At 41.2% G+C, this 144179-nt stretch overlaps 1 protein-coding gene and 2 long non-coding RNA genes across 4 annotated transcripts; 2 read left to right on the top strand and 1 right to left on the bottom strand.

Annotated features, from left to right (window-relative positions):
- The first annotated feature begins 83628 nt into the window (after positions 1 to 83628).
- LOC117528077 lies at positions 83629 to 88586 on the top strand. Its single transcript, XR_004565667.1, has 3 exons — positions 83629 to 83640; positions 86359 to 86363; positions 88384 to 88586. It is a non-coding gene; the product is annotated as an uncharacterized LOC117528077 (long non-coding RNA).
- A 9613-nt stretch (positions 88587 to 98199) lies between these two features.
- On the top strand, positions 98200 to 127572 carry pecam1 (platelet/endothelial cell adhesion molecule 1). 2 transcript variants are annotated; one of them, XM_034190609.1, is made up of 15 exons: positions 98200 to 98493; positions 98580 to 98603; positions 100313 to 100606; positions 102580 to 102876; positions 105356 to 105616; positions 105712 to 105993; positions 109370 to 109669; positions 109756 to 110037; positions 112970 to 113102; positions 113205 to 113263; positions 114873 to 114926; positions 115018 to 115107; positions 122597 to 122650; positions 126210 to 126232; positions 127366 to 127572. In XM_034190609.1, the coding sequence occupies exons 1-15, from the start codon at positions 98439 to 98441 to the stop codon at positions 127510 to 127512; spliced, it is 2355 nt and encodes a 784-aa protein (XP_034046500.1). In that variant the 5' UTR covers positions 98200 to 98438; the 3' UTR covers positions 127513 to 127572. The 2 variants fall into 2 exon arrangements, with proteins under 2 accessions (XP_034046500.1, XP_034046501.1); XM_034190610.1 differs by having other exon boundaries at positions 98201 to 98493; positions 127369 to 127572.
- Positions 104339 to 123650, bottom strand: LOC117528078. The gene is made up of 3 exons (XR_004565668.1): positions 123572 to 123650; positions 107215 to 107220; positions 104339 to 104349 (listed from the first exon to the last, which is right to left on the bottom strand). It is a non-coding gene; the product is annotated as an uncharacterized LOC117528078 (long non-coding RNA).
- Positions 127573 to 144179: the final 16607 nt, after the last annotated feature.

Genomic DNA, 144179 nt, shown 5'->3' with positions numbered 1-144179 from the left:
ATTGTACAACAACTCACGATTCAATCGATTCCGATTCTTGGGGTGACGATTTGATTCAGAATCGATTTTTCGATTCAAAGAGCTCTGAGAAATAGTTATATTACTTAAAAATGTTTATGTTTAAGAAAATGCAACTTTACAAGGTTAATCAAGTAATTCTAAAGATGTAAATTTACTTATCTGCTTTGCTCGTTGTGAGTTGACTGGCAGTTTAGCGAAGCGCTGCTCCCCTCTTTTAGTTCCGGGTGATGGCGTAGCATGTGGGCTTGCGGATTTGAAGTGTTTCCGAAGTACTTGACTTTCATTTTGCAGATTTTGCACACTGCATAAGTCATGTGAAGCTCCTTCTTACGTAGCAAATAATAAATCCAAAATGCGCCCAAACATTTGCCTTCAGCAGAGACGGTGCTGGCTGAATTAGCTCTTAGTCCACCATGCTAAGCTACAGCTCATGAATGTTTGAAGCACGCCGGACCCTCCCCCCATGGGGACGCTGTAGTACGGAAGCCGTTGCCTGACAAACAGTACACGCAGCGAGTAAGCAAGGAAATGTTTAATAAAATGCTTTTTAAAAATCGATTCTTGGACATTTTCGATCGATTTCAGAATCGTAATAAATAAGAATCGCGATTCAGACATGAATCGATTTTTTTTTTTTTTCCTCCCAACACCCCTAGTGACCATGAGGGGCTGATGTGATTTTTAAATTTGGGCATAGATTGCACATGATCAGAATGTGTGCAAATAAAAAGTCGTGCTTCCTTTTTGTTTTTTTCTACTGTAAAATCAGAGTAATGGAAGCCACCCTCCGTCATGTGACTCAGAAATGCCTCCACAATCTTACACCCTCCACTGTTTCTGCCCAGAAGAGCTGGTGAATGCAAGAATAGACAACAACTACACTCTGAAAGTATGTGGTGAGATATGATGACACCTTGGAAATGTTTATCGCTACTGGGGATGTTGTAGCATGCTGTCTCAACACACACGGATGGATGGATGGATGGAGTGGATGGATGGATGGAAATATTTCCATTGCATGAACGGAAAACATGCATTATTGTTTTAGATGACGCCTAAACAGATCTGTGCCATTTAATATTAGGTGTTTCTTCTCAGAGCTCAGGTGTGTGTGTGTGTGTGTGTGTGTGTGTGTGTGTGGTGTGTGTGTGTGTGTGTTGTGTGTGTGTGTGTGTGTGTGTGTGTGTGTGGTGTTGTGTGTGTGTGTGTGTGTGTGTGTGTGTGTGTGTGTAAAAACACATCTGCTTTCTTCAGTCTAGCAAAAACTCATAGGATCTTGTCCAACTCTTCAACTGACAGCTCTTGTATGGTCACTAAAGAAGTTTCCACGAAATCCTGGATTTAGCTTCCTCTCATCATGGAAGCATTCAATCAATCAATCAATTTTATTTATATAGCGCCAAATCACAACAAACAGTTGCCCCAAGGTGCTTTATATGTAAGGCAAGGCCATACAATAATTACGTAAAAAACCCCAACGGTCAAACGACCCCCCTGTGAGCAGGCAATTGGCGACAGTGGGAAGGAAAAACTCCCTTTTAACAGGAAGAAACCTCCAGCAGGACCAGGCTCAGGGAGGGGCAGTCTTCTGCTGGACTGGTTGGGGCTGAGGGAGAGAACTAGGAAAAAGACATGCTGTGGAGGGGAGCAGAGATCAATCACTAATGATAAATGCAGAGTGGTGCATACAGAGCAAAAAGAGAAAGAAACACTCAGTGCATCATGGGAACCCCTCAGCAGTCTAAGTCTACTAGCAGCATAACTAAGGGATGGTTCAGGGTCACCTGATCCAGCCCTAACTATAAGCTTTAGCAAAAAGGAAAGTTTTAAGCCTAATCTTAAAAGTAGAGAGGGTGTCTGTCCTCCCTGATCTGAATTGGGAGCTGGTTCCACACAGGAGAGGAGCCTGAAAGCTGAAGCTCTGCCTCCCATTCTACTCTTACAAACCCTAGGAACTACAAGTAACCCTGCAATCTGAGAGCGAAGCGCTCTATTGGGGTGATATGGTACTATGAGGTCCTTAAGATAAGATGGGACCTGATTATTCAAAACCTTATAAGTAAGAAGAAGAATTTTTAAATTCTATTCTAGAATTAACAGGAAGCCAATGAAGATGAGGCCAATATGGGTGAGATATGCTCTCTCTTCTAGTCCCGTTAATACTCTAGCTGCAGCATTTTGAATTAACTGAAGGCTTTTCAGGGAACTTTTAGGACAACCCTGATAATAATGAATTACAATAGTCCAGCCTAGAGGAAATAAATGCATGAATTAGTTTTTCAGCATCACTCTGAGACAAGACCTTTCTAATTTTAGAGATATTGTGCAAATGCAAAAAAGCAGTCCTACATATTTGTTTACTATGCGCTTTGAATGACATATCCTGATCAAAAATGACTCCAAGATTTCTCACAGTATTACTAGTGGTCAGGGTAATGCCATCCAGAGTAAGGATCTGGTTAGACACCATGTTTCTAAGATTTGTGGGGCCAAGTACAATAACTTCAGTTTATCTGAGTTTAAAGCAGGAAATTAGAGGTCATCCATGTCTTTATGTCTGTAAGACAATCCTGCTGTAAGACAAATTCACAAAAGCTAATGGTGGCGTTCAATAAAGCAAAACATTTAAGACAGAAATACACAAGAAATAAATGAAATGGTAAATAGAACTCAAATGCACAGTGAATGATGTCACTCCTACAATGGGACAAATAATGAAGAGAATGTGACATACAATCCACCAATGAAATGACGTATTTAGGTGCCGGTACTAACTAATGAAATAAAGTTGGGAAAAAACATGAAATATCTTGGGTTTCCATATTGTCCAAACTTGATTTGTTGTTAAATATTATGGGGCAGTATGGTGGCTTAGTGGTTTGCCTGGTTACCTCACAGTGAGAAGGTCTCCGGTTCACTTCTGTGTGGAGTCTGCATGTTCTCCCCAAATTTGAATGACTTCCATCCAGGTGCTCTGGCTTACTCCCACTTCAAAACATGCAGATTAGGTGGACTGGAGACTCTAAACTGACTGTAGGAGAGTGTGGATGTGTTTGTTTGTCTATATGTGGCCCTGTAATAAATTGTGTACTTCACCTCTTGCCCATGACTGCCCGGATGGACTACAGTCACCCCGTAACTGTAATAAGCAGGTTTAGAAAATGGATGGATATGTGTGTATGTTTTAAAAAAAAAAATCTTTTTTGGGGGGGGGGGGGGGGGGGTAATATGGCTTTTTATCAGTTTGACTGAGTGCAGCATTGTAGTAGTAAAACAAGAACACTTCGTGTAATACTGAGAATGACATCAATCAAAGACTGATAGCATCTTTAGTTGTTAGAAAATACATCCATCATTATTATTAATTATTATTACTACATGCAATAAACATTTGTCAAATATCAAAAGTGGACCTGATGTTTTTAATGTAAAGGATGAATGTAATTTCCTTCACTGTAAAACACAAACCATGTATGTATTTTTCCTTTACATCACCAGAAAAATCAACAGTGCCTTCCATTCAAATTTTATTAGTACTGATTACACAAGAAATTAATTCCAAATAATCACATGAATGAGAAACATGATCTGTGCCAATATCAACACCTTCTCGGTCCATTATCTTTGCACTACATGTTGATGTTCCTCATACTTTCACAAACTGCTCATGAATAAATGTATGAAAAATGGATTCTCCATAACAGATGCCGGGCAGTTTTAAAAAGGAAAAGTAGTCCTGGTAAGCAGTTTTTTTAAATTTCAAATCGCAGCATCTATCATAGTAGTGGACGGCTTAGATCACCACAGGAATCGCTTCATCCTACCTCCTGATGTAAAGGCCGGTGGAGTCGGTTCGATGCCTGGGTGTCGCCTCCTGCAGTGAATAAATTGTGCAGCACATTACAGCATTATGCTTCCCCAGCAGGCTTTGGTAAAGAGCAAAACCCCTACAACACGGGCGATCCTTCACTGTATTCAAATACCTTCACCCAGTACTCCAGTGTGAATGTTTTAACACCATGCAGCTCGGCGCATTCGTGCAGGGGGCGGGTGCATAGCAATTGCAGACAGATCTGAAGTCCCCTGCCAGCTGACTCTCAAATGCACATCCATCATCTCCTCTGAGACTGTCACATTAGCAGGAGGTTAACCGCTGATGCCACAGGGGAGGTGAAAGACTGATGTCATATTTGTTGAATCCCCTCAGAGGTCAAGGACCTCATGCATATTTGTTGTGATGTTTAATTTTTCTGATGCGGGCCAAAGACCTTTTAACTGTCAACTGGGTTGAAGTGCTAACAAGCAAAGACTTTTGTATGCAATTAAATCTGGTTGAAATTTCAATTCATTATTAAATTTGGACTCTTGTGCATCACCACTTGTGCTGGATCTATATCACAAAAGGGGATGTGATGAACAGCGTTGCTGGTGCTCTGTGCTGGAGTGTTTATATGTGTAATTTTAACTCAGACTAACAGGGTCTGTGTGTATTTTTCAAAATATTGAATTTTGCATCTGCATAGAATTAGGGAATAACCCTGTGTTTGATGGTTTGCGGACATTCATGCTGGTATACGCGTCCGCAAATAGAGCTTACCGGAGACGTGTTAATGGAGCCGGTAAAAAGGAGTCTTACGGCGACCATAAATGGCACGTACCTCTGCAAATCATCAGACACAAGGGGGTTATTCCCATTCTAATTCAATTCCATCGTTTGCACGTTTTTGTTTTTTTGTTTTTTCTGTAGGTAATTCGGTCGGCGAGGCTTATGTCGAGCCGACGGCAGCGTCGCTCCAACAGCGGTCAGGGTTGCGGAGTAATCCATCAAATGTGAAACGGTAATTCTGTATCAGAATCCACATCCGTACTTTGGTATGGTAGCTTAAAATCACCCATTTCGGCATCAGTGTCAGTATGCGACTTTCTCTCATTCTCAGCTAACAGCTAGTAGCACGCATAGCCGGCGTTCTGTCGAATCGTGTGTCTCATCACATAAATTGACAGTTCCGCATCCTGACAATCAGAATCCACATCAGTACTTTCGTATGGAAGCTTAATTTCTCCCATTTAGGCAGCGGCATCAGTACGCGACTTTCTCTCGTTCTCAGCTAACAGCTAGTAGCGCGCACAGCCGGTGTTCTGTCGAATCGTGCATCTCATCGCATAAATCGACACTTCTGCATCCCAACAACATTGCGCATGTGTGCACGTGCGCAGTTGCGCGGAAGACAGGAGTGACATTCAACAGGAATGACATCTCTTCACGGCTCGGAGTAATACATCCAAATGTGAAACGGTCGAATATTTTGCCACCTTTACCCCGATATCATACGGTCTGAAAACTCACACGCTTAACCAATCAGATTCACGGAAAAAATGGAATTGGATTAGAATATTAAACCTGACAACCATGTGGCCTTTGAGAACAAAGAAAGGCCTCCATCTCACCTATTCTTTCCTTAAATGGGTCATAAACTTTACCCCTGCTCACTATCTGTAGGTGGAGGGTGGAGTTATGGTGGGAAGGAAGCTACTGGGTTGAAGACCAGCCTTGCACCCTGATTGGACAATCACTAGCACAATTCCCATCAGCCTCTGGGGACAGTACTGTGACATAAAAGACCCCTGCTCAATAAATGGCTGTTCTTCTTCTGTTCAGGGACACCTGTATCATCATTAAAGTCATAGAAGAAAGCTTCACTTCACACCAATCATACCAGCTAAGACGTCGGCTCTCTGCCCGTTCTCCGGGAAAGGGCTGGTTACCGACACTAAAGACAGAAGTGGGAGCAGCATCAAGCAGAAATAAATGGTAAATGGACTGCATTTATATAGCGCATTTCCATCTGCATCAGACGCTCAAAGCACTTTACAATTATGCCTCACGTTCACCGCGATGTCAGGGTGCTGCCATACAAGGCGCTCACTATACACCGGGAGCAATAGGGGATTAAAGGCCTGCCGTACCTGTGTCGCCCAATGACACAGACCATTAACTCTTCACTTATGTCTAGTTGATATTTTCCACTGCTAGATCAATGTCTAGTTAAAATACTTGTCGTTAGTGATTAAAATTGTTCGACAAGACTGGGGATTTTTTTTTTTAATTTGCACCTTAAAATAATGAGATTATAATGACCCGCGCTGTGCCACTCACAGTCACACCCACACATAGAGATGTGTACACACACCACTGACTTCATGAATGAAACTCGGTCAATAAAGGATAACTGTGTAAAAATATAATATGTATATAAAGGTATTGTAATGGTTTTAGGAGCTGCATTGAACAGCAGCTGCAGGACGCCTCAGCTCAGCAGCTTGAACAGCACAGATCTGTGTAACTTTCAACTCTAATATTTGGGAATGTGTGTGTGTCAGAGTAAGTTTAATACTTTCCTGACATAATTTAATGTAATTTAATTTTACTGACTCAGTATCCAGGTCAAAATGGCATTTTTTAACACGTATTTTGCGAGCATTTTTCTGAGTGTGTCCAGTCGCGGATCTCCATTGAAAATGCATTAACATCTGGGTACTTTATCAATATTTTGCCCGGTTAGGAGACGTCGTGTCGCTGTCCATGAAGGGACGTTTTCGTTTCAAAGGAAAAAAAATTATATACAGATAACAGGGTTCTAACTAGGATAAAATTTTAGTGTAGTGGTAATGTCGAGGGAGCGAAGCGACCGAGGGGGGGGCGGAAGGGGGGAAGCTTTTGAAAATTCAAGCTAAAAATTGGCCATTCTAGGGGTACCCAAAGGGGAAAAGCCAGGTATGACAGCCCAAGTCCCTTCATCATGTCCAGAAGGCTGGGGAAGTTTGTTGAGTGGGCAATCTCATTCTGGGTTTGCCAGTACATGGCCCTCAGTGAGGCAGTTGGAGTCCGTGGACATTTTTAAGTCAAGACTTAAAACTTATTTTTATTCTCTTTCTTATGAGTAGTTTTTATTTTGTTATGTTTTATTTTTTACTTCTGTTTTTAATTAGGTATTTGAATTTTTTATTTTTTTTATTTATTTTATTTAAAGCGGCGATTCGTTTTGAAGTTATTAATTCCGAGCATTATTAATTCAGAGAGCCGCGCAGCATTTGAAGCTGTGACAAAACGGAGGCCGATTCTCGTTTCTCGACTGCAACAAGACCACAGTCCCAGTTAGTGACTTTAATCCACACAAAAGTGACTCATGATATTTTAATGGCTTTCAGAGGGGTGAAGAAGCGGACTTACCGCTTCTGAAGAGCAGCAAATCAAAGAGCCACGAGCCATTGAATCAAAGCATTGCTTCGATTCACGCTTCAAACTGGAGTCGCGCTGCAGAAACGGTTGATTACAGACGCTGTATTGAAAATAAGCATAACGGTCCAAAATTATAGCGTAACGGACCGTAACGCAAGTTTGCGCTAGCTAGAACCATGGATAATGTCATAAAATGCATTAAAATTGTAATCCTGCGAACTAATCCCCATTTTTACTAAATATACCTGTAATCTGAATACGTCTTTTTTTCTGTAACTGTAGCGGAATACAGTTACCTTTTTTTTGTATCCTAATTATGTAACACCGTTACATGTATTCCGTTACTCCCCAAGCCTGTTTGTGAATTTGCACAATATTAACAGTTATCATGAGCAACTACTAATATTATGCTAATAACCAGATCTACCTCTACCAGTGCACAACAGTACAAAAAGTTTTTAAGGAGAAAAAAGACTTACCATGTTTTTACACCTATCAGGTTTGGTCCATTCCAGTCAAACTATGGTGGATTTATTCCAGTGGTATCAGGATTGTGAATAACCTAGTTAGACAAAAGCTCATAGGTTGGTTGGTTGGTTGGTTGGTTGGACATCCCCGAAACAAGGGAGCAGCCAACGAGAATTACTTACTAATTTTCATATATGTGATAGCCATTGGAAGTGGGGGTGTTACGGGCACTGCAGCACCCTCTGCTGGAAAGAAACATATCAAAACAGCCCCTGCCAGATGACCAAAATATAATAATAAAATAAATTAATAGCAATAGTTTTTTGTTTTGTTTTATTTTGTTTTTCTTTTGACCTTTACCAATATTAACTCTTTATGGTGCTCACATGGTTTGGTGGAAATTTGGCTAAAGTCCCTGAGAGGAGTAAACCAAAACTAAACAGGCATGATGTTGAACTCTGGAATCCAACTCCATATGCGAGACTACGCCAAACACAAGACAGCACAGTATGTTCCACTGTGTCCTTGGTATGATTCTGTGTTGATTTCATACTTTGTTTGATTGATGCAGTATAATAACTGTCTGTCTGGTTGCTGAAAGTCTCATCCTTCCTGCTTTTACAAGCTGTACAAATTGGTTCCAGTAATCGCCTCAGGCAGAAAATGAGATGACAGTACTTTGTGGAAGACAACTTTTTTAGGTCAGTGGAGTCCAGCCAATTCATTCCCATAAAGTTTTGTTTCTCTCAGCTTTTTAGTAATATTTTTGTTGAAGATGCAATAATTTCTCATTGCTTCACACCATCTGACTTTACTCATGGGCACTTTATCATACTGTGCTGTGTAACCAAATACAGCTGCAGTCATTGCACATGAATGTTTGTGTAACCTATTTTAAGAGTCCCCACAGTCCCAAAAGCCCCAGGTGGTTGTGGGTTTGAAGAGAGCCACAAGGGAGTCTACCTATATTTCTGACTACTGAGTGTGTTTTACCAACCCAAGAGATGACTGCATTTGTTTTTTCTTATTGGTCAGATGGTTCAGCACAACCATAAAGGATATCTCTATAAAAGCAAATTATATGTTGGGTACTGAGCACAAAAACACTGAAATATTTGTTGTTTAAAATGTGATACATCTTTATCGTTTGGCCATAAGTTGACAATGAATTACATATAGTCCATTTGACTATAGTCTAGTCAAGTTTGGTTGGCAGTGGCCCAGGGAGACAACTGACTGAACCCCACTTCTAGAAAGTAGTACCAATCTGCCACAACCGGGTTATACATAGATCCCCTTGGCCTTTTCAAATGACGTTCCCAGAGTCATAACAGTCACTGCCAAGATAAGTACATCTTTAAATAAGTTTGACAACTTCATCACATATGTTTACACTTCTGATAACTCAAGACTAAGTAGGCTTTACAAGTCTGGATCATATTCGTGATCTTGGTCAACTGCAAACCCATACATTCAACTCCTCACTCAAGTACTGTAATCACGACGTCCACTGATTCTACAAAGATCACTTCATATTCAGCAAAGTCAAATGGAGTTATATAGCCCCGAATCTCTACAACCCCCTGGACTATGACTTCTCTTGGTGGTATTCAGAGTGCCTTCAGAGATCAAACACCAGGCACTCAGCTCTAGGACAAGTACTGGTGGACCTGAACTGCTTATTGGGACCTTCAAAGCAGCAGAAATGTTTCTGTACCCTTCCCCAGATTTGGGCCTTGAGACAATCCTGTCTCAGAGGTCTACAGAAAATTCCTTTGACTTCATGTTTGGTTTGTTCTCTGACATGCACTGTCAACTGTGGGACCTTATACGTAGACAAGTGCGTGTGCCTTTCCAAATCATGTCCAATCAACTGAATTTACCCCAGGTGGACTCCAATTAAGCTGTAGAAACATCAGATCAATGGAAACAGGATGCACCTGAGCTCAATTTTGAGTTTCATGGCAAAGAGTGTGAATACTTATGTACATGTGATTTCTTAGCTTTTTTTATTTTTAATACATTTGCAAAAATCTACAAAAAAAATTCCACATTGTCATTATGGGATATTGTGTGTAGGAGTATGAGGGGGGAAAATGAATTTCGTCCATTTTGGAATAAGGCTGTAACATAAAATGTGTAAAAAGTGAAGGGCTGTGAATACTTTATGGATGCACTGTTTGTCTGGAACACTGAGCAGATGGAAGTCTGCAGGAGTCCAACTGAATCCTTACGGAATAGGCATTTGAATCTCATCACTGACAACAATTCGATACGCATCTCGAAATAGTACCAGCAATACATGATGGTACGATACAATTCACCCCTGTTCCAGATTCTATGCGATTTGATGGCAATTCAGTTCCTCACAATGCGATTTGGTGCGATAGGATTAATGATGGTTAGGCTTTCAGGTTTTCTATGTCAACAACATTTTATTGAGTCTTTAAAGTAAATAAATATAGTATGAAATTGGTCACTGGATCCTTGATCCCTGGACATAAATAAAAATCAATAAAATCTACATGGTCACTGGATCCTTGATGTACATGATAGATCCTAGATCTCTGGACAAAAATAGAAATAAACAAAATTTGTATTTATTGTCAAAAGCATTTCCTTTCAGATATTAATGACACAAATGGAACCCCATATAATCTGAGCTGAGCGAAGCACTGCTTTGTTGTTTCAAGCTTCAAACAGACCCGGCGCAGTCTGCAATCAACGTAGAGAAATGATCATTTCCAGATAAACACCCTCAAACAACGGCCACTCCGGTGTCACAAACTGAAGGACCAATAAGGAAATCATTGCGCTTTCTGGCTTCTGTCCGTGGTTCATTCAATGTGCATCATAAAAAAATCTATACAAGCAGGCAGGAAGCGAGGCAACACGATTTAACCCGCCAAATGAATCAATGCATTCGAGTTGGGCATGTTTGTATCTAGATACCGATTTGTATCGATTGATCTTCACATGTCTATTATAGAAGCTACAGCAAGTCTGTGGTCAGAGTTCAGAATGAAGGCATGTCTGTAGTCCCTCAAGTTCTTCCTAAGTCTCCAGTGTCTTCCTATGAATATATGATTTGTCTCTCTAGCAACACTTGTAATATTTTGGGGTGTGAGATCTCCTTGGAAACACGGAAAACCACGTTTTTAATTGTTATGTTTCGTGTAAAAAAAAAAATATATATATATATATTTGTGTAAAATATTTTCTATAATAAAATATGTTGCTTTGTTTTCTTCGTGAAAATATCGCAAAGCACAGAGGCAATTTTTCACTTTTGATAGGCAACTGCCATCATGTGGAGCTGGTAAAAAATACCTGAACAATAATCGTGTAGTTGAAATGAAATAAATCATGTGATTTCAAACAATACACCAAACTGACAACAAGCCAAAGTCAGATGCCCACGCATCCACAAGCCACTCAGTGCCAAGTATGGACAGACAGCCTATGTTGATGATGTAAAGACGTCATGAAAATAGTCAGATCTCAACTTTGCAATGTGAAAACCAAACAAATAGCAACAAATGTAAGAAATACAATACATGAACCTTGGTGTATGATACACTGGTGTCCTGTCCAGGGTGTAGCCTGACTAATGTCATGTGACTGGGATAGGCTCCAGCCCCCTGTGTCCCTTACTGGGCTAAGTGGGTATAGAAAATGAATGAATGAATGAACCTTGGTTCGGACCTCGTTTCAGACTTTGATGTATGAAAACGCCCAAACATTATGCTCAAGACTAAAGGATTATCAACCGAGTGCAAGGTCTGTCTGGGAAAATATCAGACTGAGGTGTAAGTATGGACAAAGTGTTAGCGAGGACTGTGCAAAAAACACCGAGGTCTGATATTCCCGTACAGACCAAGCAAGTGAAGTTAATAATGTATTTATATATAAAAACACACAAACTTGCAAACTCATGGTATCGCCAGAATATGAAAGATGCTGACGGTGTTGGGCTCGTAGTCAGACTTGTTTGCTTCACCTCCATGAAGAACTTGCTAACAGATGGTCCGGTCACTAGTAATCTTTCAATGTGTGTGTGTGTGTGTGTGTGTGTGTGTGTGTGTGTGTGTGTGTGTGTGTGTGTGTGTGTGTGTGTGTGTGTGTGTGTGTGTGTGTGTGTGTGTGTGTGTTTTGTTTTGTTTTGTTTTTTTTCTCCAATGCTGTTTGGATATTTACAGAGTATGTTCATGCATGACTTGGTTTTTGTAATCGTGTTTTTAGCTTTCTGGCTTGTAATGAATGGGATACGCGTTTCGGACCGACTTGTCATGGTAACCGGTTGGATATGGGAAAATATCGGACCCGAAATCAGCCAATCAGAGTGCACGTATCTTCGCAGCCATATAATAAATAGGAATACTGCCTAAATAAAAATCACAAACACTTACAGTTATATCCTAATATTTCCTTTCTTTGCAGTCAAGCCTAAATAAAAAAAAAAAAGTCCAAAAATAAAATTAAGCAAATCTCTATTTGCTTACAATTTTGAGCTACAGCCTTCAACAGAAGCTAAGGTAATGATGTGTCTTGGTTTTTCTTTGGTTGACATAAGTTTTTTTGTTGTTATTGTTAAGCAGTCAGGATGTGTGGATTAGAGGAAGGAGACACGGGGCTCAGAATCAGCTACAGCGCTGAAAACTCATAATTCCAGCACGCGGCCCTGCACTTCACCTTCCTTTGTTTTCATAAAAGTGACTTGTTACTGTTATGAAGCAGAATCTTTACATGTCATTCTGTTTCTGTTATTAAATGTAGTTGTTAAATTATGTATGTGAGGTAATATTACTGCAGTGTGTACTACAACCCCTGGCAAAAATTATGGAATCACCGGCCTCAGAGGATGTTCATTCAGTTGTTTAATTTTGTAGAAAAAAAGCAGATCACAGACATGACACAAAACTAGTCATTTCAAATGGCAACTTTCTGGCTTTAAGAAACACTATAAGAAATCAAGAAAAAAAGATTGTGGCAGTCAGTAACGGTTACTTTTTTAGACCAAGCAGAGGAAAAAAATATGGAATCACTCAATTCTGAGGAAAGAATTATGGAATCACCCTGTAAATTTTCATCCCCCAAATTAACACCTGCATCAAATCAGATCTGCTGATTTACATTGACCCTATGCCATGACATTGACCCTATGTGTCTTTTTGCAAGGAATGTTTTTGCAGTTTTTGCTCTATGGCAAGATGCATTATCATCTTGAAAAATGATTTCATCATCCCCAAACATCCTTTCAATTGTCCAAAATATCAACATAAACTTGTGCATTTATTGATGATGTAATGACAGCCATCTCCCCAGTGCCTTTACCTGACATGCAGCCTCATATCATCAATGACTGTGGAAATTTACATGTTCTCTTCAGGCAGTCATCTTTATAAATCTCATTGGAAAGGCACCAAACAAAAGTTCCAGCATCATCACCTTGCCCAATGCAGATTTGAGATTCATCACTGAATATGACTTTCATCCAGTCATCAACAGTCCACAATTGCTTTTCCTTAGCCCACTGTAACCTTGTTTTTTTCTGTTTAGGTGTTAATGATGCCTTTCGTTTAGATTTTCTGTATGTAAATCCCATTTCCTTTAGGCGGTTTCTTACAGTTCGGTCACAGACGTTGACTCCAGTTTCCTCCCATTCGTTCCTCATTTGTTTTGTTGTACATTTTTCAATTTTTGAGACATATTGCTTTAAGTTTTCTGTCTTGACGCTTTGATGTCTTCCTTGGTCTACCAGTATGTTTGCCTTTAATAACCTTCCCATGTTGTTTGTATTTGGTCCAGAGTTTAGACACAGCTGACTGTGAACAACCAACATCTTTTGCAACATTGCGTGATGATTTACTCTCTTTTAAGAGTTTGATAATCCTCTCCTTTGTTTCAATTGGCATCTCTTGTGTTGGAGCCATGATTCATGTCAGTCCACTTGGTGCAACAGCTCTCCAAGGTGTGTTCACTCCTTTTTAGATGCAGACTAACGAGCAGATCTGATATGATGCAGGTGTTAGTTTTGGGGATGAAAATTTACAGGGTGATTCCATAATTTTTTCCTCAGAATTGAGTGATTCCATATTTTTTTCCTCTGCTTGGTCTAAAAAAGTAACCGTTACTCTTTTTTTCTTGATTTCTTATAGTGTTTCTTAAAGCCAGAAAGTTGCCATTTGAAATGACTTTAGTTTTGTGTCATGTCTGTGATCTGCTTTTTTTCTACAAAATTAAACAACTGAATGAACATCCTCCGAGGCCGGTGATTCCATAATTTTTGCCAGGGGTTGTAGATTGTTGAAGAGGTCACCCTTGCTTGGGATCGCCTGGAGGGTTTTTCCCTTCAGCCACTGAGCCAGTGAACCTCTGTCACACAACTCACACTTGTTATGTGAATGTATTTGCATGTTTCCCTGCAGCCATCAGTTCTTAATTATCATTAATGACCCTTCTACATATCAGGCTATTTTTAATGAACACACATCTGCAGCTGTAATTTCCCATGGTGCATAAACAGCCAGTTTTTACAAAACTCCACAATTTCTTAACATACTGAATTTGATATTGTCATTTTTGTTAAAATAAGCAACAATATCTGATATTTGTAATTACTTAGTTTTTGTTTATGGTTCCTTGCCTGAACATTTCATTAAAAAACACTTTTGAATTAGAAAAATAAAAGGAATAGGCAGAGAGATGCTGCATACGTTTTGTCTTTTTCTGCTTTCTTGCTGCAGAGATTAAGCAAAATATGTAAAGCTACATCTGCTGGTACAGTAAAAGCATTATAATGTCAAACCTGCACAGCATGAGCACATGAAATCGCTTTACTTGGCTTGGATGGCAGCATTTACGTGTCACTCATGTTAGCATTAGAAAGCTTATGACAGCAAGGTTTTTGACATTTTGACGCATCTTGTCAGAGATTTTAGCATATTTTTATCCCCGGCTGATCGAAGGCTCAAAGAGGGATTATGTCATCGCAATTTCCGTCTGTCCATCTGCCCCGAAAAAGGTTTAACCCCTTCTAAGCCTGTATATCCTATCAATGGGAAATTTCACTTTTTATTTCTGAGATACTGACAAGCCAAAATGAGGCGGGTGGTAGGGGGTTAAAGGAGACCTGCATTGAAAAAAATGCAGTCAGATTTTTTGAACAAAAAATGACTTACATTTACACATGAGATCCTTCTGAATGTAGTAAAGTAAATCTGCAAGCCCAGATATGTCATTCAACGGAGAAATCTTCATTTGAAAATGACAAATTTACAACTAACATTTAGCCCTCCGCAAATTGTCCCTCTCATCATGGATGCCGCCGAGACGTCACGGACAAGACCCTCTCCCAGCATGCATTGCGCCAATTGTAATTTGTGGATTTACGTCAGTTTGCATCTGCACCTTTTTCTTGTCTTATACGGAAGGATCTACTTTTTTTAAAACTTCATATTGTCTTGCGGCACGTTTGGTGAGTACACATTTCTTTTATTTGTGCTTGAAAATTATTTTGGGGGACTTTTTCATACGCCCATTTGATTGAGTGGTGTCGCAATGAAAATCTACTGTCTTTCGCCTCCGGTACCATCGCGGGATATAGAGGCGAGACCCGCAAAGAATCCCAGTCATTAAAAATATATAAACTTCTCTCAGCATCCATGGAGCTCTGGGGCTCCGATTGCCGAGACGTGCGGTGCTGTGGATTTTGCAGCAAGAAGTCTGTCCTTGCAGCAACAGGTGTACCGGCCGCTTCGCATTAAAACAGCGAGCGTAATCTCAGGACTTGTGCCAAGTGTGCTGCAGCTCCATTCAGTAGACAGAGAGGTGATGCCGGCGGCTGCAAAGCAGACACGGGCGGTGTGAGTGGCCAGCGTGGCGGTTAACAAGCTCGTTAACGAGCCGCAGACTTAATAAGTGCAGCGGAGGCAGAGAGCGGGAGAGGAAGAACGGCACCCGCTGTCGATGTCGTTGCTGATCTGAGCACACAGATCTGTATCTCACATTCATTGCAGCTTACTTTTGGATGTTGAAACCAGGACATGTATAAGTAACATTACTAACAGATAAAATCAATTTCAATGCGGGATCGGACTGAACGCGGGAGCGCGTAGTCTTGTTCCTGACGTCATGGAAATGATACGGCTGTACAAACTGTTTTAACAGAGGGCTAAATTTTAGCTGCAAATTTGTCATTTTTAAACGAAGATTTCTCCGGTGAATTACAATTTTGGGCTTACAGATTTACTTTACTGCATTCACAAGGGTCTTATAAATACATATCAGCTATTTCTTTCTGAAATCTGACCACATTTATTTCAATGCAGGTCTACTTTAAGTGTTCTGAAATCAACGCCACATTTTTAGGAGTAATTTTGTGAAACTTGGTACAAGTCCTTGTTATGGGTTGGTAATACACATATTATCATATCATTTGAGTTGGGTCCATTTTACCAGAGTTATGGACCTTGATTAACAAATCTAGACTCCATCAGTTTCATGAGTGGATGCCTGCATTCTAACATCAACTTGTCTCACAGTTTAAGGAAGAATTTCTTGAAACTTGGTACAACTCCTTGTTATAGGTTGATAATATGCATATTATCATTTTGTTCATGTTGGGCCCATTTTACCAGAGTTATGGCCTTTGATTATCAAGCCTAGACACCACCAGTTTCATGAGGTGGTGCCAGCAATCTGAAATCGACTCCTCACATATTTAGGAGGAATTTCGTGACAACTGGCATAACCCCTTGATATACGAGGTCTGTTAGAAAAGTATCCGACCTTATTATTTTTTTCAAAAACCATATGGATTTGAATCACGTGTGATTGCGTCAGCCAAGCTTGAACCCTCATGCGCATGCGTGAGTTTTTTCATGCCTGTCGGTTGCTTCATTTGCCTCTGAGCAGGCTTTGAGTGAGGTGTGGTCCACCCCTCTCATCTATTTTTTATTGTGAATAAATGTCTGAACGATTTGGAGCTTTGCTGCATCAATTTTTTTCCAGAAACTGTAAGAGACCTCCAGGTGGACACCGTTCGAAAAATTAATATGGCTTTCAGGGATGATTTTATGGGGATTAAACAGATTACGGGGTGTTACTGCCCCTTCAACTGCTGCTCCCAGCGCCGATGGACAGGGTGACACCCCGCACAAACAACCAGATCATTTCCAAAATGAAAGCTTTGTTGATCCGGGACCTCATCTGACTTTCACAAAAAGGCAGAAGTCGTGGATATCAGCACTTTTTCCGGCACATTCCACCGTTACAGGAGGTTTTTTTTTTTCATGGAAAAAGAAGCCGAGGGACGCGCCACGGAACCGTTCATTACGTGGGACAAAACCACATCGGTGTTGGTCTCACAGGACGGCTTAAAGGTGGATTTCAGATGGATTCCGGTTGCTTTCCAGTCGTGTGAATATCCGATTGTGATTGTGCATGAGCTGGACATGCCAGAACATGTCCTGTGAGGCTTCATCACGGCGTTTCTTTTCGCCATGCAGCTCCGCCGCGACACGCAGAATTCCTCCGCCTTTGTTCCTCTTTCCATGACAAAAACTCCTGTAACAGTGAAATGTGCCGTTCATTTCTAAACTGGACGTTGTCTTGATCCGGTATGTCCTCTGACTAGCACAGGAATTGTGAAAAGACGTGGATATCAGCACTTTTTCTGGCACATTAAGACAGACGTGCGGAGGAGTTCGGCGCGTTGTGGTGCAGCCGCTCGGCGCAAAGAAACGCCGTGATGAAGCCTCACAGGACATGTTGGGGCTTGTCCAGCTCAAACTCAATTTCTTGGATATTCACACGACAGAAAAGCAACTGGAATCTGTCTGAAAGCCGTCCTGAGAGACCAACACCGAGGTGGTTTTGTGCCGCGTCAAGAGCGGCACGGTGGCGCGTCCCTCGGCTTCTTTTTCCATGAAAAAAAAACTCCTGTAACGGTGGAATGTGCCGGAAAAAGTGCTGATGTCCATGTCTTTTCATAATTCCTGTGCTAGTCAGAGGACATACTGGATCAAGACAGCGTCCAGTTTAGAAATGAACGGCACATTTCACTGCGCTCTCAGCAGTTGTGGGCCGTCCTTAAAGGGGCAGTAACACTCCGTAATCTGTTTAATCCCCATAAAATCGTCCCTGAAAGCCATATTAATTTTTCAAATGGTGTCCACCTGGAGGTCTCTTACAGTTTCTGGGAAAAAATTGATGCAGCAAAGCTCCAAATCGTTCAGACATTTATTCGCAATAAAAAATAGACGAAAGGGGTGGACCACACCTCACTCAAAGCCTGCTCACAGGCGAATGAAGCAACCGACAGGCATGAAAAAACTCACGCATGCGCACGAGGGTTCAAGCTTGGCTGATGCAATCAGACGTGATTCAAATCCATATGGTTTTTGAAAAAAATAATAATGTCGGATACTTTTCTAACAGACCTCGTATGTTGATTATATACATAATATGCTATCCTTTTGATATGTTTATTATTCTATCCTGTGATTCATTTTCAAGAAATTCTCTCGATTTAATTCTCTTGATTTATGAAAGAAATTCTTCACTAAATTTAATACAGTTTTTGCCAGCAAATAGCTGATGCGTGTTGTCAAAACAAATGTTATCAGATTCCTTGAAATGTTATTAAGGATTTGCCAGCGGAGGATATTGTGCTCTCGGGTCACTCTTGTTGACAAATCTCACCGTCTCACTTTCGACGCTTACCTTTTGCTCACCACACCGATGAATGGCCTGTTAAAGTCTGGGCATATCCAATGATCACACAAGAAAAAGATGTACATAAGGAAAGCACATTTATAGCGTGTTTTCCTACCTCAGGCAATCAAGTGTGTGTGATGAAGATGATGATGAAAACTGTTTATTTCGAACATTTGATACAACAACAATTACAAGATAGATCAGTAAAGACAACAACAAAAAAGTTCCTACTGTGTACCCAACATGTCCGAAAAGGGGTAGGGTGAAGCATCAGCTTATTTATCCCTACCCCTTCTTCCCCACAACCAGTAATACCCTTTGCCACATATACACATAGATTCCTACACACCTAAACTGATATATATATATATATATATATATATATATATATATATATATATATATATATATATATATATATATATATATATATATATATATATATATATATATATATATATATATATATATATATACGAGGTCTATTAGAAAAGTATCCGACCTTATTATTTTTTCAAAAACCATATGGATTTGAATCACGTGTGATTACATCAGACATGCTTGAACCCTCGTGGGCATGCGAGAGTTTTTTCACGCCTGTCGGTTACGTCATTCGCCTGTGGGCAGTCTTTGAGTGAGGAGTCGTCCACCCGCTCGTCGATTTTTTTCATTGTTTAGGAATGGCTCAGAGACTGCTGCTTTGTTTGATAAATTTTTTTTCAAAACTGTAAGGCACAACTGAGTGGACACCATTCAATAAATTCAGCTGGTTTTCGGTAAAAATTTTAACGGCTGATGAGAGATTTTGGTCTGGTAGTGTCGCTTTAAGGACGGTCCACGGCGCCTGACGGCGATCTGCGCTTCGAGGCGGCAGCGTCTCGCCGTTTCAAGTTGAAAACTTCCACATTTCAGGCTCTGTTGACGCAGTAAGTCGTCAGAGAACAGAGAACTTTCAGAAGAAGTCGGCATGAGGAGTTTATTCGGACATTCCATTGTTAACGGTCATTTTGTAATGAAAGAACGTGCGGGCAGAGTCGCATGTCGGGCCGGACCCGACCGCGGGGGGTCGTGGCAGGAAAAACACCTCCGTTGGAAATCTTAACGGGCACGTTGGAACATGCCCAAGCTGTTAAACAATTTCTCAGTTACTCACTTGTTGAAAGCCATTAAAAGCCGCCTGAATTCTACAAATGGTTTTCAACACGGAGGTGTTTTTCCTGTCGCGGCGCACACAGATTTGCCGAGTCGTCACGGAAACGACTCGGCGAATTTGCGCGTACGTCTTTCATTAAAAAAATGTCCTTAAACAGTGGAATGTCCGCATAAATTCCTCATGCCGGCCTCTTCTGAATCTTCTCTGTTCTCTCACGATGTCCTGGGTGAATTAAGCCTTAAATTAGGATGTTTTCAGCTCGAAACAGGCCGACGACAGCGGCTGGAAGTGCTGCAGGACGTCCCGCTCCGTGGGAAGTCCTTACACCGACAGAAACACCCCATAATCTCTCATCAGCCGTTAAACTTTTCACAGAAAACCATCTTAATTTCTCGAATAGTGTCCACTCGGATATTCCTCACAGGTCCAGAAAAAATTTTGATAAAGCAACGCCCGCCATCTCGAGCAGCGTGTGAAACAAAGGAATTCAGCCGAGAGGGCGGGACCACATCTCACTCAAGGCCTGCCCACAGGGAAATGACGTCACCGACACGCGTGAAAAAACTCACGCATGCGCACAAGGGTTCAAGCATGATTGGTGTAATCGCATGTCATTCAAATCCATATAGTTAAAAAAAAAATAAAAGGGTCGGTTTATTATCTAAGAGACCTCGTATATATATATACACATACATATATATCAACATACACACACATATATATACATATATACACACATATACATACACATACATATATATATATATATATATATATATATATATATATATATATATATATATATATATATATATATACACAAACATAAATATACACCTACACATACCTACTTACATACAAACTACTATATATTTACAAGCCGAAGCAAAAAACAAAAACACCCTAACCCTCATTACCCTTCCTCCTCCCTATTCCTAGAAAAAAAAACATATTTTTGTACCGCTGTTTGAACTGGTTCATGCTTGGACATTGCTTGAGCCCCACTCCCAATCTGTTCCACATCCTCACCCCACAGACAGAAATACAGAAACCTTTTAATGTTGTTCGTGCCCACTGATGCTTTAAATTAAATTTCCCCCTCAGACTGCAATCCCCTGATCTGTTAAAAAACATATTTTTAATATTTGCTGGAAGTAAATTGTTTATTGCTTTATACATGATTTGTACTGTTTGAAAATGAACCAAGTCTGTGAATTTTAAGATTTTGGATTGTAAGAATAGTGGATTTGTATGATCTCTATAGCCAGTATTATGAATAATTCTTATAGCTCTTTTCTGCATTACTGATAGTGATTGTGTTGTACCTTTATAAGTATTACCCCATACCTCTGCACATTACTGTAAATATGGTAAAACAAGTGAGCAGTAAAGAATGCGGAGTGAGTTGTGGTCCAGAATATGTTTTGCTTTGTTTAGAACTGAAATGCTTCTTGACAGTTTACTTTGTATATGTTTTATATGAGTCTTCCAGTTTATCTTATCATCTATTATCACCCCCAGAAACTTATTTTCATGTACCCTTTCAATATCTACCCCCTCGACTTGTAACTGAACCTGTATGTCTGTATTACAATAGCCAAATAACATGTATTTTGTTTTACTTAAGTTTAATGATAATTTGTTTCTGTGTGTGTGTAGTGGTGCAATTGCTGATGTCTAAAATTTTTGACATCAAGTACCACCGCTAAACTCATTTGTTTCTCATCTGCTGTTGTTAAGCAACAACAAGAAAGTATTTAAAACAATATCATATATAAAACTTAATTTTTTTTTTTTTTTTTTTTTTTTTTAGTAACTAATTTTGTTGTTTTCTTACTTGTGCCAATTCAACATGCAGATCCGATTTCGGACGCAGTCGGAGCACCAACCCAGCGTTTGAAAGGACCCAGCATAAAATAAGCAGAGCACGGTTCAAAGGATAACAGAATTTAATAAACATAACAGTGTGTGACGTGCTAAACAACTAAAAAGTCTGCGGTCTGGTGAGGTGGAAACACGGCGCGCTCTCAACAGCGCAAACGGTCCGGAGCCACAGCAGTTCGGACCCAGGGACCCCGCCGACACCCCCCAGGTGGCCGCGACAAACCGAGTCTGTGAAGAAAGAAAACATGGAGGTGAGTCCACTCCACACAGAGAGACACAACTCAAAGGTGCATGCAATCAGCAAACACTTCCTGGCTTAAATCTATACATCAGCTTCTCACCCTGCAGGCACGGAACAACTCAGTTCAAATCTCCACTGCAGCAGAAGCTGATTAGACAATTAGCATAACGTGACAGCTCAATACAACAAGGTGTGAGGGACACCAAATCCACTGTCATTACTTCATAAAAGTCACCAAAACCAAATTACCTCAGGAAGTGTGCTGAAGTGCGTGAGACCTCACCCAATCCTCCTTCACAGACTGTGGCATCAAACCTGGAGCGGTCTCTGCGACCGTGATGGTGAGATTGTTCTCCTGACGTCGATCTCACACGTCTGCTCACAAGGTCGAGTCTCTGGCAATCACACACTGTGCATTCAAGGTTTAAATGCAGCAATCTCTGATTAAGACAAAATACACCACAGCTGTGAGTCCTGATGACCTGCACGTGATAACAAGCCTCAGGTGTTCAGGGTGAGGTCCTGATGCTCAGCCACTCAGTCCTGAATGCATACCACCTGGTGGGAGAAACAGAAAACAAAAACCAAGCCAGCCAAACACCCCAGCCCACAACACAATCTATACTAAAGTTCCTGAAGAAACTTCATTTTTCTTTTTTTTCTTTTTCTCCTCCTAGAGGTGATTATGTGCCTTGCTCATAGGTCAAGGGCACGTTAGTGTCAGCCATGAAGGTGGACCAAAATTATGAACAGAATTTTTTGTTTTGTTTTTCTGTAATCCTAACAATGTTACTGTCAGACTATTTCATGTATTGTACACATTGTGGTTCATCTCGATTGAAGATATTATTCCCATAATTACAAAATATCTGCAACGTTTATGTTAAAAAAGTAATGCATGGTATAATTTTTCTTTATTTTTATTTTTTCTCAAAACTGAAATCAGCATTGCCCTAGCAAGGGCAACAAAGTGTGTGCCACATCTGTTTCAAATCATGTTGAAAATCAAATGCCTGGACTTTGACTATTTCCAAAATTAAATTTTTAATGGTCATTTTGAGGCCGATCTCCATTTCAACAAACAGAAATATAAACCAAAATTTTGACCTTTGACCCCAATGACCTTAACCTTTTGCCAAAACAAACCCCTTAGGGACAGTTTAGGGGTCAAACTAAATCAAAACAGCACGTTTGGTCAAAATTGGCCCAAATATCTCAAATGAGTTGTAGAACAATAAAGCCCACAAACGAACATTTCTCAAATTATAGGAACTTCATCTTTTGGTTCCTCCCACTAGCGGACACCACAACAGATCAATCGTTTCCATCTCACCTTGTCCTCTGTATCTTGTTCTGTCACACCAACCACCTGCATGTCCTCCCTCGGCACATCCATAAAACTCCTCTTTGGCCTCCCTCTTCTCCTGCCTAGTGGCTCCATCCTCAGCATCCTTCTACCTATATACCCTGGGTCACTCCTCTGCACATGTCCAAACCATCCCAATCTCACCTCTCTGGCTTTGTCTCCATATCCTTTGCTGTCCCTCTGATCTGTTTATTTGAGCGTCTGATGCAGATGGAAAAGCGCTATATAAATGCAGTCCATTTACCATTTATTTACTGTCCATCCTCATCACTCCCAAAGAGAATCGCAACATCTTCAGCTCTGCCACCTCCAGCCCTGTCTCCTGTCTTTTTGTCAGTGCCACTGTCTCTAAGCTGTACAACATAGCTGGTCTCACTACTGTCTTGTAAGATTTCCCCTTCAATCTTGCAGATATTCTTCTGCTACAAATCATATCTGCCACCTTTTTCCACCCACTCCACCCTGCCTGCACTCTCTTCTTCACCTCTTTACCACGCTCTCCATTACTTTGAACAGTTGACCCCAAATATTTAAACTCATCTACTTTCAGCACTTCTACTCCTTGTAACTGCACTATTCTATTGGGCTCCCTCCCATTCACACAAATGTACTCAGTCTTGCTTCTACTGATTTTCATTCCCCTTCTCTCCAAAGCATATCTCTACCTCTCCAGACTAGACTCAACTTGCTCTCTACTCTCACTGCAGATCACAATGTTATCTGCAAACATCATAGTCCATGGGGACTCCTGTCTGATCTCATCCGTTAACCTGTCCATCACCACTGCGAACAAGAAAGGACTCAGAGCTGATCCTTGGTGTAATCCCACCTCCAACTTGAATAAGTCTGTCATTCCGACTGCGCATCTCACCGCTGTCACACTATTCTTGTACATGTTGTTACGGATTGGATGCGGGTTTAAAGCCCGACCCAGAGTTTGACCGGACCCAAAAGCAAGAAGCAGAGAAGGAGAGAGTGAATAACTGATATTTAATTACACACAGTGAACAAAACAAATTATAACGTCAAGCGGTCTGTGGAGTGGAGGACACGGCCCGCTCCAGGCAGTTCAACAGCTGGAAGCCACAACGGGAATTGGACCACGAGAAGAGCCGGCACTAGGTGACCGCGACGGAGCTGAGTCTCTCAGGAAGTGTGCTGACTGACGGCAGACCTCAAGGATTCCTCAGCAATTTCTCCTCTTTACCAGAGACATAATCGTCAACCACGAGTCGGCTTCAGCATCCATGTAACATCATCAGATCTCAAAATGTCAAGATATCAAGATGTCAAGTCTCTGGCAATGAACAACTGCATAATCAGGCTTTAAATGTAGCAGCTCCTGATCAGGTGGAAACAAGCTGCAGGTGAGGTCTCCAGATCAGGAGAAATTGAGCTGCAGGTGAGGTCTCCAGATGCTCAGCTCCGCTCACGCGCCACCTGGTGAGAAACACAGAAAAAACAGCCAGCCAAACAGCCCAGTCCATGACAATACCCCCCCTCACGGGGAGCCTCCTGGCAACCATACGGACCTGAAACAGGAAAGGGCACATCCCTCCAGGTTCCACGGCGAAGAACACGCGGTGCGACCATCCAGGGTCCACGGCGGAGAACATGCAGAGCAACCCCCCTGGGTCCACGGTGGAGAACATGCGGTGCAACCCTCCTGGGTCCATGGGAAAGGCACATCCCAGGAACACAGGTCAGGCCAGCGAGGAGACAATATGACACGGCTGGAGTGTTCGCCAGGAGAAAAAAAAAATGCAGTCCAAACACCCAAAAGAGTCCCATAAACACAGTCCAAAAATAAACCAACAAAAGGAATCCAACACCCCCCGGACGACATGCATGGTCCAACACCCCCCAGAGGACATCTCAATCAACCCTAGGAGTAATAACCACAGCCGAGGAACATTTGAGGTCTAAAGTCATTTGTGGGAGCATCCAACGCCTCCCAGGGGACATCACAATCAAACCCCAGGAGACACCCCCATGACTAAATCAGACCCAGCCCCGGCCTCCCATGGCTAGAAGGACCAAACAGTCATTTCCCCCCCAGAGGACATTCACAATCAAACCCTGGGGGCGGAAACTGAGAGAAAAAAAAAAAAAAAAAAAAAACAATGACCCCAAACCCCCCAGAGGACATTTACAATCAAACCCTGGGGGAAAAACAAAAAACAAAAAAATGGCCCATTGCCCCCCAGAGGACATTTTCAATAAAACCCTGGGGGGCCCCCCAGAATGCAGAGGAAAACTGGAGAACGTCCAGTGTCAATTATTATACTCAGTAAGTCAAAAGTGAGGAGTGGAGACGCCAACTCTTCCAACTTTCAAACCCAGCTACAAGCTGCAAGTATAAGTCACAACTGCAAAAAACTTCAGTAACAATAATGTGCGTACGGCACAAAACGGCTGAGTCTGGGGGTGAAAAACTGGGAGAAAACAAAAAATGAAAAAGTGACCCATTACACACACCCCCAGAGGACATTTATAATCCAACCCAGGAAGGAGAGACCAAAGAAAAAAAAAACTTACAGAAAATAACCATAAATACACCTGAGTCCAAAAGCTGCGCTTCCGCCTGCCTGTGTGTCCACTCCAACACACCACCAAACATGCTACAAAACCACAAAAAAAAAAAAAACAATGGTCTCCAGATGCTCAGCTCTGCTCACGCGCCACCTGGTGGGAAACACAGAAAACACAGCCAGCCAAACAGCCCAGTCCATGACACATGTCCTGCACTACCCTAACATACTTCTGCCTGCACTCTCTTCTTCACCTCTCTACCACACTCTCCATTACTTTGGACAGTTGACCCCAACTTTTTAAGCTCATCTACTTTCACCCCTGTAACTGCACTATTCCAATGGGCTCCCTCTCACATGTACTTAGTCTTGCTCCTACTGACTTTCATTCCCCTGCTCTCCAGAGCATATCTTAACATTTCCAGGCAAGACTCAACCTGCTCTCTGCCCTCACTACAGATCACAGTGTCATCATGCAAACATCATAGTACATGAAGACTCCTGTCTGAGCTTATCCATCAAACTGACCACAAGAACGGAGAGCTGATGCACTCATGTAGCTCATGCACTACCCTCGCATACTTCTCTGCCACTCCAGACTTCCACAATACCACAACTCTTCTCTTCTCTTGACACCCTGTCATAAGCTTTCTCTAAATCTGCAAACACACAATGCAACTCCTTCTGGCCTTCTCTGTACTTCTCCATTGGTACTCTCAGCGCAAACCATTACATCTAGTGCTCTTTTTCAGCATGAAACCATATTGCTACTCAGAGATCTTCACTTGTTTTCTAAACATAGAAATTTCATGCTGTGACTGATTAACTTTATGCGTCTGTAGTTACTGCAGCTCTGCACATCACCCTTGGCCTAAAATATAGGAACCAAGCACACTTCATCTCCACTCTTCAGGTATCCTCTCACTTTCCATGATTGTATTAAACAATCTGTTTAGAAATTCCCCTGCCATCTCTCGTAGACATACCCATGTCTCCACTGGAATCTCATCTGGACCAACTACCTTTCCACTCTTCATCCTCTTCATAGCTGCCCTCACTTCATTCTCCTTACTAATCTCTTGCACTTCTTGATTTACTCTGACACATCATCCAGCCTTTTCTCTCTCATTTTCTTCATTCATCAGCTCCTCAAAATATTCCCTCCACCTTCTCAATACACTCTCGTTGCTTGTCAGCACATTGCCATCTGGATCTTTTACCACCCTAACCTGATGCACATCCTTTCCAGCTTGGTCCCTTTGTGTGGCTAATCGGTACAAGTCCTTTTCTCCTTCCTTGCTATTCGACTTCTTGTACAGCTTGCTATATGCCTTTTCCTTAGCTGTCGCCACTTCTCTTTTCGTCTTACACTGCATTTCCTTGTACTCCTGTCTACTTCCTTCATCTCTCCTACTCTCCAAATTCTTTTTCACCAACTTCTTTCTCCATATGCTTTCCTGGACATCATTCCACCATCAAGTCTCCTTGTCTTTCTTCTGCTGTCCAGATGTCACACCCACCATCTTCCGAGTTGTCTCCCTCACCACATCTGTAGTATTTTTTTCAGTTTTCCAAAATTGCCAGTGCCTCTCACCTGCTCATTGAATTTCACACAACAGTCTTACTCCTTCATCTTCCACCATCTGATCCTTTGTTGAGCTCTGACTCTCTTCTTCTTTTTCTTCGCCTCTAAAGTCATACTACAAACTGTCTGGCTACACTGTCTCCTGGCACCACCTTACAGTCTCCAATTTCTTTTAGCTTGCATCTCCTACAAAGAATGTAGTCCACCTGTGTGAACCTTTCTCCACGCTTATGTCACCCTGTGCCCCTCCCTTTCTCAAATTATAGGGTAATGTATATGTCTATTTGCGGGGGGTAAAAGAGAAGATAGTTTCTGCTGTCTGTAAGCTCAGTTAGCTGTAATATATTAGTGTGAATAATAGAGGAATATCACTTGTATGCAGTTTTTATTTGCTCTTAATGGAATTCAGCCCTTAAGTTATAAATAGAGTAGTTCTGGGTTTGTTGAGCCATCAAAGGAAGAACTCTTTCAGTTTTTCAGTTTTTCTTTTTCTTCGGGTGTGTGTGGGGTGGGTGGGAGGGGGGTCTGACAGGAGAAAGGTAGCAAAAACAGAACAAGATGAGGTCTTCTGCTGTAGTCATGATGAAGTCAGAGCCGCTTTCTGTCCCAAGGATGTGTTCACATTCAAAACCTTAACACCCACAGACTCATGCCCTGATGTCTAATTCTGTTTTTCTACATACAGGCTGCTTTTTTTTTGGGTGCTGCGCAGATTGGCTGGAGGAGGACAAGAATGAGAGCATATTTATCCGTTTGCATCTTCAGGCCTCCAGCACAGGAAGCTGACAGGGGGTTCTGTCATATTGATCCTTTGCTGCTCTCACATTTCCCTCTGCAGGCAACAAGACCTTTGTTGTTATGTAACGACAAAACTCTAAAAAGGAATCCCAAAGTTCTACCGCATTCACTTCAGGCTCACTGTGGAGCTGGTCTTAACCCATGCACTATGTCAGGGAGCTGCGGCCCAGCAGGGGACGGAGACCTCCTCTTGGGAGGGAAGCAGGTTAGATATTCCCCAGCACGAACAGACCCAGCATGGGGTAAATAACAAGACGTCCCCTTCAGACAGGACGGAGGTGTAGGACACAGTCTTTAAGGGTGTTCACAGATAATTCACACATTAACAACAGGATGTATTTCAAAGAAATGCAGTTACTCCAAAATCTTGTTTCGTTCCCAGTTTTAGTAACATTCTTTCAGCAATTTAAGTATTTCATCAATACTCCATTTACATTAATGATTGATACTGCATGTTTCTAGGCTTTAGAAAAGGCTCAGGTGATATTTTTTTATACACCAATTCAATCAAAAAAGAAAACTTTGTTTTACCTATGTAATAGCCCGTAGACAAGTCTGCCACCTGCTGGATGATCACTGGGTGCTACATTAATATTGGATTAGAAACCGTTGTGGTTGTCAGTCATAGAGACACAGAAATGTGCAAAATCAAAAACCATTTCAATCTGATTGTTACACTGTGAAACTCAAATAACATGGTCATACCTCCACCTGAGTTAGCAGAAAGGATTTTCTATGAAAAAGATTTTAGAGAGATGGTCAGGTATACATTTATCTGTGGAAAGTGGGGGGAAAAACCACTCTACACCTCAGGCAGACACAGAGAATTAACTTAAGGTGTACATTAGTGACGTATTATTATTCCTGTGATATAGTCTGGGTCTATCTCCGGGTTGCCTTCCACCTCAATGTGCCCAGTATTCCTCCAAAAAAAGTTATCTGGCTGCTGTTCTAATGTGAGCTTAGTCAGCTCCTTGCAATGCAAAGAGCGGCATTGTCCTCACCCTGTCCTACATGATCTGGTAGAGGGACACGTAAAACATTGAATATATGATTTTCATCTGGATTTTTTTAGAGGGGAAATAGAAAATATACTCACATGACCACCACCCCCACTCCCACCAACTCATTCAGTCAGTCATAAATCATTTCACTTGTGAGCTATTGGACCGGTTGTCACCAAATTTGATATATATCCATAGTACATAGTGCCCCAAGAAGCTTATTGGGTTTGGGATCAAAAGATCAAAGTCACTGGATTGTACTTTGTAAAAATTTTGAGTGTGGTAACTTCTTTTTTAATAGTTGGGCAGTTTCACAGAGATCCTTTTCATCCCGAATAGCAAATTGTCTCGTTTTGAAGCATCATAGTAACTTCTTGATCCATCTTTGTCAATCTTCAACAAACTTGGCCACCATTGGCACCAGATTTTCAAATCAGGGTAAAATCATCCTGACTCGCGAGATTGTCAGGAGTCTGTGGTAACTTCCAGGTGTTCATAGTCTCAACAGCTTCAGTTATGTTTACATCTTTATACAGGGTATTCCTAGTAAGTACAGCTTGAAACTTGTTTGATCGTGCTCTATCAAGGTAAAAATTTGAATTGGTTCTGGGCTTCAATGAAAAACCAGGTTGCCAGGTCTGCACTTTATAATCCATCAGTTGCTGTTAGGAGGCAAGCCAGATTAAGCCGTTTCATCCTGTGTTTGCACTTTTTTTGAATTGCAGGTGATCATAGTAGAATGGTACCCCGTGGAAAGGGGGTTTGACCCCAAGAAACCTATTGTCTTTGGTGTCAAAGGTCAAAGATCAAAGTCACTGGCATGTACTGTGTAAAAATTGTGAGCTCAATAACTTCTTTCCTAAATGCCTCATTGTCAGCAAACGTGGTATGTGTGTTACGCATGGTGACCCCAAGAAACCTATTGTCTTTGAGGTCACACATCAAGGTCCCTGGCACGTATTATGTAAAAATCATGTGAGCACAAGAAGCATATTGGTGTTGGGGTCAAAAAGTCAAAATCAATGAATAGTATTTTGTAAAAGCCTTCTGGAGAAAAGCATCACTTACTAACAATTCTAATCCAATTACATTTTTTTCTGCAAATTTGATTGGTTAATCAATCAATCAATTCAATCAATTTTATTTATATAGCGCCAAATCACAACAAACAGTTGCCCCAAGGCACTTTATATTGTAAGGCAAAGCCATACAATAATTACGTAAAAACCCCAATGGTCAAAACGACCCCCTGTGAGCAAGCACTTGGCAACAGTGGGAAGGAAAAACTCCCTTTTAACAGGAAGAAACCTCCAGCAGAACCAGGCTCAGGGAGGGGCAGTCTTCTGCTGGGACTGGTTGGGGCTGAGGGAGAGAACCAGGAAAAAGACATGCTGTGGAGGGGAGCAGAGATCAATCACTAATGATTAAATGCAGAGTGGTGCATACAAAGCAAAAGGAGAAAGAAACACTCAGTGCATCATGGGAACCCCCCAGCAGTCTAAGTCTATAGCAGCATAACTAAGGGATGGTTCAGGGTCACCTGATCCAGCCCTAACTATAAGCTTTAGCAAAAAGGAAAGTTTTAAGCCTAATCTTAAAAGTAGAGAGGGTGTCTGTCTCCCTAATCTGAATTGGGAGCTGGTTCCACAGGAGAGGAGCCTGAAAGCTGAAGGCTCTGCCTCCCATTCTACTCTTACAAACCCTAGGAACTACAAGTAAGCCTGCAGTCTGAGAGCGAAGTGCTCTATTGGGGTGATATGGTACTATGAGGTCCCTAAGATAAGATGGGACCTGATTATTCAAAACCTTATAAGTAAGAAGAAGAATTTTAAATTCTATTCTAGAATTAACAGGAAGCCAATGAAGAGAGGCCAATATGGGTGAGATATGCTCTCTCCTTCTAGTCCCTGTCAGTACTCTAGCTGCAGCATTTTGAATTAACTGAAGGCATTTCAGGGAACTTTTAGGACAACCTGATAATAATGAATTACAATAGTCCAGCCTAGAGGAAATAAATGCATGAATTAGTTTTTCAGCATCACTCTGAGACAAGACCTTTCTAATTTTAGAGATATTGCATAAATGCAAAAAAGCAGTCCTACATATTTGTTTAATATGCACATTGAATGACATATCCTGATCATAAATGACTCCAAGATTTCTCACAGTATTACTAGAGGTCAGGGTAATGCCATCCAGAGTAAGGATCTGGTTAGACACCATGTATCTAAGATTTGTGGGGCCAAGTACAATAACTTCAGTGTTATCTGAGTATAAAAGCTGGAAATTAGAGGTCATCCATGTCTTTATGTCTGTAAGACAATCCTGCAGTTTAGCTAATTGGTGTGTGTCTTCTGGCTTCATGGATAGATAAAGCTGGGTATCATCTGCGTAACAATGAAAATTTAAGCAATGCCATCTAATAATACTGCCTAAGGGAAGCATGTATAACGTGAATAAAATTGGTCCTAGCACAGAACCTTGTGGAACTCCATAATTAACCTTAGTCTGTGAAGAAGATTCCCCATTTACATGAACAAATTGTAATGTATTAGATAAATATGATTCAAACCACCGCAGCGCAGTGCCTTTAATACCTATGGCATGCTCTAATCTCTGTAATAAAATTTTATGGTCAACAGTATCAAAAGCAGCACTGAGGTCTAACAGGACAAGCACAGAGATGAGTCCACTGTCTGAGGCCATAAGAAGATCATTTGTAACCTTCACTAATGCTGTTTCTGTACTATGATGAATTCTAAAACCTGACTGGAACTCTTCAAATAGACCATTCCTCTGCAGATGATCAGTTAGCTGTTTTACAACTACCCTTTCAAGACTTTTTGAGAGAAAAGGAAGGTTGGAGATTGGCCTATAATTAGGTAAGATAGCTGGGTCAAGTGATGGCTTTTTAAGTAATGGTTTAATTACTGCCACCTTAAAAGCCTGTGGTACATAGCCAACTAATAAAGATAGATTGATCATATTTAAGATCGAAGCATTAAATAATGGTAGGGCTTCCTTGAGCAGCCTGGTAGGAATGGGGTCTAATAGACATGTTGATGGTTTGGATGAAGTAACTAATGAAAATAACTCAGACGGAACAATCGGAGAGAAAGAGTCTAACCAAATACCAGCATCACTGAAAGCAGCCAAAGATAACGATACGTCTTTGGGATGGTTATAAGTAATTTTTTCTCTAATAGTTAAAATTTTATTAGCAAAGAAAGACATGAAGTCATTACTAGTTAAAGTTAAAGGAATACTCGGCTCAATAGAGCTCTGACTCTTTGTCAGCCTGGCTACAGTGCTGAAAAGAAACCTGGGGTTGTTCTTATTTTCTTCAATTAGTGATGAGTAGTAAGATGTCCTAGCTTTACAGAGGGCTTTTTTATAGAGCAACAGACTCTTTTTCCAGGCTAAGTGAAGATCTTCTAAATTAGTGAGACGCCATTTCCTCTCCAACTTACGGGTTATCTGCTTTAAGCTGCGAGTTTGTGAGTTATACCACGGAGTCAGGCACTTCTGATTTAAAGCTCTCTTTTTCAGAGCGTTAAGCGTGTGAGATTTCAGACCACATAATATCGGTGTAACAGTGGCAAAATATGTTTCACATTTGGATGTATTACTTCGTGCCCTGACCAGTGTTCTGATGAGATGTCATTCCTGTCCTCCGCACAACTGCGCATTTGCAATGTTGTTGGGACACAGAACTGTCGATTTATGTGACGAGACGCTAGCTGTTAGCACTGATAGCTGTTAGCGCTGATAGCTGTTAGCAATGATAGCGAGAGAAAGTCACATACCGACGCCATTGCCGAAATGGGTGAATTTAAACTACCATATGAAAGTATTAATGTGGATTCTGATACAGAATTACCATTCCACATTTGATGGATTACTCCATGCCCTGACCGCTGTTGGAGTGACTCGGCTCGATGGTAAACCTCACCGACCAAGTTACCTACAGAAAAATAAACTGTGCAAATGATGGAATTGAATTAGAATGGGAATAACCCTGTTGTGGCTGATGATTTGCGGACGCTCATGCTGTTATACAGTTGTAAACAGCCTTTTTTTTTAAAGCTCAGTTTGTGACTGTATAACCAGCATGAATGTCCACAATTCATCAGACACAACAGGGTTATTCCTTAATTAGCGTGTCAACATAAGCCCATAGGTTGGTGCAGATTATGTGCTTGTTTCTGAAAACGTGCCAAAAATGAGCCACGCACAAATATTACACAAGAAACCCCCAGGAAAAGAGAACAAATCTAGGCTCGAGTCATCCATGTGCCTTCTAACAAACTTTTGTTGAAATTTATTGCTGTTTTGAAGAAAATTCTTCCCTGTCAGCATCATTTCTTAGAGCTGTAATGACTGAATTGCCAGTTGCCCCAAAGCCCCTTGGGGCAACTGTTTGTTGTGATTTGGCGCTATATAAATAAAACTGATTTGATTTGAATAATGAACTGTAGTTTTTTTTGTTTTGTTTTGTTTTGTTTTGTTTTTTGCAATCCAGCTAGCTTGACAGTACATGAAATTGTAAACTCCCCTCCTGCCCCTATAATCTTGGGCAAACACCATTCTTTATTCATATATCATTATCCTGAGTCACTGCAGGCACAAACTCCCAAATTCATATTCATGTTGCGCACCACAGATAACTGCAGCGTTTTCAAGAAGAGAAGTGTTAGTTTGTTCCTCTGCTGTGTCTTGACCAAATGGTTATAAAGTGTGAGTACCAACAGGTTCCTCCGGGAGCACTTTTCTCTGTAATAATATCCCTCATCAGTTCCCATTTCATAGTTTATAAGACATTTTACCAATTTTCATTGCCCCATTTCTTCACTCCTGTATGAGATCTGTGTGAAGCACAACACAGTGTGGGATGGAGTGCAGAAGAGAGCATCTTTCCTCTGGGCACGCAGAGAATCTGCACCTAAAAAAAGAAAAAAAAAGAATCTCAAAGGTATCTCCACTGTTTCTCAAGTTGAAATGGCATAAAACAAGCAAAGAAGACATGAAAACATCATCCTTCGCATTTTTTGATGCTAATGTCGACCGATGTGGCCGTGATGGGAGGTGAATGGCTTTATTCTGCATAAAGCACAAGTCTTCCTCTCCCAACATGCATTAACCACTTTATATCATGCATTACTTGATCCATATATGAGATTGTGTCCAGGTTTGGGGAAATACATATAGAACTAATACTAAACCAGTTTTTCTGTTGCAAAAGAAAGCTATAAGAATTCAGTAACTAGAAGCACTCAGAGTGCAAACCTCCGCCAAGGCCGTGGGGTCACTGACGCCATAACATCTACACGCCATGGAATCACTGAACCTAAAAAAGTCTAACAATGATGTTTGGTCAGTAGTAAAAAAAGTTTCATCTGCTGTGACTGGATAGCATGTATCCTTAACAGTTGGCATCACAGTTTATTGCAACTTGCACCTTTCCCAGAAGCTACTGTCATCTGAGCACTGATATTGATATTGCATGTGCTTATAGACAAAAACAAATAAGAGACAAAATTCAATTTATTATTCAACTAAACTGCAAATATATGAATTTTTTAACATTCATGAAACACTTCTCTAAACAAGGCCATAGGGTCACTGACCCTAAAGAGATTCCCTCCTTGGCACAGTGATCTATTTCTTTTTGTCTCTTTCTCTAAAATTGTATATAATAATCATTAGATTATTAATATATAAATAAAAATAAATTTAAGAAATATTACAATTTGAAAACAAATGCACCCGAACGTGATGACAGCTGCAACTGCTTAATGCTAACTTTTAACATTGAAAATGCCATAGACATGCTAACGCGTTAGCATCGGGATCCAGATCGTGATCCGGATCAGCACTAAAATTTAATCACTTGTTCCTCTTGTTATTTCCAACCACTCCACAAAATTTCATCAAAATCCGTTCAAAACGTTTTGAGTTATCCTGCTGACAGACAGACAACCCTTACCAAAAAACAGTACTTATAAGTATATAAAAAGTAAACTAGAAGTATACTTAAAACATACTTGCATATACTACTTTTTGGTAAGGGAAACAAACAAACACGACCGAAAACATAACCTCCTTGGCGGAGGTAATAAACCATATCACGAGCAAACAAATCCGTTATTTGCTTGTCTACAAATTTTAAAGATTTTAAAAGGCTTTACAAAGAATATATTTACCTGTTATAGTTTGAAGGATTGGGTTTACCATTTTTGTCATTGTTCACTATTACTTGTTTGGTTGTGATTTGAAATTTCAGTGATTAAGTTAAATTGTTCATGCACTTTCTTGTTCTCCTTTTTTATAGTTGTCATGAGCGTATATATATTTATATATGTATACTTTTTTTTTTAATGGTATAAGAGGAGGGTGTTTATAAGCCTTCACACTTTCAGCCATACAGGTTCTCTGTACATTGTTCCTTTATGTTTTGTTGTTGCCTTTATTGTTGTTCATCTGTGTGCCGGATAAATAAATTCATTCATTATGACATCTACGTAGTCACTTTTAGAGAGATTTATTTATCTTGGTAGTGATGCTCATGTCTCTGGGTGTTTGGTCTTTAGATCCAGACACTCCTAGGAAGCATGTACAGGGTCATGAGATCGCTGGTCAGGGGTGTTTGGTGATGCCATTACCATCTTTCGGGTTTTTTGCATCCTGGTGCTACCTCTCTTATTGTACAGCTGTGAGAGTTGAACACTAACAAGTAACTTAAGGTGATTACTAGTCTTGGGTCTTTATGTTCCTAGTTCCAGTTCCTAGTTCCATCCATTTGACTTCCTGTTCCGGAGCACAGCGGTGTTCTGCTGTATCTGTTAGCTGTTTGAACTGAGCTGTTTGAGTTCTTTGAATTAACAGTCTTTTTCAAGACTTTTTTACTTTTTACTTTTTTTTTTTTTACTTTTTCACCGTGCTCCAACGCCTAAAGAAGACCTCTAACGGTCGAAACATCGCGACGGAGCACTTTTATCAGCTAACTTTCATCAGCGTTGGCAAGCTAACTAGCTTGCTAACGCTTTCGTTTTTATTTTATTTTTTAGCACTGTTGTCGTGCTGCTCCACAGCCTGCCTAGTGGATTTTTATTTTATTTTAGCGCTGTTGTCGTGCGTTACCTGTGCTGCTCCACAGCCTGCCTAGTGGATTTTTATTTTATTTTAGCACTGTTGTCGTGCGTTACCTGTGCTGCTCCACAGCCTGCCTAGTGGATTTTTATTTTATTTTAGCGCTGTTGTCGTGCGTTACCTGTGCTGCTCCACAGCCTGCCTAGTGGATTTTTATTTTATTTTAGCACTGTTGTCGTGCGTTACCTGTGCTGCTCCACAGCCTGTCCAGTGGATTTTTATTTTATTTTTTAGCACTGTTGTCGTGTGTTACCTGTGCTGCTCCACAGCCTGTTCAGTGGATTTTTATTTTGTTTTAGCACTGTTGTCGTGTGTTACCTGTGCTGCTCCACAGCCTGCCTAGTGGATTTTTATTTTATTTTAGCACTGTTGTCGTGTGTTACCTGTGCTGCTCCACAGCCTGCCTAGTGGATTTTTATTTTATTTTAGCACTGTTGTCGTGTGTTACCTGTGCTGCTCCACAGCCTGTTCAGTGGATTTTTATTTTATTTTTTAGCACTGTTGTCGTGTGTTACCTGTGCTGCTCCACAGCCTGTTCAGTGGATTTTTATTTTGTTTTAGCACTGTTGTCGTGTGTTACCTGTGCTGCTCCACAGCCTGCCCAGTGGATTTTTATTTTATTTTTTAGCACTGTTGTCGTGCGTTACCTGTGCTGCTCCACAGCCTGTTCAGTGGATTTTTATTTTATTTTTTAGCACTGTTGTCGTGTGTTACCTGTGCTGCTCCACAGCCTGTTCAGTGGATTTTTATTTTATTTTTTAGCACTGTTGTCGTGCGTTACCTGTGCTGCTCCACAGCCTGTCCAGTGGATTTTTATTTTATTTTTTAGCACTGTTGTCGTGTGTTACCTGTGCTGCTCCACAGCCTGTCCAGTGGATTTTTATTTTATTTTTTAGCACTGTTGTCGTGCGTTACCTGTGCTGCTCCACAGCCTGTTCAGTGGATTTTTATTTTATTTTTTAGCACTGTTGTCGTGCGTTACCTGTGCTGCTCCACAGCCTGTCCAGTGGATTTTTATTTTATTTTTTAGCACTGTTGTCGTGTGTTACCTGTGCTGCTCCACAGCCTGTCCAGTGGATTTTTATTTTATTTTTTAGCACTGTTGTCGTGTGTTACCTGTGCTGCTCCACAGCCTGTTCAGTGGATTTTTATTTTATTTTTTAGCACTGTTGTCGTGTGTTACCTGTGCTGCTCCACAGCCTGTCCAGTGGATTTTTATTTTATTTTTTAGCACTGTTGTCGTGTGTTACCTGTGCTGTCTCTGGGTGTTTGGTCTTTAGATCCAGACACTCCTAGGAAGCATGTACAGGGTCATGAGATCGCTGGTCAGGGGTGTTTGGTGATGCCATTACCATCTTTCGGGTTTTTTGCATCCTGGTGCTACCTCTCTTATTGTACAGCTGTGAGAGTTGAACACTAACAAGTAACTTAAGGTCATTACTAGTCTTGGGTCTTTATGTTCCTAGTTCCAGTTCCTAGTTCCATCCATTTGACTTCCTGTTCCGGAGCACAGCTGTGTTCTGCTGTATCTGTTAGCTGTTTGAACTGAGCTGTTTGAGTTCTTTGAATTAACAGTCTTTTTCAAGACTTTTTTACTTTTTACTTTTTTTTTTTTTTTTACTTTTTCACCGTGCTCCAACGCCTAAAGAAGACCTCTAACGGTCGAAACATCGCGACGGAGCACTTTTATCAGCTAACTTTCATCAGCGTTGGCAAGCTAACTAGCTTGCTAACGCTTTCGTTTTTATTTTATTTTTTAGCACTGTTGTCGTGCTGCTCCACAGCCTGTCTAGTGGATTTTTATTTTATTTTAGCGCTGTTGTCGTGCGTTACCTGTGCTGCTCCACAGCCTGCCTAGTGGATTTTTATTTTATTTTAGCACTGTTGTCGTGTGTTACCTGTGCTGCTCCACAGCCTGCCTAGTGGATTTTTATTTTATTTTAGCGCTGTTGTCGTGCGTTACCTGTGCTGCTCCACAGCCTGCCTAGTGGATTTTTATTTTATTTTAGCACTGTTGTCGTGTGTTACCTGTGCTGCTCCACAGCCTGCCTAGTGGATTTTTATTTTATTTTAGCACTGTTGTCGTGTGTTACCTGTGCTGCTCCACAGCCTGTCCAGTGGATTTTTATTTTATTTTAGCACTGTTGTCGTGTGTTACCTGTGCTGCTCCCCAGCCTGTCCAGTGGATTTTTATTTTATTTTTTAGCACTGTTGTCGTGTGTTACCTGTGCTGCTCCACAGCCTGTTCAGTGGATTTTTATTTTGTTTTAGCACTGTTGTCGTGTGTTACCTGTGCTGCTCCACAGCCTGCCCAGTGGATTTTTATTTTATTTTTTAGCACTGTTGTCGTGCGTTACCTGTGCTGCTCCACAGCCTGTTCAGTGGATTTTTATTTTATTTTTTAGCACTGTTGTCGTGCGTTACCTGTGCTGCTCCACAGCCTGTTCAGTGGATTTTTATTTTATTTTTTAGCACTGTTGTCGTGTGTTACCTGTGCTGCTCCACAGCCTGTCCAGTGGATTTTTATTTTATTTTTTAGCACTGTTGTCGTGTGTTACCTGTGCTGCTCCACAGCCTGCCCAGTGGATTTTTATTTTATTTTTTAGCACTGTTGTCGTGCGTTACCTGTGCTGCTCCACAGCCTGTTCAGTGGATTTTTATTTTATTTTTGCACTGTTGTCGTGCGTTCGCTGTTGCCGTGCGTTACTTGTGCTGCTTCATGGCCTGTCTGGTGCCTTCACTAAAGCACTCCTTCTGCTGAATCACCTCTAAATTATTTACACATTATTCACTTTGCGTGTTTTTAGGAATCCACTAGGTTGCGTAGCTACTAGCTTTTAGCCGATTTAGCATGGCGGCTTCTCCTGTCTCTCCCGCACTTTTCTGCTCTGGTTGTGAAATGTTTAGTTATTCCTCGGCCTCCTTTAGCAGTAACGGTACTTGTAATAAGTGCAGCTTATTCGTAGCTTTGGAGGCCAGGCTGGGCGAATTGGAGACTCGGCTCCGCACCATGGAAAATTCTACAGCTAACCAGGCCCCTGTAGTCGGTGCGGACCAAGGTGGCTTAGCCACCGTTAGTTCCCCCCTGGCGGATCCCGGGCAGTCGGGAAAGCAGGCCGACTGGGTGACTGTGAGGAGGAAGCGTAGCCCTAAACAGAAGCCCCGTGTACACCGCCAACCCGTTCACATTTCTAACCATTTTTCCCCACTCGACGACACACTCGCCGAGGATCAAACTCTGGTTATTGGCGACTCTGTTTTGAGAAATGTGAAGTTAGCGACACCAGCAACCATTGTCAATTGTCTTCCGGGGGCCAGAGCAGGCGACATTGAAGGAAATTTGAAATTGCTGGCTAAGGCTAAGCGTAAATTTGGTAAGATTGTAATTCACGTCGGCAGTAATGACACTCGGTTACGCCAATCGGAGGTCACTAAAATTAACATTAAATCGGTGTGTAACTTTGCAAAAACAATGTCGGACTCTGTTGTTTTCTCTGGGCCCCTCCCCAATCAGACCGGGAGTGACATGTTTAGCCGCATGTTCACCTTGAATTGCTGGCTGTCTGAGTGGTGTCCAAAAAATGAGGTGGGCTTCATTGATAATTGGCAAAGCTTCTGGGGAAAACCTGGTCTTGTTAGGAGAGACGGCATCCATCCCACTTTAGATGGAGCAGCTCTCATTTCTAGAAATCTGGCCAATTTTCTTGGATCCTCCAAACTGTGACTGTCTAGCGTTGGGACCAGGAGGCAGAGCTGTGGTCTTATACACCTCTCTGCAGCTTCTCTCCCCCTGCCATCCCCTCATTACCCCATCCCCGTAGAGACGGTGCCTGCTTCCAGACCACCAATAACCAGCAAAAATCTATTTAAGCCAAAAAATTCAAAAAGAAAAAATAATATAGCACCTTCAACTGCACCACAGACTAAAACAGTTAAATGTGGTCTATTAAACATTAGGTCTCTCTCTTCTAAGTCCCTGTTGGTAAATGATATAATAATTGATCAACGTATTGATTTATTCTGCCTAACAGAAACCTGGTTACAGCAGGATGAATATGTTAGTTTAAATGAGTCAACACCCCCGAGTCACACTAACTGTCAGAATGCTCGTAGTACGGGCCGGGGCGGAGGATTAGCAGCAATCTTCCATTCCAGCTTATTAATTAATCAAAAACCTAGACAGAGCTTTAATTCATTTGAAAGCTTGTCTCTTAGTCTTTTCCATCCAAATTGGAAGTCCCAAAAACCAGTTTTATTTGTTATTATCTATCGTCCACCTGGTCGTTACTGTGAGTTTCTCTGTGAATTTTCAGACCTTCTGTCTGACTTAGTGCTTAGCTCAGATAAGATACTTATAGTGGGCGATTTTAACATCCACACAGATGCTGAGAATGACAGCCTCAACACTGCATTTAATCTATTATTAGACTCTATTGGCTTTGCTCAAAAAGTAAATGAGTCCACCCACCACTTTAATCATATCTTAGATCTTGTTTTGACTTATGGTATGGAAATAGAAGACTTAACAGTATTCCCTGAAAACTCCCTTCTGTCTGATCATTTTTTAATAACATTTACATTTACCCTGATGGACTACCCTGCAGTGGGGAATAAGTTTCATTACACTAGAAGTCTTTCAGAAAGCGCTGTAACTAGGTTTAAGGATATGATTCCTTCTTTATGTTCTCTATTGTCATATACCAACACAGAGCAGAGTAGCTACCTAAACTCTGTAAGGGAGTTAGAGTATCTCGTCAATAGTTTTACATCCTCATTGAAGACAACTTTGGATGCTGTAGCTCCTCTGAAAAAGAGAGCTTTAAATCAGAAGTGTCTGACTCCGTGGTATAACTCACAAACTCGTAGCTTTAAGCAGATAACCCGTAAGTTGGAGAGGAAATGGCGTCTCACTAATTTAGAAGATCTTCACTTAGCCTGGAAAAAGAGTTTGTTGCTCTATAAAAAAAGCCCTCCGTAAAGCTAGGACATCTTTCTACTCATCACTAATTGAAGAAAATAAGAACAACCTCAGGTTTATTTTCAGCACTGTAGCCAGGCTGACAAAGAGTCAGAGCTCTATTGAGCTGAGTATTCCATTAACTTTAACTAGTAATGACTTCATGACTTTCTTTGCTAACAAAATTTTGACTATTAGAGAAAAAATTACTCATAACCATCCCAAAGATGTATCGTTATCTTTGGCTGCTTTCAGTGATGCCGGTATTTGGTTAGACTCTTTCTCTCCGATTGTTCTGTCTGAGTTATTTTCATTAGTTACTTCATCCAAACCATCAACATGTTTATTAGACCCCATTCCTGCCAGGCTGCTCAAGGAAGTCCTACCATTATTTAATGCTTCAATCTTAAATATGATCAACTTATCTTTGTTAGTTGGCTATGTACCACAGGCTTTTAAGGTGGCAGTAATTAAACCATTACTTAAAAAGCCATCACTTGACCCAGCTATTTTAGCTAATTATAGGCCAATCTCCAACCTTCCTTTTCTCTCAAAGATTCTTGAGAGGGTAGTTGTAAAACAGCTAACTGATCACCTGCAGAGGAATGGTCTATTTGAAGAGGTTCAGTCAGGTTTTAGAATTCATCATAGTACAGAAACAGCATTAGTGAAGGTTACAAATGATCTTCTTATGGCTTCGGACAGTGGACTTATCTCTGTGCTTGTTCTGTTGGACCTCAGTGCTGCTTTTGATACTGTTGACCATAAAATTTTATTACAGAGATTAGAGCATGTCATAGGTATTAAAGGCACTGCGCTGCGGTGGTTTGAATCATATTTGTCTAATAGATTACAGTTTGTTCATGTAAATGGGGAATCTTCTTCACAGACTAAAGTTAATTATGGAGTTCCACAAGGTTCTGTGCTAGGACCAATTTTATTCACTTTATACATGCTTCCCTTAGGCAGTATTATTAGACGGTATTGCTTAAATTTTCATTGTTACGCAGATGATACCCAGCTTTATCTATCCATGAAGCCAGAGGACACACACCAATTAGCTAAACTGCAGGATTGTCTTACAGACATAAAGACATGGATGACCTCTAATTTCCTGCTTTTAAACTCAGATAAAACTGAAGTTATTGTACTTGGCCCCACAAATCTTAGAAGCATGGTGTCTAACCAGATCTTTACTCTGGATGGCATTTCCCTGACCTCTAGTAATACTGTGAGAAATCTTGGAGTCATTTTTGATCAGGATATGTCATTCAAAGCGCATATTAAACAAATATGTAGGACTGCCTTTTTGCATTTACGCAGTATCTCTAAAATCAGAAAGGTCTTGTCTCAGAGTGATGCTGAAAAACTAATTCATGCATTTATTTCCTCTAGGCTGGACTATTGTAATTCTTTATTATCAGGTTGTCCTAAAAGTTCCCTAAAAAGCCTTCAGTTAATTCAAAATGCTGCAGCTAGAGTACTGACGGGGACTAGCAGGAGAGAGCATATCTCACCCGTGTTGGCCTCTCTTCATTGGCTTCCTGTTAATTCTAGAATAGAATTTAAAATTCTTCTTCTTACTTATAAGGTTTTGAATAATCAGGTCCCATCTTATCTTAGGGACCTCGTAGTACCATATCACCCTAATAGAGCGCTTCGCTCTCAGACTGCAGGCTTACTTGTAGTTCCTAGGGTTTGTAAGAGTTGAATGGGAGGCAGAGCCTTCAGCTTTCAGGCTCCTCTCCTGTGGAACCAGCTCCCAATTCAGATCAGGGAGACAGATACCCTCTCTACTTTTAAGATTAGGCTTAAAACTTTCCTTTTCGCTAAGGCTTATAGTTAGGGCTGGATCGGGTGACCCTGGACTATCCCTTGGTTATGCTGCTTTAGACGTAGACTGTGGGGGGGTTCCCATGATGCACTGTTTCTTTCTCTTTTTGCTCTGTATGCATCACTCTGCATTTAATCATTAGTGATCGATCTCTGCCCCCCTCCACAGCATGTCTTTTTCCTGGTTCTTTCCCTCAGCCCCAACCAGTCTCAGCAGAAGACTGCCCCTCCCTGAGCCTGCTTCTGCTGGAGGTTTCTTCCTGTTAAGAGGGAGTTTTTCCTTCCCACTGTTGCCAAGTGCTTGCTCACAGGGGGTCGTTTTGACCGTTGGGGTTTTTCATAATTATTGTATGGCCTTGCCTTACAATATAAAGCGCCTTGGGGCAACTGTTTGTTGTGATTTGGCGCTATATAAAAAAAAAGTTGATTGATTGATTGATTTATGTCAAATAAGTGGTTACTGATGGAGACTAAAATGCGGAGTACCACTTGCATTGTGAGAGAGTGTCAGCTATATTTTGGCAGCGTGGTGTTTTTTTCCGTGCATGATGCAGCACGAAGGTACCTGTCTTGAGGACCCCAGCAGCTGGAGTAGACCTGGTTGCAGAAGATAGATGGTTACTTTTGGAATGTGGAGTTAGACCGATTGTCTGCCTGGGTGATTGCTATCCAGGACCCATGGCGGTTCTGTGGTGGCTGTCATGATGCAACAATGCATAGCGCCATTCCGTGATCCCAGATCTGACCTGAGATGGTTGTTTTTTGTTGAAATATAACAAGAGGATAGTTTATCAGGGTAAAAAGTCCTTTTGGCTGCTCCTTTGTTTTGGTGGATCTGCATGTTGATTTGGCACAAGCTTTATGCCAGACGCTCTTCCTGACGCAACTCCATGTTACATGGAGAAGGGGCAGGGGTGGGTTGGCAGGGGTGGAAACAAGTGCACTTTACTGCTTGGCCACCACCCCCTGGATCACTTATGAAGGTGAACAGTCAAAATAACAAATTACTTTTTTTTTTCTTTTTAAGTCTGCATGGATGAAATACAAACTTGGGGTTGGTCAGCAATTTCAGAGAAAGATCTGCTTTCTAGTTTCTGCAGCTTCTAAGATCTGAGCAGTGGGTGAATGTGGCAGTTTTGGTCATTACCATGGTAACACTTTGGAAACAATTTCACACCAAAATCAAGATTTCACAACTTGCATTTCCTGAGATACGATGTCCATAGCAGGGTGGGTGTGTTGTTGGACAGAGGACTTGACAGGAATGTAGAATACAGCAGTAACTGAGACAGGTTATTGTGTCCATTCTTCTGTTTGTGCGTGAGTGAAATCCGGTTTTGGTCCAACATGTTGGAATGATCGTGGGTCAACTGAGGACAAGGTGATTCGATTTTGAGAAGTAAGTCCCTTCGTCTGCTTCTTTGTTTTTCACTCAGGGTCACCACGGCAGATCCAGGGTGGATTTATATGCTGATTTGGAACAAGTTATCCTTCCTGATGCAACTAGTTTACATGGAGAAACATGGCAGGGGTGGGTTTTTAACTGGGAACCTTCTGCACTGAAACCAAGTGCACTAACCACTTAGCTGCAAAGGTCAAACTTGTGCTTATAAGAGATATTTATCATGGCTATTTCAAATACTTGGTTAGAGAGAGAGAGAGAGAGACTGCGATGGTTACTGAGAAAAGTAAATATGAACTCTTGCATCAACTTTCTCTTGGTCTCATAACCTTTGAGCTTGGCTGACCTTGAAATGTCAGTCTGTTTAACCCTCTGGGGTCCGAGGGCATTTTTTGGACAGTTCACTCGCCTGGCATAAATGTTTTATTATTGCTGTTAACAGCTCTCCCTGCATCCCACAATAAAGTTTTATGTCTTTTTTTTTCAGGACAACCTGTGCTTTCAGAATATATATGTTTTTGTTGTTTTATAAGTGTAATAAAGGTTTACAATCAAAAATAGGCAAGGAAAAAATAATTTTCCACACATTTATTCAAAACACACAGCAAACTATAATAAACAACTGTTTTGACACGTTATAAAGGTAATTTGAGGTCTTGTGTGAAAACTGTACAACAAAAAGGTTCAAATAATAAACACAAATGCACATTTTGAACAATATATACAAAATGGTCTATGCATTTTGTTGTCCATTGATATGGTAAACAGTGCTTTACGCAGAGAAAGCAACAGAGTTATCCAGTAACATTCACATGCAAACTAGTGGAGCAATCCTGATAGTTACACACTCTTTGTTTGAGCACGTGAGATTGTCATCAGAGGCTCTCCGTGTGCTCCTGCTTTCACTGATCGCTGTGCGTAATGGCGCAGGGCGCACTGAGTATGTACTAATAGTATGTACTCATTGGAGCACCAAGGGGGCTATTTAAATGGGCCAACTAGTAACATATCACTACTGAAAACGATCTTTGGCTTTTCACGTGAGGTAAATCTGCCCTACGATTGGATTTTGGGAAACCATGTGATGGTGAACCAATTCTGATTGGACACTCACATTGCACACGTCATCACACAGCTTCTGTGAGGAGTACAAAGATGGCGGATGGCTGGCTCGAAAGTCTGCAGAGTTAATTTTTCAGCAAAAAAAGTAAGTTTCCATTTCATATCATTAAAAAGTTATTTATAACTCAGTAAAGCCTGGTCTTAGCCGTCAGCCCCAGAGGGTTAACCCAGAGTTTGAAGCCCATATGTGTTGAACTTGTTGGTAGGCTTGTGTATTAGTTGAGCATAAATTGTTAAATTTTTGGACAAAAGAAGTCAAATGCAAAAGCCATGCCCACTCACAACCACATATAATGGTATCGCTGAATTTCACAATATAAATCAAATCAAATCAATTTTATTTATATAGCGCCAAATCACAACAACAGTTGCCCTAGACGCTTCATTGCAAGGCAAAAGCCATACAATAATTACAGAAAAACCCCAACGGTCAAAACGACCCCCTATGAGCAAGCATTTGGCAACAGTGGGAAGGAAAAACTCCCTTTTAACAGGAAGAAACCTCCAGCAGAACCAGGCTCAGGGAGGGGCAGTCTTCTGCTGGGACTGGTTGGGACAGAGGGAGAGAATCAGGAAAAAGACATGCTGTGGAAGAGAGCAGAGATCAATCACTAATGATTAAATGCAGAGTGGTGCATACAGAGCAAAAAGAGAAAGAAACACTCAGTGCATCATGGGAAACAATATAACACAATGCTAAAATTCCCTCAGCTGTATTTTTTATAATTTGCAGTTGTTTAATTAAGATCCTATTGTCTTACGTACAGTTTGTACATGTTCAATAAAGCCCTTCTATCTATCAATCAATCAAAAACAATATTTACATTTTAAGAGTGGAAGTTGGGCAAATCAATCAATATTTCTATATCAGCCTCTGTCCATTTGCATGTATTGAGACAAATTTATCTCCATAGAAACTTAGCTTTGATTTAGCGGAAGTTACCATGCATGCTAATGTCTGTTTAATGTCTTGTAAATTACTACAGAGCTGTTATCAGGTTACAAAACCAGTGTTTTCAGCTTTAGAAGTGTTTAATTCTTGCTAGCTTTTACATAATATGACAAAGAGGAGATGTTTACACACAAACGAAACAGTTTTGCAGCTGGCTACCAGCCTGTGATGTCACTACGCGAACGTTTGCAAAATGTCTTGTAAATAAGACATCAGAAGTGTTATTAAGTTCCAAAAACAGCATTTTCAGTTTTAGAAGTCTTCACTAGCCTTTACAGAATATATAAGAATATAAACACACAAAATGAAGCATTTTGGAGACACCAGCCACTGATGTCACACTGCCGCTCTACTCTGATTGGCTGTCACATCCGCCACTCAAAAACAAAACTGAACAGATGGAAACAAAATGTGACCTTTTGACCTCTTAAAATAGGTCAAGGTTAGCCATCTTTGAACTTGTCCAAGGTCTGTGTCCTAAGAATGTTCCCTGTGAATTTCAAGACTGGCAGTAATAGAACTGGAGTTATGCTGAGCACAGACAGATGGACGGCCTTCGCGATACCTGATGCCATATTTGATGGCCTCAGGTAAAAATGGGATTAATTGATGGGTATTACTCTCTGGGACTGCATTCCAGGCATCATCTCATTATTATTATTGTGAGTTTATCTTATAAAAACTGGCAGGAGAGGAAACCAAAAAGGTTTTAGACTTTGGTGAACCTCTACTGGGGGTATCCAGTGAAGATGTGGTGCCTGGCTGCATTTTCTCAGCATGAAAGTACAGAGATCTGACAAAGAAAAAGCGTCCTTCATCCCTAAAATCCGTTTTGTTCCTCACAGAATGGTCAGCTATAGACTGACACACAACAGACTTGAAAGGCTTGAAAGAAGCACATGAAAGGCAAAAGAAAGTTTGGACTTTGAAAGCTCACGATGTCTTGTTTGGCCAGATTCCTGTCCGTGCCTCCAGAGGACGGAGCTTGTCAGCATGAGGAGGAATGCCGCCACTTCTTATGTTGCGGGACGCATCCCTGCACTGGACTGAACGGGAGATGCCGGCAAAATTCTCAGAAAGTTTGCTGAGAATGTACCAGAAGGCTGTGCTACCTTTTTCAAATCGCAGCTGAGCCGGAGTCTGCAGAGGCTTGCCTGATGTCTTACAGGTGACAGCCTTCTCATTTCCACCTCCTGACTGGAGATGTGGCACTCCGAGCGACGGTGGGAATAGAAATAGGTGTTTGACATCCACTTGGACTTCATGCATTTTAACATCTGGATCACAGTCAGAGAGACTGGGGGGGGATGTTCATGACTGTTTGCAGATTTTACTCACATACTGAAGTAAATCCTTCTTTTCAAAGTAAAGGGGTATTACCGCTCTGACAGCTCAGAGCAGCTTGTATATTTTGAGCCTGTTAGGAGTACAAAGTGAAGCGAGAGCTAATGTCAGAGCATCTTGCGTTGAAGGATCATGATGACATGAGAGCCAGGAGAGTGTGTTGTGAAGGTGGAGGGAATATTTTGAGGAGCTGAGGTTATTAGATTTTCATGACTTCACAACTCTCACATGTCCTCAAAGGTTCATAAAGAAACAAATGCACCGTATCAGTGTCGAAACTCAATAACTGTAAACTTGTTTATTAAGAAAGAACTGAGTTTGTGAATACCTGCAGGAAAAAGACTTTTAGAAAGTATGTTTTATAGTTGTACTTTATGAAGTACAAAATGCTTGATACTTTCATATGTAATAAATCATCAAAACACTGGGGGCCGTGTCCTGTCATGATGATGTACTGTGTAGTGCGTGGTGCAAGGTACGGTGCATCCAGAAAGTATTCACAGCGCTTCACTTTTTCCACATTCTCTTATGTTACAGCCTTATTCCAAAATGGAGTAAATAGATTTTACTCACAACACCCCATAATGACAACATAAAAGTTTTTTTGTTTGTTTTTTGTTTTTTTGAAAGCACTAAGAATTCACATGTAAATAAGTATTCACACCCTTTGCTCAATATTTTGTTGATGCACCTTTGGCAGCAATTACAGCCTCAAGTCTTCTTGAATATGACACCACATGCTTGGTGCACTTATCTTTGCAGTTTTGCAGATTTGTCCATTTGTCCAGCAGTTTTGTCCATTCCTCTTTGCAACACCTCTCAAGCTCCATCAGGTTGGATGGGGAGCATCGGTGCACAGCCATTTTCAGATCTCTCCAGAGATGTTCAATCAGATTCAGGTCTGGGCTGTGGTTGGGCCAAACAAGGACACAGTCTTCAGTTTTTCTCAATTTCAATTTATTTTCATTTATACGAGGTCTGTGAGAAAAGTATCCGACCTTATTATTTTTTTTTAAAAAACCATATGGATTTGAATCACATGTGATTACATCAGCCAAGCTTGAACCCTCGTGGGCATGCGAGAGTTTTTTCACGCCTGTCGGTGACATCATTCGCCTGTGAGCACGCCTTGTGGAAGGAGTGGTCCAGCCCCCTTGTCGGAATTCTTTTGTCTGAGAAGTTGCTGAGAGACTGGCACTATGCTTGATCAAAATTTTTTCAAAAACTGTGAGGCACATCTGAGTGGACACCATTCGAGAAATTCAGCTGGTTTTCGGTGAAAAGTTTAACGGCTGATGAGAGATTTTGGATTGTTTCTATCACTGTAAGGACTTCCCACGGAGCAGGACGTTGCGCAGCGCTCCGAGGTGACGTCATCATCCTGTTTCAAGCTGAAAACCTCCAAATTTAAGCCTCTGTTGACCCAGGACGTCGTGAGAGAACAGAGAAGTTTCAGAAGAGGTTGGAATCAGCAGTTTATCCGGACATTCCACTGTTAAAGGAGATTTTTTAATGAAAGACGTGTGGACGGATTGGCGCGTCGGCTCGCAGCCGGCGCGGCGCGCCCGCCATAGGAAAAACACCTCCGTTGGAAGCCTTAAGGACAAGTTGGAACATGCCCTGCTGTTAAACAATTTCTCAGATACTCACTCAACTGAAAGCCACCAAAAGCCGCCTGGATTTTACAAATGGTTATCAACACGGAGGTGTTTTTCCTCCGCGAGCCAACGCGCCAATCCATCCACACTTCTTTCATTAAAAAAATCTCCTTTAACAGTGGAATGTCCGGATAAACTGCTGATTCCGACCTCTTCTGAAACTTCTCTGTTCTCTGACGTCGCCTCGGAGCACTGTGCGACGTCCCACTCCGTGGGAAGTCCTTACAGCGATAGAAACAATCCAAAATCTCTCATCAGCTGTTAAAATTTACACCGAAAACCAGCTGAATTTCTCGAATGGTGTCCACTCGGATGTGCCTCACAGTTCTTGAAAAAATTTTGATCAAGCACAGCGCCAGTCTCTCAGCAACTTCTCAGACAATGAAAATCCGACGAGGGGGCTGGACCACTCCTTCCACAAGGCGTGCTCACAGGCGAATGACGTCACCGACAGGCGTGAAAAAACTCACGCATGCGCACGAGGGTTCAAGCTTGGCTGATGCAATCACACGTGATTCAAATCCATATAGTTTTTTAAAAAAATAAAACTGTCGGTTTCTTTTCTAATAGACCTCGTATAGTGCCAAATTGCAACAAAGTTACCTCAAGGCGCTTCACACAAGTAAGGTCTAACCTTACCAACCCCCAGAGCAAGCACACAGGTGACAGTGCTAAGGAAAAACTCCCTCTGATTTGAAGAAGAAACCTCAAGCAGACCAGACTCAAAGGGGTGACCCTCTGTTTTGGCCATGCTACCGACACAATTTACAAAACGATTCACAAAACGAATATACAGGAAATATTGCCGGTGCACAGGACAGGAGGGTTACTGAAAGAGTTGTCCTGAAGCCACTCTTTTGATATCTTGGCTGTGTGTTTAGGGTCATTGTATTGCTGAAAGATGAACTGTCACCCCAGTCTGAGGTCAAGAGCACTCTGGAGCAGGTTTTCATCCAGGATGTCTCTGTACATTGCTGCATTCATCTTTCCCTCAATCCTGACTAGTCTCCCAGTTCCTGCTGCTGAAAAACATCCCCACAGCATGATGCTGCCACCACCATGCTTCACTGTAGGGATGGTGCCTGGTTTCCTCCAAACATGACTCCTGGCAGTCACGCCAAAGAGCTCAATCCATGTCTCATCAGTCTAGAGAATTTTGTTTCTCATGGTCTGAGAGTCCTTCAGGTGCCTTTTTGGCAAACTCCAGGTGGCCTGCCATGTGCCTTTTACTAAGGAGTGGCTTCTGTCTGGCCACTCTACCATACAGGCCTGATTGGTAGATTGCTGCTGAGATGGTTGTCCTTCTGGAAGGTTCTCCTCTCTCCACAGAGGAATGCTGGATCTCTGACAGAGTGACCATTGGGTTCTTGGTCACCTCCCTGACTAAGGTCCTTCTCCCCCGATTGCTCAGTGTAGACAGGCGGCCAGCTCTAGGAAGAGTCCTGGTGGATCTGAACTTCTTCCATTTACAGATGATAGAGGTCACTGTGCTCATTGGGACCTTTAAAGCAGCAGAAATGTTTCTGCACCCTTCCCCAGATTTGGGCCTTGAGATAATCCTGTCTCAGAGGTCTACAGACAATTCCTTTGACTTCATGCTTGGTTTGTGCTCTGACATACACGGTCAACTGTGGGACATTATATGTAGACAGGTGTGTGCCTTTCCAAATCATGTCCAATCAACTGAATTTAATAACTGCAAAAATCTAAAAAAAAAAAAAAAAAAATTTCACTTTGAAAATGTCTAACAAATCTGCATGAAATTTTTAATTGTCTTCCTCAAAATTTGACATGCAATACCCGATGATGGCAAACATTTGTCATGACACCAGTCCTTCCATCATTAGTCCTGCCTCACTATTTATGCAGCCTCCAACTCAGGGGTAGAATTCAGGCTGTACACCTGAGTGACAAGGTGGTCATCACTAATTTATTACAATAATTGCTTAAAGACAGAAATACCAAATTGTACTTACTTTATATCCATATTAATATTGTGAAAAATTAAGTGTACTTATGTGTTTTAGTCCAGGAAAAATTATTCTCACAATAACTCATAGACAGACTGATTTATTCATATTTTGTTCGTCTAAGCTCTGCTTAATGACAAAATAAATTTGTTTCAAATGTAAGGATCATTTGTCCTGTCTATCATGTTTGTGAGGCAATCTACATTTTTTTTTTTTAATCAAGCCCTCACCTCCACTGTTGACCTGTGGAGGGTAGAGACAGTGTGGTGCTCATGGAGTCATCAGTCGCTGCTTTTCAGCAACACGCTGGAAGCTTCTGTCTGGTTTGATGTTGTACAGTAGGTCCCAATTTCCTTTCTTTTCCATGCAAACACCTCAAACACATGTAAAGAGTTGCAATCCTGCAGCAACAAGGACAGACATTCCTGTTCCAGATTACAGTACCCGCTCACTTTGCAGCACTGTAATATCAAGGGAGAGATTTAAAGTCATTACAGTGGGTTCCGTTTCAACTGAGTTTAAAGGTGCTTCACAAAGCCTCATGGGATATGAGGACTGCAGCTGCACAAAGTAGTGCAGTCAGGCTTTTGCAGAACTCTGGCAAGAAACGAGGCCTCCTGTGGGGTGCTGATCCCTGGTCTTTGGAGGAAGAGCGCTTTATATTAATAATTCATCACACAGGAGCTACTTTATTATCCCACCCACTGTTCAGACAGGAACCTAGATTTAAGACTGTACTTTTGCCCTCAGCCACAAAAGCTGTGCAGCCACCTGAAGAGGTCAGTGTCCAAAAATGACCACCTTCTTGAAAGTAATGTCTTTACACTCAGACTGACAATAATTTAATGTTATTTTGCTTCCATCATTTTGTCTGATTTGCTTTGCTGCTTAGTTTTTTGCTGTTTTCACAGTGAAGGAGCCTCACTGTTTAAGTCATGATTCTCTGATTCTTTGAGCTGTATTTTTTCAAAAGTATTCTCAATAGATGAACACTGTTAAGAGGAGAAGGAAAATAAAGTAAGTTTGTAGCTGCTTCGCTCTTCACTCATTAATGCTTTCCCTTGTGCACTGCTCTCTTCTCATTATTTTATTTGAAAAAAATCTGATAAATGATGTAGACGTGACCTAAAGACACTGAAATCCCAGCTGTCAAATGATGCATTAGTCTGTCAGCCGGCACACTGGTCTGAAAGCAAAATGCACATTATACATTTATATTTGCACTGCACAACCTTTGACACAAAAGGACATGATTTTCAAATAATGAAGTTTTTTGCAATGTGTTGTAATAAGGCTTTTCCAACCAGCTACTTTGGACTGGAGAAGTCAAAGTTCCCCAATAACAGCAACAACTAGAGCACCGCATTCGTGGAGCGTAAACCTCCGCTAATACTATCTTAGATTAGATTAGATAGAACTCTATTGATCCCTTGGGAAGACTCACTCAGAGAAAGTGAGGTTCCAGCAGCATTGTACAGCAGCACACAGTGTAAGAAGCACACAGAGTATCAAATAAAAGTAAAAAAAAGAATAAGTTTGCAAATATAAATACCAGACATAGTGATCAATACTGGCTACCACTGTTCCTCTCATTCCCGTCCTCTGTCTTCCTGTTACTCCTCCTCCTCCTGAGTGAAGAGTTGTACAGTCTGATGGCCTGAAAGACAAAGGAGTTTTTCAGTCTGTTGGTCGTGCACTTGGGAAGAAGTTTCCAATTCCACAAAATTTTAGCTTGAAAAAAGTTTTAAAGGTAAAAGTCCTGTTAGAAGTGCTCATAAGCTAAAAAAAAAAAACAAACAAACAGGGGCAAAAACACTCCGTTGGTGGAGCTAATCAGATGTGATCAAATGTCAAGAGTATGTATTTAGTTTGTGCACTGGAATTGAGGGGTTTTTTGTGGTGTTGTCAGGGGTTTTTTAAAGAAGTTTTTTTGGTTTCTGAATTCTTTTTCAGATAATTTTCACAGAACATTCATTATCTCTGCTATTCACAACTTGTCATTGCTTTTTGGTACTTGGTTTCTGACTGATAACTGGAAGACAGACAAACGGCATAAATTTGGTGGTGTAGGTAAATCCATAACAGACAAATGAGTGACTGAGGGCACTTTTGATTGAGATATAATGCAAAATGTACACCAAATGAACTTTTCAATATTAAATTCAAAATCGGATCAGATCCAGATCAGACTTTGTCAGGTGATAGTGCCAGTCTGCACCTCACTTTCACATATAAGAGTGATTGAGGCATGTTTGTTTAAGATATAATGTAAAATATACATTAAATGGGGTTTTGAATGTGAAATTTAAATGGCCACCAAATCTGTAATTTAGGTCAGATCCAGATCAAACTTTGTCAGTCAATAAAGGATACTATCCTACATAACACTGTCAAACATTAAAGAAATTCGATCTTTTTTGACAGAGTTATGTATTTTTTGAGAACGTGTTCAATGTTAAAGATAGGTAAGTTATACAAGAAAAGGTAAGTTATATAAGTTGCCACTTTATAACTTGCCTTAATGAGATACAAGTCAATCAGACCCCGAACCTCCAGGATGACAAACCGTTTCTTTCCCTGGGCTGTGAGAATATTAAACACTCGTGTAATAACTCTGACATTACATGTGCAATACCTCTGATCACCATGTGCAATAACTGAAATCCTATGGCCTATGCTCATACAAATATGTGCAATCTAATTTCCTCTGTGCCTTATCTAGAATGTACATTTGTTTGTATAAATAGCATCTACACATCTTCACTTATTTAATACTCACATTTTTCACTCAGTCTGCTAAGTTAGTTATTTTCGAGTCATAGGTGATGGCTTCTTTTTATCTTTTCTTATTCTCTAACTCAGTTCTAGAGTGGCACCTCTAATCTCGTTGTATGTCTATAATGACAAAGCTTCTGTTCTATTCCGATCTGTTGTTCCTGCCTCTGTGTGGCTTTTCACATCATCTACTCATTTGTATAATGAAATCTCATAACTGCCATGTGGGAGGGTTTGTGCGTTTTTTGTTCATGGCTCTAATCACGTCCCCTGTATGAGTCACCCGTGCAGATGTGATTGTCATGCTCTTTTCATTCCGCTTGGCGCGTGGCTAATGTCACACTGCCGCTGCCTCGCCTCGCCACGGCCTCTCCGCAGCAGGCCCGTGTGGGAGACGTTTGAACTTTTCTCATCTCATATCTCACTCAGCAGTTGTCAGCTGCTCAGTCAGAGGTCCAACCCGCCCCCCCATCCCGCCGCCGCAACATCGTAGACTTGTCTCAAATATACCTGTGTCAGCTCGTCCTAGTGACTCTGCAGGTGCTTTCACATTGTTCGCTCTATCTGGGTTTCACTTAGCTATATTCTTCATCTAAGCGGTGCGGTATCGTAAATAACGATTCAGCGTGACAGCGGCCTTAGCGCCCCACTCTTAAGTCCACCTAAAATATTGAATATTGTGGGTGAGTGCACAACGGTTATTGTCTTGAAGCATCAATCAGAAGCCTGCAGCTATTACTCCCTGATGCCCAAAGAGCCTCTTCAGCATCATCACAGCTCTTGTCAACACTGCCGTTCTGCAGGTGCATTCTGGTATATAGCCCCCCCCCCCCACACACACACACACATTCAGTGTTTACACTTGCATACTTACTTTCACACCCATGTGCATGCTTCTGTGTATGATTTATTGCTCCTCTCAGGTCATATGGAGGGCAGATCAGTAAGTCAATATGCCTATCTCCTTCAGACGTGCGCTCTCCATATCTGCACGGACAAACACAGTGCAACAGAACACAGCACCCACTTGCACGCCTTCTCTCCTTGCCTTTGATGCTGACCCTCTTTAATGCCCTACAGTGTTTACTTTTTATTTCTTTGCATATCCTAAAGCTGTGTGTGCGCGCGTGTGTGTGTGTTGCACCGCACACAATGGAGTTATTAGTGCTGGGATGACTGCTGGAAGATTTTCAGTGAATGTGTTTCACTCCGTTGCCTCCAGGGATTGTGTTTAAGAAAGAAAGCATTAAAACAATAATAGAGCTTGTCACATCATATAACAAGAGCAACCTGAGATTGCTGACGTCTGCTAATCCAGATCCAGATCCCCTCCAAAATTCAGTGGAGTCTTCCATGCCCTAATATCTATCTGTGGTGCAAATTTGGTGAGAATCCATGAAGTAGTTTTAACGTAATCCCTCAAAACCTATATGAACTGACATTTTAGATTAGATAGAACTTTATTGATCCCTTGGGAAGACTCCCTCAGGGAAATTGAGGTTCCAGCAGCATTTGTATAGCAGCACACAGAGTGTCAAATGTGAAAGTACAAAAAGAAAAACAGTTTGCAATATAAAGACCAGGCATACTGGTTTACTGGCTACTACTGTTCCTCTCATTCCTGACATCTGTCTTCCTGTTACTCCTGGTACTTCTTGATCCAGATCACCTCCAAAATTTAATGGAGTCTTCCATGGCCTAATATCTATCTATAGTGAAAATTTCATCAAACTGTGCAGTAGTTTTGATGTAAGCCTGCTAAAAGACGGAATAAATAACTAAACACCAATGATTTTAGTACATCCTTAGTGGATGTAATAATAAGAGAAAATAAATCACATCCTCTTGACTGCTTCTGGCTGTTGGGGACATCAACAAAATGTCACTGCTCATGTTCCTTCACAATGCAGGTGATCCTCCTTATCAGAGTCTCCAGATGAAACCATTTGTCTGTTGGCATGAACCACTGGAATGGCTTTGTGCCAAACAAACATGGGGTAACAGCAGATTAAATAGACATGAACTTAAAGAGAGAGAGAGAAAGAATCCATGTTTTCTGCACCACAGCGCCAGTGAGAGCTCCATAAGAACTTTGGGGTTGCCATCTTATATGGCATTGGACAGAGGAGTAAAGGTTTCACACAGGTGTCACACCCTAGGTGACACTTCTGGCACTCACACTCAAATACTCCCACCTTCAGCTGTTCTAACAACCGCACAAGCATCTCTCGTTAACTGTTGCAGAGCTGGAAAGGCCCAGAGTGCAGCAGGGAGCGAAGAGAATGCATTTCCATGTTCCTGTGCTCAACTGGAAATACTTTTTAGTGCTGGCGATAATTTGCATAAAAATCAAGACTGCAGCATTGGAAGACTGGAGCGTAGTTGGTTGCATACTAAAAAGCTGGTGGAGAAAGGCTTTACATCCATCTCAGAAGACTAAATTTAGAGCTATCCTGTATTTTAGTAGCACATAACGAATTACGCGTGCCTTTATTAATCCTGTTCCTCGCCGTTTCAGGTGTTAGTTACTAACCTTAATTGAACAAATTATATAGTTCCCATTTTAAAAGTTAAACATTTCATTAGCAAAGAGTTTTTGATAAGCAAGCATCTGTATACAACCTCAGATGGAAACTTCCTGTCTGTTCTCTTATCCCTTCAGGGCTGAAGACTTAAAGGTGACTGTATTGTCTTATCTAAGCAATTGCTAATTCCTCTGTCTTTGAGATTGAAAGAGGCCTGGGACGAGATTATAGAGTCATGACGTCGCTAGACTAGAGCTGTTTGGTGATGCCAATACATTGCATGAAAATGAAGAATGGAGAGAGCATATCTCACCCATATTGGCCTCTCTTCATTGGCTTCCTGTTAATTCTAGAATAGAATTTAAAATTCTTCTTCTTACTTATAAGGTTTTGAATAATCAGGTCCCATCTTATCTTAGGGACCTCATAGTACCATATCACCCCAATAGAGCGCTTCGCTCTCAGACTGCAGGCTTACTTGTAGTTCCTAGGGTTTGTAAGAGTAGAATGGGAGGCAGAGCCTTCAGCTTTCAGGCTCCTCTCCTGTGGAACCAGCTCCCAATTCAGATCAGGGAGTCAGACACACTCTCTACTTTTAAGATTAGGCTTAAAACTTTCCTTTTTGCTAAAGCTTATAGTTAGGGCTGGATCAGGTGACCCTGAACCATCCCTTAGTTATGCTGCTATAGACGTAGACTGCTGGGGGGTTCCCATGATGCACTGTTTCTTTCTCTTTTTGCTCTGTATGCACCACTCTGCATTTAATCATTAGTGATCGATCTCTGCTCCCCTCCACAGCATGTCTTTTTCCTGGTTCTCTCCCTCAGCCCCAACCAGTCCCAGCAGAAGACTGCCCCTCCCTGAGCCTGGTTCTGCTGGAGGTTTCTTCCTGTTAAAAGGGAGTTTTTCCTTCCCACTGTTGCCAAGTGCTTGCTCACAGGGGGTCGTTTTGACCATTGGGGTTTTACATAATTATTGTATGGCCTTGCCTTACAATATAAAGCGCCTTGGGGCAACTGTTTGTTGTGATTTGGCGCTATATAAAAAAATTGATTGATTGATTGATTGATTGAAGTTCCAAGAATTTAGGGTTGTGGTGCTTCCTACATGGTTGTGACACTTGTGACCTAATGGCAAACAGTAGATGTCTGTGTTGCTACATTTACCGTATTTCCTTGATTAAATGCCTGACCTTGAATAGGGGACTGCCTCATTTAATTGCAAATAAAACTTTGACTGAAAAATATATGTTTGTGACCCAGCCTTTGTTTAAAGGCTGGGTCACGTATGTTAGCCACCAGATGTCTCTGCCTGGCTGATTGTCCGTGTGCACAGTATCAGGTCAAGTGTCCAAAATTTGTTCATAATCGCCAGCCTTGAATAAAAGCCTGCCTTGTTTAGACAGGTCTACGCACAGTTTGAAAAAATAAACACCCGGGCTTTTAATCAAGGAAATACGGTACTCAGAGAATCCTTAGTACCACTGGAATGACTGCATTAAAAGAGTGGTAACTTCAGGATAGTAAGATGATCAGTGTGCTGGAACATGACCTACAGTACGACATTTTGGCCTTGATCCAACATGTAGATACCTCGATATTGAGGACCCCAGGGTGATTCTTAGACTACGGGTACTTATTATGTTCTTTGATCATATTGTATGAAAAACAGAAAAAAGGGGAAATTTCACACTTTTATAGTTATCGTTACAATGAAAGTGTGTTACGAAATTTGTTCTAGTAGTCTATGATGACTTTTTCACCTTTTTTCAGCATCATTATATGCAAATATTGCCGTTTTGTGCTTGTCCCACACCCAGACTTTTGATCTTCAATGATAAAAATGAATGATAAAGAAACGTTTTTTTCTAATGTTTTAAAATATCTCTGAATAAAATATCAGTAAAATAATCAAAACATAATTGGGGTATTCAATGTCATACAACTGTTGTGATTTTTTTTAAACAAAATGTAGTTGTCCCACACTATTGCCGTAATTTCCACCACAACACTGTAATGTCCCTTTAAACAGTTTGTATGAAAGATTGTTTGGGTAGTTTCTATGGAGATAAACAGTGACATCAGAGCACATGTATATAGCGCCAAATCACAACAAACAGTTTCCCCAAGGCACTTTATATTGTAAGGCAATGGTGTGGTGGAAATTACATTTACAAGGCCAATAGTGCCTTTAGTTAAAGAATCACCCCCCAGCTTTTTTTTTTTTGTTGTTTGTTTTTTTTTTGTTTGTTTGTTTTTGTTATTTGTGTTTTTTTTTGTTTTTTGTTTTGTTTTGGTTTTTTTTGTTTTTTGCTTTTTTTTCAGAATTGGGGATGGATGGATGGGTTGTCTGCCTGGGTAGTTGCCAACCAGGGCCTCAAGTAGCTCTAGAGCTGTGGTGGATGCTCCCGGACTTGGCCTGACTATATATCAATGCACTTTTCCCTTAAACCCCTGTCATGTTGTGGCTCTTGTGGTGTTGAAAGCAGATATTGATATTCAACATCAGAAGCACTTAGATGCAATGATCAATCATCTCGCCCAAAAAGCTGACAGTGTTATCGTCATTATTTAAGAGTTTTAGCAAATGTGACCGCTTTGATGCATGATTACTATGCTCCTCATTTAGTACCATGAACCCTCGCAGTTAATGTGAAAGATAATATGAAGTGATTTAGAACTTTGAAAGTTAAATGAGCTTTTGATATAAGAACTTTTTTTTAGACAAAGCAAGCTCCTGAATTTTAATAGTATTTGCAACTGTGAACCATCACTGGGGAAGGATTGTTTTAGTACATCAATAATAGAAATCCATGACATTTTGAGTCCAGTGCAGCCTATCCCTGAATTGTTCTGTTTCTCCGTCTCCCCCATGCATGGTCTGTTGTGCCACCACACCTCATTGCTGAAAACCCCAGCTGCCAGATAGGGATTTTTGGCTGAACCTGGAAGTTGGTTATAACAAAGTTTTTTTGTTTTTTTGTTTTTGTTTTTGTTTTTTTTTGTTTTTTTATGGATTTGAGTAGCCACAATAGTCCCATTTGAGAATCTGAATGACGCCAAGCTGACAAACTTGGGCAATTTTTTTATTTGCATATATATATATGAAGACCGCAGATTCAACAAAATCAGTGGTGGGCACAGCTAACCGAAAAGTTAGCTTCGATAACTTTTCAGTTATCGGATTAATGGTTATCTTTTATGACGCTAAACCAATAAACTGCTAAAAAATGCATCTTTATTACCGATAACCGATAACTTTTAGTATTGATTCGGACACGGCCACATCAGATTACTGTCAGCTTCTGATAAACCAGTTTTACTTTCACTTTTTGTTGCTGGTTAAATTCAAGGATCGCAAACACATAAGAATGTACGAAAAATGAATGAATAAAAAACAATTCAATCCCAAACACTGTCATCATCTTCCAAAAGCAGTCAAACACAGTATTAGAAGTCACAGTTTATCTTGGTATTAGATACATGAACTAAAAAGCTGCTAGTACATTTTGATACAGTCACATCTACAGTCACCAGAAATACAGTCAGTAATTTGCTTACATAATATTACACATCACAAATTACTTTTATCATATATGCAGTCCTCCATTATTGCAATGAATGTATGTCTGCAAAGTTTAGAGTAAGTGTTGATGTTTTTAGCTTCATAAAAAACAGAAACAAAAAGCAAAAAAAAAACTTTGAATAACCTAGCTGGCCTTGACGTGGCTTTGAAGTAGAGGTGGGTGATACAGGGAATTTTTGTGTTGATCTAATACAAAGTAAATACAGGCCCAGTATCACCAATATCGATACCGATACTTTTTCATATTTAAGCTTCATAGATCCAAAGGATCCAAAAGACCTAGGATAGAATTTCGCCAAACATTGTACGTGACAACAAAGTACTTCATTATCACAATCAACATTTTTGTTTAAAAAATATCACTCAAGACAACTTAAAGCAAAATCTCCTGAGGTAGAGGGCTGACTCGAGGAGAGCGCTGAGTGGGTGGGCCAGGCTGAGCCTACCTGCATGGCTGTTGGCTGGCGCCGCTGAGCCACGTGATGGCGCAACAACAAAAGAACAAAGGAGGGAGGGTGCGCTGCTCCGTGTTGTGTGACACAGCGCAGCGCTGCTCTTACAGACAGAGAGTAGACTTTGATGAATCTGCGTGTGCAGCAGTCAGTGTGTGCGGGAGAGAAAAAAAGCTTGAGTATCGTACTTTTTACACGAGGATCGTTCAATATCAGTACCAGTGTTGGTATCGATATTAGGATCGATCTGCCCACCTCTACTTTGAAGCTTAATGAGAAATATTATTCAATTTTTTTCTTTTTTTTTTTTTTTTTTTTTTTTTGACCAACAAGCTAGAATAGTATTTAGGTTTATCATGGAAAGAGTTATGATGTTAACGGTTTCTGTGTTTCAGTTTAAAGTTAGGTGAAAGTGAAGTGATGACGTATTAAAAAGGAATTCTGCATAAAAAAACATTAAATATGCAATAATTATAATTCATCATCAACTAGTGGTCCTTAATTATCTAGATTATTATTTATCATAAATTTATTCTAATTGCAAGTTATAACTATACAGCAGTAATATGAGAAGTTTACATCCATGTAGTTCATATTATTGCCTAAATGCATAACTATGTATAACTCGGTTGTCTGTATTGTTATGCAAATTAGCTCATTTAGTATGCATATCTATTAAAACTATATGAATTAGTTAAATAGTCTTTTCACATATATGCCACTTATATAAACACATAAAGAACCATAATACACTCTTGTATGCTGCAAAACGTGCATGCAGTGTAAACTATATGGAGAAATTTGTACATTTGACGGCCATGTTGGAAATATGCAATTTAAAAAAATTCCCAGTGATTCCCAGATTCTTCATAAGGACCCTAAAGACTATCCAAATCCATTGAAAAACCAATGTTATACCCGACTTCCACATACCACCCTCTGGCAACTGGACTATAAGTGAAGGTTTTCCCTGAAGTGAAAACATGAGCTTTTACACAGAATATCTGACAAATAATTACTTCCTAGTGCATGCAAGGGTATTCTTTTTTTTGCCCAGTGTGTGTGAACAACATAAGCAGTAGCAGCTTCTGAAAAATTCCTCAGGAGGTGCAGTTTTTCTGATAATGATTAAGGCGACCCATTCAGGAAAAACATTAAGCAAGACAATCAAACCATATTTTTGTTAGCTGATTAACTCATACAGAAATAGCTCCACTAGATGGCAGCACACAACAGTACAGTTCCTCTCTCGTTACATAAATTACAAGTGGAAATCGATAGAAGAAAGCTGCATCCAGGAACATTCACAAGCAAAATGTTAATCAAAATGAAGTGGCCCCACAACAAATTAACTCACTTAAGGTGCCTTGAGACTTGCATGGATTTAATCCACACCCTGGCATATAATTTAGCATGCCAATGAGTAAACTCATAGTAAACTATCCGTGAACTGTGTGTGACTGCGTGCCAGTGCGCAAAGAAGATTTTGAAATGTTCAAAATTTCTGACACAGATAAATTTTGTGCCACTTGCGTGAACTAGCCATGAACATTGACACTCAGTGTTTGTGAATAGGTTGCACAATGTGTGTCATTGCGTGTACAGTTTACGATGATTTTACTCATTGGCATGCAAGATTCCGTGCAATTACAACGCACCTTTATTCACTCAGGATGCAGCTGGAGATTAACGATCTTGTCCAAAGGCCCTTAGTGACTTTTACATGGAAAAGCCCTGTATAGGGGTGTGTGTGTGTGTGTGTGTGTGTGTGTGTGTGTGTGTGTGTGTGTGTGTGTGTGTGTGTGTGTGTGTGTGTGTGTGTGTGTGTGTGTGTGTGTGTGTGTGTGTGTGTGTGTGTGTGTGTGTGTGAGAGAGAGAGAGAGAGATTCTCAGGTAAAATGAGATGATCAGAGTCATTTCTGTTACATATGTCACAGAGGTGTTCAACAAACATAAATTCATCTTAAATCAGGAGAACATCTGTGAAAACACAGAATTGTGAGACTTTGGAGATGTTATGTAAAAGGTGATTTTGCACAATATGGCCCCTTTAATATTTATCTTATTGGCTCCAAGACCATTTAATTTTTAAATCTGTCCATTGAAGATTAAAATCTGGATGAAAAGCATCATGAATCAAACATTTTAAAGCTTGTCAGAGCTCCCTAAAGCTATTCATTAACAATCGTTAAAGCCAAATGAGTTGGTAAAAGAAAAAACTCCCACAATGACAGTTATTAAAGCAAGCTAACTTGGTCATGAAAAGTATTTAACGTGCTTTACCCATGGAAATATAGACTGGAATGGACGTGCGCGCCTCAATCTATTAGCGTCGCTCAGGACAGGAAGGCGCCATTACTAAGGGTGGAGATGTGCAGATCATCAATAATAAACTGACCACTTTTTTTGCACTAGCATCACTATTTCTTAACGGATTTTAATAAATCTAGGCTTGTTTTAAAGCCCTTTGAAAGCTCTTTCCAATGGACCTATGCATGTGTGGGTGAAAAAAAAACTATGTAAAATGCAAAAATTTGGGGAAATTATGACAAACTGTGCTGCTTTTCTCACTCTATTGTCATTATTTGTTAACAGAGTTTAATAAAAGTAGGCTTGTTTTAAAGCCCTTTAATTGCTCCTTCTAATGAACCCATACATGTCTGGGTAGAAAAAAATGTGTTATGTAAAGTGTGGAAATTTGGGGAAAATATGCCATTCTGTTCATTTACTGTGATTTTTTTTTTCCTGTCATCATAATTCTCGATGGATTTTTATAAATGAAGCCTTGTAAGTTGTATTCAAGCTGAGTTAAAGCTCTAATGAACCCATACATGCCTGGATAAAAAATCCTTATGTATTAAAATATAAATCTGAAGTATGCCTTGCCATTGTGCTCATTTACCTTGCTGCTTTTTCCACTGTAATATTATTGCTAGTCTTTTAATGACAACATATATATGATTTTTACTAACATTTTATTACAAGTAGATATAAAGCCATTCAGAATTTATGACTTTTGACCCTCAGTCAGGGTAAAAAGTACCTCCTCCATCCCCTCCAACCACACTGTTAAAATTTAAATGCCGCCTGTGACCACCATGTACATATCATATTAAACAACAACGGCAAGTATATATACATAAGTAAGTCCCTTCGGCTGCTCCCTTGTTTGCACTTGGGGTCGCCACAGCAAATCCAAGGTGGATCTGCATGTTGTATTGGCACAAGTTTTACGCCGGATGCCCTTCCTGACGCAACTCCACATTACATGGAAAAATGTGGCAGGGGTGGGATTTGAACCCGGAACCTTCTGAACTGAAACCATGCGCATTAACCACTTGGCCACCACCCCCTATATATACATAAATATATTTAAACATTTTTGTTTCCGTATTTGTATGCATGTGAACGCAGCTTAATGAAAAGAACTTAGGCATTGAGTTATAGACTCAGTATATTGATATTAAATTGTGACATAACGACTTTAAAATAGACATTTATTTTATATAATTACATTAAGGCTCTTGTATAGTTCATTTTAGTATTCGAGAATTTGTTTTTGTAGTTGGTGCAGTTGATGGTGAAGCACTGGCTGCCTTTTTTTCCCCTCATTTTGCTTCTGTTTAACAGGTACCTTAACTGGCTCAAGGCGCTCTGTCCACCCTTAGTAATGGCCGCCATGCGGCACACCGCTAGTCATGTGACGTCCATTCCAGGTCTCTATTTCCATGGCTTTACCTCCATGTCTCCATGGAGGAAACACAAACGAGGCGGTTTTAACCACATAAACTAACCTGTGCTCTTTGGCTGCTCTGATCACGTGATTTTCTTTACTCGATTTTAAAAAGTGAAATACTTCTGATCAGGAGTTGTTGTTGTTGTTGTTGTTGTTGTTGATTAAACCATGCAAAATAAGTGTCCTAACCTGTACTTTCAAAATATATATGCTATAGTTGTGTTTTATAAGTGTAATAAAGGTTTACAATCAGATAGAAAACCCCCGACGAGAGAGAAGCTGCGTCCCACACGGCTTCCACCACCAACGGTCTGAAGAACACCGGAGCCGCCAAGTCCCGAGTCCCCAGGTGGCCTCTGTCTTCGGCTGTCGACCCTGGTACTGCTGGCAGAAAGCAGAAATATGATGAGTGAGTGTGAGTCCGCACACTCAGTAAATCCACAGTTAACGAGGGAGGAAGCGCCTCCACCTCCAAGCACACACTCGTGCAGCTCCTGTTTGAGCACTTATCTGGGTGGGAGGTGTTGCAAAGCCGTAGCTGAACACCTCAAACGCCACCTCCACAGACGAGTCTTACCGACAGGAAAACGGCTGCAAAGAAGAGTTTAGACAGATACACAGTCTTAAGTTCACAGAGAAATTACCTTGGTAATGTTAGTCGATTTCTCGGCGGGGAGGTGGACTTGCAGTCCGGCTTTTATGGTGGTGATGATGAACGAGTGATAGCTGGTGCAGAGGATGAGTGACAGCTGTCACTTCTTCTGGGTCTGGTGCCCTCTTGTGCTTGGAGCCCGCACTCCAAGCAGGGCACCCTCTGGTGGTGGTGGGCCAGCAGTACCTCCTCTTCAGCGGCCCCCAGCTCCTTGCAGAAACTCTTCCACACCTGTGAAGAGAACTGGGGACCACGATCTGATACAACGTCCGATGGTATCCCATGCAGCCGCATGACGTGGTGGACCAGGAGGTCTGCCGTCTCCTGGGCCGTCGGGAGCTTCGGGAGGGCCACGAAGTGGGCCGCCTTGGAGAACCGGTCCACTATCGTGAGAATCATGGTGTTGCCCTGGGACGGCGGGAGGCCCGTGATGAAATCCAGGCCGATGTGAGACCAGGGGCGATGAGGCACTGGCAGGGGTTGGAGGAGGCCCGTCGTCCTCCGATGGTCTGCCTTGCCCCTGGCGTAGATGGTACAGGCCTGGACGTAGTCCCGGACGTCGGTTTCCAGGGACGCCCACCAGAAGCGCTGCTGGACTACTGCCACGGTCCTACGCACTCCGGGATGACAGGACAGCTTGGACCCGTGACAGAAGTCCAATACGGCAGCTCTTGCCTCTGGTGGGACGTACAGTCGGTTCTTGGGGCCAGTCCCCGGGTCCGGGCTCCTTGTCAGGGCCTCCCGGACGGTCTTCTCCACATCCCAGGTGAGGGTGGCCACGACAGTGGACTCGGGGATGATGGTCTCGGTGGGGTTCGACAGCCCTGCTTTGGCTTCTTCTTCGTGCACCCGGGACAATGCATCTGGTTTTTGGTTCTTGGTCCTGGGGCGATACGTGATCTGGAAGTCAAAGCGCCCGAAGAACAGAGACCAGCGGGCTTGCCTGGGGTTCAGCCGCTTGGCGGTCCGGATGTACTCCAGGTTCCGATGGTCCGTGAAAACCGTGAAGGGCAACAATGCCCCCTCCAGCAGGTGTCTCCACTCTTCAAGAGCCTCCTTCACCGCAAGAAGTTCCCGATTGCCAACGTCATAGTTCCGTTCAGCGGGGGTCAACCTCCGGGAATAGAAGGCACAAGGATGGAGAACCTTATCAGCCTCCACGCTCTGGGACAGCACGGCTCCTATCCCTGAGTCAGAGGCGTCCACTTCTACTATGTACTGGCGATCAGGATCAGGCTGCACCAGAACTGGTGCAGTCGAGAACCGGCGTTTCAACTCCTGGAACGCGGCTTCGCACCGATCCGACCAGGCGAAGGGGACCTTGGTGGAGGTCAGGGCAGTCAGGGGGCTAACTACCTGACTGTAACCTTTAATGAACCTCCTGTAGAAATTTGCAAAGCCTAGGAACTGCTGTAGTTTCCTGCGGCTTGTTGGTTGGGGCCAATCTCTCACCGCCGCAACCTTAGCCGGATCAGGGGCGACGGAGTTGGAGGAGAAGATGAACCCCAGGAAGGACAAAGAAGTGCGGTGGAACTCGCACTTCTCGCCCTTCACAAACAGCCGGTTCTCCAACAACCGCTGTAGGACCTGACGTACATGCTGGACATGGGTCTCAGGGTCCGGGGAAAAGATGAGTATATCGTCCAGATATACGAAGACGAACCGATGCAGGAAGTCCCGCAAGACGTCATTTACCAAAGCTTGGAACGTCGCAGGGGCGTTAGTGAGGCCGAACGGCATGACCAGGTACTCAAAATGACCTAACGGGGTGTTGAATGCCGTCTTCCATTCGTCTCCCTTCCGGATCCGAACCAGGTGGTACGCGTTTCTAAGATCCAATTTAGTGAAAATTTGGGCTCCATGCAGGGGCGTGAACACTGAATCCAACAGAGGTAACGGGTATCGGTTGCGAACCGTGATCTCGTTCAGCCCTCTGTAATCAATGCATGGACGGAGTCCGCCGTCTTTTTTACCCACAAAAAAGAAACCAGCACCCATCGGGGAGGTGGAGTTCCGGATCAGCCCGGCAGCTAAGGAGTCCCGGATGTAGGTCTCCATTGATTCGCGTTCCGGACGTGAGAGGTTGTACAACCTACTGGACGGGTACTCAGCACCCGGGACCAAATCAATGGCACAATCATACGGTCGGTGCGGTGGAAGAGTGAGCGCCAGATCTTTGCTGAAAACGTCAGCAAGATCATGGTACTCCTTTGGCACCGCCGATAGATTGGGGGGGACTTTGACCTCCTCATTAGCCGTAGTGCCGGGAGGGACCGAGGATCCTAAACACTCCCGGTGGCAGGTTTCGCTCCACTGCGTGACAACCCCGGACGGCCAATCTATCCGGGGATTGTGCTTCACCATCCATGGAAAGCCCAAAATCACTCGGGAGGTAGAAGGTGTTACATGGAACACTATCTCCTCCCTGTGATTCCCAGACACAACCAAAGTCACTGGTTGTGTCTGATGTGTGATTAATGGAAGCAGGGTGCCATCTAGTGCTCGCACCCGCAATGGTGTCAGCAGAGCCACCAGAGGGAGCCCTACTTCCTTTACCCATCTGCTGTCCAGCAGATTCCCTTCAGACCCCGTGTCTACCAGTGCTGGGGCGTGAAGGGTTAAATCCCCATAAAGGATTGTTACTGGGATTCGTGCAGATTTGCGGGGTTTTCCCGCGTGCGTGTTATGACCCACCCTTAGCCCAGTTTCTAAGGACGGGCGTTGTAGTTTGACCGTTTGGGGGCAGTCCTTCTGCATGTGCTCGCAAGAGCCGCAGACAAAACACTCCCCGCGGGCCAGCCTCCTTTGTCTGATATTTGATCTTAATTTGGCCCTGCTCGTGTCCATAGCCTCCTCAGCAGGGGGAGCTGTAGCCACACGGAGCTCTCTGGCAGTGAAGCGTGGGGACGACGTCACCTTGTCGGAACCGGAAGGGGGAGGGACGGCTCGTGCCCGGTCACACCCCCCGGCCTGCTCCCGATGATGCTCGTTTAAACGGTTGCCTAAGCGTATAACTAAATCGACAAGCCCGTCAAAATCCCGCGGTTCCTCCTTAGCCAGTAGGTGCTCCTTAAGGACCGGGGACAGTCCGTTTACAAAGGCGGCGCGGAGCGCAACGTTATTCCAGCCGGACCTCGCTGCCGCGATGCGGAAGTTGACTGCATACTCGGCTGCGCTACAGCGCCCCTGTCTCATCGACAGCAGCACGTTCGAAGCGGTCTCGCCTCTGTTGGGATGATCAAACACTTGTTTGAACTCCCGTACAAACCCAGTATAAGACGTTAGGAGCCGTGAATTCTGCTCCCAAAGCGCCGTAGCCCATGCGCGTGCCTCTCCTCGAAGCAAATTAATAACATAAGCCACCCGGCTAGCGTCTGATGCGTACATGACAGGGCGCTGTGAAAAGACGAGCGAACACTGCATGAGGAAGTCCGCGCACGTCTCGACACAGCCCCCGTACGGTTCTGGAGGGCTTATGTATGCTTCAGGGGACGGTGGGGGGGTTCGTTGAACGACCAGTGGAACATCTGATACAGGCCCAGGACCAGCCAGAGGAGTGGCTGCAGCAGCGCCCTGATCGCGCGCTTCCACCCTGGCGGTGAGAGCCTCCACCCTCCGATTAAGGAGGACATTCTGCTCGGTCACTAAATCTAACCGAGCCGTGAAGGCGGTTAAGATCTGCTGCAGCTCACTCAACACGCCTCCCGCTGACGCCTGCGCTCCTGGCTCTTCCATTGGCCGTTCAAGCTCGGGTTGACGGCCCTCGGAATCCATGACGATGGCCGAGAAATCCTGTTGGGAAGGTGTCGTAGCACGGACCCACAACAGGGGGCGCAAATGAACAGACAATGAATAAGCCAAAAAGGTAACAATTTAATGTTGCGATAATACACAACGAAACGTACTGTAATCTGCACAGTCAATTTAACACCAGGTGACGTGTGGGCAGGCTCGAAGATAGAAAACCCCCGACGAGAGAGAAGCTGCGTCCCACACGGCTTCCACCACCAACGGTCTGAAGAACACCGGAGCCGCCAAGTCCCGAGTCCCCAGGTGGCCTCTGTCTTCGGCTGTCGACCCTGGTACTGCTGGCAGAAAGCAGAAATATGATGAGTGAGTGTGAGTCCGCACACTCAGTAAATCCACAGTTAACGAGGGAGGAAGCGCCTCCACCTCGTGCAGCTCCTGTTTGAGCACTTATCTGGGTGGGAGGTGTTGCGAAGCCGTCGCTGAACACCTCAAACGCCACCTCCACAGACGAGTCTTACCGACAGGAAAACGGCTGCAAAGAAGAGTTTAGACAGATACACAGTCTTAAGTTCACAGAGAAATTACCTTGGTAATGGTAGTCGATTTCTCGGCGGGGAGGTGGAGTTGCAGTCCGGCTTTTATGGTGGTGATGATGAACGAGTGACAGCTGGTGCAGAGGATGAGTGACAGCTGTCACTTCTTCTGGGTCTGGCGCCCTCTCGTGCTTGGAGCCCGCACTCCAAGCAGGGCGCCCTCTGGTGGTGGTGGGCCAGCAGTACCTCCTCTTCAGCGGCCCACACAGCAATCATGATCCACTGTATCAAATGCAGCACTGAGATCTAACAGCAACAGAACCGTAGTGGTGTCCGAATCCATTGTAAGCAGAAGATCATTCACCACTTTAGTGAGAGCCGTCTCTGTGGAATGATATTTTCTAAAAGCAGACTGCAGTGGCTCAAAGAGATTATTCTCAGTAAGATAGTCTACGAGCTGCCGTGACACCACTTTTTCCAGAATTTTAGAGAAAAATGATAGATTTGATATCGGCCGATAGTTTTTCAATACACCAGGGTCAAGATTAGGTTTCTTAAGTAATGGTTTAATCACTGCAGATTTGAAACATTTAGGAACAGATCCAGAAGTTAAAGAAAGATTAATCATTTAAAGAATTAATTAATTAATTTACAGAAATAATCATTTCTAGCACAGTCGGCCCAAGAGTGGGCCACAGGTCCTTAAACAGTTTTGTTGGTACAGGATCAAATAAACAGGTTGTGCTTTTTGTTCACATTACGAGTTTTGTCAGCATGCATAGTGAGATACTATCAAATTCTTTAAATCTAGGTAATACCTCAGTAATGGTGCCCACCTCAATAGCAGGGTGTAGTGGCTGGGTTAAGGCATGTCGGGATATGTTTAATCTGATGTCTTCTATTTTCTTCCCAAAGTAATCCAGGAAATGTTGTGCTGTAAAGAGAGCGAACTACAGGTGGTTGTCCATGCAAAAGTGTTGCCACCGTGTTGAACAAGAACTTTGAGTTATGCTTGTTTTTGTTGATCAAATCAGAGTAGTAGGTCCGCTTTGTAGCCAATAATGCATGCTTATAGTCTAAGATAGCATCACGCCATGCAAGGCAAAATGCTTCTAATTTTGAATGACGCCATTTCCGTTCTAGACCTCTTGCTTTATGCTTGAGGTCACGCAGATAATCATTGAACCAAGGTGACTGTGATTTGGGGGAGCGTGGTTTTAGCACAGGTGGTGCAATCATGTTGAGTGTAGTTTTGAGCACTGAGTTTAAACTATCCACAAGTCTGTCTACTGACTGGGTATTTGTCAAATGTGAAGCTAAGACATCAGGCAGTCTAGCTTCGAGGTCAGTCTTAGTTGAGGAGTTGTTGTTCCACTAAACATGGCAGCGAAACTGTAAACTTAATAAGTGAGTGATCAGACACCACTGATGTAAGAGGCATGATGTCAATATTCGTGACAGCCATACCACGTGCGAGAACCAGATTCAGGGTATTTCCACTAATGTGCGTCAAATCCTGAATGCAGTGGCGAAATCCTAATGCATCCACAATTTCCATAAATGATTTGCAAAGGGGATCAGAAGGCTTATTTATATGAATGTTGAATTCACCAATGACCAGAATGTTATGTACACTAGTTGACAAGTTAGAGATGAACGCACCAAATTCATCTAAGAATTCAGAATATGGGCCAGGAGGCCTATATACAGTGACAAAGTAATATGACTGATTTTTTTCTTCTGACCTCAGCAATGTGTAATATCCTGAGCAGAGCAGAGAATCAGATGCTCAAACGAGTTATATTTGTGACCCCCAACAGCTAATAAGCTAAACCTAGATTTATAAATAAGAGCAACACCCCCGCCTTGCTTCGCATCACGAGGGATGTGACTAAAATGTATATGCTGGTGGGCAGGCCTCATTTCAGGGGACGACAGCTGTAGGTTTAAGCCAGGTTTCACATAGCCCAATCATATCTAAGTGATGATCAATAATTAGATCATTGATCAACAATGATTTTGAGGACAGTGATCATATGTTAATGAGACCCAGTCTAAGGACCTCAGTGGGGTTGACAGTTGAACTGTTTGGGTTTAGGGGTGGTACCAGAGTAGCATATATAAGATGCCTAGAAGTAGGTTTAGGTTTAAGACATTCCATGCGCGTTGTAGGTAGCAGACACAAAATCTTTGCTATTGCTGGAACAACCACTGGGCCATCCTCAATTTCAGCATCATTTAATATAGTAATGGGTATTAAGTTTGGAAAGCATATCCCTCTATGATTTTTATGGATACAACTACGGAAGCAGGCCACAGTCTCAACTTGTTGAAATTCCCTCCCTGGCAAATAGACTGTAGTATCACCATAGTGGATTTTCTGCACTAAATTCCCCGCTAAGCTAATGGATTCCACACCCACATTTGTCATAAGCCTTGCAGGATCTCTAATCACCTGCTCCGTGGCCTGCTGTAAATTCCTAATGTTACCCGCCCTGTAGAGCTCTATCTATGTTTGCAGACAAGATAGCGGCGCCTTCCCCAGTAGGGTGGAGGCCGTCCGGCATCACCAAGCCATGGCGGCCCCAAAACAAAGGCCAGTTATCAATAAAGCTAAAGCCTTGCTGTCTACAAAACTGCGCCAGTCACCTATTTAACGATGTCAGCCTGCTAAACACCTCATCAGTACCAGAGACTATTAATCGATGCTGACACATCTTTCTGGCAAGGTCACAAGTCCTCTCTATGTCCATTTTTGTGACCTCTGAGTGCTTCATCCTGATATCATTGGTGCCAACGTGAATAATTATGTGACTATATCTCATGTCATGTTCCTTCATCTGTCTTCGCTTCTGCAGCGTCAGCACCCTAAGATGAGATGCAATGTCGGGAGCTCTGGCCCCAGGAATACATTTAACGTAAGCCGGCATCTGTAACCTGACTTTGCAGGTGATAGAATCCCCTATCACTAAAGTCCGGTGTTTCGGCCTGGAGACACGAGTGGAAGTCACTTGTGGGCTCAGAGAATTCACATCAGGCAAATCCGAGGGGGAGAACTGATTCACAGTTCGCAGTGGCGAGTGTGATCGGGGTGCCACAACCGGGCACCAAGCCCTACGGGGCTTCCTCCGCCTAGCCACAGTCCGAAAGCTGTCCTCCACAGCCGGCATTTCTAAGTTGATGCTAATGGGCTCGCTAGCCGGCCCAACACTGACCTCATCTGGAGTGCCCGTAACATGTAACTCCACTGAGCTAAGAAGCTGTTCTAACTTACGGACACGGCTCTCTAAGAGAGCCACCCTATCTTCCAACGTCATGCAGGATTTACGGAGGGTGTAAAGTAGGATTTGAGGTGTACTTTTTGCACTAAGAAATTCAAGAATGTAGCCAAGCAAACACGAGCTAACCAATAATGGATAAGCTAACCACTCCTAAGGCTCACACAGACGCAAATAAATGAATTAAAATTCACAGCAGTTACACTGAAAAACTAACAGAAGTATTAAACAGGTAAAAAAGCAGCAGCTATAAAATACACTAAACAGTTAATTAACTAACAGAAGTATTAAAAAAATGAAATGAAAAAATGATGACGTGGGTCCAAAATAGCCAACGCAAGCTAACCGCTAACAAAAATGCTAGCCGCTCCTAAGATTTTACACAGGAGTAAAACAATTACTTAAAATTCACAGCAGTTCGACTGAAAAACGAACAGAAGTATTAAATGGGCAAAAAAGAAAACAGCTATAAAAAGGAACAACAGGGGGAGGGGAGGAGTCAACCTAGCTAGCGAAAGCTAACCGCTAGCAAATGCTAACTGCTAGCGATTCACAGTCAATCAATCAATCAATTTTATTTATATAGCGCCAAATCACAACAAACAGTTGCCCCAAGGCGCTTTATATTGTAAGGCAAGGCCATACAATAATTACGTAAAAACCCCAACGGTCAAAACGACCCCCTGTGAGCAAGCACTTGGCGACAGTGGGAAGGAAAAACTCCCTTTTAAGAGGAAGAAACCTCCAGCAGAACCAGGCTCAGGGAGGGGCAGTCTTCTGCTGGGACTGGTTGGGGCTGAGGGAGAGAACCAGGAAAAAGACATGCTGTGGAAGAGAGCAGAGATCAATCACTAATGATTAAATGCAGAGTGGTGCATACAGAGCAAAAAGAGAAAGAAACAGTGCATCATGGGAACCCCCCAGCAGTCTAAGTCTATAGCAGCATAACTAAGGGATGGTTCAGGGTCACCTGATCCAGCCCTAACTATAAGCTTTAGCAAAAAGGAAAAAGTTTTAAGCCTAATCTTAAAAGTAGAGAGGGTGTCTGTCTCCCTGATCTGAATTGGGAGCTGGTTCCACAGGAGAGGAGCCTGAAAGCTGAGACCAAACCTACGCCCTTGCCAGGATGTACCCCGCCTCAGGCCCTCTGATTTCTAGGATAGGCTCGAGCCCTCCTGTGACCCTTGATTGGTGTAAGCAGGTGTAGAAAATGAACGAATGAAGGACTGACATCATTTTTTGAGCAATTGGGTTTCATTCACCAATTAATTTTTGTTCCACACATTTCGCAACACTGAAATATTCTAGTACCTTTTCATAAAAATGCGTCTGTGATAAAAGGAAGCTAATTCCAGTCACCTGATGGTCTGATGGTCACATTATTCCCTTTGATTGCTTTGGGTGTAGAGAGTCAGACTCAGAGAGTCAGACTCAGACATGCTGCTGTGGCGCTCTGATAGCTTCCCCCATCTTTTATTATGACATAATGCTGAATTTATGTGGAAACGATTGTTGTACAAAAGCTTCAGATATCTTGTCGCTGAGATAGATTTTGACTGGCGTGCAGTTTTAAGCAGAAATGATGCGATAATCGGTGAATCGCTGCTGATGCTCCGAAATGACGCATGCACAGTGAAGGCAGGGCGGACCAATTTGTAGAGGAACCCTTCGGTCACCGACACCGGCATGTGCGGCTCTGCCTCCAGAAAAAAAACTGCTTTCTCAGGACAAAAGCAAACAATTTAACAATATGAAGTGCTTTCAATATAATACTGAAAAAAAATGCAATGTAAAACAAAACTACGGCATCGAAAAGAAATGAAACTCCATGGCAGTCTCTGGCCATTGATCTAAAACAAGTCACACAAGTGCTATTCTCAGAGTAGAGGTCCAGCAGAGGGCACTGTTGTAATTCCCTTTGCCTCTATTCAAATATCAGTCACTGTTATCTGCAGTGGTGGGCAGAGCTAACCAAAAAGCTAGCTTTGATAACCGTTAATCCGCTAAACTTTTATAAAGCTAAACTGATAAACCCCTAAAAAATTTAGCGGAAGTTGCAGCTAAACCGATAACTTTTAGTATTGACTCCAGTACACTGGTAGGTATTGATACTTCTGAGTAAACTAAAAGGTAATCATAAACAACAATGAGCCAGCGCTTCTGTCTAAGCTCAGCCTTCTCACAGCAAAAGAGACCTGGTGACCAGAGAAAAAGGAAGGGAAATGGGGAGGGGGAGCATTCATTTATTTTCACAGCCATACAGTCTTGCAGACATGTCGCAGAAGACCATGGCATGGCATGCAGAAGACAAGGGAGGTTTGACTTATGGTTGAAATTTTAAACAAAGTAATTCGGGACAGGTTAGCGAAATTAATGTCACCTCTGTTGTTTTTACAAAGTGAAAATATCAGCTATATGTATATAGTTTTAAAGTAATGCACTAATTTTGAAGGTTTGATTGTTTACAGACACACATGCCAAAAGGCATTATGGGAAAATGAGCTTCCTTTTATCAGTAGTTGGTCTGTTTATTTATATGTAAAAACCAACACATAAGTTACTGTAACGTGTTTTTATTTTACAAATAAATATGTATTTGTAAATGTTCATTTGTAAAAAAAAAAAAAAAAAAAAGCAATTTGAAAACTGAAAATTCTGTTTAAGTGTGATTCCGCACGTATAGTGAATGTATGGCAATTGGTATTCACACTCCCATCCAGTAGATGGCAGTGTTCTATACAATTTCACTTAAAATGCGTTTCTTTCTTCCTTTCTCTCTGGTAGCCAGGTCTCCTCTGCTGGCAGTGGATTGAGTTCTACCTCTCATAGCTGTCTGTCTGCTACAAAACACATAACAGACAGGAACTAAAATGTATGATTTTAGGCTTTACAAATGTTTTTAACTGTTAAGCGTTATTCACTATGCCCGCAAAAAGATATTCGTGGTCTAAAAGTTATCTGAACTAAATTTAGCGTAAGTTAATTGGTCTGCTGATGGTTTTCAAAGTTAGCTGAAAAGCTAATCAGCTAACAAAAAAGTTAGCTTCACTAATTAGTGGTTAGCAGATTAGCAGAACTGTGCCCACCACTGGTTATTTGCCACAAAAACCCAACTTTAGCTCCACAACATTCATCTACCCATCCAAAAAGTTCTTCCTAACACAGTAACATCCATCCATCCATCCAACCAGTGGTTGTATCTCAAAACCAGAAGCTTCCAAACATCTGGTCAGAGCCTGTTCCTCAAGCTTCCCCAGGAGGGAGTGGCTGCCCTATATGAGTGAAATTTTCTTTATCAGTGCAAATTCATTAAGAGAATTCATCTCTTGCGCTCTAGATTTCAAATCATCTGCAACTTGATTTTCAGCGGTAGCAGAGATCTCATCCTCAAAGGAAAAACTCCTCTTCTTTGGCTGTGATGCCAATTGTGCTGGTGTGTAGTTCCTGCTTGCTGGTCCTGCTCTATCTGCCAGCAGACATCCTTGTCCTTCATGTCCCGTGTCCATAGCCAACGTAGTTTGAACTTTGGCAGAGTCACAGCAGCCAAAACATCATCTTCACTTTCCAGCGCCTTTGCAAATTTTGGTTTGATTGCCTGAAGTAATATATAAGAATACAAAGAACATATTATACGGTCTGTCTGCATGTACGCACACACACACACACACACAGATTATTATTATATTATTAATTATGAGCATATATTTAAAAATGTGATTTTACAATCTATTTTTCATAATGTATGTTAATGTTAAAAAACGTGTATGTGTAACTTATACATTCTATTTCTTACATCAAAAGGCTTTGCAGGTCCATCATTTCTAGTCATAAATCATACAACTGTAAAGATTTGAATATGGATGGTACGTGGACTGCATTTATTACAGCACTTTTTCATCTGAATCAGGAGCTCAAGCACTTTACAATGATGCCTCTCATTCACACAGACACACTGACACACCGATGTCAGGATGCTGCCATACAAAGTGTTCACTACACACCAGGAGCAACTTGGGGATTAAGGACTTTGGTGATTTTCTGGTAAGGCTGGGATTTGAACCAAGGAGCCTCTGGTCTCAAGCCCAAGGCTTAACCACTAGACCATCACCTCCCTATAAAATACAGTGGATAAGCTAACTATATACATTTTCTACACATCCAAATTAAAAATAAATTAATTAATTAAAGCTCTTACCATGGCAACTGCCTCTGGAAGGTCAACTAGGATTTGCATGCCACTCTTCAGTTCCAGGGTCTTAAACATTGTCTCCAATCAAATCAATTTTATTTATATAGCACCAAATCACAACAAACAGTTGCCCCAAGGCGCTTTATATTGTAAGGCAAGGCCATACAATAATTATGGAAAAACCCCAACGGTCAAAATGACCCCCTGTGAGCAAGCACTTGGCAACAGTGGGAAGGAAAAACTCCCTTTTAACAGGACGAAACCTCCAGCAGAACCAGGCTCAGGGAGGGGCAGTCTTCTGCTGGGACTGGTTGGGGCTGAGGGAGAGAACCAGGAAAAAGACATGCTGTGGAAGAGAGCAGAGATCAATCACTAATGATTAAATGCAGAGTGGTGCATACAGAGCAAAAAGAGAAAGAAACAGTGCATCATGGGAACCCCCCAGCAGTCTAAGTCTATAGCAGCATAACTAAGGGATGGTTCAGGGTCACCTGATCCAGCCCTAACTATAAGCTTTAGCAAAAAGGAAAGTTTTAAGCCTAATCTTAAAAGTAGAGAGGGTGTCTGTCTCCCTGATCTGAATTGGGAGCTGGATCCACAGGAGAGGAGCCTGAAAGCTGAAGGCTCTGCCTCCCATTCTACTCTTACAAACCCTAGGAACTACAAGTAAGCCTGCAGTCTGAGAGCGAAGCGCTCTATTGGGGTGATATGGTACTATGAGGTCCCTAAGATAAGATGGGACCTGATTATTCAAAACCTTATAAGTAAGAAGAAGAATTTTAAATTCTATTCTAGAATTAACAGGAAGCCAATGAAGAGAGGCCAATATGGGTGAGATATGCTCTCTCCTTCTAGTCCCTGTTAGCACTCTAGCTGCAGCATTTTGAATTAACTGAAGGCTTTTCAGGGAACTTTTAGGACAACCTGATAATAATGAATTACAGTAGTCCAGCCTAGAGGAAATAAATGCATGAATTAGTTTTTCAGCATCACTCTGAGACAAGACCTTTCTAATTTTAGAGATATTGTGCAAATGCAAAAAAGCAGTCCTACATATTTGTTTAATATGCGCATTGAATGACATATCCTGATCAAAAATGACTCCAAGATTTCTCACAGTATTACTAGAGGTCAGGGTAATGCCATCCAGAGTAAGGATCTGGTTAGACACCATGTTTCTAAGATTTGTGGGGCCAAGTACAATAACTTCAGTTTTATCTGAGTTTAAAAGCAGGAAATTAGAGGTCATCCATGTCTTTATGTCTGTAAGACAATCCTGCAGTTTAGCTAATTGGTGTGTGTCCTCTGGCTTCATGGATAGATAAAGCTGGGTATCATCTGCGTAACAATGAAAATTTAAGCAATGCCGTCTAATAATACTGCCTAAGGGAAACATGTATAAAGTGAATAAAATTGGTCCTAGCACAGAACCTTGTGGAACTCCATAATTAACCTTAGTCTGTGAAGAAGATTCCCCATTTACATGAACAAATTGTAATATATTAGATAAATATGATTCAAACCACCGCAGCGCAGTGCCTTTAATACCTATGGCATATGGCAATGTGGGTAGGAGTGTGCCATGGAAACAGGTGTCTTCTCCCTGAAGAATGTTTAAGTGGCCTTATGACAGTGCAGTACTCCCTGATGAACTGACGTTCCGTTCTGTGATGGCTGACAACCCAAACTTGGAGGAGGTGGTGTTCAGCTCGACCACAGGTATCTCACAGATTCAAGCCACGGCATCAGAAAACAAATTCTATCTCGTAGTGCATGGGACCAGCAGCTTCTTTGCAATGACGTCAACCACAGTCTCTGCGGCCACTGTTGAACGAATACCCTTGTTCCGTACACTTGTGCATTTTGTGGTAGGGCTTACAGTGGGGCAAAAAAGTATTTAGTCAGCCCCTGATTGTGCAAGTTCTCCTACTTAGAAAGATGAGAGAGGTCTGTAATTTTCATCATAGGTACACTTCAACTATGAGAGACAAAATGAGAAAAAAAATCCATAAAATCACATTGTAGGATTTTTAAAGAATTTATTTGCACACACTGTAGCTGGTATTTTGGCCCATTCCTCCATGCAGTGATGTTTTGGGGCTGTCGCTGGGCAACACAGACTTTCAACTCCCTCAACAAATTTTCTATGAGGTTGAGGCCTGCAGACTGGCTCGGCCACTCCAGGACCTTGAAATGCTTTTTACAGAGCCACTCCTTCGTTGCCCGAGCGTTGTGTGTTTGGGATCATTGACATGCTGGAAGACCAAGCCACGTTGCATCTTCATTGTTCTCAAGGATGGAAGGAGGTTTTGGCTTAAAATCTCATGATACATGGCCCCGTACATTCTTCCCTTAATACAGATCAGTCGTCCTGTCCCCTTGCAGAAAAACAGCCCCAAAGCATAATGTTTCCACCCCCATGCTTCACAGTAGATATGGTGTTCTTGGAATGCAACTCGGCATTCGTCTTCCTCCAAACATGACTAGTTGAGTTTTTACCAAAATGTACTATTTTGGTTTCATCTGACCACATGATATTCTCCCAGTCCTCTTCTGGATCATCCATATACTCTGTGGCAAACTTCAGACGGGCCTGGACATGTACTGGCTTAAGCAGGAGGACACACCTGGCACTGCAGGATTTGAGTCCCTCTCTGTGTAGTGTGTAGCCTTTGTTACTTTGGTCCCAGCTCTCTGCAGGTTATTCATCAGGTCCCTCCGTGTAGTTCTGGGATTTTGGCTCACCGTTCTCATGATCATTTTGACCCCATGGGATGACATCTTGCATGGAGCCCCAGATTGGGGGAGATTATCAATGGTCTTGTATGTCTTCCATTTTCTTACAATTGCTCCCACAGTTGATTTATTCACACCAACCTGCTTGACTATTGTAGATTCACCCTTCCCAGCCTGGTGCAGTTCTACAATTTTCTTCCTGGTGTCCTTCGACAGCTCTTTGGTCTTGGCCATGGTTGAGTTTGGAGACTGACTGTTTGAGGCTGTGGACAGGTGTCTCTTATACAGATAACGAGTTCCAACAGATGCCATTAATACAGGTAACAGGTGGAGGACAGAAGAGCTTCTTAAAGAAGAAGTTACAGGTTTGTGAGAGCCAGAAATCCCTCCTAGTTGAAGTGTACCTATGTTGAAAATTACAGCAGACCTCTCTCATCTTTCTAAGTAGGAGAACTTGCACAATCAGGGACTGACTAAATACTTGTTGGCCCCACTGTGTGTATATCAGTTTTGTTTGTGGTCTTGACAGTAACCACTAGACAACATCAGCACATGAAAGAAGATTTAACATGTGTGATGCACATCTCTGATGTGGCTGTAAAGTAATCACAACCATTAATGAAAAAGTAAAAGTCACCTCATCCTCAGAGTCATCCTCCTTGAATGGCTGGTTCCTTTTGAAAGCCTTGACGAAATTAGAGCATTTTCTGTGACTGTTGTGATTTTTGTGGGATATGCCATAGAATGAGTGAATGTTGTCAAGCTCAGTTGCAATATTGTCATATGGCAACTGTCGTAGTGTGATGACCCTTGAATCTTCTGCATGCAGGTGGTGCTTTCCCTCGCTCCATGCTGTGTGGATTTATCAAATGTGTAGTTACACCAAGACACCTTTTATTATGTGCAGTCCAAATGTCTGCTGTAGTAGAATCATATTAGCCAATCGCCATCACTTAAGCAGTTGTCTTGCTGGATGTTGATAATTACATTCTAGACTCACCATTCCAGCAGTGGGCAGTAAGTCATCTATATATTAAACGCGAAGTGGCCTCTGTGTATGTGTGCATGTGTGTACCTTCAATCACGGACAAACCGGGGAGGGCTGACAGTTGCTGTTTGGTATCCTTATGTATTTTGGGTCAAGGATGAACACTGCCAAAACAGAATGTTGATAGGACTAAAATTTTGGGAGAAAGTATGGATATTAGCTAAAAAAAAAAACGGTGAACAATGGATGTTGTTTTGTTTTTTTTTTGTTTTTTTTTGCTTTTTTTTGTATGCTGGTGTATTTTGAGTCAGTGTTTCAAAGTCAGTGCCACAAAATGGCAGGACGCAAATGCAAGGGTCAGACACAGACGAGTCATTGTTAAAAGGTTTTACTGCAGGTACTTGCAGGGTTCAGTACACAAGAAGACAGTCCAAAAACAGAAACAGTATCAAAAGCATCAGGCAAGGGTGTGGTCCAAAAACACGCAGAAGGTCAAAAATATAGCAAGGCAATCACAACAAAACTCAGGAGAAAGGGCTGGACGTGAAGGTGGTTAGGCACGGCGATCTAGCGGGGAGGGAGTGAACAAGGTGAGGCTAAAGTACAAAGTGTAATGACACACAGGTGTGAGGGAAAGATCCAGGACATGGGTGTGGAAAGACAAAGGGAACCACTCACCACCAAACACCAAGTGCCTGACAAGAGACAGCGGTGAAGCAAAAACCCAAGAAGAGTAATAACAGAAAAATCATCACATAAGACACTAAAACCCCAATTCTGACACAAGGATGGACACCGCCAAAATGGAACATTAATAGGACTAATATTTTTGGTGAAATTACAGACATTATGTAACAACAGCGAACAATGAACGTTGATAATTACATTCTGGACTCACACTATTCCATATAATTATAGAAACTTTGCATAATTATTGCCACCTTTGAAAAATGTCAGCGACCTATTTTATAAACAGTACCCGATCTAGTGAGTCAGATTACCCATTACTGAAAAACATGAAGCCATTAATAACACTGTTTATTTTAATACCGTTATTCCCATCAGTGGTGAAAGTTTCTAACGGATCATCTAAGACATCACTGCGGCAATAGCACTTTTAGCAGCTGCCTGTTAGGTCCACTTAGGGCACGATTACTGAGGAAAATAAGCAGCTCAATACTTTTAATGTCCATACAAAAGTAAATCGATAGGAGAGTCACCAACAGTCTGCGAAAATATGATTTAATAAACATCCAAACCAGCACTCACCTGTTAGCTGGTTGTTCGGGCTTCAAGAGACGGGCATGTTCAGGCTTATTTGTCACATGCTGAGCCATCAATGTACCACCCCTTTATGCATTAATGAGTTCAACGTGGTGATGCCCAGACATGGAACTCATATCGACTGTTCCAGGTCTCTATAGAAAAACAATGGGTGACATTACGAAGGCCAGCATATATGCTGGAGCTCTGACAGAGTGACCATCCGGTTCTTGGTCACCGCCCTTGATTGCTCAGTTTAGACAGGCAGCCAGCTCTAGGAAGAGTCGTGGTGGATCTGAACTTCTTCCATTTATGGATGATGGAGGTCACTGTGCTCATTGGGACCTTCAAAGCAAATGTTTCTGTACCCTTCCCCAGATTTTTGCCTCAAGACAACCCTGTCTGAGGTCTACAGACAATTCCTTTGACTTCATGCTTGGTTTGTGCTCTGACATGTACTGTTGAAACACCTCAAGGATGATCAGTGGAAACAGGATGCACCTGAGCTCAGTTTTTATCTTCATGGCAAAGGCTGTGAATACTTATGTACATGTGATTTCTTAGTTTTTTTTATTTTTAATAAATATGCAAAAAATCTAAAAAAAAACAAAAAAAAAACAACTTTTTCACATTGTCATTATGGAGTACTGGGTGTAGAACGTTGAGGGGAAAAAAATGAATTTCATCCATTTTGGAATAAGGCTGTAAAATTTAAAAAAAAGTGGAAAAAGTGAAGCACTGTGAATACTTTCTGGATGCACTGTACCCATTCCTTCCATACCATAGGTAGGTATATATGCAGAAATTTGTATGATATATCACACAAAACATTTCATGACAATACGCTGGACAAACACATGTGGCACAAATTGTGGCATTAAAAAAATGCACCAAAAGGCCTTTTTCGGGTGTTTCTAAAGAGAAAAAATCACAATTCTGCTCAGAACTGACTGATTTTTTCAAGGAAATTAATTTTGTATGTTCTTTGATGCCTTTGATATATTTTAATGAAGTTTCTTCTGATTGAGTCCCTACTTTGCTCTCTCTCATCAGCATATGCACACTTGACGTGCCTTGCTCAAGGGTTTTTCAGCAGTGTGGCGCTAAGAGGAGATAAAAATCGCTCTTGTGTTTACACACATGTGAACGGATGAGGACTGGGATCCCTGTTTTGGGGGGGGAGGGGGTGTGTGCAGTGAGCGGGCACACAGCAGGCACCGCGGGGAAAAGGACTCCAGCAGAGTTTCAAATGTAGCTGTCTGGATTCTTCCCGTCAGTGTGTCAAGGAGCAACACTACTGTTCTGCACACAACCGTGAACTTAACAGCTAGTGCTGTGCCTCTGTGGAACAAAGAGCGTGACTTTTCTTTGTGTCCCCTCACTCCGCCATCCTACTTGGAAGCTACTTCTATGGCAGAACCTGGAGCATTGTTGTGATACTTCCAGCTAACACCAGAGACCTGAGCCCGAGTCCGCCTGTCACAGCAAAGCCTCCCGTGTCATATATTATTGATTCTCCAGACACGGGTTGGACGGCATGACGAGGACAGAGAGAGACAGTGAGAGGGACAGTCAGTCATCTGACACATTTAAGGGGAGTTATGGTCGCCATAAAAGAAAGAGAGCGAGAGGGTGTAAAGACAAAGACAGACAGCAGAAACAGCAGGAGAAGATTTAACGTCTTAAATAAATGAGAGAAACAGAATATGCATTGGAATAGAAAGCTGGTGAGGTAAAGATGGGGTCAGTGGCTGACTTCAAAGCATTGCCTTTTTGACAGTGTGTTACTTCCCTCGTGCAGGTTCTGCTGCAGGCAGAAATCTCCAGGTCCTGCCTTATCAACTGTGCTCCCTCTCTTAGGTGACCCTGCCAGGGATGAGTTGCAGAACTTCTCCGGGGATGCAGCTGGCTTTACATTGTGAAAACACACCACGCCACCAAGGAGCAGAATGGAGCGACTTTGTGGAGTTAACATTTGGCTGTGGGCGGGAGAGTCAGGACACAGCTGCTGTGTTGGATACATTTGCAAAACAGCACACAATCTGCAGAATTATTATTTTTTGTAAAGTTATAATTCCTTTTTCCATCTGTTACATTAAGCTATTTGTTTTACTATGTATCCCCTTAAACTGAGATTGCATGTGTTTTGCATCACTTTTGTTCATCGCCTGTCATCAGCCTCTGTAAGATTTTTCCCGTTTTGCAGAAATATGTCTCCCCCTGTCAGGTCTGTCATTAGACAGTGTTGTTATCCAACAACAGCCACCCAGTGTCCTTAAAAATAAGCAGGGTCAGCTGTAAGATTTTGGATGTGGTGGACATGCCCTGCGCTGCTTTCACCAGCATGGTGGCTTAGTGGTTATCATTGTTGCCTCACAGCAAGAAGGTCATGGGTTCAATTCCCACCTGTGGCCTTTCTGTGTGGAGTTTGCATGTTCTCCCCGTGTTTGCATGGGTTTCCTTCTGCATTTAAGGACATGTAGATTAGGTGAATTGCAAACTGTGCAATTGCCCAGGTCTCACTTGCAAAAAGAGGTCTCAATCTCAATAGGGTTAACCTGGTTAAATAAATGTGACACATTTTCTTGACATGTGAGACCATTTTTGTTGTTTTCTGTGTTGGCCATGGTGGTGTAGTGATTAGCACTGTTGTGTCACACAATTCTTATGTCAAACGTGCACGCCAGAGTAAAAAATGTGAGTGTTTCAAGAAATTTCTATGTACAAATTGAATAAATGTCTATTTTATTTGCAAGTTTTCATGACATACTGGCACAAAGAGCAAGATTTGAACACAATATTGTCACAACTCATGGATTAGACTGATTATTTTGGAGAGCACACAAATACCAAGATGGGACTTCAACCCATGAGGACATTCATCCACTGCATCTTAAGTGCAGCACCTTAACCACTCAGCCATCCTGGTGTGTTCACAATGGATTTTGGCTTCTATAAACTACTGTAGGGACAAACATTGAAAAAAGTATGTTTCCTTGCAAAACTTTGTCACATTTATTATTTTTCATAAAATACTGTCACAAAGAGGATTTTAACACAATACCGTTGCATCATATGACTCACTTATCAAAAAAGCTGCACTTCAGTAACATCCCTTATATCTTTGCACAGCTTAGTACTATCAGAAGTGGTACTCAAACCATGATTCATCCATTGTAACTTGAATATAACACCTTAACTACTCAGCCATCCTGGTTGTTTCATTGTATTGTTTTATGTTCAAAAGCTACTCCATAGTCAAAAATGCCACAACTTCAAGGAATCTGCTTGTAAAAATTCAACAATTTTCTGTCACATTAATAATTTTTCATAAAATGCTGTCATGAAGTGCAAGATTTGAAAACAATACCGTTGTATCACATAACCATCACTTATCAAAAACCTGTAGTCAGCAAGGGCAGCACAGTGTCTTAGTGGTTAGCACTGTTGCCTCAGAAAACCGGTCCTTTCTGTGTGGAGTCTGTATATTCTCCTGGTGCACCAGCTTCCTCCCACTTCCAAAGACATGCAACTTAGGTGAATTGGTGACTTTAACTTGACTGCAGGTATGAGTGAGAGTCTAAATTTGTTTGTCTGTCAATGTGCTAACCCTGCGATATATTGGCAGGCTATCCAGGGTTTACCCGCCTCTCACCCAGTGACTGCTGGGATAGTCCAGACCACAAATGACTCTTAATAGGAAAAAATGGTTCAGAAAATGGATGGTTGTAGAGATATTACATGTGTGCCAATGTTTCAAAGTAGAGAGGGTCATCGACTGCAGTCTGCCTTTCCTACAGGACCTGTATGTCTCCGGGGCCCTGATTTGAGCAAGGAAGATTGTGTCTGATCCCTCCCACCCAGAACACAAACTTTTTGTTACCCTCCCCTCTGGCAGCTGACTGAGGTCCATCAGGACCAAAACATCAAGACACGAATAGCTTCTTTCCATATTGCAGCTCGACTCATAAACAATGCCAGAGTCCCCCACTTACTCTGCCTCCCTCCCCCACTACCATAAAGCACAGATTGGTCATCTCTGCAGTGAAAGGTACTATACATCTGTACTCCAATCACCTGTTTTTGCACTGTCCCATTCCACTACATTTTATTTATTTAACAGTGAATATAATTTTACCTACTCTTTTTTTCTTACAGATTAAATTTCTTGTATGTACGAACTTACTTGGCAATAAATTTAATTCTGATTCTGATGTGTCGAGTAATCCAGGAAGTGTTTTCCCCAATGCGCATTTCAAGTTTTGTGTCATTTCAGATTAGTGATGTCATGCCGGGCTGGCTTGTTGTATCATATTCTTATTGACACGTAGGGGTCTCTAGCGTGCATTCAAAGCTTTGAGAAATGAGCCAATTTTCAACACAACTTGCAGATAGGCTTCATCATTTCAAGAAGCTTGCATCACTAGATGGCTGTTAATTGGTGTAACACAATTTTAATTGGAGGTGAGTGGCGCCATACATGGAATGCATCAGTGCAGAGACTGTTAATGCTGTGGGTTTGAGGGTAGTTCAAGGTGATCCACTTCTACTAAACGTGCAAAGTGACAAAACTGACTGTCATCAATCACTGCCTTCGGTGCAGCTCACTCCTTACAGCCACCAAAATGCATGAAATGTACATAGTTCTGGCTGCAGAAATGAATGATACAACGCTGGAATGCCAAGTTGAAAATGTAGCTGTGGGTTGACTCTGTTCCATCAATAAAGCCTTGGGGTGTGGAAGTTATGTAGGTGGCTTCCCCTGCGAGGACCGGCAGAGCGTCCATGTGCACAATCACTATACTCTTCAGGTAAGTGCATTCAGGCAGTGCCATGGTCTGATACTTTTGCAGCCGGTCTCAATCAGATACAGCACCATCATCAATGTGATGAAAACTGCTGTGGCTTTAATGATGTGATGGAGAAGAACAATCAGACCTTTCTGCAGCACTGCAAATGTGGAATTTGTCAGCCTAATGGGACAATATAACCATAAAACAATCATTTCAGATTAAGAGCAAATTATAGTGTGTGTGTGTCTGTGTGTGTGTGTTCAGCTAATGTACCCACTCATTAAACGGCCGCCTTGTTTATGAATCTTGACCTGAAGGAAATAACAAGGTCAACAGCTTATTCCTGAAGAGAGACCAACCAGCAAACCAACCAACTTTGTGTTAAGCACTTAATGGACCAAAGTGCTGTACAAAAGAATAAATAAAAATCATCATAAAAGACGTGACGGTTCACATAAGACATAACAAAAAAAGCCACGAAACATGAGCCAAAATAACCACATGATAAAAAGCAATAAGATAAAAATCAAACAGATGACGTCAGCGTCTTAACTGGTGTCAAAGGCCAAGAAGGAGAGATGGGTTTTCAGAAGAGATTTAAAAGCAGACAGAGATGAGACCTGTTTTAAATTGCTGACTGAGGCAGGTTCTTACATAATTCTGGAGCTGCAACAGCGAATGTGTGGTCCTCTTTGAGCTTCTGCTTAGTTTTAGGAACACTCAGGAGCAGGTGATCCATAAGGGTGCAGGAGCTCAGAGAGAGCATACGAGGCATCGCGATGATGTCACTTTATGCGGGGGACCATACTGGTAGGCGGAAAACTCGTATTCAGCCACCGACTGTGCGTAATATTTGAATATGCCTCCATTCAAAGCGTGCACTCGGTGATCCATCACAGACTGACGGATCAGCTCAGCGCCGTGTGTAAAATCCATCAACACATAACATCCAGATGGATGACGATCCGTTTTCAAGCATTTAGTCTGGAGGATCGGATGTGGTTTGGCTCAGAAGAGTCCAGTACAGGTGGAAGATGGGGTCACATGAGCTCACCCTGTGTTCAAACTCATCACATTAAAACAAATCCACTCCCCTTCTATATTTTTGTGTTCTTTTTTCTTTGGTTTCCTCTGTGCAGCTCCACATTTGAATGAATGAATGAATTATTCAGCACACAAAACTCCTTATTTTACAGCAGCATATGTTGCCAAAAGGGTGTAGGCAGAAGCAAAAGCTTTTAGGCGATAAGCTGTGACTGAAGTTATTATCAGGGATGCAAACTAACAACAATCTGATTTTCAGTTCATCTTTTTGAAATCAAACACAGTTTAACATTCCTAAAGATGAGTATTTATGTAGAACGTGAGCGCACAAAAGAGTGATTTTGCAGACAATGGATGCACACAAATTGAAAATTTGGACTCACCGTTGTCAGAATGACTGTAAGCTGAGGAAGAATAAAGCCAGCGAGAAGAAGAGGCGCAGAGGCGACTGTTCAGGATCCCGGTTGTGGTTCGGTTCTAGCTGGTCTGGTGGCTTTCAGGTGAACCGCAACCTGACACGGGGACGCCGGATGTGCACACCGACCGGACTGTGCAGGAGTGTCTTTTTTTGGACCGTGTTTCAAAAGTCCCTCAACTTCAAGGCACGTCCCGCTGCTGCACTGCACTCAGCCCACAAAGACGGGAACAGACAGGAGAAAGAGCACCGACCAACATCTGCAGCAACAGACTGTAATGCTTTATTTTCTGGTTTACCGCCGTCCAGTATTAGGGGTCTCCAACTGGTTCAAAATGCTGCTGCCAGACTTTTGACACAAAGCAGAAAATTCGACCACATTATGCCCATTTGTCGTCCCTACACTGACTTCCTGTCGCTGCAAGATCGGATTTTAAGGTTCTGTTATTGGCTTATAAGATGTTCATGGACTTGCACCTCCATATCTGGTTGGCCTGATAAGGCCCTATGTACCAGCTCGGGCCTTGCATTCGTAGGGTGCAGGACTTTTATGTGTTCCTAGTGTGAATTAAAGGTCTGCCTGTCACAGAGCTTTCTCTTATCGTGCCCCAGCTCTGTGGAACAATCTCACATATGACAGTCGGGTACTGTGCAGACTTTTAAATCACGTTTAAAGACTGATTTGTTTTATCATTAGTTTTATTGTGTTATGATGTCTTTTATTCTTGTGGTCTTTTTTTTGTGTGTGTGTTTTTAAATTTTTAATTCAGTTTTCTGTTTTTATTATGCTGTGTGAAGCGCCTTGAGGCGATCTCATCGCAAATTGACGCTATATAAATTAATAAATTTGAATTTTGAACAGGGTGATATTACGTGACCACTGATAAAATAATTGTACACCTCCAAAAAACGTCAAAGCCTTCATGGCATCAACATCATAAGGTCCAGGTATGTTGATAAGATAGTTGTAAATACAACCATAATCGGTCTCGGGGCCATTTGTCGGGGTCATCCAACCAGACATTCAAGCTATATGGTAGGAATGTGAATCTTACAACAACTCACGATTCAATTTGATTCCGATTCTTGGGGTGACGATTCGATTCAGAATCGATTTTCGATTCAAAGAGCTCTGAGAAATAGTTATATTACTTAAAAAATGTTTATGTTTAAGAAAATGCAGCTTTGCAAGGTTAATCAAGTGATTCTCAATGTAAATTTACTTATCTGCTTTGCTTGTTCAGAGTTGGCTGGCAGTTTAGCGAAGCGCTGGTCAGTCGTCGGCACAGACCGCTGCTCCGCTTCTTTTAGCTCCGGGTGATGACGTAGCATGTGGGCTTGCGGATTTGGTTTCCGAAGTACTTGACTTTCATTTTGCAGATTTTGCACACTGCATAAGTCATGTCAAGCTCCTTCTTACGCAGCAAATAATAAAATCCAAAATGCGCCCAAACATTCGCCTTCAGCAAACACGGTGCTGGCTGAATTAGCTCTTTGTCCGCCATGCTAAGCTACAGCTCACGGATGTTTGGAGCACGCCAGACCCTCCCCTCGCGGGGGCGCTGTAGTATGGAGGCCGTTGCCTGACAAACAGTACAGGCAGCAAGTAAGCAAGAAAATGTTTTAAAAAATGCTTTTTAAAAATCGATTCTTGGACATTTTGGATCGATTCAGAATCTTAATAAATAAGAATTGTGATTTGGACGTGAATTGATTTTTTTTTTTTTCCTTCCTGGCACCCCTACTATATGGGTCTGGTAATGGCATACGTCGTCTCTCTAAGCTTTAATTTCTTAGAATATTGCTTCTGATATTCAGGATCAAGAGTTACCAAATAGTCTGAAGTCGTCTTCCCATGCGTTTTCTTAACGCACATGCTTGGAGTCTGGCGTTTTCTGCGTACCCGTTTGTGCGTGTGCATTGATTAAGTTGTATTGTTTGTGCACATTTCTTTGGTATTGTTGTTGAATTGAATATATATTTATATATGTATACATTCTTTATTTTTGGCCACACGGGTGCAGTGTTAAATTGTTCTTTTAGTTTTATGGGTATTGTTTGTGGGTATTTGTGTGCCAAATAAATAAATAAATAAATTCACTCATTCACATGTTGGACAAACCCTCCATGATGTCACCCATAGGTTTTCCAAAGAGTGGTCTTCAATCTCAAATGGGCAGCTTGATGTTACCATCTTAACTCCCATAAATGGGTAAAGAGGTGGAACATGGGCAAGACTGGCCTGACCTGGGCCAGTGTGAGCACTTCACCACACCCCCAACCCGTCTCAGGGTTGCATAGCACGCTAAGGCTAAAAGGCCAACTTTGCTTCAGGTTTGTGATCAACACTTTTTTTTTTCAAACTAGGTGGTGATTGTGATCATGCGGTGGTTTGGATATAACAAAGCATGACCGGTGTATTGCCTTAGTAACAGTTATACCATCAATGGACCAAATGTCACTAAGCTATTGATACTTGCTAACAATGCTAATGGCAATAACATACAAATTAAACAATAGCTAAATTTCATTCAATGGAAATACTCGAGCACAGACTTCTGAGATGATCCGTTAATACTCAGTACTGTCTCAGATATTTGTTTTTAAAAATTCAATTCAATTTATTTTCATTTATATAGCGCCAAATCACAGCAAAGCTGCCTCAAGGCGCTTCACACAAGTAAGGTCTAACCTTACCCACCCCTAGAGCAAGCGCACAGGCGACAATGGTAAGGAAAATCTCCCTCTGATTTCAGGAAGAAACCTCAAGCAGACTAGACTCAAAGGGGTGACCCTCTGCTTGGGCCATGCTACTGACACAATTGACATTAAAAATATCCAGGAAATTTGGGAGTCCATGCTGGTGTACAGGACTGGAGGCTTAAAGAAGAAGACTCCCACTTCTCTCAAACAGAGAGAAAAAAAAAAACAGAATCAGGCTGTAGAAAGACAACAAATAAGCTATAATTTGTCAACATTAAGCAACAAGAAAACAGAAGAAATACAAAGGTAAGTAAGTAAGTCCCTTCGGCTGCTCCCTTGTTTGCACTCGGGGTCGCCACAGTAAATCCAAGGTGGATCTGCATGTTGAATTGGCACAAGTTTTACACCAGATGCTCTTCCTGACGCAACTCCACATTACATGGAGAAATGTGGCAGGGGTGGGATTTGAACCTGGAACCTTCTGCACTGAAACCAAGCGCATACAAAGGTGATTGCCGGAAACTAGTCCTAAGCTTCACTAACAGACCCAGACTTGAGATAAAGTTGAGGCCGTGACCTGCTCTGTTTCCTAATAAAATTAATTTAAAAGGGTAGAAAGCATAGTACCATACTACGCCAGTATGCTAGCCATATGAAAGGGAAAATAAGTGTGTCTTAAGTCCGGACTTGAAAAGTCTCTATAGAATCTGACTGTTTTATTGATGCAGGGAGATCATTCCACAGAACAGGGGCACGATAAGAGAAAGCTCTGTGACCCATAGACTTTTTATTCACCCTAGGGACAGAAAGTAGTCCTGCACCTTGAGAACGCAGAGCCCGGGCTCATAAAAATGCTCATAAACATACCTGCCAACATTTGACATTACCAGTGCAGGACACCCATGTGTGGCTACGAGCAACAATGACGCGGACCATAACTAGGGGATCTGGGGGCGTGCCCAGCGGATCCACACAACTAATGGACATCCCACACACACTTATACAGGACATGGGACATGGGGGTAAGTCCTGACGAATGTAGGATGGTTGGCAGCTCTGCTATAAAGGACAAACAGCAGCTAGCAACCATCTGCTAACAGGGCTCTGGATACTGGACTCCTCTTACCAGTCAAAGCAAACATTCCTCTAATTATTCATCAGCTTATGGCTTAAAATATCTTCAACTGATGAGTTATTAAAAATAAAATCTTAACACTTCTCCCTGTACAGTCATGAAAGGGGAAACTAGCCATAGAGGCTAATTATTTTCTATACAAGGCTGTAAACATGTTTATTTCTGCACTAAAGATGGAGATTTTAATACGAGGTTCAAAAAGGAGTGATTCACTTATGAGCCAGCCTCAAGCAGCCATTCAAGGAAGTGCACTTTTTTTAACGTTGGCTTCGTTTCAGAGGTTGAAGCATGCCGTTGTGACAGGCCCTGTTGTTTGTTAGCCGTGACGCACACACAGGAACACTTACTTGTGTGGTATTCAAGGCTTATAAGCAGCAGGGGTGGTGGCCAAGTGGTTAGTATGCTTGTTTTTACTGCAGACAGTTTCCGGTTCAAACCCCACTCCACCTCAATTCTCCATGTATGGAGTTGGATCAGGAAGACTTGTAAAACTTTTGCGAAATCAACAGGTCGCTCTAATTTGGCTCTGCTGTAGCGACTCCTCATGAAAATGAGGGCGCAGCCGAGAGACTTACTTTTTATTCAGTTATTACTTTTGAGCGCCTTGCATTGCAGCGTCCTGATGTCGGTGTGTGAATGGGTGAATGTGAGGCATCATTGTAAAGTGCTTGGAGCTTCTGGTCCAGATGGGAAAGTGCTGTATGCATGCAGTTCATTTGCCCAAAAAGTACAAAGTTACTGTTTCGCATTTTGTAGCATATCCTGAAAATTGAAAAATAAGAGGAGTGGTTGCTTCCCTATGCAAGTTCTACTAGTTGCAAGTGCAGACAAGCAAGTTTGAGAGCCCTCATTTTTGTAAAATGGAGGCTCATGTGTATTGCTTATGGCCTAGTTCAAAAATAATGAAGCCTAACTGCTGATTTGCATTTCATTTGTCATGAACAAGCCAGTATTTTATTTATCACCATCTACATTTATCTGTGAGTTGCCTATAGTCTCTTTGACAGGTACTGAAAATTTCATGGAAAAATTCCGCACGGTTCCAGAGATATGCATGAAATTTACACCAAAAATAGCACTTTTTTCATCAGTTTTGTGTGACATTGATATTTAGCATTATCATTTAAAGTTGAATGTTAAAGAAATAACCTTGTATTTTGTCAGTTTGTTTGTGCTTCATACTAACACGCAGTAATACATTTTTGTAAAGGTAGAAATGTCAATTCCTAGAAAAAACATCATGTTTCTAAAGTAAGGTAAAACTGTCGCAAGAGTAACGCTGAGAATAAGTCTTTGATTTATTTGTATCAAAACCTTAGCTATATCTCCTACTCTGCTTCAATAGAATAATTATATTACTTACAGAATTTCTTTGTTTCAGGCTTCTGCAGACTAAAGAATATACCTCCAACTGTTGTCCCAAGCATTACACTCTACCACATTATAGTATATATGCACTATAATTTCTAGCAATGACTGAACCAAGATCAGTACAAATATTGAAACTCTGACATATAACCATACCTATAAAATGATAACATTTCACAAAAAAGACCACTTTTAAATTTTGATGGTTATGTCAGGCTTTGGCTTCATTACTTTTGAACTAGGCCTTATCACAAGAGAAGTAAAGGGAGCATGAACCTCTGTCCCCAAAGAAGTGAAAGCATGAAATCTGAAATCTCACCACTAGATGGCAGTAGATCCTACACACTGTAGCTTTAAAACCCAAGACTTTTACCATCTTCAAAGTCTACTGTGGTGGTGTATAGAGTAAAAAAAAAAAAATGTGTCACTGTCCAAATACTTATGGATGACTGTAATTCATCACTACATGCTACTGTTGGAACTCAGCAGTTGTTCAGATGTTAGTTTGCATTATATGAATGATTTAGTTGCTCCATCAGCTCACAGTTTTATTAAGACACGAGCATAAGAGAAAAAGATTTACCACTATATTATGGAGACTGGAAGATTGTGTTTGCTGAGACACACAGTACCATATGTCTCATAATATTTTAAATTTGCACATTGCACTGAGTGACATTTGTGCCTTGCAGTCTCACTGGAGATTCTGTTGGACATGAATATGCGGCACAACCGAGAAAGCATCCATAAAAAATTTAAGAGTAGAAGAGCCGGTGGGCCATGTGAAGTGGACCACAGGTTTTACATTTGTGTAAAATTATTAACTCTGCTAATAAGGTTGTGTTTTTCATCTGTTCGTTGGATTTATAGCAGAATCATTTAAGAACAAGAGAATCAAATGGGCTCTTTTTTCCTACAGCGAAGATTCCCTGCCGCTCAAGTCAGACCCTCACCAGACACTTTAGAGCGTGGGCCAAGCAGGATTTCTGTACCACTTAGGGGGACTAGACAACATTTACAATCCAGACTCAGTACACCACGGCCTACACAAAAATGTATGACAGTCACCCCAGAGTGGTAGCTGTAGCCAGGTAGGGGTCAATGAAGAACTACACAGGGGTCAAATTTGAAAAATGCTCCAGTCATATTGAAATGTACCACATTATTTGTCTGATTATAAAAATTCCAAAAGGGTATAGTTTGGACTATCTATGACTGAGTGTTATGGGGTAAAAACTGCAAAAGCTGTGACAAAGGTCATTTTCAGTTTGTACAGGGGTCAAAAGTTAAAGTTACTTCAATTCTGGTAAAGAATAAATAAATAAAACAATAAAGTGATGCAAATTATTGGTGGTTGAGTTAATAAGGTTTTAAAAAAGGAATTGTTTGCACCACCGCCATGCTTAGTTTTCATGTTACAAAGTCACATGTGTCATCTGTCATAGAATCCAATGGACGCTGGCCTTGTTTGATCTTTTTAGTTTGGAGATCAAGCATTCAGTATGGTCAAAACTATTCCAAACTATTTTGATTACTTCATCTGAGTAATATAAATTACTACTTTCGATTACTTTTCTATGTTTTAACTGGACAATAAAGCTGAAAAAAGTTAAATATATATTTAAACCTGGCAGTACAGACCACACAACAATTATCACTGTCAATTTTTTGGTAAAAGTTCTTCAATATGACTTGATGTAAGAATGCATGGTCACTGATTACAAGATCATCTGCTCCTCCCCAACGTCTTCCAGTGCCTCCCTCGTTTCTGTCCTCTGAGCAGTAACATTCCAAACAATTCCATTGTTACAAACCTGACTGGTTTGTATGGAATAAAAGTCAGCAGATTTGTCTCCAGTCACTAGACAGGACCTTTAGTCACTAGGGAAGGTCAAAACTGCCAGTGCAAATTCAAAAAGGACCAATCAAAAAGAACAAATTTGTCTCAAAGGCTTCTGGTGACCCACAGAAATAAGCCATTAGTGCACATAAATGATGTAAAGCAACATATATGAATATTTTACACATTAATTTTTTTATTTTGTTATTTTTTTTTGTCATATCAAATTGTAATCTCTTTGTAATCACCAATATTTTAAGTAGGAACAGTAAAATTGCATATTTTTTTCTCGGTACCTGCAACACAATTCAATTACATTTACTTTAATTTAAATGTAATACTAAATGTAACTAATTGCTCCCCAACACCTGTCAAATTTCATTTATTTCCAAGACCAGGGGTGGAAACAAGTGTCAAGATGGTGCAGGCTTTCCTGGGAACCATGGGCGCAATTTGGTGGGGGATAGGGGGGAAATCTCCCTCCCACCTTTTCAACCAGGGGGGACAGCATATGGTATGTCCCCCCACATTCTGACATATATGTGTGTACTTGAAACATGCTATGCCAGTCTTATGTGCAAACCATGTCAGAATAGTATCTTTGTTTCTGCAAGTTTGTATTTTTATCAGCATTGACTTGTTTACACCTGTTTCTTGTTTGTCACATTCGGAATTTTCTGGGACTGCATTTGCCCAGATTTGAAACCAAAAATAGTTGCCTCTAGGGACTAGTGTCTACACATAAGTATCAATGGACCATATGCTAATTTACTAAATTCTGAAAGTTAGAAAAGGAAATCAGAAAAGCTATCTGGGACCTCAGAAAGCCCATCTGCAATTACTACTTGATCTCCAAAATCAGTCTATGCAAGCGAAATTATGTTCAGTATGAATGTTGTCATTAGTGCCACTTTGAAAATGAAATTCATGATAAGTAATTTATCCTAAACTTATGATCTGTTGTTTTTTCAAACTTATGCAAAAACAAATCCTGAGAAAATAAAATACAGTATGCGATAGTTAATAATTATTAAGAGCCTGTTCTTTCATATTTATGAATACATTTTACCTACACTGCAGTTGTTTTTTTAATGAGAACTCAACCTATCATTCTTTTTGAGTTCTACACATGTGGTGATACCTTATTTACACCAGGATGTTAATAAAATCAGTGCTGGCTATTCTCAGAATAAAGTACTTATATCCACAGTTTCAAATTGTATAAGTCAAATGGTGTCCACTTTATGGTCTTCTCAAAACATTAAAATTATTGTTCTGGATGTTCAGAATGCATCTGAGCTTATCTAGAAACCATTGGCTTATGGGGGCCTAAGCCGGCCCCCAGACCCCCAGCCTATTGGCTTCGGCCCTGCGGGCCTCGCACTTTGTCCCCCACCAATTTCTAGTGGTAAATTGTGCCCTTGCTGGGAACCAATCACCTCAACAAACGCTTTTACTGATGAGCTCCTCCCCTCAACTTGGCGTCTGATTCATTTGTATTGCCAGTGGCTTTCTTATATCTGGATAATCAGCCTTTAAAATAATGATTATGGAGTCACAAAGTCCCTGGACAGAGGAGTCTGGCGATGCTGATACCTTTCCATTCCTTTTCCTTTTTGGTCCCGCAAAAGTCATTGTATTATCTACAAAGTCAAGATCAGCAAACGTTTCCTTGTCCAAGCTGCTGGTTTGCACAATACTAGCCAACACCCAGTCCATGCAAGCACTGAACAGTGTAGAAACCAGAACACATCCTGGAAGAGTGTTAACTGGGAAAACATCAGAGTCTCTGCCCCTGCTCCACACCATGAGGGGAGATGATGGGCTGTAAGTTAGTGAGGTTAGCTTCTCAGTTCATTCTCACTCACTCATCTTCAACTGCTTATCCGGGATCAGGTCGCGGGGGCAACAACTCCAGCAGGGGACCACAGACGTCCCCTTTTCGGGCTCTTTCTCAATTCAATTCCCTGTCAAACAGGAAAATCACTAATGACCCTTTGGCAAGGTCCAGAATACCCAAGTTGCATACAGTGTGCAGTTGAGTGCCTTGCTCACCAATGTCAATATGTGGGTGTGTGTGACTTGGTAAATGTGAGGCATCATTGAAAAGCGCTCTGGCTGAATCAGAGGGAAAGTGTGATAGAAATGCAGTAAATTTACATTAGATTCACAGTACTACCTGTGTACAGGTTGGCTATGATGTCCAGCAACTTGTTCCAGCCCGATCAGCTAAATCAAATGCTTCGGGAAAAATCAACGTACGCTGCCAAAATTAATCCTTGCATTCACTGACTACTCGCAGAGCTCGGATGCAGTCAATTGTTGACGTCTTGGGTGTGAAGCCACACTACTCTGACCACTAAGCAGTAGAGGTGGGCTGATCGATCCTAATATCGATAATATCGATACCAACGCTGGTATTGATATTGAACGATCCTCGTGTAAAAAGATCGATACTGAAGCTTTTTTTTCTCTCCCGCACGCACTGACTGCTGCGCACGCAGATTCATCGAAGTCTACTCTCTGTCTGTAAGAGCAGCGCTGCGCTGTGTCACACAAACACGAAGCAGTGCACCTTTGTATTCTGGTTTTTCAGCCCTCTACCTCAAGAGATTTTGTTTTAAATTGTGTTGACTGATATTTTTTTAAACAAAAATGTTGATTGTGATAATAAAGTATTTTGTTGTCACGTACAATATTTGGCGAAATTCTGTCCTAGGTCTTTTGGATCCTTTGGATCTATGAAGCTTAAATATGAAAAAGTATCGGTATCAGTATCGATATCAGCGATACTGGGCCTGTATTTACTCGGTATCCGATCAATACCAAAATTCCCAGTATTTCCCACCTCTACTAAGCAGCAAGTAACTGAGACCGAATCCTGATGCATTATATGATAGAGAAAAAAAAACAAATCTTGCCTCATAATATTGTAGGAGGTCTTGTGATATACAGTACAGCTTAGTACGTGATCGCCACCATTCTAAGAGAAACAGGTTACTGGATCAGAAAACATGCCGTCACGACTCACATCCTTGTTAATAAAAACAGAGTAGATGCTGGATTCCTGAGGAAGTAGCTGCCATTTCCTGTTCAATCAAGAGGCACAAGGAGACCGTCTGATAAGAAGAGGAACACCCCTTTACCACCAGCACTGCCTGAAACACAAAGAGGTTGCCTTCCTCAAACTCCACCTCCACTGTCCTCCTGACCACCCTCCTGGCCCCCCGGTCTCCCTGGGCCTATCTTAATTTTACAGCAGTGAGCCAAAATTTCTGAGGATGGACACCAGAGCCGCCAAACGTCTGCTGCTCTTCACCAGCCTGCTCCTCTTCTGTAAGGACTCAAAGATCGCTGCACTTTTGGATGAAATGATTCTTCTAATTCATGAACATTTTTGTGTCTGTTTTCTGCAAACGCAGGGCGATGTGCCAGAGGTGACCTGTGTAAGTATGACACACAGCTCCGTTACTGACTTGGTCCAGATAATCATAGCCTTTCCAGAATTGTGACGGTTGTTTCTGTGTGTTACAAAATCAAATTATTTCAGCTTTTGTTTCATCAAATTGTTCATTTCTTAAAGGCTATTTGTGTATTGAGCTTTAGGCTTTTGATGCCTTAGTAATGTGACGGTTATAGGGGAGGTGATGGTCTTGTGGTTAAGCGTTGGGCTTGAGACCAGAGGATCCTGGTTCAAATCCCAGCCTGACCGAAAAATCACTAAGGGCCTTTGGGCAAGATCCTTAATCCCCTTGTTGCTCCCGGTGTGTAGTGAGCGCCTTGTATGGCAGCACCCTCACATCAGGGTGAATGTGAGGCATTATTGTAAAGCGATTTGCACGTCTGATGCAGATGGAAAAGCGCAATATAAATGCGGTTCTTTTATGTACATTATGTGCTATTTCACATCAGCGAGCAGAAGCTGCCATAAATCCCACGAGGGAAGAGAAGGTCAGCAACTGTTTGTTGGAGTTTTTCCTTCCTTCAGCTGCTTACTGTGCAGCAGAATGGCGGTAAATGAGCGGCTTCCTCCAGATGTCACCTTTGTTGCAACGAGAATAATAGACTGTGATTCTTGTGTTTCCCTGATATTGGGTTTACATAAGCACTGCCTGTGGTGGGTGCTACTAACCTAAAAGCTAGCTTTGATAGCCGCTAATCTGCTAACTAAAAAAATGCTAAACCCCTACAGCAATTAACTGATATTGAACGATCCTCGTGTAAAAAGATCGATACTCAAGCTTTTTTTCTCTCCTGCATGCACTGACTACTGCACACGCAGATTCATCGAAGTCTACTCTCTGTCTGTAAGAGCAGCGCTGCACTGTGTCACACAAACACGAAGCAGCGCACCCTTGTATTGTGGTTTTTCAGCCCTCTACTTCAAGAGATTTTGTTTTAAATTGTATTGACTGATATTTTTTAAACAAAAATGTTGATTGTGATAATAAAGTATTTTGTTGTCACGTACAATGTTTGGCGAAATTCTATCCTAGGTCTTTTGGATCCTTTGGATCTATGAAGCTTAAATATGAAAGAGTATCGGTATCAGTATCGATATCAGCGATACTGGGCCTGTATTTACTTGGTATCGGATCAATATCGGCAATTTCAGCTTATGAGCCAATCATCAGCAATATATATATCATCAGCAATATATATATATATATATATATATATATAGCTGATGATTCCTTGTATAAACTTTGATTAAAGAATGATAATTTTTAGACGTGAGTATTTGTCCCAGTGAGATATGAGTAAGTGAGAATAGAAGAGAACAAAGTGTCAAAGTAATAAAAGAAAGAACGAAAATAAATCAAATAGCTAATCATGGCAGGCATAGATTAGGAGGGATCAATCTTACATTATCCAAAGAGCAAAAATAAGTAAATGAGAGAATCAGCTCAGTTATTACGTGAAATTGTTGACATTCTAATATGCTGTCTATGTGCGGTCTGCATAAGTTGGGAGTGGCAAGATGGCCACCAGTTTGCTTCAGCACGGTGTGTGTGGGCCAATGAGCTATCCAGTAATATATCCAGTTCAGTGGTCTTCCTGCATTAGCTGAACTGTGCCCGCCACTGAGCACTGCATGCAGACTTAATATATTATTTTTCCTATGATGTGTGTCCAACTGTATTGTGTATTGCAGCATATACCATCGACGGCGTTGGTTTAACAATCTACCCCAGCAGAACAGTAGAGAGTGGAACGGCGGTGACTTTACGGTGCGAGGCCAAAGTCAGTCACGACCCCTCCCTGCATCTGATGTACAACTTCCAGTTTATCCGCTATGATGTTCCTGTGCACTCAGCCGCCACCTCAAACATCTCCGCCCTGTATAACCTCACGCCTGCCAGGGCGGCTGACTCCGGAACCTATGAATGTCGGGTCTCAGTCAAGGAAAAGAGCAAAACAAGCGATGCTGAAATGCTCACAGTCACAGGTAAAAACTAAACAGATCACCCTTCTAACATACAAGTATTCCAAATCCGTATTGTCATTGTTGGATTAAAAGCTTTGATGATGTATGTTTGCCATCCAGTTACATTTTTCAGGCTGCTTTCTGACCATCCAGGCTGCCATAAGTCCATTTCACGTGACTGCTGTGTGATAATATACTTGCAGAGATCTCCCTACATGACTTTTCAATTATCCAAGTCATACTAATAAACATGTTGTCGCTGATAGTCATTTATAAAGTTTTGTTCTCACGCATGGTTTTGCAGTCATGACTTCAGATGCTATGCTTCCTTGGCATTATGTTCAAGGACATTCAGATTTCAGAATGTTGAATGGCAATCTCCAAAAATGTCTGCGAAACATCATTTTAAAATGGAAAATGAAACCCACATGACAAGCAATGAAAACAGACATGGTAACAAGGATAATATAAGTTTTGTGTCAATTAACTCAGCAGTCTTTTGTTGATGTTTCTTTTAATCTGCCAACAACAACATTTTTACCTTTGCTGCTCAAAGCTGAGGAAATACAATAGCTCACAGCTGCAAAACAAAGAGTTCGAATAACTTCGAGATAAGTGCACTTTTTCCTCAAGTCATATTAACATTGTTAGCAGGTCAAGCGTCTGAATGTTGGACTCACCTGCTGGTTTAAGAATTATTTCATCACATTGAACTGGGCAACGTTGGCACTAAACAATGTAATATTACAGAGGTGCAGTTTTCAATTTCTTTTCATTAATATAGTGCTAAATCACAAAGAAAGGTGCTTCACACAAGTAAGGTCTAACTTTACCAACCCCCAGAGCAAGCACACAGGAGACAGTGGTAAGATAAAACTCCCTCTGATGATTTGAGGAAGAAACCTCAAGCAGACCAGATTCAAAGGGGTGACCATCTGCTTAGGCCATGCTACCAACATTCATTCATTAATTCATTCATCTCCTACTGCTTAGTCCAATTAAGGGTCGCGGAGGGCTGGAGCCTATCCCAGCAATCATAGAGCGCGAGGCGAGGTACACCCAGGACAGGACGCCAGTCTGTCACAGGGCCACAAATAGACAAACAAACACAGACACACCCACACACACACCTACGGACAATTTTAAAGATGCCAATCCACCTAACCCACATGACTTTGGATGTGGGAGGAAACCGGAGTACCCGGAGGAAACCCATGCAAACATGGGGAGAACATGCAAACTCCACACAGAAAGGCCACAGGAATTGAACCCACAACCTTCTCGCTGTGAGGCAACAGTGTTAACCAACAAAATTTACAAAACATTTCACAAAACAAATATACAGGAAATGTTGCCGGTGCACTGTACAGGAGGGTTACAGAAACAGACACCACACCCATCTCTGGATGGAGCTGCACCTCAAACAGAGGGAAAAAAAAGAATCAGGTATCAGAAAGACAACAAATACAGTATAATTTGTCAGCATTAAGCAACAACAACAAAAAATACTAAGGTGATCGCCGGCCACTAGCCCTAAGTTTCACTAAAAGACCCAGAATTTAGATAAAGTTGAGACCGCGGCCTGCTCTGTTTCCTAATAAAATGAATTAAAAGAGTAAAAAGCATAGTAACATACTATGCCAGTATGCTAGCCATACGAAAGGGAAAATAAGTGCGTCTTAAGTCTGGACTGGAAAGTCTCCACAGAATCTGACTGTTTTATTGACGCAGGGAGATCATTCCACAGAACAGGGGCACGATAAAAAGCTCTGTGACCTGCAGACTTTTTATTCACCGTAGGGACACAAAGTAGTCCTGCACCCTGAGAACGCAGAGCCCAGGCCGGTACGTAGGGTTTAATTAGGTCAGCTAAGTAGGGAGATGCCGGTCTGTGAACAGTTTTATAGGCTAGTAGCAGAACCTTAAAATCTGATCTCACAGGGACAGGAAGCCAGAATTTGTGTCACCATTTCATGACGATTGTATATCCTCAGGGTTGCAGACGCCTGTTCTGCTGTTGAGTAAGATCACACTCTACGAGAGTCAGGAGATCACAGCCACCTGCAGCGCTCCCGAAGAGAAAGGACTCCTCATCTTCCGCTTTTACCAAGAGTTCATGCCTACAGGGGCAGAAATGATCAAACAGGTGGCACCCACCAAGAACTCATCAGAGACTAAACTGGTCCTGAGGCGGATTGGAGACACATACCTGTACTGTGACTACGAGCTCGCCATGCTTCCTGCAGCTGGACGCTCTAACACCAGCAACAAGATTCAAGTGGCTGTCAGAGGTGATTAGATTCAGCACTGTTGGGTGAGGAGAGGGCTGTACTACGATGTGAGGTTAGTGGATTAGGGTACACTATGCCTAAATTCACAGTTTTCATGTAACTCTCTGAATATTGGAGGTATTTCAATTGATAGTAATTGTGCCACTATTAGGTAGGCCTTATTTTGATTCCCAGTCACATTAACTGCCTTTGCCCTTGAATAAGACCTTTCAAGTGCATTGGCGCAGTCCAACCAGCTGTAAATGAGTCCTGTCTCTGGCTGTGCAAGTAACCTGTTGTCAGACTGGCATCTCATCCAGGGGTAATTTCAATTTCAATTTCAAATTTCAATTTAATCAGCTTATAAAGCGCCAAATCACAACAAAAGCCATTTCAAGGCACCTCACAAGAACAGCTCAACATATAAATTAAAATAAATAAATAAAAATGAAAATACATAATTAAAAACAGAAGTAAAAGAATAAAACAGATAAATAAAAACTATTCATGAGAAGGAGAATAAAAATAGGATTTAAGTCTTGACTTAAAAATGTCACTGGACTCTGACTGCCTCGCGGTCGCAGGAAGACCGTTCCACAGAGCAGGTGCACCATAAGAAAAAGCTCTTTGACCTGTTGACTTCTTCTTCACCCTGGAAACACAGAGAAGTCCCGCATCCTGCCACTGCAAAGCCTGGGCCGGCACGTAGGGTTCCACCAGATCAGCCAGATAAGACGGCGCCAGTCTATGAACAACTTCTATTATTCTATTCTATTTTATTGATAACAGTCAATAATGCAGCCGGTCTGCTCTGTGTAATCCTGATCCTGCCAGATCTCAGAAGCTAAGCAGTGCAGGATCTGGTTACTTGGATGGGAGACCTCTTTGGAACACCAGCGGCTGTGTGTGTTTCTCCAGGTAAAACTGGAGTTGCATCAGGAAGGACATCCGGCGTAAAACTTGTGCCATTTACCAAAGCGGATCTGGCTGTGTCCGCTGTGGTGACCCTGAACAAAAACCAGGAGCAGCCGAATGACCAACAACATTGACAACAGTCAATAATAGAACCTTAAAATCTGCTTTCACATAGACAGGGAGCCAGTGTAAAGATGCCAAAATGGGTGTGATATGTTCAAACCTTCTGCTTCGTGTCAAAAGTCTGGCAGAAGTGTTCTGAACCAGCTGAAGACCCCTAATGCTGGACTGCGGTAACCCTGAAAACAGTGGTAGAATTTCATTTGCTTTACGCTAAGGAATCCTTAGTTTTGAACTGGCACCAGTGGGCCTAGAGCCTGTGCAGGACTTGCTTCTTCTTCCAGGTAGCTCAATGGGATAGGACTTGGGCTACTACTATGTAGACCTAGCATTTCTGCACCCTTGGACAAGTCCTTTTATCTGCATTGGTGCAGTCCACCCAGATCTAAATGTGTACCACCTTTGTCTGTGCAAATAAACCTGCCATGGACTGGTGTCCCATCCAGGGAGAGTCATAGACTCTCATTCACCTCAGGCTACGTTATCCAGAGATAAGTACCAGCACCAACTGGCCCCAGCATCCTCAGAGGATTCCTCTCTACCTTATTTGCAGCAGCAGTGCTGCCTTTAGCTGTAATGGTGTCTTTCTACTTCCCATAGCTCTGTGTAATGGTAGCTAGCAGGTGTTATGCATTGAATAAACTTCAGTCCTTGACACCAAAAGATGGACCAGTGATAGACACTAAATCCTTTCGGTTGTAGCCTCCTTGTTGGAGTATCTGCCTCCCATACCAAATCAACTTGTGTCAAGTCTAGGACCACCATAACACCACAAAACTGCCTTGGTTCCTGGATGGCAACCATCCAGTCAGACAATCTCCGTATCTCTAAAGTTGCCATCTACCTGCCAGCTGAAGCATGTACGTCCCCTTGGCCTTCTCCAATCACTGGAGTCCTCAACACTCAGACACCATTGTGCTGGATTATGCACAGAAAAACACGCCATAGCTAAGGTCATGATTTTGAGTCCAATATGGGATAGGCACAACACATGACCCTGATGGAAGTGGGGTTTAGGTGGGGGTTAGTGTAAAGGTTGGCAACAGGTGCAATACAGTGAGTGAACATCACCCCCTCATACCAAAAGGTGATGTAGAGATAAACACTACAGGCCTTGGGTTTTAGCCTCCAGGTTACATCTGCAAAATAGTTACTTGCTCCTCCTGGCTGAAATATGTGGCGCATTACTGGTCCAATTTTCCAGAAGATGTGACAAATGATGCATAAGACACCTTATTTAATGGGAACCATTCTAGATCCTGAAACAAAAGACCCCAGTTAACAAATCAAGCTGATAACCACCAATACAAGTTACCTCTAATTGGGACGTTTGGGTATGTTGAGCCAGCTTACTAAAAGAAAGCCTGCGTACGTTGATCTCACTTTGTAGTACATCCCTCTGGACCGTATGTGGGCTTTATGAAGAAGGTGGGAGAAACTGATCAATCTGCATTGTATCTTGCAGCACTCTACATTTCGCCAACAATGAATATTCTACCCTCCACTACCGTCTATGAGGGTGAAATCATTGAGGTGGTGTGTAAAGTAATCGCGCCCCCTGAGAATGTACAAGTGTTCCTGACTAAGGACAGGAAGATCCTCAAGAAAGCCTCCATGAGCTTGAATCATCGAATTACGGCAAAAACAGAGGACTCCAGGGAGCTCGTGTGCAAAGCAGAGTTGGACAACACACAGAAAGAAACCAGAAAAACAATCACAGTCAAAGGCAAATGTTGTGAAGCACTTCAACCTGCTTTCTTTACTAAATCCATAGCATTGTGTCTCATTGGAATTTTCACTTCCTGTGTCCATCCCAAACAGAGGTGTTTTCAAGACCACAGCTGAAGGTGGAGCCGGCTGAAGTATTTGAGGGAGAACGTTTCACGCTAACCTGCTCTGTCACCATTTATGATCACAGCAGGATCACCAATGACACGCTGCGCTACTCCATCTTCAAGAATTCCACGCAACTCACGAACACAACCACATACAGCGTGGTGGCAGGGCCGGCTCAGAATGCACAGTACACATGTAAAGTCCAGACGGTCTCGCTGATGAACAGCTTTGTAAAAGAAAGCTCCTCTGTTGTTGTTGAAGCCAAAGGTAAGTAAGATTCATCAAAAGCATCAATACATGGTAAATGGACTGCTTTTATATAGCGCTTTTCCATCTGCATCAGACACTCAAAGTGCTTTACAATTATGACTCACATTCACAATTCACCAAGCTTTACTAAATTATAAATAACTTTTTAATGATATGAGATAGAAACTTTTTTTTGTTTTTTTGCTGAAAAGTTAATAACGCGGATTTTCGAGCCAGCCATCGGCCATCTTTGTACTCCTCATAGACGCTGTGTGATGACGTGTGCAATGTGAGTGTCCAATCAGAATTAGTTCACTGTCACATGGTTTTCCAAAATCCAATTGTAGGGCAGATTCACCTCACATGAAAAGCCAAAGATTGTTTTCAGGAGTGATATGTTACTAGTTGGCCCGTTTAAATAGCTCCCTGGGTGCTCCAATGACTACATACTATTGGGCTCCAAATGCGCCCTGCGCCATTATGCACAGCGATCACTGAAAGCAGACGGAGAGCCTCTGATGACAATCTCACATGCTCAAACAGTGTGTAACTATCAGGATTGCTCCACTAGTTTGCATGTGAATGTCACTGAATAACTCTGATGCCTTTACCATGAAGACAAAAAAACACATAGATCATTTTGTATATATTGTTCAAAATGTGCATTTGTGTTTATTGTTTGAACCTTTTTGTTGTACAGTCTTTCACACAAGACCTCAAATTACCTTTATAAAGTGTCAAAACAGTTGTTTATTATAGTTTGCTGTGTGTTTTGAATAAATGTGTGTGGAAAATTATTTTCCGCTTTACTTTTTCATCCTAATTTTTGATTGTAAACCTTTATTACACTTATAAAAAAGAACAAAAGCATATATATTCTGAAAGCACAGGTTGTCCTGAAAAAAGATACATAAAACGTGATTGTGGGATGCAGGGAGAGCTGTTAACAGCAATAATAAAACATTTATGCCAGGCGAGTGAACTGTCCAAAACATGCCCTCGGACCCCAGAGGTTTAAGGACCTTGCCCAAGGGCCCTTAGTGATTTTCCAGTCGGGCTGGGGTTTGAACTGCGGATCCTCTGGTCTGAAGCTCAACACTTAACCATTACTTTATTAGCAGCTGCGGACAACTTGTTAGCAGCTGCTAAAAGTAACTAGTAATCTAACTTGGTTATTTTCAAGACTGAGTACTCAGAAAAGTAACTAATAGTTACTTTTCTGAGTACTCAGTGAGTAACTAATAACTATATAAAAGTAACTATTAGTTACTTTGCTGATTACTCAGTCTTAAGAGTAACCAAGTTAGATTACCTTATTAGTTACATTACTTATTAGTTACAAGTTGTCGGCAGCTCCTAATAAGGCAGCTGCATAAAGCTGCTAATAAAGTAATTATGAAAGTACAACTTTTCAAAGTAATTGTGGCAACACTGCTCTGAGCAAGAAAATAGGCAACAACATTGGTAAGAAAAAAATGTAATCGGGCCTTTTTTAAATGAAGGAAGAAACCTCAAGCAGATCAGCCTCAGTGGGGTGACCATCTGCTTTGGCCATTCTACCAATAACAAAATAAATCAAAGAATTGTCACACATGCAAAGACAGAAATGTTGCAGTTTAGCAATTGTATACATACAGAGCTGCCTTTCTCAGACAGTGGTCTGTGGACCACCAGTGGTCCATGACCGAGCTCTAATGGTCTGAGAGTATATTTTGTAAAATGTCACATTTTAAATTAATATCATATTATAACTTAAAAGTGTTTCTCAAACTGTTGAAAATGACTCTAAAGCATCATAGATAGTAGCATATATGTGACTGAGCAAACAACATTCTTTGTAAAGCTGTCAGTATTAAGTTGTAATTTGTAATGTACCATTGGTTGGATATTTGGGGAGTTAGGTGGTCCTTGAGATTGCAATGGCGGATTGTTCAAATCATCCAAATGGTGAAGAGCAGAGTACCATAGACTGGAACGGGAACATTTTCAAAAGTTCATTTTATACTTTTGATTCTTCTAGATGTCCACAGCATGCACTAACATTTCTCCACGTTGCACCCAGTGAGTCAAAGCTTCACATTCTCAAGAAATGTTTTTTCCCAGAATGCAAAAGATGGATAACCACACTTTACTTTTCTAGGCCAGGCTCAAAACATTTCAATCACCTCTCATATTTTAGGATTGCTTCAGATCAAAAACATGCTTATTTAGGATCTGCTCCTTTCTCTGCCCCTGACCAAGGCAGCATCTACATCTGGAGTTGGTCCCCGGGCGCCGGACTGTGGCTGCCCACTGCTCCTAGTGGTTGGATTGTGTCTAACTGTAATTAGGATGGTTAAATGCAGAGGACACATTTCGTTGTATGGATGTATATATGTGCAATGACAATAAAGTTTCTATTCTATTCTTTCTCTTTTTTCCCAGCTTTCATTCAAATTGGTTGTCTTCATATGCCTTATATTGCAATTTTTTTTAATTTGTCCAAATTTGTCGTGGCTCTGTCCGTTTTTGTGGATTTGCTCTATCCTAGTTTTATTTCCAAATTAGACAAATCAAATCAAATTTATGAATTTGTATAGCGCCAAATCATGACTAGTCGCCTCAAGGCGCTTCACAAACATCATTTAAAAGACAGAATAAAATAAATAAAAGGAATAAAAAAAGAAACACACAATCGTATAAAATACTAATGATAAAACAGGGAAAAAAAGTGTCTTCAATCTGGCCTGAGTCGGACTGTCAGATCTGCACAGGCAGATCATTCCACAGAGCTGTAACCCGCTGACCTTTTAATTCGCCCTAAGAACGCACAATAGGCCTGCACCCTGTGAACGCAGGGCCCCAGCCGGTACGTAGGGCTCAACCAGGCTGGCCAGGTAGGGGGGTGCCAGACCGTGAACAATTTTTTAGGCCAATAATAACACTTTAAATACAATCTCAAAGAGACCGGAAGACAGTGAAGGGATGCCAGAATGGTGTAATGTGGTCAAATCTTCTGCTTCGTGTCAGAGGTCTGGCAGCAGCATTTTGAACCAGTTGAAGACCCTTGATCATGGACCACAGTAAACCAGAAAACAGAGCATTACAGTAGTCCAGTCTGGAAGAAATCCATCATTATATTTGATTTTTAAAAAACCTGTCCATCAATCCTGTTAACAACCCAAAATAAAAAAAAAAAAAACTGATAAGTATGACATCATTTTTGTTATATATATATATATATATATATATACAACAAAATGATCACAATTTTAAAAAAATGTGCGAAACAATAATGCATTAGATTATGACTAAATATTTTGAAAATTATGATCTTGAAACAATTTTCCTTCAGGATTAATAAAGTTCTTTCATATTCCTGCTTTAATCTGCATTCTGCTCTCTTCTGCTGCAGTTCCTGTTTCGGAGCCTGTGCTGAGTGTGGTTGGGGATGTGCTCGTGGTAGGAAAGCCCTTTCTCCTGCTTTGTCACAGTGACAGAGGGAGCCTTCCAATTACATACGTGCTGTACGGCCCCAACAGGCAGCACCACACCAGAGTGGTGACAAAGGCGGGCGATCAAGCCACTTTCAACACCTCTGCCATCTACAAGAGAGACGACATCCTCAAATTTCTTTGCCATGCGAAAAACAATGCATTTATACCCTCGAAGATAAGCTCGGCAGAGAAGCTGCTACGCTCAACCGTCATCATAGGTGTGTTCGATGTAGGAATCATGAAGATACACCGAATCGTTTGTGGAAAGTTACTGCAGAACTAAAGTGTATTTTACCCTCTGCAGAGCCTGTGTCCAAACCACAGCTGACTACAATCCCCAACACAGAGCACATCGCAGAAGGCCAGGACGTGACCTTTACTTGCACCGTACAGAGAGGCACGCCTCCCATCAACTTCACCTGGTACCACTCTGACAGAGGGGGCGTGCTCGCATTCAAGTCCTCCCCCGAACTGAAAGAATCTTACATCATCAAAGGTGTCAAAGAGGAGCACGCTGGAAAATACTACTGCATGAGCACCAACCAGGCAAACGAGGTCAAACAGAGTTACACCGTCAACATTGAAGGTCTGTTTTATCTTCAGTCAGTAGAACCAGTTTCTCTGTGTTAACTGTCAGTCTTAGTGAAACTTAACTGAACCCTATAAATGTTTAAAAAAATTAACAACTGCAAAGTGAACACATGGTAACATTTCATCTCCTTGTACAGTAGTGTTCAGAATAATAGTAGTGCTATGTGACTAAAAAGATTAATCCAGGTTTTGAGTATATTTCTTATTGTTACATGGGAAACAAGGTACCAGTAGCTTCAGTAGATTCTCACAAATCCAACAAGACCAAGAATTCATGATATGCACACTCTTAAGGCTATGAAATTGGGCTATTAGTAAAAAAAAGTAGAAAAGGGGGTGTTCACAATAATAGTAGCATCTGCTGTTGACGCTACAAACTCAATACTATTATGTTCAAACTGCTTTTTTAGCAATCCTGTGAATCACTAAACTAGTATTTAGTTGTATAACCACAGTTTTTCATGATTTCTTCACATCTGCGAGGCATTAATTTTGTTGGTTTGGAACCAAGATTTTGCTGGTTTACTAGTGTGCTTGGGGTCATTGTCTTGTTGAGACACCCATTTCAAGGGCATGTCCTCTTCAGCATAAGGCAACATGACCTCTTCAAGTATTTTGACATATCCAAACTGATCCATGATACCTGGTATGTGATATATAGGCCCAACACCATAGTAGGAGAAACATGCCCTTATCATGATGCTTGCACCACCATGCTTCACTGTCTTCACTGTGAACTGTGGCTTGAATTCAGAGTTTGGGGGTCGTCTCACAAACTGTCTGCGGCCCTTGGACCCAAAAAGAACAATTTTACTCTCATCAGTCCACAAAATATTCCTCCATTTCTCTTTAGGCCAGTTGATGTGTTGTTGTAACCTCTTCTGCACATGTCTTTTATTTAACAGAGGGACTTTGCAAGGGGATTCTTACAAATAAATTAGCTTCACACAGGTGTCTTCTAACTGTCACAGCACTTACAGGTAACTCCAGACTGTCTTTGATCATCCTGGAGCTGATCAATGGGTGAGCCTTTGCCATTCTGGTTATTCTTCTATCCATTTTGATGGTTATTTTCCATGCATCTCTGGGTTGTTTTTTTTTTTTGTTTTTTTGTCCATTTTAAAGCACTGGAGATCATTGTAGATGAACAGCCTATAATGTTTTGCATCTGCGTATAAGTTTTCCCCTCTCCAATCATCTTTTTAATCAAACTACGCTGTTCTTCTGAACAATGTCTTGAACGTCCCATTTTCCTCAGGCTTTCAAAGAGAAAAGCATGTTCAACAGGTGCTGGCTTCATCCTTAAATAAAATTATTGTGAACACCCCCTTTTCTACTTTTTTTTTTTTTACTAATAGCCCAATTTCATAGCCTTAAGAGTGTGCATGTCATGAATGTTTAGTCTTGTTGGATTTGTGAGAATCTACTGAATCTACTGGTACCTTGTTTCCCATGTAACAATAAGAAATATACTCAAAACCTGGATTAATCTTTTTGGTCACATAGCACTACTATTATTCTGAACACTACTGTAAGTATTGACAGTTCACACAGTAACCCTTATGTCAAAAAACCCTTTCAGTGACCTTGACTTTTGACCTGATATTGTAAGTAATAAATTTAATAAGGGTTAATGAAATTTGCCTGGGCAACATACATCGCATATGTCGAAACAATTGTGTTTCTTTGTTTGTTTGTTTTTTTAACCATCCACTGACCTTGACATTGGCCTTTCATTCCCAAAAATCAAAAGGGTCAGAGATTCATGCACTCCCAACAAATATACTTGTTACAAAAACTCTTAATGTAACCTCGATCTTTGACCTTCGGACCCAAAAAACAAACAAAAGGGTTGTTGGAATAAGGTAACATAACTTACAAAGCAAGTGTGGTAACATTGTATATGCATTTGGTTTATGCATTTGTGGCAAAATGAAAGCTTCCAGTGATCTTGACCTTTGACCCTCCCACCCAAAAAACAAAAGGGTTGTTAGAATAAGGTAACATAAGTTACAAAGCAAGTGTATTAACAATGAGGTATATGCAGCTGATTTTGTCATGATCACAACATTTGTGGCAAAATAAAAGCTTCCAGTGATCTTGACCTTTGACCCTGCAACCCAAAAAACAAAATGGTTGTTCGAATAAGGTAAGATAAGTTACAACGCAAGTGTGGTAACAATGTATATGCATTTGGTTTATGCATTTGTGGCTAAATAAAAGCTTCTAGTGATCTTGACCTTTGACCTTATGATCCCAAATTCATTAAAGCTCTTGGAGTAAAGCTACCTAGCATACACATCAAGTTTAGTGACATCCAGGTTTAGTACATCAGACATTTTCATGCTTACAAGTAATTTGTGGAAGTGCTTCCAATGATCTTGACTTTTGACCTTCTGACCCCAGAACCAATAAGGCTATTGGAGTCAAGCTACACAATGTACATAGAAAGTTTATTTAAAAAAAAAAGAAAAGAAACAAAAAGCAGGTGTGTACAGCAGGCATTATCACGACCTAAAAAAAAATGTTTAAAGCAATTCCTGTGAGCATGACCTTTCACCTTCTCATCCCAAAATCAGTTGTCTTCTTGTAGTCAGGCTCACAATCAAATGTGTGGGTTACAAGCATTTTTAGTCAAAATGTGCTTCATGTGATCTTGACCTTTTGATCTTGTGACATCCAAAAAAAAATAGACATCACTGGTCACTTCACCCACACACATTCAGAGCATTTTGTGTTGATAAGACAAATCTGTTCTCTGAAAAATGTGCAGAAAGCAAATTAAAAACCTTTGTGTATCAGGAAGTGACAGTAGGAAAACAATGTCAGAGCAAAAAAGTTGCATGTTTTGTGGGAACACTTTGGATGACGAGTTTTAATGCCTCATAAATAAAATTATTTGACTTGAATCTGAATGTATTTGTCAGTGACGCTGGCTGGCTGGAAGAAAGGCGTGATCGCAGTCGTTTGCATCCTGTTTGTGGTCGCCTGTATCCTCGTTGTCGCCTTTAAAAAACGTCATCTTACATTTAAGAGGAAAAGACAGCTTGACCTTTCAGGGTGAGTCACTTCAATCCTGTTAAGTCAAAAATGTGTTTTATAGTTAAAGTGATATGAGTTGCGTGGCAAGCTGAAGTGGCGTTGATGTGTTTTGTATCTTAGGAAGCCCAAACCAGAGGAAGTGAGTCTGACCCAGGCAGAGGTCACTGAGGCTGACAATGGTAAAGTCTAACATTATACATCCTCCAAGGCCCAAAAATGTGTGTCTGGTATATGTTAGTTAGTTACGCTGTCTGTCAAAAAAAACTCAAAAACTACACCTAGTTACATTTTTCAAGCAACTTGTAACCTGAAGATGTGCAGTAAGATTTTCTAAGCAAAATTGTAAAAACAAAAGTATATTTTTAAAGCATGTTAATAATCCTATTTCTCTCAGAGGCACTCGGCTCATGCTAACATTAGCAAGTTTTCATGCTATCGTTGGGCTGTTAGCATCACGTTATGCGTTGCTAGAGTTTTCTTCCTAATCGTGGCCAATTAGCATCCCATCGTATGATGCTAATGAGTTTTAATGCTGATATCAGCCTGTTAGCATTGCGTTTCTGACAACAAACTTTGAGTGGCTGAGGACATGACCATACTTGTATGTATTTTTTTTATTTCATATATATATATATATATATATATATATATATATATATATATATATATATATATATATATATATATATATACTCAACAAAAATATAAACGCAACACTTTTGGCCAAACACTTTGAGGGAAATGGTGATATTGTGTATGTGGAAAAAGTTTTAGATCTTTGAGTTCATCTCATACAAAATGGGAGCAAAACCAAAAGTGTTGCATTTATATTTTTGTTGAGTGTGTGTATATATATATATATATATATATATATATATATATATATATATATATATATATATATATATATATATATATATATATATATATATATATATATATGTATGTATGTATGTTCTCCACTCAGATTGCAATAGCCAATTACAGATTAGCCTTTCCATCCATCATTAACCTGTATTTTGGCATGCTTGACGCCAGAAAGTTATGTTGGAGCCAAAAGGATCCAAAAAGGCTAGGACCAAAAGTTATATTGGATCGGTTCCCACTGACCAATAGCGTTAGAGCTTACTGCCAACAGCTAGCCAATCAGAGCGCGGCATACAAAGGTCAGGAACTATCTGACAGACGCTGGTTGAAAAAATGGCAACAAACATGTCAACAACAGCAGAAAATCGTCTGCCAGTGAGGTTTGCTGAGTTCACAGAGGAGGAACTGGTGGAAATATTGAACTCCAAGGATGCAAAAAACACTAAGAAGGTAGACAAGCACGCTACTGACATTTTAGAAGCATTCATCTGAATCAAAATCGTCAATCACAGTAATTGGAGCTGAATCAACAAACTGTCACTGGACAGAACTTGACAGGCAAGGGCTTGCAAAGTTGTTACGAAAATTTTACGCTGAGGTGCGGCTTAATTTGGGAGGGGGGTGGAGAACATAACAATTGATGGATGGCAAGTCGTCCAACATAGAGAAATATTGGATGAAGAAAAGTATTATTGGACGAGGCGTAGCAATATAGTAACAAATATACTATTTCTCTATGTTGGACTCCTTACCATCCATTATTTGTATAATATACTCGTGTGTGTGCATATATATATATATATATATATATATATATATATATATATATATATATATATATATATATAAAATATCTGCTTTGTTTAATGTTTAAGCAGTGAATGAATAAATGTGATGTTGGTGCTGTCTTCTTGTTTGTAGCCACTCCACAGGTGATGGGAAAAACTGTTTGGAGTGAGCATGTATCAGCATCTGGTCAGGACTGTTAAACTTTTCATCTTATTATATTAAATTCCATGAAAACCAAGTCAACATTGTTCAATCCAATGGCTCTATTGTCCTGCAGAGTCTGAGGATCAGAAAAATGTGACCCTGCCAGAAAACCCAGAAGTACAGAGCACTGAGGTGCAGACCGAAGACGGAGATTCTGATGCAGGTAACGATACCTGATGAGGAAGTTATGCTTTTGTTGTATTTTGTTTGTTTGTTTGAGCATCAGAAGAAGAAAGAATTAAGTTTGATATACGTAGACCCTGAGGCCCACTGGTGCTTATCCCCAGATTATGTAGCACAAGGGCCTAGAAATCCATCTGTACAGAACGTCAGTCCGTCAGTACCCATTTACAGTTAAGTGGGCTTGGATAATCGAGATGAAGTGTCCTGTCCAAGGACACAGACAGGTAGTGTGATTGGGAATAAAACCAGGTCTATATATTGATAGCTCATCTCCTCATCCCACTGAACTAACTGCTCTACACAGTCAGAAGCATATCTCAAAAATAACAATGGATTTCAGTGAAATTTGATGTAGAGGTAGACCTTGTGTCAAGGATGAATGGAGTAAATATTGGGGTGGATCCAGATCAACCATGTACAATGAGTCAATTTTTTGAGTGTACATTGCACATATATTGTAGTATCATAGTACATATATTCACCGATATGTTGCTATATGTTAATTTTCTGAAAATACTTATGATATAATTTATATTGCTTGGATTTGCTTAACTTTTTACTGTTGCTTTTAAGTTGCATAATGCTGTAGAGTTCCCAACTTGTTTCTCATTACTCTCAGAACAATAGCAACAAAGGCATCTCTTCTCATGTTATCTCATGTCATGTCATTACATCTCATGTCATCTCATCTCATCTCAAGTGCTATAAAATGATATAAAATTGTTATATTTGCTAAATGTTGCTCAAATATTGGGACTCAGTGCAGTAATATAGTCAGACAAAAGAAATGTCATGTTATCTCACATCATCTCATGTCATCATCACAAGTGTTGTAAAATAATGTAAAGTTGTTAGATTTGCAAAATGTCGCTCAAAACCGGTTCCTCATATTCACCCATTCACATACTGATATCAGGGTGTGACCATGCAAGGCACTCAGCTGCATATCATGAAGATTAAGGACCTTGGCTAAGGGCATTTAGGGATTTGAAGAGAGAATCCTCTGGTCACAAGCTCACTACTTTAACCTCTTGACCATTACCACCTGTTATGGTAAAAGTGGCATATGGTAACATTCTGATGGAAGAGCAGGAAATTCTTTTGCGGCATGTGACTAAAGTTAAAAGCAGGTGCCTCCACAGGTCATTTATTCCAACTGCAGTGACAATACTTCAAAATGATTTAGCACCATATCCACTTGCTGATTTTTGCACTATTAACTACGACTTCCGCCACCTTTTGTGCTTTATTAGATGCACAACTGTGCAATTTATCCTGTGCAATAATTTTACCATTTCTCTCTCTCTCTCTCTCTCTCTCTCTCTCTCTCTCTCTCTCTCTCTCTCTCTATATATATATATATATATATATATATATATATATACGAGGTCTGTTAGAAAAGTATCCGACCTTTTTATTTTTTTCAAAAACCATATGGATTTGAATCACGTGTGATTGCATCAGCCAAGCTTGAACCTTCGTGCGCATGCGTGAGTTTTTTCACGCCTGTCGGTTGCGTCATTCGCCTGTGAGCAGGCTTTGAGTGAGGTGTGGTCCACCCCTCTTGTCTATTTTGTATTGCGAATAAATGTCTGAATGATTTGGAGCTTTGCTGTATCAATTTTTTTCCAGAAACTGTGAGAGACCTCCAGGTGGACACCGTTCGAAAATTAATATGGCTTTCAGGGACGATTTTATGGGGATTACACAGATTGAGGAGTGATCCAGACGGTTTAAAGACCGCCCACAACTGCTGAGAGCGCGGCGCGCTCCCAGCCCCCATCGACAGGCTGACACCCCGCTGGAACAAGCAGATCATTTCCAACGTGAAGGCTTTGTTGATCCGGGACCTCGTCTGACTTTCACAAAAAGGCAGAAGTTGTGGACCTCAGCACTTTTCCGGCACATTCCACTGTTACAGGAGTTTTTTTCATGGAAAGAAAAGCGGAGGGACGCACCACGGAGCCGTTCATTACGCGGGACAAAACCACCTCGGTGTTGGTCTCACAGGACGACTTAAAGGTGGATTTCAGATGGATTCCGGTTGCTTTTCAGTCGTGTGATTATCCGATTGTGATTGTGCATGAGCTGGACCTGCCCCAACATGTGCTGGAAGGCTTCATCACTGCATTGCTTTGCGCCATGCAGCTCCATCGCGACGCGCGGAATTCCTCCGCACGTCTGTCTCAATCAATCAATCAATCAATTTTTTTATATAGCGCCAAATCACAACAAACAGTTGCCCCAAGGCACTTTATATTGTAAGGCAAGGCCATACAATAATTATGTAAAACCCCAACGGTCAAAACGACCCCCTGTGAGCAAGCACTTGGCTACAGTGGGAAGGAAAAACTCCCTTTTAACAGGAAGAAACCTCCAGCAGAACCAGGCTCAGGGAGGGGCAGTCTTCTGCTGGGACTGGTTGGGGCTGAGGGAGAGAACCAGGAAAAAGACATGCTGTGGAGGGGAGCAGAGATCGATCACTAATGATTAAATGCAGAGTGGTGCATACAGAGCAAAAAGAGAAAGAAACAGTGCATCATGGGAACCCCCCAGCAGTCTACGTCTATAGCAGCATAACTAAGGGATGGTTCAGGGTCACTTGATCCAGCCCTAACTATAAGCTTTAGCAAAAAGGAAAGTTTTAAGCCTAATCTTAAAAGTAGAGAGGGTGTCTGTCTCCCTGATCTGAATTGGGAGCTGGTTCCACAGGAGAGGAGCCTGAAAGCTGAAGGCTCTGCCTCCCATTCTACTCTTACAAACCCTAGGAACTACAAGTAAGCCTGCAGTCTGAGAGCGAAGCGCTCTATTGGGGTGATATGGTACTACGAGGTCCCTAAGATAAGATGGGACCTGATTATTCAAAACCTTATAAGTAAGAAGAAGAATTTTAAATTCTATTCTAGAATTAACAGGAAGCCAATGAAGAGAGGCCAATATGGGTGAGATATGCTCTCTCCTTCTAGTCCCCGTCAGTACTCTAGCTGCAGCATTTTGAATTAACTGAAGGCTTTTTAGGGAACTTTTAGGACAACCTGATAATAATGAATTACAATAGTCCAGCCTAGAGGAAATAAATGCATGAATTAGTTTTTCAGCATCACTCTGAGACAAGACCTTTCTGATTTTAGAGATATTGCGTAAATGCAAAAAAGCAGTCCTACATATTTGTTTAATATGCGCTTTGAATGACATATCCTGATCAAAAATGACTCCAAGATTTCTCACAGTATTACTAGAGGTCAGGGTAATGCCATCCAGAGTAAGGATCTGGTTAGACACCATGTTTCTAAGATTTGTGGGGCCACGTACAATAACTTCAGTTTTATCTGAGTTTAAAAGCAGGAAATTAGAGGTCATCCATGTCTTTATGTCTGTAAGACAATCCTGCAGTTTAGCTAATTGGTGTGTGTCCTCTGGCTTCATGGATAGATAAAGCTGGGTATCATCTGCGTAACAATGAAAATTTAAGCAATACCGTCTAATAATACTGCCTAAGGGAAGCATGTATAAAGTGAACAAATTTACATTTACATGAACAAATTGTAATCTATTAGACAAATATGATTCAAACCACCGCAGCGCAGTGCCTTTAATACCTATGGCATGCTCTAATCTCTGTAATAAAATTTTATGGTCAACAGTATCAAAAGCAGCACTGAGGTCTAACAGAACAAGCACAGAGATGAGTCCACTGTCCGAGGCCATAAGAAGATCATTTGTAACCTTCACTAATGCTGTTTCTGTACTATGATGAATTCTAAAACCTGACTGAAACTCTTCAAATAGACCATTCCTCTGCAGATGATCAGTTAGCTGTTTTACAACTACCCTTTCAAGAATTTTTGAGAGAAAAGGAAGGTTGGAGATTGGCCTATAATTAGCTAAGATAGCTGGGTCAAGTGATGGCTTTTTAAGTAATGGTTTAATTACTGCCACCTTAAAAGCCTGTGGTACATAGCCAACTAACAAAGATAGATTGATCATATTTAAGATCGAAGCATTAAATAATGGTAGGGCTTCCTTGAGCAGCCTGGTAGGAATGGGGTCTAATAAACATGTTGATGGTTTGGATGAAGTAACTAATGAAAATAACTCAGACAGAACAATCGGAGAGAAAGAGTCTAACAAAATACCGGCATCACTGAAAGCAGCCAAAGATAACGATACGTCTTTGGGATGGTTATGAGTAATTTTTTCTCTAATAGTTAAAATTTTGTTAGCAAAGAAAGTCATGAAGTCATTACTAGTTAAAGTTAATGGAATACTCAGCTCAATAGAGCTCTGACTCTTTGTCAGCCTGGCTACAGTGCTGAAAAGAAACCTGGGGTTGTTCTTATTTTCTTCAATTAGTGATGAGTAGAAAGATGTCCTAGCTTTACGGAGGGCTTTTTTATAGAGCAACAGACTCTTTTTCCAGGCTAAGTGAAGATCTTCTAAATTAGTGAGACGCCATTTCCTCTCCAACTTACGGGTTATCTGCTTTAAGCTACGAGTTTGCGAGTTATACCACGGAGTCAGACACTTCTGATTTAAAGCTCTCTTTTTCAGAGGAGCTACAGCATCCAAAGTTGTCTTCAATGAGGATGTAAAACTATTGACGAGATACTCTATCTCCCTTACAGAGTTTAGGTAGCTACTCTGCACTGTGTTGGTATATGGCATTAGAGAACATAAAGAAGGAATCATATCCTTAAACCTAGTTACAGCGCTTTCTGAAAGACTTCTAGTGTAATGAAACTTATTCCCTACTGCTGGGTAGTCCATCAGAGTAAATGTAAATGTTATTAAGAAATGATCAGACAGAAGGGAGTTTTCAGGGAATACTGTTAAGTCTTCTATTTCCATACCATAAGTCAGAACAAGATCTAAGATATGATTAAAGTGGTGGGTGGACTCATTTACTTTTTGAGCAAAGCCAATAGAGTCTAATAATAGATTAAATGCAGTGTTGAGGCTGTCATTCTCAGCATCTGTGTGGATGTTAAAATTGCCCACTATAATTATCTTATCTGAGCTAAGCACTAAGTCAGACAAAAGGTCTGAAAATTCACAGAGAAACTCACAGTAACGACCAGGTGGACGATAGATAATAACAAATAAAACTGGTTTTTGGGACTTCCAATTTGGATGGACAAGACTAAGAGACAAGCTTTCAAATGAATTAAAGCTCTGTCTGGGTTTTTGATTAATTAATAAGCTGGAATGGAAGATTGCTGCTAATCCTCCGCCCCGGCCCGTGCTACGAGCATTCTGACAGTTAGTGTGACTCGGGGGTGTTGACTCATTTAAACTAACATATTCATCCTGCTGTAACCCGGTTTCTGTAAGGCAGAATAAATCAATATGTTGATCAATTATTATATCATTTACCAACAGGGACTTAGAAGAAAGAGACCTAATGTTTAATAGACCACATTTAACTGTTTTAGTCTGTGGTGCAGTTGAAGGTGCTATATTATTTTTTCTTTTTGAATTTTTATGCTTAAATAGATTTTTGCTGGTTATTGGTAGTCTGGGAGCAGGCACCGTCTCTACGGGGATGGGGTAATGAGGGGATGGCAGGGGGAGAGAAGCCCTCCGCACGTCTGTCTCAATGTGCCGAAAAAGTGCTGATGTCCACTCTTTTCACAATTCCTGTGCTAGTCAGACGACATACCGGATCAAGACAGCGTCCAGTTTAGAAATGAACGGCACATTCCACTGTTACAGGAGTTTTTGTCATGGAAAGAGGAGTGGCTCCACCGCGCGTCGCGGTGGAGCTGCATGGCGCAAAGCAACGCCGTGATGAAGCCTTCCAGGACATGTTGGGGCAGGTCCAGCTCATCCACAATCACAATCGGATAATCACACGACTGAAAAGCAACCCACAGCCGTCTGAAATCCACCTTTAAGCCGTCCTGAGAGACCAACACCGAGGTGGTTTTGTCCCGCGTAATGAACAGTTCCGTGGCGCGTCCCTCCACTCCTCTTTCCAAGACAAAAACTCCTGTAACAGTGGAATGTGCCGTTCATTTCTAAACTGGACGCTGTCTTGATCCGGTATGTCGTCTGACTAGCACAGGAATTGTGAAAAGAGTGGACATCAGCACTTTTTCGGCACATTGAGACAGACGTGCGGAGGAATTCCGCGCGTAGCGGTGGAGCTGCATGGCGCAAAGCAACGCCGTGATGAAGCCTTCCAGGACATATTGGGGCAGGTCCAGCTCATGCACAATCACAATCGGATAATCACACGACTGAAAAGCAACCGGAATCCATCTGAAATCCGCCTTTAAGCCGTCCTGTGACCAACACCAAGGTGGTTTTGTCCCGCATAATGAACGGCTCTGTGGCGCGTCCCTCCGCTTTTCTTTCCATGAAAAAAACTCCTGTAACAGTGGAATGTACCGAAAAAGTGCTGATGTCCACATCTTCAGCCTTTTTGTGAAAGTCAGACGAGGTCCCGGATCAACAAAGCCTTCACGTTGGAAATGATCTGGCTGTTCCAGCGGAGTGTCAGCCTGTCGATGGGGGCTGGGAGCGCGCCGCACTCTCAGCAGTTGTGGGCGGTCTTTAAGCCGTCTGGATCACTCCTTAATCTGTGTAATCCCCATAAAATCATCCCTGAAAGCCATATTAATTTTCCGAACGGTGTCCACCTGGAGGTCTCTCACAGTTTCTGGAAACAAATTGATGCAGCAAAGCTCCAAATCGTTCAGACATTTATTCGCAATAAAAAATAGACGAGAGGGGTGGACCACACCTCACTCAAAGCCTGCTCACAGGCGAATGACGCAACCGACAGGCGTGAAAAAACTCACGTATGCGCACGAAGGTTCAAGCTTGGCTGATGCAATCACACGTGATTCAAATCCATATGGTTTTTGAAAAACATAAAAAGGTCAGATACTTTTCTAACAGACCTCGTATATATATATATATATATATATATATATATATATATATATATATATATATATATATATATATATATATATCACTAACTTTTAAATCAGGTCGTCTGCAAGTGATTTAGCACCAGGTTCTCCACAAACATGAGTTGGGTGGGAGGAGAGGGGCGGCCACATATCCGGCCGCGCCCCAGTCCAGTCACGAGCGGCTCTGCTCACCGGGCCCCCCCCCCCAAGCTATCAGGGGCCAACCGAAAATCCACGGCACTTCGGTATCACTTCGTCTAGGCAGGATTCTGACTTAGAGGCGTTCAGTCATAATCCCACAGATGGTAGCTTCGCATATATATATACATACTCACTTATATTCTATTTTTCGCATAATCTGTTCACATTAGTATTTATGCACCCACCAGCAAACACTGCAATATACTTTAGTCACCTTTCTTTAATGTAAATATTTTTCTTTTCTTTACTACTGTATGTCTCTTGCTTTTTCCCCAATGTAGGATCAATAAAGTTTATCTTATCCTATTTTGAATAAACTCTTTGCATTTATACGTTTTCTTGTGACAGTTCCACAGGAGAGCAAAGAAACGACGCACAGCAAAAAACGGAACTCCAGGCAATGTACGTCCAGCGTCCTCTTCCTCCTTCAGATCCCTCTCATGTTACACATTGAGACGAATCATTCACCAGAGCTTCATTAAAAAAAAAAACACCAGGAAACAGGCTTCAGCCCAGCTTTAAACACAAGCATTGTTAGTGAAAGAACGTTAAAACAGAAACACGTCAGGTGTCCATTTCCTGTCTTTGTCCCAGGAAACGTGCTGTTCTAACAAACGCGTGTTGGCCTGCAGTACATCCGCTGACACTGACAGCAACCATTGTTTGATACACTTGGGAGACTATAACCTACAAACTAAAAAAATGATCTGTTTTTTTCATTGTTAAGAAATTGGCTTCTCTGATGCCAAAAAGCAGACTTGTTTGTTGGAAAATAATTTTCAGTGTGCATAATTGTGCATTAGGGTTACAAACTTTTTTTGCAACTCCATAGTCCTGCATCATAATGATGAGCTTTTGGTAGAAAACAATGAAAATCAATGTTTGTTTGTTTTTTGTTTTTTTGGGGGGGGGGGGGGGTTGTTTGTTTGTTTGTTTGTTTGCTTTTGGGGTTTTTTCTTTTGTTTTGTTTTGTTTTTGCAGGTGATTAAAAAATGTTCACTAACTTTTAAATTTTTATACCCAGTTGCATTTGGGTGGATTTCCAAAAACTAGAACCCTGGTTGAATAATAAACAAAAAAGGGAAAAAGTATGATGAATCACCACTGACAAATGCTAAAAATTTATTGAAAGCACAAGAGTGTTATGCAACCTTGATCACATTCAAATGTTTTGCATAATAAGAGTACAAACATGAGTTCATGGGTGACCTTTTTTTTTACAGATATGGTAAATGGGCCGCATTTATATAGCACTTGGCATCAGATGCTCAAAGGGCTTTACAGTAATGCCTCACATTTACCCTGATGTCAGATAGCTCAAACATGAGTTCACTTTAGTTACTTATGCATAAAAGCTCATCTAAATATGATACAGGAAATAATTTTTGAGGAAACAAATTAAGGTGTATATTTTGCATGTTTCTGTGTAGACTCTCAGTTGTCCAGGTGGTTTCCATAGTAGAGAAGCTTGAATCTTCGACTGGACTTGGTTGCTTGATGCGAGGATGTTTCGCTTCAAATCGCAGAAGCTTCCTCAGCTAAAATTCTTGCTCTGGTGGTCTGACTTCTGTCTGACTCTTGTAGAGAAGAATAATCAGAAGTCACAAAAGCTGGAGTTTTAAACCTAACCAGACCCCTCCTACCGAGAGGCAGACTGCTATAGGCTAGTGACTAAACAATAGCTCTAATTAGCACCTATTGTGCTCTAGTTAGCACCCTCCTAATGACAGGGCAGCTGTCCCTCCTAATGATGGGACGGACTGTCTCCTTATGGCTCCCTTGACGACTCTGCTGATGACGTGAATGACTCATTACCATGAACAAAAGACTGAAACTGCTTTGACCTGAGTACCCCATTGTAAACAGGGGATAAAGTGTATCTCAGACCCCCTCCCTGGTTAAGACTGGGTTTCAAACGTTTCACAAAGAATGCCTCCTTGATCCCTCTCTCAAACCATTTCTTCTCTCTGGCTAATATTTTAACTTCCTTGTCCTCAAACGTGTGGTTAGTGTCTTTAAGGTGGAGATGAACTGCAGACTGAGGTCCACTGGCGCCCTCTCTGCGGTGCTGGTATAGCCTTTTGTGTAACGACTGCTTAGTCTCACCTATGTAGTGTTCATGACAGTTTTCCTGACATCTGATAGAATACACTACATTGCTCTGTTTGTAACTAGGGATTCTGTCCTTAGGGTGAACTAATTTCTGTCTCAAGGTGTTAACCGGTTTAAAGTAAACTGGGATTTTGTGCTGTCTGAAGATCCTCTGTAGTTTTTCCCCTACTCCTGCTAAATAAGGGAGAGACACTCCTCTTTTTCTTGTATCCGTCTCCTGTCTCTTTGTTTTCTGGGACTTCTGCACTTTGTCCAGGGACCATCGTGGGTACCCACATACTGTGAGGGCTTTCCGGACAAGTTGTTGTTCTTTAGCCCTTCCCTCTGCAGTTGTGGGCACCTACCTAGCTTAGGAAGCTGTTAGCTGAGGAAGCTAGGAAGCTGAGTTAGCTGAGGAAGCTTCTGCGATTTGAAGCGAAACGTCCTCGCATCAAGCAACCCAGTCCAGTCGAAGATTCAAGCTTCTCTGCTATATTTTGCATGTGTGCCACATCCTAATGTTGCATTCCAGACCAAGTACAAAGATGGGACTTCCTATGACTGACCTCAAAGTGTGGCCTCATAACAAATCTAAACAACTAACAAAATAACTAGATGAAATGTAATATTCTGATATTATTTACATCTATGCTGCCTCACTTTATTCGGTTAAGAGCTGTAAATGCCATACTGAAAAAAGTGAAACTTGGATCAACTTTTAAAAAAATAATTTATTACACCAGTTATTTTTCTCAGACTATATTTATCATGTTAGGTTTGGTTTGCTTGACGCAAATGACAATTTTTAAAGTTACTTCTTTTCAGTATATAAACAAGTAGCTTGCAACACTGGTGACATAGTTTGACATCAGTCTACAGTTAATTTGTCTGTTATTTGCAATATTTTTTGTTGGAATTGTAGGAGGATTCTTTGGACCAACTTAATAAAGTGCCTCACTTGGTTACATTCAAATCAATTTGTTTGATCTAAATGATTGTAGCAAGTAATATTTACACCGACTTGCTGATTTAACTTGGAATAACTTAATTAATAATAGTCCTACCAACTGAAGCAATTTAATTAGGTTTTCTCTTTTTTCCAACACTCAAAAAACTGATGCATTGGATGAACTCCATTCAAATATGAGCAGGGTTTCCATCTAATAAATATATGTAGCCCCAACTCAAATAAAGCACATCCATGCAAGGTAATTTAATTTAATTTATTTGGGACTACATATATTTGTTAGATGGAAATCCTGCCAGTAACTGAATGGAGTTCATCCATTGAGTCATTTGTTTGAGTGAAAAGCTGACTCATTAGATTGGATTCCATCGAATAAATATATGTAGCCCCAACTCAAATAAAGCACATCCATGCAAGGTAATTGAATTTAATTTATTTGGGACTACATATATTTATTAGATGGAAATCCTGCACAAAATTGAATGGAGTTCATCCAGTGAGTCATTTGTTTGAGTGAAAAGCTGACTCATTGGACTGGATTCTATCAAATAAATATATATAGTCCCAACTAAATTAAAGTACATTATCTTGCATGGATGTTTTATTTGAGTTGGGGCTACATATATTAGATGGAAATTCTGCACAAAATTGAACTGAGTTCATCCAGTGTCATCGGAGCAATGTTTCAGTGAACTCCAGACAGAAACGTTTTGTTTTCAGATTGAAGTGCCATTCTGATAGTTTTTAAGTAGAATGCTGAAAATTCTTGGATTTCTGAGTTTATGGGGTGCAGCACTTGGGTACTGAGAGCTGTTTGAGGGAGTGATGCGGAATAGTTGAATCAACCTCCTGTTCTTTTGGTTACTGGGCTTATTTTTTTTTCTCTTTCTTTTTTTTTCCTAGCTGGAGTATACAACACTGATGGTGTAAGTAGCAACGCGCGTGCACATACACACACACACACACACACACACAAAGGCGCATAGATCTGTGTAGGGATGAGGTTTGTCTGTGATCTCCTTGGGTGCTTGTAGGGTAATAGGGCCTGTTCTTCATACATTGCTTAAATGATCCAAGATAAACTGCCTGATCCACAAAGATGGACAGATCATTGGATGGACAGGCATTGATTAGACAAGCTGGATTCTGTCATCAAAGATAGGTGCACACACACCACTGGTTATTGACTAGGGTATTGATTCCAAAAGTGCAGGAAGTGGCCCGATGGTGCTCTGTGAAGGTGCTGCTGGGTTGGGAGGTGATTTTCTTTTTTTTCTTTCTTTTTTTAAGTCTTTCAGTTGCAGTTTTCTAATAAAGTTTGGAATGAGATAAAACAAAATATTTTTTTGCCTCGGCCAAGGAGGTAATGCTTTCACTGGCGTCTGTTTGTTTGTATGTCTGTATGTTTGTATGTCTGTATGTTTTTGTTTGCCTTTTAGCAGGATAACTCAAAAAGTAATGAACAGATTTCAATTAAATTTGGTGAGCAGATAGATATTGTTCCAGGAGAAAATTCTGAATATATTCTGGAAGTGAGGTCTAGAAGAATGTTAGGCACATAGCAACATTTATCTCAAAAAGTTGTCAGAGGATGTTAATGACATTTGGTGAACACATAGATAATATTCTAGAACATGAGGGGAATTATTTTGAATTTGATATGGAACATATTTTCCAGAACATATGTGGCCTTGGTGGAGGTATGTGCTGTTTGAATGTCTTCTTGTTTTGAAAGTGTAATCACAAGCTATGAAACAAAGCCAAGGAATGATGTTATTCTTCATTTATCTGACCTGGTTTAACATATTATATATGTGGATTCTGGTGGGCCCCAGAGGATTTTCAGATTTCAAAATGAGCCATAAACATAATAAATTTGGAAATGGCTGAACAAGGGCATGCTATTACAAAATTACAAAACTGTCCAAATACTTATAGATGTGACTGTTCTCAAAAATTTCTTATCATTTAACTGTTCATAACTCATACAAACACGCAGACATCTGTGTGATGTTTCTTTCTTTTCTCTATCTCAAAGAATTTTTTTTTCCCCTTCCGGCAGGAATCAGTTGAATACGTCCAGCTGAATCATGATACGGACCCCAACGGGGACCAGGAGATCCACGGTGAGCACGGTGTCCAAGAGGACCACGTGGCTGACAATGAGAACATTCCTGATGCTGACACTGCAACCAATGGAGAATGAAAACAAGCTTCAAAAAATATTTCAAAACTACTGTCCCACTGTACCAACAAAAAAAAAGAAACGAAACGATGTCTATTTCATTCACATCGTCAGTCCATCTGTGGCCGTTGCGTCACATCTCAAGAATCACCAGTTTGTATGGTCTTAATTTTCAAATTATTTCCAAGATGCAAGGATCTCTTGGCTGTACGTAATGGAACACTTTTTTAAGAAACTGAAGTGTTGCTATGGTAACACAAAAAAAACTTACTGCTCAGAAATCAGTTCTCATCAATATTGCAGCGGATAACTGAAACAATCCTTCAAATGGTGATGCAAGCACCAAATTCAGCACAAATACTCCTTAGACATTACCCTTTAAAAAAAAAACAGACTGACGGCTCAGTGCACACGACGTGTCACATTAAAAACACAGAGACCACTGCCAAGACAGGTACTACACTACCTACATACACAATTACATAACAAATAATAACAAAAAAAAATGATCACATAACAGAGTGACACTTTGGTGTGTGTGCTGAACTGACAGGGGGTGTGGCCGCCAACAGCAGCAGCTGTTGAGATCTGTTGTTCTGGATGTCCAGATGGGGAACACATACTGTTCTGACAGACATGAACTAACAACTGTCCACTGTGACGCATGTGTATCTGCTTGTTGTCCTCACGTGGACATACATAAAAGCATGTATCGCTGTTGCGACCAGCTGCAGCCAGCGAGCGCACAGTGCGCACATTGACAAGCTGTCCCAGCTGAAATGGACAATCAGATCATAACACACAGTGGGCGATCCAAATGTCACGTCCCACACGTGAGCTCTGTTCCACATGACGCAGTGTCTCTCCTGCAGTGCGCCATCCACAGGACACACGTCAGGCCAGAAATGCACGCGGGACCAGCTGGACATGCCAGGCCAGCAGATGTGGACATAATAAGAGTACACTGCTTCATTCAGTCATGTCATGACTGTATGTCTGTGACCATGGGTCATCTGCAGAGGAACAGACAGTTCATACTTGTAATGTCTGCTCGAAAAGAACGATTCAATAAAATGCGCCGTTTTTTTATGGTCTGTGGTTTTTTTGTTTGTTTTTTTTCCTCCACAGCAGAGGCGTGATATGATGCAACACATTCCACAACAGGGGCAATTACAGCACTTTTTCGCCGTAATTAAAGACTTCATCTACATCATCTGATTTCTATTATTTTTTTAATATGTTTATCTCCTTGTTGATTTTAGGCATGGTTATGGGACAGTGATGATACCGCAGTGGTAAAGTTTCCATCTGTTAATCAGAGCTTTTGTTGATTGCAGGTTAGAATCCTGTGGTGGCATGTATGCCCCCCACAGTAACTGCGCAGTGTCATTCCACATGCTCCAGCTGATTGCACTCCGTTCCCGCTGGGACAGTTTCGTGCACTTGTTCACGCCTGCCCGACTGTGTGTCCCTCCCGACGTCGGCTCGATGTTTTCGTGGTTCGCTCACTCAGGCTGTTTTGCTGTGATTCCTACTTATTCGTGCTATGTGTGAAAGAGCCCTTAAAGTTGTCCCAGTTTTGGAAAAAGTGTTGCAAATTATTGGCCAAGTTTATAGGATTAATAAATGGAATAGTTTTGACTGTGTTGAATGTTTGGTCTCCAAAGTAAAGTTCAAACAATGTCGACATCCATTGGATTCTATGACGTCACATATGTTACCCTGTAATATGATGACTAAGGATGACACATGGTGCAAACTATTCCTTTTTAAAACCCTGTTAACTCAACCAGTAATTTGCATCACTTTTTTACCAAAACTGAAGCAACTTTAACTTTTGACCCCTGTACAAAGTGAAATTAAACTTTGTCACCATTCTTGCTGTTTTACCCCATAACTCCTGAACATTCAGTCATAGATAGCCCAAAGGATACCTTTTTGGACTATGTATAGTCGAGTATACATATTTAAATAATGTGGTATAGTTTTCAATGTGATTGGAGCATTTTTAAATTTTGACCCCTGTGTAATTCCTTAACTGACCCCTACCTGGCTGCCTATTGGAAATTTAAGTGGCAAGTTTGTTTTTTGTTTTTTTTTCCTCAAAAGAGAAATGTCTAAAGGGTATTTGTGCAAAATTTGGTGCTTGCATCACCATTTGAAGGATTCCTCTGTATAAGAATAGAGAGGAAATTTTGAGGTTAAATTATTCAGTGATCTTTCATTTTTCTCCAATGAAACTTTTTTCCCTCCTGAAAATGACCAGAAACATGTTTTTGCCTTTGAGCCTGCTGAAATGGCTCCTGATTGTGTGTTAATAACCAGCCATTTAGGCTAGAGAGGAAATTCTGGGCAGAAATTATTTAGAATTTATTCAGAAGTTGTATTTTCCTGGAATATGATTCTTGTTTCCACCTTTGACTCTGATTCAATCGTCCCTCACTGGATTTCAGAAACTGGTCAACAGAATGTGAAGAATCAGGGTTGAGAAACTGTCAGTTTGTGGTTGCATAGAACCGACCTTAAAAATATACAACCTGTCCAAAAACCGTTCTGTTTGTTTATTGCTTGTTTGTGAGGGGGAGGGACACTGATGTACTGTACCAATTAATGCACTGTCAGAAACATGTGGCTTATTTCTTTCCTTATTTTTATTTTTAAATGCATCTGGAATTTTTTAATGTGATAAAACCTGTTAACATCCACCAGATCACCAGCAGTCCCTTCAACCTGAGTTCATGTGCAAACACTAAAACATCTCTGCAAGGCAAGAGACACATGTAACACATGTTTATGAATACCACACAAACTGGTATCTTAAGTGACCTTTAAAAACAGATTGCACTGAGTTGTGCTTTTGGTATTTCTCTTTCATGTTTGTTGATGATGATGATGCCCCTATTTTATATAGTTATTATTATTATAAGTTTCTTATGAAAATAAGAAACTTATTATGAAAATACGTTTCTTGGATTGACAGTCGATCATGAGCTTTGTTGGAAACCTCATATAAATAATGTAAAATCTAAAATGTCAAAAACTATTGCTATACTTTAGAAAGTAAAGGATGTCCTTAACAAAAAGTCACTATACATACTTTATTGTTCATTACTACTTCCATATATTACTTATTGTCTAGAGATATGGGGTAATACATATAAAACTAACACTCTATTTTTAGGATGCAAAAAAAGCTATAAGAATTGTTAATGGATCAAATTACAGGGAATCAACTAATGCTTTGTTTATTGACAGTAATGTCCTCAAATTGTATGATTTAGTGGAATTTAAAATGGCACAGATAATGTATAAAGTACACAATAATTTACTTTGCCGCAATATTCAGTAGCTGTTTGAAATCAGAGAGAGCCGATACAAAAAATCTAAGCTATGAACAAATATAAAGCAAAGATGTGTTTCTGTAAGAGGTGTTAATTTATGGAATAGCTGTAACAATGAATTAAAAAAGTGTACTTAATTTTCATTATTTAAAAACATGTTTAAAACTAAAATATTACAGAAATATATAAATCAAGTATGAAGAATGATAATGTAATTAATGGAACTTTTGGTTGTATTATTATTATGAAATTGTATTTATTTATATATTAATTTTTCTAAAGTGCTTCAGGTTTTTTTCTTTTTTGCTCTTATATTTCATATTACCTTGTTGAATTTGTTTTTGTAAAAAGGTTAGGCATAATAAGCATGAGCTTCAGCCTATAACTTTTTGATTAGCATCATCCCTTGTTGAAATGTTTTTTTGTTGATTATGTGTATGTATGTATATATGTAATTGTATTTCATTTGGGGGGTTGAATGCTAATCAAATAAAAAGATTTCATCATCATCATCATCATCATCATAAGGCAGGGGTGGTGGCCAAGCAGTTAAGGGTGCTTGTTTGCAGTGTGGAAGGTTGCTGATTCAAACCTCACCTTTGCCTGTTCTCCCTGTAATGCGGAGGTGTCAGGAAGGACATCCAGTGTAAAATTTGTGCCAAATCAACATGCAGATCCACCTCGGATCTGCTGTGGCAACAAGGGAGCATCCAAAGGGATTTATTGCTATTAAATACAATTATAATGGTAAAAGCTATATAAAATAGAGATTATTATTTTATTATTATTATTATTATTATTATTATTATTATTATAGTTTCAATTATCAAATGCATCTGTCAATTATCATCATCAATCATGCATAGTGTCAATTATTATAGTGTCAAACTTTGTACAAATGACAGAATTGACATTAATGGAGTTATTCTATCGGTATTAATGTTATTTATACATCAAAACCATAAGTCAGCATGACTTTATTTTCCAAGACCTCCGCCTGACCTGAATGTTGTGGTTGATAAAGAGCTGGCTTTATAGCTGCTCTCAGAGTGCCTCTGTACTGGAAGCTGTGTAGTAAACAAGAGCTTCCAGCAAGGGCAGAATGTTCAAAGACAAAAGTGTGGCCTCATTGTTTGGGTTTGTTGTCACTTTTAATATTGCTATAAGCTATTGTGGTGTTAAAACTCAAATTCAGTTTATTAGTAGTTGCAAATGTACCAGAGACAGTATTGGAATTTATTGGTTATCTGTAACTTCTGATACATTTTTGGGTGGTTTATTGTTTTATTTTTATCAAAGATAACTTTTCAGTTATCTGATTATCTGTTATTGAAGTTTATTTTTTGGTTATCTGTGCCCACCACTGAAATTGTATAAATTGCACTTGTTTCTAAACTTGGTGCCAACTCATTTTTCGGAAATTTTAAAAAGTTTACTGACAATTGGTACAAATTTAATGACTCCTTTGTCACATGTTCAAGACTAATACACTTTTTTTTATTGGGCATATGTTATTAAAGCAGAGATAACTCAAAAACATTAAAAGCCCATAAAGGTGTGTCAGTGTTCCACTCTGCACATCAACTGTTGGAAGACGTGAGGCATTTTGGAAACACAATCGCAACAGAATCTCTGTGACAAAACTCTCCAGGTACAAGTTGAAAGAACACAAAACATTTTCTGTTTAAACCATTAGAGGGCAGATTTGAGGGGATGCTGCATGGAAACTTGGTGCCCTGTGGCTGTGAGCTCGTTTAATATGAGAGGGGTTGTGTTGTCACAACACTAGCTGATAACAGTTTGACTTTGCATGGAATGATGCTGGCGTGAATGACATAACGATAATTTAATTAAAGTCTCCATGCAGTAGGCTCTTGTTAACTCGGAGTGTTTTAAAGCGAGACAAAGGTTCAGGCATGGCCTCAGACATTGTGCAATATTAATTCAGATTTGAGTTGACCTTTTACATCACAGGCCTACTGCCCACAATGTAACAGCACTGACGCATTTGACATTTCCATAACCTGCAGTTTTAAAATGATGTCATAAACTCCACTTTGACAGTTTTTATAACCCAAATTAGAAACAAAAATTGGGACAATATCGCAAATGCAAGTTTTAAACAAGAGCAATTCAAAACTTCTGACATGCCCTAATATCTATCGGTGGTGCAAATTTGGTGAGAATCCATGAAATAGTTTTTACATAATCCTTCAAAGCCTATATAAGGGTGATTCCTAGACTACGGGCACTTATTATGTCCTTTGATCATATTGTATGAAAAACAGAAAAAAGGGGAAATGTCACACTTTTATAGTTATCTTTACAATGAAAGTGTGTTAAGAAATTTGTTCTAGTAGTCTATGATGACTTTTTCACCTTTTCTCAGCATCATTATATGCAAATACGAGGGCTGTCCATAAAGTATAGGTCCTTTTTATTTTTTTCAAAAACTATATGGATTTCATTCATATGTTTTTACATCAGACATGCATGAACCCTCGTGCGCATGCGTGAGTTTTTCCACGCCTGTTGGTGACGTCATTCGCCTGTGAGCACTCCTTGTGGGAGGAGTCGTCCAGCCCCTCGTCGGAATTCCTTTGTCTGAGAAGTTGCTGAGAGACTGGCGCTTTGTTTGATCAAAATTTTTTTTAAACCTGTGAGACACATCGAAGTGGACACGGTTCGAAAAATTAAGCTGGTTTTCAGTGAAAATTTTAACGGCTGATGAGAGATTTTGAGGTGACACTGTCGCTTTAAGGACTTCCCACGGTGCGAGACGTCGCACAGCGCTCTCAGGCGGCGTCATCAGCCTGTTTCAAGCTGAAAACCTCCACATTTCAGGCTCTATTGATCCAGGACGTCGTGAGAGAACAGAGAAGTTTCAGAAGAAGTCGGTTTCAGCATTTTATCCGGATATTCCACTGTTAAAGGAGATTTTTTTAATGAAAGACGTGCGGACGGGTCCGCGCATCGGGACGCAGCCGGCGCGGAGCGGCGGCACAGGAAAAACACCTCCGTGTTGATAACCATTTGTAAAATCCAGGTGGCTTTTGATGGCTTTCAGTGGAGTGAGTATATGAGAAATTGTTTAACAGCTGGACATGTTCCAACTTGTCCTTAAGGCTTCCAACAGAGGTGTTTTTCCTGTGGCGGAGCTGAATCCGACTTCTTCTGAAACTTCTCTGTTCTCTCACGACGTCCAGGATCAATAGAGCCTGAAATGTGGAGGTTTTCAGCTTGAAACAGGCTGACGACGGCGCCTGAGAGCGCTGTGCGACGTCTCGCACTGTGGGAAGTCCTTAAAGCGACAGTGTCACCTCAAAATCTCTCATCAGCCATTAAAATTTTCACTGAAAACCAGCTTAATTTTTCGAACCATGTCCACTTCGATGTGTCTCACAGGTTTAGAAAAAATTTTGATCAAACAAAGCGCCAGTCTCTCAGCAACTTCTCAGACAAAGGAATTCCGACGAGGGGCTGGACGACTCCTCCCACAAGGAGCGCTCACAGGCGAATGACGTCACCGACAGGCGTGGAAAAACTCACGCATGCGCACGAGGGTTCAAGCATGTCTGACGTAAAACATATGAATGAAATCCATATAGTTTTTGAAAAAAATAAAAAGGACCTATACGTTATGGACAGACCTTGTATTGCCGTTTTGTGCTTGTCCCACACCCAGACTTTTGATCTTCAATGATAAAAATGAATGATAAAGAAATGTTTTTTCTAATGTTTTAAAATATCTCTGAATAAAATATCAGTAAAATAATCCAGACATAATTGGGGTATTCAATGTCATACAACTGTTGTGATTTTTTTAAACAAAATGTAATTGTCCCACACTATTGCCGTAATTTCCACCACAACACTGTAATGTCCCTTTAAACAGTTTGTATGAAAGATTGCTTGGGTAGTTCCTATGGAGATAAACAGTGACATCAGGGCACATGTATATAGCGCCAAATCACAACAAACAGTTGCCCCAAGGCGCTTTATATTGTAAGGCAATGGTGTGGTGGAAATTACATTTACAAGGCCAATAGTGCCCGTAGTTAAAGAATCACCCATAAAGTGAAATGTTGATCCAGAATCTGTTCCAAAAAATTTGGAATGGGAGCAACATGTAGTGACCCTGTGTGAAAACAAGGGAACAGCTGAAGGGTCTTACTAATAAGGTAACTCTTTTGAAACATGATGTTATTTCAGAACAGCACAGTGGCATCGGCTCACAGCGTGAAGGTCCCAGGTTCTTTTCCTCCTGGTCGTTGCTGTTATGTGTGGAGTTTACAGCTGGGTCCAGGGTGTATCCCACATCATTCCCAATGACCTGAAACTGGAATAAGCAATTTTCGAAAATGGATGGATTGATGAATATTATTTCAACAAGTGATGTCAACAGGTACAAAGGCAGTATCCACAAAAGGCTGAGGAGCAAAGATGGACAGATCATCTGCAGTTTGTCAGATGCACGAGGAAAGGTTTCAAAACATCATTCCTCAAAGAAAGATGGGGAGGGATTTCCATATTTTACAGAGCCCTACATGAACTTGTGATATGTGTAACAGAAGGTTACATGTTATTTTAGACAATATTTTTGTCGTTTCCACATTCCATGTTATTATAACTCCAACACTTTGACGGTGTTTATCACAAAATCCAAGCTGCGAAAAGTGAATAAAAAGTATTTTGCACAATGTCACCCCTTTAGTGTGTTGTGCTTTTCATCCTAAATATAATTTGAATGTCATAAGTGCACAGCCATAATTACTGAATTCCTGGAAGCTGCCACTTTAAATATACAATGAGGTCCATGTGTTTGGACACTGACCAAATTTCTGTGCTTGTAGCTGTCTGCTGCTTCTGTAACACGTAACATACTCTAGATCTTTTACGGGAAACCACACATAAAAACGTACACTGTAGAAGTGATTTGGATGGAAATGCCTTCACACTGAAGACACTGACTGTCTGCACTATAATCTTATATTCACTATTTACATCAATAAAGTACCTGCTGCAACATCTATGAATGAATTTCTGTGCTCTGATAATTGAATTATGTCACACAGCCTGCTCAGGGTCTTTCATGGATGTTGTTTCCATGTTAACCTTACCCCGTTAGCATCCTGTTATGTGACATTAGTGATTTTTCATGCTAATGTTAGCACATAGCATTGTGTTATGTCATGCCCGATAGCATTGCATCGTGTGACACGAGCAAGTTTTAATGCTAATGTTAGCACATAGTATCACATATGTGACACCCATTAGTATTCATAAACATCAAATAATGTGATCATTATGTGACACTAGCAAATTTTCATGCTAGCATTAGCTCATTAGCATGTCATTGTGTGACTTTTCAAGACACATGAAGGATTAAATCTGTTGTGAACCACTTTTTTAAGGTGGTCCTCTCACTCAGGTCCTCAGCCACCAAAAATATGTGTTTTTAAAGCACAGTATAAATCCTGTTACTCACAATGGAGACATCAACTGGCAAATTAGCATTAAGGCAATTATGAAACATTACATAACAGGGGCAGATTGGGGGGGCACCACTGTTTTTTCTTGGACCCCCCCCCAAAAAGAAATCCCTCTATTCAGCTACAAGTGACTCACCTATACATTTATACCAGACCATGATTCAGCAGAGGTGTTCACTTTTTTTTAGCCACAGACATTTCAGATGTTTTCTGTTGCTTCTCATCATTACATCATAGCATCACATTTAAGACTGTACAATACAAGTTGAAATGAATAAAAACAGGTTAGGAAGTATATTTTTTCTGTGATGTATTTTGTGGTAAAATATGCAACAAAATGCAGGAAATTGAGATAAGATCAACTTTATTTATCCCGAAGGAAATTATTTTGTCAGAGTACAGAAACAGTAAACAGTGTTTTTGTTGTTTTTACAATAAGTACAACAAATTCATGCTAAATGACTAGAAGACATTTGCACAAGATGTTCATGTTGCGCATAACTCTGAGTAACTGAATAACTGTTCATTATGTATTCATACTGTAGAAAGGGGAGGAATTATTATTGCCACAGGCAAGAAAAACCTCTTGTGGCATTCTGTGGTGCACCTCGGTGGTCTCAGTCTAAGGGCACCTAAACCCTAACCCTTTCACAAATCCACTCTCCCCCCCCCCCCCCCCCCCCCCACCCCGCCCTTTACAAAATCCTAGATCTGCCCCTGCATAAAGACTTAATTACAGTAAGGACACAGTGCTGCAACACAGTGATCATAATAAAGTAAATTTATCAACTTATATTTCATGAATTCTATAACTGAAGAAACTTAATAAAATAGTTGGTTGTTGTTATTTGGGGGATTTTATACTTCATGTTGTGCCCTGTTGTGCCCTGCCATGTAGCCCTGATGTTGTGGCGTAACATCACCGGGTGTTCTTTGCACGCTTCATATGGTAGAACCCCGACACGTTACATCATCAAACTGAGCTCTGGATTACATCTGTGGGCAACCGTGATCTTTACACACCAGTTAGTCACGGTTATAGACCATGACCTTTCAGGAAGCATATCAGTGTAAGTGAGAACGGGCGTTTCATAAAATTGTTTTGACTGCAGTTTGTTTCGCAAGATGTACGTTTTGACCAGTGATGGAGCTGTTCTGTCCCCACATCTCAGCTATCAGCTCTGTCAGGGGAAACGTAAGCAATTTATGGCCACCGTGAAGCTTGTGAGATCATGTATCCTCACACTTAAATTCTTAGAGTACCTTAGAATTACCACCATCAGCAGGGGCATTAATGCTACAAGGTGCACTAGCTAACTAAATGGGTGTCAACTCTCATATGATAACTGTAAAGGGTCGAGACGCGTCTTCAGGCCCTCTCTGCTGCTGTACGTGTGTTGTGCATGTCACCTGATCCAGCCGCTCCTGTATGTGGAGCACAACTCCTGGTCTACTATTGGGCGCTGTGCTAAAATTAGCATATTGACCCCTATGAAATGTGTTCTGAGAATATCTTTTCCTCAGCTTGGCTTTCTGGGGGCCGGTGCTGTTTGTGATGTTCAAAGACAGCAATGATGTCATCATGGAGACTTCACTGTCCTTTCATTCATTCATATTCTACACTGATTATTCCAATTATGGATCACAGGGGAGCTGGAGCCTATCCCGGCAGTCACAGGGCGAGAGGCATGGTTCACCCTGGACAGGACTCCAGTCCGTTCACTCACACCCACGGTACATTTAAAGTGCCCAATTCACTTCATCTGCATGTCTCTGGAAGTGGGAGGAAGTTGGCGCACCCGACGCAAACATGGGGAAAATGTGCAAACTCCACAGGAGGGAAGTGATCCCAGGATCTTCTCAATGTGAGGCAACAGTGCCAACCACAAAACCACCATTTGGTACTATATCGCTTCCCATAATCCCACCGGCGGCCTCCTGCGCTTCCCAGAATGCACCATGGTGCCAGCAGAGTTCTGCCGTCTCACAGCCAGTGGTGGGCACAGCTAACCAAAAATTTAGCTTCAATAACCGTTAATCCACTAACTGAAAAGTTAACTTTTATAAAGCTGAACCGATAAATGCCTAAAACATTTCACAGCAGTTACAGCTAAAAGCTGAACTGATAACTGAATGGTGCCATTCAGTAGATGGCAGTGTGAATACCAATTGCCACACATTCGCTAAAAGTGCTGAATTACTTAAACAGAATTTTCAGTTTTCAAATTGCCTTTTTTTTTTACAAATGAATAAAAATGAAATATTTACAAATGCAGATTTATTTGTAAAAACCAACACGCACGTTACAATAACTTGTGTGTTGGTTTTTACATATACCGACCAACCACTGATGACAGGAAACTAATTTTCCCATAATGCATTTCAGCATGTGTATCTGTAAATGCTAAAACCTTCAAAATTAGTGCATCACTATAAACCAATACATATAGCTGATATTTTCACTTTGTAAAATGACAGAGGCAACATTAATTTCAATAACTTGTTCAGAATCAGTTTGTTTAAAATTTTAACCATAAGTCAAAACTGTCTTGCTGTGCATGACTCCTGTAATACGTCTGTATGGAGGTGAAAACAAATGATCCCCCCCCCCCCCCCTTCTCTCTGGTAGCTAGCTAGCTCTCCTCTGCTGGCAGAGGATTGAGCTCTAGTGGTTAAGGCGTTGAGCTTGAGACCAGAAGATCCTCACTTCAAATCCAGCCTGACTGGAAAATCACTAAGGCCCATTGGGCAAGGTCTTTAATCCCCTATTGCTCCCAGTGTGTAGTGAGTGCTTTGTATGGCAGCACCCTCACGTCGGGGTGAATGTGAGGCATTATTTGTAAAGCGCTTTGAGCATCTGATGCAGATGGAAAAGCACTATATAAATGCAGTCCATTTACCTCTCATAGCTGTCTGTCTGCTACAAAACCAGTAACAGGCAGACACAAAAATGTAACTGTTAAGCTTAATTCACTATGCCCACAAAAATATGTTAGCGGTCTAAAAGTTATTGGAACTAAATTTAGTGGAAGTCAGTTGGTCCGCTGATGGTTTTCAATGTTAGCTGAAAAGCTAATCCGCTAACAAAAAAGTTAGCTTTGTTAACTAGAGGTTAGCAGATTAGCAGAACCATGCCCACCACTGCTCATAGCACATGTAAACAATGACTAGCGAAGATGGGGATTGCGTTGATCCATCGAGTTCACAGGTGATTATGATGACGACACGTTCTCCCAAGTTGAGATGGTTATCTAGAGGAGGTGTAGCACCTGTGATGGACTTCTGTCGTGCCCCGATGATGTCTTGTTGTCCATATTTTACGAGGTTTGTTTACATTGTACCCTGAACCAGAACTCTGCTGAAACTTACCTCTTGCATGAGTCACGGACTGCAAGACAGCACAAGATTCATGACTGCGAAACAGTGAATACACAGAAAAAAGAGAATAGTTGAACCAACTTAAAGGAATTGTTTCAATTGGTAACACCTAAATGAATTAAGTTGTTTGAACTTAAGTTTGTAAATTAGATCTAACTTACTAATTTAAGTTTTAAAAAATAATTTATTCAGGTGTTACCAATTGAAAAAAGTTGGTTCTTTTTCCAGTGAAGCCTGATGGGTCTAGGCAGAGGAATGCGCATCACTGAGCGCCCCTCTGTCTTCCAGTGGGTTTTAAGATGCTTGTGGTAGAACATGAAGTTGCTGTTCGTTCCCAAACCTGCTAACTGGTTGGTTGTCCATGTTTTTGTTTCTGCAGATGTTATTTATATGATGCAGTTTGGTGTTTTGGTTCAGCACCTTCGCTTCACAGCACAAAGGTGCTGGGTTTGAACCCAAGGCTTTTCAGTAGGATATGATCTTCCCTTGTGTGGTTTCTCTAATGTGTCCAAAGACATGCGGATGGGGTGAATTTCTTGTCCAGAGGTGTCCGAAATGTAAAGTTGGGGGTTGCTTCTTTGCATTTTCAGTGTTTAAAAGCAGAATCATTTTCTGAAGCAATGGCTTCTCTTTTTCGTTTCATATTACTGAATTGTATTCTGAAACATTGACTCATCACTGTTCACTTGATGTCACTATTATAATATATTTTTCTGAAGCAGCAGATTAATTCCGTTTTGAGCACTTCAAACCTTTTTGTTAACCATTTTGTAAATAAACTGCATCATTGGTTGTGTCAAACATTTTGAAACACTGAATCTGAAACATTTGATGTATTTATGTTTATACCTTATCAAATTAGCAAAATACTTTACCGAACCAAAGAATTATCAATGCTCGGAATATGTCACCATCATGGTATTTTAGTTAGTTTCAAGCACTTCAAACTTTTGAATAATTGTCTGGCGCAATTTTTATCTAATATTTTGAAAATTTCAAAACTGTGATTCATTTTCTGAAGCCATTTGTTTTTGTAAGGTTTGTTGTTGTTATTTTTACCATGTCAAATTTGTTATTTTTTTCCACAACTGTAAGTTGTGCTTGTCAAGAGATTGCTGTCCTTCTGTCCATTCTTCTGTCCATAAATCCTTACATACAGCAACACCTTCCATTTCCTAAAACTCAACAATCGCAAAACTCTCAAAATTTTAATTTTTACACATTAATACTGAGAGGTCAAAGCTCTGCCTACCAAAAAAAGTCATGCATGTATGACATTTCTAAATGTCTTTTTGGGTTTTCAAGTACAAAATATACCAGAAACCCTGAAATGCTCACATCGTCCACTAGATGGCGACAAAAGCTGCTCAAATATGCCACGACGTTTTGACATTTGAGAAGTTAACTTTTGGCGAAAATAAGAAACTGGCAGACAAAAATCATCTTACAGTTGTGTCCCTGCTGTTATGGGCAATTTGTTTTCTGAACCAAATCATCAGTGTCTGCTAGGTGTCATGATCATGGTATTTTGAGCAGTTAGTTTCAAACACTTAAAACTTTTGAATTATTGTCTGAAGCAATTCTTTTCTTGAACATTTTGAGAGTTAAAAACTGTAAATTGTTTTCTGAATTTAGTTGTTTTTTTGTTTTGTTTTGTTTTTTTTACCATCTCAAATGGGTGAATTACTTTTGAACCATCACCGTCTGGTACGCTCCTTCCACTGCTAAGGACAGGAGCAGACTCCAGTGTATCATTCACTCAGCAAAGAAGGTGATTGACTGCAGCCTGCCATCCCTACAGGACCTGTACACCTCCAGGGCCCTGAGGCGAGCAAGGAAGGTTGTGGCTGATGCCTCTCACCCGGGACACAAACTTTTTTGTCACCCTTCCCTCTGGCAGATGGCTGAGATCCATCAGAACTAAAATCTTAAGACACAAAAGCAGTAGTACAGGTTGACCATCCCTGCACTGAAAGGTACTGTACACCAATTTAACGGTTTAACTGTATAACAGTTATGTTATATTTATTTCACAGTGACTATTGTTTTGACTGTTTGACTCTTATACTTCATACAGAAGTGTTTTTCCTTTTCTTTTTTTGTTGTTTATGCACCAACAACCCCAGATCAAATTTCTTGTATGAGAACTTACTTGGAAATAAAATTGATTCTGATTCTGAATCCTTGATGTCCAGATGTTTTACTGTAGTTTGAGCATTTTCAACCGCTGAATTATTTTCTAAAGTAGTTGTTTACTGTTTTGCATGTTTCAAAACATTTTATTTTTTAAGCATTTCAAAACAGTGACTTATCTGAAGTAATTCATTCATTTGGTTCAAAGTACCAAAAAAAGCTTTGATTCAGTGTGTGTGGGGGGGGGGTTTTAACCTGAAATCCACTCCCTCTAGGTGCGCCTGTGGTTACACTGGTTGACTCACCACAGACATGTCTAACAAAGTGTCAGGATGTTTGCTGATATAATGCTCAACTCAGACGCAAGACTGCCTCAGATTCAAACACCTATGATACAATCAAAGCTTGCTTGGGAAGCAGGTGGCCACTGTGTGCAAGTGTTCCACTCTGTCACCATCCTTCATGTGTTAAGGTTAGATTTATTGTGTCCACCTGTTTGATATTTTAGTGAGTTAAGCTTTCTGAAATCCAGAAAATGAAGTGATTATAACCTTGTGTAACCAGGTCACAATGAGGTCACAACACACAGGGGGGTGGTGAAGGTCAGTGTGCTCACCTCCTGATCGCTGATCCCACACGAGACTGAAACACACAACCCCACTGTGACACGCAGCTTCGACAAATCAAACACATACACTCAACAAAAATATAAAGGCAACACTTTTGGTTTTGCTCCCATTTTGTATGAGATGAACTCAAAGATCTAAAACTTTTTCCACATACACAATATCACCATTTCCCTCAAATATTGTTCACAAACCAGTCTAAATCTGTGATAGTGAGCACTTCTCCTTTGCTGTGATAATCCATCCCACCTCACAGGTGTGCCATATCAAGATAACTGATTAGACACCATGATTAGTGCTCAGGTGTGCCTTAGACTGTCCACAATAAAAGGCCACTCTGAAAGGTGCAGTTTTGTTTTATTGGGGGGGGATACAAGTCAGTATCTGGTGTGACCACCATTTGCCTCATGCAGTGCAACACATCTCCTTCGCATAGAGTTGATCAGGTTGTCAATTGTGGCCTGTGGAATGTTGGTCCACTCCTCTTCAATGGCTGTGCGAAGTTGCTGGATATTGGCAGGAACTGGTTTTGTTATTGGAACCGCTTTCTGGTTATTTTAGTGCTGGGTTCCGTCAGACGCAGGTCCGCTCCTCAACCCGCGTCGACACATAACACAGGAACTGGTACACACTGTCGTATACGCCGGTCCAGAGCATCCCAAACATGCTCAATGGGTGACATGTCCGGTGAGTATGCCGGCCATGCAAGAACTGGGACATTTTCAGCTTCCAAGAATTGTGTACAGATCCTTGCAACATGGGGCTGCGCATTATCCTGCTGCAACATGAGGTGATGTTCTTGGATGTATGGCACAACAATGGGCCTCAGGATCTCGTCACGGTATCTCTGTGCATTCAAAATGCCATCAATAAAATGCACCTGTGTTCTTCGTCCATAACAGATGCCTGCCCATACCATAACCCCACCGCCACCATGGACCACTCGATCCACAACACTGACATCAGAAAACCGCTCACCCACACGATGCCACACACGCTGTCTGCCATCTGCCCTGAACAGTGTGAACCGGGATTCATCCGTGAAGAGAACACCTCTCCAACGTGCCAAATGCCAGCGAATGTGAGCATTTGCCCACTCAAGTCGGTTACGACGACGAACTGGAGTCAGGTCGAGACCCCGATGAGGACGACGAGCATGCAGATGAGCTTCCCTGAGACGGTTTCTGACAGTCTGTGCAGAAATTCTTTGGTTATGCAAACCGACTGTTTCAGCAGCTGTCCGAGTGGCTGGTCTCAGACGATCTTGGAGGTGAACATGCTGGATGTGGAGGTCCTGGGCTAGTGTGGTTACACATGGTCTGCGGTTGTGAGGCTGGTTGGATGTACTGCCAAATTCTCTGAAACGCCTTTGGAGACGGCTTATGGTAGAGAAATGAACATTCAATACACGAGCAACAGCTCTGGTTGACATTCCTGCTGTCAGCATGCCAATTGCACGCTCCCTCAAATCTTGCGACATCTGTGGCATTGTGCTGTGTGATAAAACTGCACCTTTCAGAGTGACCTTTTATTGTGGGCAGTCTAAGGCACACCTGTGCACTAATCATGGTGTCTAATCAGCATCTTGATATGGCACACCTGTGAGGTGGGATGGATTATCTCAGCAAAGGAGAAGTGCTCACTATCACAGATTTAGACTGGTTTGTGAACAATATTTGAGGGAAATGGTGATATTGTGTATGTGGAAAAAGTTTTAG

The sequence above is a fragment of the Thalassophryne amazonica genome, chromosome 16, assembly GCF_902500255.1.
Source record: "Thalassophryne amazonica chromosome 16, fThaAma1.1, whole genome shotgun sequence".
In the NCBI taxonomy this organism is placed as follows: Eukaryota; Metazoa; Chordata; class Actinopteri; order Batrachoidiformes; family Batrachoididae; genus Thalassophryne; species Thalassophryne amazonica.
This window is presented reverse-complemented; position numbering and strand designations above follow the sequence as displayed.

Excerpts from the sequence above, each read along its gene's own strand:
- pecam1 (XM_034190609.1), top strand. The coding sequence starts at position 98,439 with ATGGACACCAGAGCCGCCAAACGTCTGCTGCTCTTCACCAGCCTGCTC. Across the intron at positions 102,877-105,355 it reads GATTCAAGTGGCTGTCAGAG|CACTCTACATTTCGCCAACA; the intron begins GTGATTAGATTC and ends TGTATCTTGCAG. Across the intron at positions 122,651-126,209 it reads AAAACGGAACTCCAGGCAAT|CTGGAGTATACAACACTGAT; the intron begins GTACGTCCAGCG and ends TTTTTTTCCTAG.